Consider the following 144,179-nt stretch of genomic DNA (forward strand, 5'->3'; position numbering starts at 1 on the left):
TAAAAAAATAGAAAACAAATATGTGTACTTAGTTATAGGCTTAATAATGAGTACCTATGCTATAATTCTGAAAATTGGATTGGTTTGGGATTGAAATAGGACCTCTCTATTTGCATTAGAAAACAAATACGTGTAGTTAGTTATAGGCTTAATAATGAGTACCTATGCTATAATTCTGAAAATTGGATTGGTTTGGGATTGAAATTGGACCTCTCTATTGGCATTTTGACCTTGATTATGAGTAAGATTCATGTCTTTATCTTGGTTGAGTCTATATTTAGTTATCATTTTTGCATTTCAAGATTTGTCATGTATTGCATGGATTTGATCTTATTAGCTATGCACTTCGACCATTAGGCTCATCAAGTTTATTGGTGTTTTCTAAAAAAAAAAGGAGATTGACTTTATAGTTGTGTAAAGGGTCAATAGATAATAAATAATCACATAAATGTCCTAGGTTATAATATTGTTTTTTTACTACACAAAGCTGAAATGTTCTTGAGATGCTTCTTGAATGCAAATAATATTTGAATTATATTTATAATGATAAAATGAATGTAGTTAAATTATGAATTAGATTTTTGGATGTAAGATGTATCTCACATTTTAAGAATGATAAAAAATGATAGACTAGGTAATATAATTTGTATACAAAAATAAATATTTACTCGGAGATGATGTAATAAACATAAAGTGCTAAAATTGACAACAATAAAATGACTTTTTACCGTAATCATCTATTCTGTGTTGGTTTACGTGTTGTTTTATATTGTCACATGGTGGCAGCCAAAATCACAAACAAGTTCAGTCAAACTATCCAAACGCCGAAAAGAGTAAAACCTGGGTAAAGTGGAAAACCACAGAGCAATTGCCTAAAATACTTCGCAAAAATCTGGAGAATCCCTCGACATTTAATAATTACAATGTCTCTCCACCACTCTCCTCGGCAGTCTCAACTACTCTCTTCCATCTGCATTTATTCAAATTTACCGTCCCTAAGCTCAGGGAAGAAATCTTGCTCAACATCATACAAGGTATCGAGAGGTCCGAGGTTCGAATCCCTGAGATGTCAATCTACGGCTGTTTCAGGGGACGTTTCCATTCAGGCGGAAAAGGGATTCGTGGACCGGAACGTGGTGCAACGCAGTGTGGTTCGCCTCGGTTTGCCAAGCAAGGGTCGCATGGCCACCGATACACTTGATCTGCTCAAGGTATTTATTCATTTGGGATGTTTTTCTTAGATTACCATTTTATAAGAAGATTTTTCCCTATATGGTGTGGATTTCAATGCTCAATTTATCACTGAAGTATCTTATGTCTTCTTTTTAGCCTGATAAATGGACCTCTGTTTAATGTACACGTGACTTGGCAACGTTTGCAATACCTATGACAGTATTTTTGTCTTCACGATTGTTTTAGTTTGTGTTTTCACTATTGATAACCTCTCTCTATATGCTCTCTGATGTTTGGCATGTCTTCTGAATTTGTTTCACTCATCCACTCTTAAGCTAGGTCTGTAGAGTACTTACAACAATCTCATGACTACTTAGAAGTTATGACATCCTTATGACTGTCCTTTAATTCTTGTCATCCATCATTTGCGTTGACAATGAGCAAACTCTGTTATTTATCCTTGCTCACTGCCATTCCCTTTGGGTAGATTTTTGTCATTCTAGCTCTCCATAAAATTCATGAACCACTCCATTGTCCATTATTGCGTCTAACTATCATTTCTCTTTATGCTTGTCTTCTTCATGGGGGCCTTTAATTTTCATTTCTTCCCCTTTCAACGGTCATATGACTGTATCTTTTCTTTTACTTGTCATTGACTGTCGTATGGTTTTTTAATAAATTCTAACCTTCTAGGACTGCTATTCACCTCTTGCCCACTTACCGTGTTTTCTTGATAACAAACTCCGGGGTGTGTGAGGCTTTGAAAAAACACATCAAAAACTGCAGCAACATACCATAATCCTTGGATATAAATTCTTTGACACCTTTTAAGACCTTATTCAAATTCCAAGCTCTGCAGTAACAAAGGAGCTGCATGATGGTTTGTATGGGTGCTGCTCCTCGTGACCATGCTGATGATATATGTCCAAGGAAAATGAGAAGGATGTTTCACACCTTGTGACAGCTATGGAGATGGTGAGGATCATATCTGCACTTACGTGCAACCTAATGGGTTCGTTTGTGATGATGACAATGATACTGACGATGTGCATGCAAGTGTTCAATAAAAAATGTGACTCCTTGCTTGGTATGCTCCCATATTTGATGCCTATAAGACAATGTTGATCTTCATATAAGTTGTAGACTGCTGTGGTATGTGGTTCTTCATCTCATGACAGCCATTTGGATAGATGTTGCAGTGTGACAAGTGAAGCCTGTAGTAGGAGATATTTCTAGTAAAAAAATACAGGAAGATGAGTTGCAGATATCATAGTTGGTTGTTAATAAGAAAATGAAGAGAACTGAAAAGAAAACGTTTATGAATAAGAGATGGGTAGATTGTGTGGAATCCCAAGATAAAAAGAGAAAGTGTTAGATCTTAAGAATGAAGTATATGAAGAAGAATTGGAAAAGCTGATGCATTCATTGTGCTGCGTGCATGAAGAATGCAATAGCTGAAAATGATTATTGGAGATCATTCGATTTGTGAAGATTTCTATGTGGTTGGATTGGGAGATACTCACCTAGTGCTTAGAGTACAACAATCTCTTGGAGAATTTCCAGAGAACTACTAGTTTATGGAATTGAAATTCAAAAATGAAGGAAAGGAAATAGATCTAAAGGGAATTAGGAATGGAGCACCTTGAGTGATTACTGTTGAAAGGATGGAAAGAGTATTTATAAGAAGACAAGTTGCTCACCCAAAAAGTCAACCATGGGCACAAAGGATGCTTATCATATTGATGTACAAGTTGTGTTGGAAAGGCATAGCAAGGTATTTTAGGACATTCCTCCAAGAGTATCACTTGATTGAGGGTTTCAACACATTATTGAGCTTGAAATGGGTACAAAGCTGGTGATAACCGCTCCCTACCATCACCCTAGGATCCACAAGGAAGAGATAGAGAAGACAGTAAAGGAGTTATTGAATATGGGCCACATCATGTCAAGTTCTAGTTCACTTGCCTCTTTAGTAGTACTAGTGAAGAAAAAAGGACAATACCATGAGGATGTGTGTTGACTACCGTGCATTAAATAAGAAAACAATCAAGAATAGATATCCTATCCCTAGGATTGACAAACTGATAGATGAACTGCATGGAGCTCTATATTTCTCAAAGATTAATTTGCACTTAGGATACCATCAAATCATAATGAGGGATGAAGATATTTGTATGACTACTTTCAGGTGTCATTGTGGAAAAGTCATGCCCTTTGGCTTGACTAATACTCAACAAACTTCCAATCATGTATGAACAAGGTATTTAGCAAGCAACTAAGAAAGTTGGTCCTAGTTTTCTTTGATAATATTTTGATATATACTAAGACTTGAGAGGATCTCTTGAAACATTTGGATGAAGTCTTGACCATTTTGGAGCAACAGTCATTTTTTGCCAAACAATTAAAGTATGAGTTTGGGCTTACGGATATTTTGTGTTTGGGACATTTCATTAGTGAACAAGGAGTCCAAGTGGACCAACAAAAGATCCAAGTCATTCAAGGTCGACCACCCCCAAGAATGTCTCTCAATTAAGAGGATTCTTAGGATTGTGCAGCTGCTATCGAAGGTTTGTAAGAGGATTCTTCAAATTGGTATCACCATTCATTGATTTAACTATGAAGGGAGCATTCAAGTGGATAGATGCATCAAGGCAAACTTTTAATAAAGCGAAAGATGTAATATGATCCTGTCTAGTGCTTATTGTTCCAAAATTTTCACCTTCTTTTGTATTGGAATGTGATGCCTTTAGGGAAAGCATTGGAGCATTTTGATACAACATCCCATTGCCCTTAAAAATGGAAACTTATAGATGCAGAAAAGAAGTTTTGTATTTGTGATAAGAACTAGCAATCATGCATGCCTCAGTGAAGTTTAGACAATATTTGGTTTGTGGTAAGTTTGTCGACAAGATAAATCGCGATAGTCTTAAGTACTTTCTTAATTAGAAAGACTTGAATGACAAGCAACAAAAATGGGTAAGCAAGTTATGGACATATGATTTTGATATTGAATATGTGAAGGGGAATAAGCATAATGTAGTTGCTAATGCAGTATCTTGAATGCCTACTTTATGTCCAATTTCTGATATCTTTGTTGATTGGGCCATGCCATCATATTTAAATATGCCAAGAATGATTATGCTACTACCATATTGGATGGAAGAATACAGGATCACAAGTTCGAAGTGGTGAGTGATCTAATTCTACATAAAGAGAGGATATATTTGGTCCCAAAAACAAAGTTGAAGGAAAATATTTTAAGAGCCATATACGACACTCCATTTGTTGGGCATCTAGGATATATCAAAACATACAAACGGCTTAGAGAGAGAATCTCTTGGAAAGAAATGAAAGGGGATGTGCTCAAGCATATTACGAAATGTTCATCTTATCAAAAGAACAAGTGAACAAGTCTATTTTGCAAGTCTACTTCAGCCCTTACCCATCCTTGAGCAGAAGTGGGAAAGTATATTTATGGGCTTTGTCATTGGGTTACCCAAAGTAAATTATAGTAAAGCCTGCATTTTTTGTTGTAGTTGATTGAATTGCTAAGTGTGCACATATTAATGCCATATCTTTTGATTTCAAGGTGTCCCAAATTACCGATTAATTTTTTCAAGGAGGCATTCAAATCACATGGTTTGCCCAAGAACATCATTAGGGATAGGGACAATAAGTTTTTTAGTCATTTTTGACAAGAATTGTTTCGTTTGGCAAGAACAAAACTCACCCCTAACACAAGTCACCACTCCCAAACAGATGGGCAAATTGAGATTGCCAACAAATGGATCGAGGGGCACCTAAGAAATTTTGTTTTTTAGCTCCCAAATGGATGGGCAAATTGAGATTGTCAACAAATGGATCGAGGGGTACCTAAGAAAGTTTTTTAGTAGCAAACAACTTGGGTCAAGTGGCTACATTTGGGAGAATATTGCTGTAAAATCTCCTATCACATGTCCATGAGTATGTCGCCTTTAATTACGTTGTATGTGTTGGGACTCTTTTTTTTTGTGAAATATACTTGTGTGTTAGCTCATGTTGTGTTTTTACCTATGTTTGGGCTTCATTATGTCAAGAAGGCTGGATATTCATCATAAAATTATGAAAAACCTAAGAATTCTAAGTGTTCTTGGTGTTGGAAGGTTTCCCTTTGTATTCCAAAGCTATGATCAAGTTTTGAAATTCCCTCAAGTTGCTGATGATGATGTTGAAGGATATTAAAGGGGCCTGATATAAATAGGGAAATATTGTCGTAATATTTTCCAAGGTTCAAAGCGCCAAATAAATGAATGCAACAACATGTTTTCTCCCATCGCCTACTTTGTGTATTCACCATCGCCTACTCTTTGTATTCACCATGAGTGCAGGGGTCTTATTTTCAACTACCATTTACCAGAATTAATCTGATGTGTTCACTTTGAGTGGAATTTGAGCAGGATTTTACTGAGATTCTTGAGTTTGATCTGCTATAGAGCTGTGCCTTAAGGTTATGCCCTAGGTGTATTTGGAAACATTTTTGGTTCATTTTTGAAAGGAGGTTGGTTGTTGCTGTTGTGTTCCATATGGCTGTGTGTGCTAGTGCTGTGAAGACTGACCAAAACCACCAGTTCAGTCCGTTGAAGGGAGTAAATGCTTGTAGAATAAAAAGGAGGTTAATATTGTAAGTGGTTTTATATAATGTCTCCATGACAATTTGTATTTCTTCATAGGAAACTCTTTGCTGCAGCTAGGATTTTTTCTCTTTGTCACATTTGTTGGCACAAATGTAATACTAGATTTGACAAATGTAACAGCATTGTAATACATTGCAAACCATCTAATGATTTCTTCCATACTGGAGATGGATTTATACAGTTTTATAATGGATTATTAAGTATGTTTTGTTGTTGAATATCACAATCTCTGGTGTATGTGAATTACACTGCTCATTCTTCCTTGTGGTTTAAGTTTGTTTTCGTTTAATAGATTGACTGAACTGCCCAATAAATACGCACCGGTCTTGGAAGCACTTGACCAATCTCACATTCTTAAAACAAATCAAAAAGTTAATTTGTAGTTTAGGAATGGAAATTAGTTCTGTATATTTGTGGTGAAGTGCTATTAATAGGGAAAAATTTGAAGCAAGCCTCATCAAATCATTCATCTTATGTGAGACATGTTTGCATAATTTTGTCAGCAATCTAGAGTTCTTATGTAGCTAGTTATGCCTGACTTAGTGAGAGAATTCAGGGTCAAGCATGCGATTCGGGTGTGGCTGTTGGTTGTTGATTAGGTTGCCCATTTTGTTTGATTTGAATTCCTGTTAAAGCATACCTCTAGGAACACCCCTCTAAGTCTAAGTTAGGCTTGAAGTGTAGGAGAGATTACCCACTCTTGTCAATCAGTCTTTAACCTTCCACAATTTGTAGATAAACCTTGATTTTTCTTTCATGATGACAACCTTGACCTTGAAAGTTAAATTGTGTTCTAGGATTTTGGAGTTGTGGTTTTGGGACTCAACAATATGGACAATCAAATAAAACAGGGTACCCAAAGCAACATATATGATCAAGTATAGTTAAGAGATATTGAAGTGTCTAGAAACCATCTTCAACATGCTCAGAACCAATAGAAGGTCTACGTAGATCAATGACACATAGAAAGAGTATTTGAAGTTGGAGACATGGTTTATTTGATGGTACAACCCTATAGGCAGTCTCAATTGATGAAGAAATGAGTAGAAAAGTTGAAGCCCAAGTTTTATGGCCCCTATAAGATCATAAGAAAGGTAGGAGAAGTAGCTTATGAGCTAGAGCTACTAGAGACCAGCAGAATCCACAATATTTTCCATGTTCTTTCCTTAAAAAAAGTTTGAACAGCATGTTGGACCTTCCAAAGAATTGCAACCTTTGGATGATGAAGGAAGATTCATATTGATACTAGAAGCTATGTTGGATACTCGGGAAAGAAAGTTGAGAAATGGAACGATAAACAAGTACTTGTTATGATGGAACAACTTGCGAGTAGAAGATGCTGCATGGGAAAGGGCCAACATTATGAAGCATCGAAATTTGAATTGCTTGAGGAAGCAATTTTGGGGAGGGAGGACTTCATGTCCCCTTTTCTTGTAGGATTCAAGGTTGCCCCTTAAGCTTATTTTCTATTTTCTGTGGGCTCGGGGAATAAATGAGGGAAATGACTTATCATATTTAAGTGTGTTATAAGTAACCATTCAAGTGTTTTAAAGTGGATGTCTGATTATGGGACACTTTTGTGTTTTGCAATCAAGCTTTATTTCTTTAAGTGGTGTCGACCAAAGGATGATGAGTGGGGTTCTTTTGGAGGGAAAATGAAAGAGTTTGAAATTCTCTTTTGGAGGGAAGTGAGCATTCAAGTGCCTATTTAAACTAACTCAAATGTCAATGAGGAGAGGCTTGTTTTATCAATTCATTTCATCAAATAGATTGGACATTTAGTTTGTCTATCATCGGAGATTGGAGGATGGAAACCCGTTGGTTTCCATAGCTGGTTAGTGGGTGAAAACCTGTATTCCAACATTGTGCAATTCCTTATAGGGATTGTGTTTGAACTGCAACAGTTTGTTGTGTTGGTGGCTTCTATGACGCTTATTGTTGAGTGATCAAAGGCTCCCTTAATGCCTAGGGTTTGTAATTCCTGAGGTGGTTCCTTTAGCACCATTATTGTAGATTTGCTACATTTTTGAATTATAAAATTTGCTGTTATTGTTCCTGGAAAGATTTGGTAATATTGAGTTGATTGTAAGTTGAAATTGCACTGAATTAACCAGTTATTGTGGATGATCGTATTGACTGTCACATATCTAAGGGTTTTCACTTAATTTCTGCATATTATGTTGAGAATAATATTTGTTGTATTAGATCTGATTTTGTAATAAATTGAGACATTTATGTTGATTGGAATTAATTCAAGTAGAATTCATATCATATTCCTATTGGGGATATCACACACCTGCATTCTCTTTTGAATGCTACTTAAGAATGAAAGACAATGTTTTCACAACCATCACCAAGAAGGAAGAGCTAAGCTTGAAATTGCTTGCATAATGACAAAATTGAGTACTAGAGATTTGAGGCTTTGACAGTCCATAATATTTGAAAGATTTTTGTGGAAAAAAGCTATGTGAAATTTCTTGAATTAAGATTTTAGGCCCCACCGCAAGATATATCATCAGGAAGAAGCATATGTTAGAATTGCGGACCAGAAGTCTTTATATATATAATTTGCCACAAATAGATGATGCCCATTGGGGCCACCAAAGAAGAAAACAAGAAACAAATTGGTGGTTGCAATCATCAAAGATTGACTAATATCAATATGTAACATTGTTGGTATTCATGTAACACATATTTCCAACTATGACCCTTACACTACTAATATCATATGGTAGCCAGCCTTGTAATGCACATCTCTGACTATGACTTTGTGTGTCACTCAGCGGAGTGGTACACCTATGACACTCTTAACCATGCTAGTGCCGGTTAGTTTAATTTTAAATTCATGCATTTTTTATTATGAATTTGGTGTTTCTGTAGTGTATCATTATGCAGGTATCAATATGTAATACCTTGGTGAAGCTTGAGTTGATATTTGCACAATTATCTAATTCCAAGGTGAAGAAGATTGACTGAATATGAACAAACACAATTGTCTCATATGTAGGTGAAGATCGATTCTATTGACACCATTATCTAACTATCTTAATATTAATATGATTGCCATACCTAGATGAGTATGGACTCAATATTAACACAACTATGTAAAACCTAGGTGAAGAATGACTCCAAATGAACATGATTTTTTAGTTTCTAGTTTAAGGTTGATTCATATTAAAATGTAGCTGGTTCTTGTAAATTTTTACTACATAATGATGCAGTACAAAATCATTAAATGCATAAAAAATAAAGAGCAAGTGAGCTCCACAATGAATTGTTTGTAGCACAACACTTGCTGAAGGATTTGCATATGAGGGAGCAAGCCATATGATTGGAATCTTGGTTGGTCCTAGGGAAAAACCAATCTTTAGAAGGACAGATCTATAGATTATGTGATTGAAAATATTATAAGAGTAAACCAATGTACATTTGAGATATGTAACCAGAAGACTAGCAAATATGAATGCTGGTTCTATTCACAAACATGAATGATTAGGGTACACCGTACAATAGATGTTTACAAACAGTGCAGCAAGCAATGAAGATTCTTGTGACCATAAAGAGTTGAACATATCAAATTGGCTTGCCTACAACTATTTAGTTATCCTTCCTCTTTCAATTCAAAGAGATAAATGAATGTTTACTTTGCAATCACAAACAAGACGAGGAATTTGTAATGACTCATCTTGAGCTGCTGAGCTTCCAACTGTTTGTAGTTGAGCATTCTGATGATTGACATTTTGTTTCATTGTAGGAGAAGTCCATGCATATGCTAATATTATGAAGTGCATGTGTGAGGTTATGCAAAGTCATGCATGCTGGTGTCCGATGGAGCAATGGTCTGCAAGGGATCATGTGTGATGGCATTGGATGAACAATGCGCAAAGTCATGTGAGGTGGTGTATGATAACACCATGTGTTGCATGTGAGATGCATGTGCTGTGGAGGAGAGTTTGGAAGTTTATAAGACTATCAAGGTGTGCACAATGTTTGTGGAGGCTTGTGCAGCTATGCTATGATCAACATGGGATTAATTGTGGAGGAAAATCCATGATTAAGTTTGTTGGAGCTGGATCAGTACTGGATTGACCTCTTAGGACATTATGCTTTGTCCGTGTGAGCATCACCTAGATTCAATGAGTGTGAAGGGGATCGTTCAAACTGATGAGATATTGGTTCATGTGTACAATCATTCATAGGTCATAAAGATTCACTTAGTAGGAAGACATGACTGATAACCAAAGAATGTTATTAGATCATGATTTGTTTCCTATGATAGTGCTTTCAATTGAAATAAAACCAAAGCATATTCCAAATATGGGAACAAATGCTTTTCCAAATTACTGATAGGTTAATAGGCTGTAAAAGCCTAGCAGATTGTTGGAATTTCATATCATAAATCCCATTTGAACTCTTCTTGCTAACAAGTGTATATGTTATTGCCTAAATTGTCGATTTGGGTACGGAACCAGAACCCAGTTTGGTGGTACGACAATTTTTTTCCCTTGGGTATGGGTATATATATCCAAAATTATAAATTATAAGAACAATGATACTCATCATTCCATAATTGCCAGTAAACAGTTTATATAAGTACCTCATAATATGATATTTATAATTTGCAAAAATGATGATGCTCAAGTCTCAAAATGGCATTTTACAAATGAAAATTCAAATTGCAATTGATATTTAATATTCATATTCTTCTTCATCAAAAGCATCAAGGTCAACATTTTGTTCAATTTTATTTGAACCACAATCAATTGGATTGCCACTCCCACTAGCTGTGTCAAGTGCAGAAGCTGCCTCATCTATAGAGATCTCGTCAAGCTGTGCAGCTGTAGCATCTAAATCAGCACACTCAGGGGTTAGATCCTAATTCTTTGTCTCACCCTCATTGTATTCAGGTTTCTTATGTGACAAGAGACAAAGGTTGGAGTGTATGTAGACCAAATCCTCTATTTCTTTTGCACCCTAAACGGTTGTTCTTGATTGAGTGGATGGAGTATGTACTCCAATTCTGCTCAGCTGAAGAACTTTCAATCTATTGAGTTTGCATACAACATTTAGTATTTAATGTTACAATTCAAGAATCAAAACTTAAAAGTTAAAACATAAATTATAATTATATGTAATGTCCCCATTTGGGATTGGCCTTAATTTAGTCCTGAGACAACGGTTCTAACTTAAAGTGAGAGTTGTAATATTTTAATAAGCATAATTTTAACTAAACTGGATACATTTCATTATAATAATTAACTTAAAATTCTAAGATTAGTTCAGAGGATGGAACTTATCTTCATAATTTTCTCCGATATGTACCCTTGAGATATATGCCTCAATGGTATACATTGCTGCTGCTCAACTGAGCCTTCAGATTAGAGTCATAATAAAATAGATTCTCAACAACTTATGCTATAGTTCTCCCTTTCAACTCGATCCTCCAATGTTATGAAATGACTATAAGTCTGCCACACAATTCTCTTCACAAGAAGCTCTTTATATCACATTTGAGACTGCTATAGATTTGGTCACAAGTCTGATTTATAGAGATCACAATCTCCTTGCAATCTGCTTATCATATACACTTTTGAAGTAATCTTTTATATAATGAATTATTCCCTTGGTGAATGTATTCCAACTATCTTCTTCTAATACACTTACAACCCGCTCTCCCAAATATATTCTTCTTTTTTTTTATATATATTTTTCCTCATGCATCCAAGCTTGGTATTTCTCCCGCTTTACTTGGGCAGTCAGACTTGGATAAGAAAGATACCTCTTCCCCTTTCCCCATGTCTCTCATTCTTTTTTATATCTTTAATTTCCATAAGAGTCGCCTCACTTCATTTGAGGAGTCATATCTCTTTGTTTATTAATAAACATAATTGTTAACTCAGACACATGTTTATTATCCTTTAATTACTGACTTTTATGTGATTGTTGAACTGTCACTTGGTCATTAATAATATATTCCACAATTATCATATTTATCGTTGTATACTAATGTTCTTTGTCATTAAAGATTGGTGCTTTGATAGGCATCTCTTTTATCGCTGTTCAGACATTTCCTTTTGTAAATCGATCATTTGACATGCTGGTGATATCGTAATTGATATTATTAGTTGATGCCATTATTATTACCGATTGCTATTGCTTGTAGATAGAATAACAGTGATAGTTATTGTCTTTCAATAAGACGATGCTCTTCATATTGCCGTTGGATGATCAGTTGCTGTCAAGCATAATCTTCAATCATAGCTCCCCTTGACTTACTGCTGCTCTTATATATTTCTTTGATATTATTGCTATCGTTAGATATTCCATTTGTGATGGTGGATTACTGGAATGTTCCTACTGATTTATGGATCTTGCTTTCTTTGTCTTCTATTAAAGTCATTTGTTAATGGATCGCTGGGTGCTACTTGCTCTCTTAATCACTTTGGGATATACGTGACTGAATCATTGCTATCGACAATATCATTGTATTCAGTCAAAGTCTTTCCATAACCAATGATTGTTCAACACGAATTTTCTTTGCTGATATTATGGGAATGTAGCGACCGAAGTACCTCAACTATTGTTGCCCAATAAATCTCTATTGTTCTTTAGAAAACTTAATCCGATGATTACTTGATATAAACGTATTTCATATTCATATGAATCAGTCCAATGATACCCATTGGTTCATTGTTTTGGCTTAGTACTCATGGCTAGGACATGGCAGTCCGCCCTTCCTGAAATTGCTTGTCCTCAAGCAATTAAAAATTTTCTCAACTGAGTCATCTCCCAAGAAAAACACAAAGTATACATATGTATATAGACATGAAGCATACATGAAGTATGCACACAATACATGTAAGGTAATGAGGCATGAAGCCTGAATACATTTAGTACACATGAAGCATGAGGCATTAAGAGTGTGTAAGACATGAATGGCATGAAGTAATACACACGAAGTCATTTAAACACATGCAAGGCTTGAAATATACATGGAATTCTCGAAAGATAAACAAGTAATACCTCTAGCAATATTCACAAATACATGTAAGATATGAAGCGTACACATCACATGGAGGTGCAAAGCATGTATATGAAACACACATAGAGTAAACACTCTATGTACAAACCCAATACATCAAGCATACACATGAATACATAAGACATGAGACATACATACGAATACACAAAGTGTAAATCCAAAGCATATAAGGCAAAAGCATCTACATAAAACATGGAGTATACGCATGTATATACACAAGGTGGGAAACATGTGTGTAATATAAGTGAATTCAATTAAGGCATGCAACATACTAGTGGAATACATGTAACGCATGAATTATATAGTGCATAAGCATGAGCCCACTTAAGTTATGAAGCACCTAAAGTATGAAACGTGCACATAAATTCTCTTAAGTCACAAAGCATATATGTGATTGTATGTGGTTATGAGAGAGGCACTTACGCAGAACAAGCATACGCTAGATATGAAGCAATCACATGATACATATTCTTAGGAAATGCACATGGGGTAAGCATTCTGAAAACACATCAGTCCTGAAGTAACTATGCTTAAGATATGAAGCATTTGAAAAAGGCATATAAAATGCACAAGGAATAACACATTGAAAAACATATCAACCATGATGCGAAGCATATTCAGGACATAAACCATACGTTAGGAAGGTGCGTGTGACATAGTCATGCTGAAAATGGGACAAACATGGAGCAATCACATAATTATACATACAATGGAGCAAACATATGGAAGACACAATAATTTTGAGCAATAACTTGTAAAGTTTGATTATTTTTTTTGTTAAATGTATTGTTATGTGAGCTAGTTGTTGATTAGATATATTGATGTATACATCTATTGAATTTGAAAGAGGCAATGAATGTTAAAAATATCATTTTAAAAAAAAATTGATATCTTTTGGCAATTTTTACATAAATTTTTCAAAATATAGGTATACTAGTTATACATACAATGGAGCAAACATATGGAAGACACAGTAAACACATAAGTTACCACAAATTATGAAATGTATATACATTGAAGAGAAACCTACATAAGGCACGTGAATTCACTTAAAGCATGAAGCAATTCACTTAATTACATATCAAACATGTAGCACAAATCCATAAGTATATACACATGTAAACATGAAGTAATACACATAAGGCATGGAGCATAGATGGAGCATTCATGTAAAATACAAAGTAATATACCAATACATTGAGGCATGAAGTATGCACATAAGACATGTAAGGCCTAAAGCGATACACAAATATATGTAGGGTACAAAGCACATATAAAAAGGCACTCTTGGAGTGTACATGCTGAAGACATATCGGTCATGAAGCAACACATAAAGACACAAGGCATACATGCTGAAAAACATATTAGACATGAAGCAATCACATGAATACACATAGTATATATACAAAGAATACATGAAGCATACATTAGAAAGGTGCATGATGAAATTATGCCGAAAACATTACAGCATTAAGCAATCTCATAAGTATTCATACAAGACATACATATATAATGGAGCAATCATGTTGAAGACATATCAGGCATATAGTAAACACATAAATATCTGCAAGCCATGAGACATATGAAACATACACTTGAGAGAAATATACATAATGTTAAAATTATATTAATATCTTCTATAATGGTCATCTTCTATTCTTAGTGGTCATCCTAGTTGTCGACTTATTTAGCTATTTAGCTTTTTAGTCGACTTATTTAGCTTGTTTAGTTAGCTTTTTATTATTAAGCTTTATTTAGCTTTTTAAGTTTTTTAGCTTATTAGTTTTCACTTAAACGATTTGTTCTTAATTTAGAACGTCGTTTTGTAATCTCTATATATACGCTTGTATATCTTTGAATAGATAATCCCATTATTTGAGCAATCAATTTTTCATGGTATCAGAGCATGAAAATTAAAAATTTTCCGAATTTTTTTTAATGGAAAAATTTTGAAAGTTTTTTTTCTTGGGGCAAATTTTTAATTTTTTTTTAAAAGTTTAATTCCTTTGGAAAAAAATTGCAGGTTTCTTGCCAGGACTTCGTGCTAGGGTTTCTAGCTCCATTCATGGTTGATTTCTGCAGATTTTTCGAGGGTTTTTCTGAGGGCACGGCTAAGGTGTTTTTTTGGGCAAATATTTTAGGGCATGTGGGTTTTCTGAACAAAAAAATCGCGATTTTTTTTACTGTGGCGTGGATTATTGTTTCGGTCGCGATTTTCGCGGGCATTTTTGGTGCTGCGTCTCTAGAAATCGCATTATTTTTCCCTCCGCGACGTGATTTTTTCGCGTTTTTCAGACGCAAATTTTTTTTTCGCTTTTTTTCAGTGATTCTTCTACATTGGGCGGTTTTTTTTTCCGGCGAAGGTTTTTTTTGCGATTGCGATTTTTCGTGGGTTGAAAAACCTGCGTTTTTGGTCTGTGGCCGGTTAACTTTCCGTGCGAAGGCCGATGCGAATTTTCCAGCTGTAGTCTGTCTTTTTCTGCGTGGATTTGACGCTCGCCCCTTTGCCAGCAATTTTCCTGAATTCCGTGATTTTTTTGGGTTGCGGCTGTGAGCGAACCTAGGGTTTTGACCCTATTTTTTTTAATAGATGTCTGTTTTTTTTTTATTTTTAAATCAGAGGTATTTTTTTTTTGCCAATCATTATTTTTTCTGATTATTTTTTTAGGAAAATTTCAGTTTTAAACTTGCGGATTTTTTTTTTCAATTTTTGGGTTTCTCCCAAACCTTGAAATTCGTGCATTGGGATTCGTGCTAAGAATTCCACTCCAGGGTTTCAATTTTTTTTGCAGCTGCTTCTATTATGAATTTTTAGTCAGATTCTTTTGTCTCTTGCTTTCACTCAGTTGACCTCATTCAACCTTGATTTCCGTAATGGCATCTTTGACCAACATCATGTTGGAATATAGTCAGAAGTTCAATGGCCGCAATTACAACACTTGGAAATAGCGCATGCTCACCATTTTTGAGTATTGTTGCCTTGAGCAAATTGTTTTGGGCAAGGAATCTCGTCTTAAAACAGCAGGCGATGATCAAGACAAACATGATGTGAAGAATCGAGAGGCTGTCATGCTTATCAAACTCTTAGTCACAGATGATCAACTCCCTCAGGTGCCTTCAGGTAAAACAACTAAAGAGATTTGGGATCTTTTGAAGGATCTTCATGAAACGTCCGATAAGAGCCGAGCTTTCTTTTTGAAGAATATGCTATTTTCTATCATGATGGATGAGAAGTCATCTATCCAGGCACATCTCACGAAGATCAAGGACCATTTGGAAGCTATAGGCCGAGCCATGGTGGAAGAGGATATGGTAGTGATCACGCTGAAAAGACTTCCTAGATCCTACGAGCATTTCATTGATACTCTCAATATCTCATCTGCTAGTGTTATCTGAAGTTTCTTGATCTCTGCAACAAGCTTCTATAGCAGGATCGATGGAAGTAGCAGTTTGGAAGCAACGCTAGTTCGTCCACTGAACAGGCCTTCACAGCTGAAGTTTTGGATAAGAACAAGGGTAAAGGTCAATCCTTCCAGCAGAAGGGGCAAGGTCAATATTCGTAGTCTTTGAAGAAGAAAAGTGTACAATGTAACTACGGTCACCAGTTTGGCCATATGAAGAAAGATTGCAGGAAATTGTTGGCATCCGTGCAATCTAGGCTTGGAGGGTCTCAGGAACAGGAGCAGGCTCATGTTGCAGAGCATTCTGGAGTCAACCTTCTATGCTTTGTGATAAGCAAATTTCTTGTTTGGTTGGTTTTCACATTTGTTTTCCTCAAAAATTGTTTGTAGGGTTTAGAATTTTTTCTTTAAAAATTATTATCTGTCATCTGCAAAGCTTGCATGGGATTTCTAGGTTTTCATGATTTTTTCTCCAAAAATTGTTTGCTGGTTTTTATGATTTTTTCCTCAAAAATCATTTGTAATACGCGAAGTTCGTGTGGGATTTGTGATTCACGAAGTTCTCTGGTTTTGATTGATTTTTCTCCTAAAAAATCGTGCTTTGTTGCAGTCAGTTTTGGGTCGCATTGCTAGGGCAAACATCTGCAACCGTGGTATCTTGCAGTTTGTTTTGGAGTTGTTGGAGCAAACAGTGCTCAATACTCTTCTGCAAAAGGGTTTGCTGATTTTTCCTCAAAATCATGGTTTCAGGCTTCAGTAATTCGCATGTGCCAGATCTCTAATTCGCGTGTGAGGGCTACATTAGCTTGGAAGGCTTTTGGTACTCTTGGTCATTTACATTCTACAGATCCTGGGAGGGTCTCCGTAGTAGCAGAGTGTCCTTTGCATTTGTGATCATAACACCTGCAGTGTCTTCTGTAGGGTATTGAGTACGATGACCATTAGGGAGGGTGTTAAAATAATATTAATATCTTCTATAATGGTCATCTTCTATTCTTAGTGGTCATCTTAGTTGTCGACTTATTTAGCTTGTTTAGTTAGCTTTTTATTATTAAGCTTTATTTAGCTTATTAGTTTTCACTTAAACGACTTGTTCTTAATTTAGAGCGTCGTCTTGTAATCTTTATATATACACTTGTATATCGTTGAATAGATAATCCAATTATTTGAGCAATCAATTTTTCACATAAGACATATGAATACACTTGAGCATAAAGTATTCCCTTAGGGAATGAAAGCACATGAATGCATGAACATAAACAGATAAAAATACAAATATATACATATTGATCTATAGGTATTTATAGTTTGATTAATTGTAAGAGAGTTTGTTGCAAATTATTGATTTGGGAATGGAGTCATAATTGGGTTGCCCAGCCAACCCATGCTAAGCCCTCTGGGTCTTACTAACATGGTGTGGGTCTTATCCTCCTAATCATACTTTGTTGGGAATGGAGTCATGATCGGGTTGCCCAGCCAACCCATGCTAAGCCCTCCGGGTCTTACTAACATGGTGTGGGTCTTATCCTCCTAATCATACTTCATGATCGGGTTGCCCAACCAACCCATGCTAAGTCCTCCGGGTCTTTTTAACATGGTGTGGGTCTTATCCTCGTAATCATACTCTGTTGGGAATGGAGTCATGATCGGGTTGCCCAACCAACCCATGCTAAGCCCTCTGGGTCTTACTAACATGGTGTGGGTCTTATCCTCCTAATCATACCCTGTGCCCTTATCAGTTCATTATAGTTGATCAGATACTAATTGATTAATACCTTATTTATATTGTCATTCACTGATTATCTATTTTTGATGTTCATTATATTATTCAACACCATTGCTTGTTTTACAGATTGTATTAAGAACATACCCCTAGTATTGTCCACTCATGTTGTTTTCCCTTCTTTGATAGGTTTGCATTTACTACATTTCATAGGATGGTAGGAAAGATGCTCTGATACCACTTGTAATGTCCCCATTTGGAATTGGCCTTAATTTAGTCCTGAGACAACAATTCTAACTTAAAGTGAGAGTTGTAATATATTAATAAGCATAATTTTAACTAAACTGGATACATTTCATTATAATAATTAACTTAAAATTCTAAGATTAGCTTAGAGGATGGAACTTATCTTGATAATTTTCTCCGATTTGTACCCTTGAGATATATGCCTCAATGGTATACATTGCTGCTGCTCAACTGAGCCTTAAGATTAGAGTCATAATAAAATAGATTCTCAACAACTTATGCTATAGTTCTCCCTTTCAACTTGATCCTCCAATGTTATGAAATGACTATAAGTCTGCCACACAATTCTCTTCACAAGAAGTTCTTTATATCACCTTTGAGACTGCTATAGATCTGGTCACAAGTCTGATTTATAGAGATCACAATCTCCTTGTAATCTGCTTATCATATACACTTTTAAATCAATCTTTTATATAATGAATTATTCCCTTGGTGAATGTATTCCAACTATCTTCTTCTAATACACTTACAATCCGCTCTCCCAAATATATTCTTTTTTTTTAATATATATTTTTACTCATGCATCCAAGCTTGGTATTTCTCCCGCTCTACTTGGGCACTCAGACTTGGATAAGAAAGACACCTCCTCCCCTTTCCCCATGTCTCTGTGAAATTCCTTACTTAGGACTGACTCGAATGAATGTATTTGCCCTGATTATATACAAATGTAATATTTTAATGTATTGGTTGCACATGTATGTAAAATTCCTTACTGAGGTCTGACTACACAGGAATGTGTTTGCCCAGTTTATATACAAATGTAGCATTTAATGTAACTGGTTGCAGATGTATGTAATTCCAGTTTTTGTAACATTCACTTATAACCTTAAAGTACATATAATGGAGTATTATGTAGTGCACCTGTTAATTTACTGACGCTGACTGGGCCTACCCTCCGTGATTGTTGACCTGAAGATGACTGTGCCTACTTCCGTGACTGCTGGCTATCGAGGAAGCCTCCGAACACCCTCTGTGAATATAATCGTTGATATTTCTTGTGAAAGTAACGACAGATAGAATTTGTAATAATGCTTAAAAGTTCGGCTTCCTGTGCGTATTGACAACTTGTATCATATCTCGTTCCCTTCACGATTTCCGCTATGCTTCTCTTGCGTAACACAGTAACCCACAATTGCACGCAGATTCCAATACATTATTGGTACATGAACACGTCCGGATCACTCCCGATATCGGGTTTCAAAATATGAAGGAGTAAATAGAGTTACGCGCTTCTGCACCAACTACCACTTAGTGATTGATGTTACGCATCCTCGCACAGAAACGTGTTCTCCTCGCGATGTTTTGACGGCTCACCGTTCTAACAATCACTTCCTTCCGCAGGGTTTCTATCTGGGTCGCAATACCTCTTGGTTCCAATAGGCCAGATGCAGGCTGGTGAAAGGAAACATTAGCTCTGTTTGATCTCACGCAGATGATCAAATACTTAATTCCGCAATGTGTTTTATTCCATCCTCCAAACAATATTATATTTTTCCCCCGTCTATTGCAGATGCCCATTTCTTTTATTACCACCGAAGTGGTTATAAATCCCGTAATAGTTACGGCTAGTTATGCTTAAATAGCAAATTAAAAGAATATGCCTTTGTAAATATAATATGTAATTAAAAGAATATGCCTTTGTAAATATTAATCATTTATATAAATGAATAGGAAATTCATATAAAGTAATTAATGTTTTTATATCTTCGTTAATCACGTACAAGGGGACATGACAGTCTCCCCTGCCTCGTGTTGCTTGCCCTCAAGCAACTCCAAAACTGTCTCATTTTCCTAGGTAGCATCGTCCTGAGGCAAATTTTTCCATTTGATGAGATATTCCCTGACAGTTCTGTTTTGCAGTTGCCTGTCTCGTGTTTCCAAAATTACCTCTGGGATCATTTCAAGCTTCCCTTCATCATTCAGAGGGGGTAAATCTTCGGACACTGACACCTGCTGCCCCAGAGCTTTCTTGAGACAAGATACATGAAATACATTGTGTATCTTGCTATCCACTGGTAAATCAAGTTCATAGGCAATTGTACCAACCTTCCGGCCTACCCGATAGGGACCATAAAACCGTGGTTTTAATTTTTCAGACCCACTACGTTTGAGAGAAGATTGCCGATAAGGTTGCAACCTGAGAAATATCAAATCGCCCACTTCGAAATGACGTTCAACTCTTTTTTTATCTGCATAGATTTTCTGTTGATTCTGTGCACATTGCAAATTCTCCTTAAGAGCTGACAAAATATCTTGGCTTTCTTGAAGCCAATCATGAGTTTTAGGTACATTGGTCTGTTCAAAAGCAAGGTCAAGAAAGGAGAGTACATCATAGCCATATAATGCTTTGAAAGGAGACATACCAATTGACATATGAAAAGTAGTATTGTAACAATATTCTCCTAAATATAACCAACGAACCCAAGCCTTCTGATGACCGGTGACATAGTTACAAAGATAACCTTCAATCCATTTGTTCACTATCTCCGTCTGTCCATTGGTTTGCGGATGATAGCTGGTGCTATGATTCAACTCTGTACTTGTTAATCTGAAAAGCTCTCCCCATAATATGCTCAAAAATCTGCTATCTCTATCACTAATTATAGTCTTTGGTAAACCATGTAAATGGAAAACTTTTCTGAAGAATAACTCTGCAATCTGAACTGCTGTAAACTCTGTAGTGATAAAAAAGAAATGCGCAAATTTAGTTAATCTATCAACCACGACAAAAATACAATTCTTACCATGGGATTTCGGTAAACCTGTGATGAAATCCATTGATATACTTTCCCATTTCTGATCTGGTATAGGTAGTGGCTGTAATAAACCTGCCGGATAGGTTTGCTTTGCTTTATTTTGTTGGCAAGTGGTGCATTCCTTGACATAACGTAGTACATCGTTTTTTAATCCTTTCCACGTGAACCTTTCTCTTACTTGACGATATGTTTTGAAGTACCCAGGATGCCTTGCTAGAGGAATATCATGCATAGATTGGAGAACGATCCTGAAGTTAAATAGATCCTATCCTTGTAATAAATAACATCATTAACAATTTTATATTTACCATCCTGAATATTACCATCTAACAAATCACATGCAGAAGAATCCTTTGAATATTCGGTCAGCAATAAAGATTTCCAATCAGCTGTTATGACAGATAACGCGCTGATTTCAGGCCTTCTAGATAACGCATCTGCAACAACATTATTTTTACCCTTTACATATTCAATCTCAAAGTCATAAGCTTGAATCTTACTGATCCATTTCTGTTGCCTGTCATTTAAATCTTTTTGACCCAAGAAATATCTCAGACTATTATGGTCAGTTTTTACCACAAATCTGCTACCAACCAAATACTGTCTAAATTTTGTCAATGCATGCATGATTGCTAACATTTCTTTATCATAGATGGAATATAATTTCTCAAGTTTATTAAGTTTCCTGCTTTCATAAACTATAGGATGTTTGTTTTGCATTAAAACTGCCCCAATTCCATCACCAGAAGCATCACATTCCAACACAAAAGGCTGACTAAAATTTGGAAGAGCAAGTACCGGACAAGAACTCATTACCTCTTTAAGTTTCTCAAATACCTGTTGAGATTCCTCAGTCCATCTGAATGCCCCCTTTTTGGTAAGATCTGTCAAGGGTGCCCCAAGCTGTGAAAAACCTTTGACAAACCTCCTGTAATAACTGCATAAACCAAAGAATCCCCTCAATTCTGTAAGGTTCCGTGGTGGTGGCCACTCCAAAATGGCTCTTATCTTCTCTTGATGAACCTGCACCCCTGTTGCACTGATCATATGCCCTAAATACAAAATTTCAGTCATTCCAAATTCACATTTAGATGCCTTAGCATACAATGATTGTGATTCCATAATACCAAGAATTATGTCAATATGTTTCAAATGCTCTTCCCAAGTTTTGCCATAAATCAATATATCATCAAAGAATACTAGCAAAAATTTCCTTAACTGTTTGTTAAAAATATGATTCATACAGGACTAAAATGTTGCTGGAGCATTTGTTAGACCAAACGGCATAACCAAGAATTCATAATGGCCATAATGACAACGGAAAGCAGTTTTTTGAATATCTTGTTCTCTTAACTTAATCTGATGATACCTTGATGTCAAATCAATTTTAGAAAAATAAATGGCACCATGCAATTCATCTAACAATTCATCAATTCGAGGAATTGGATACCTGTTTTTGATTTTTTTTTGTTAAGAGCTCTGTAATCAATACACATTCGAAGTGTTCGATCCTTCTTTTTGACCAACACTACAGAAGATGCAAAAGGACTAGAACTAGGTCTGATGTGCCCCACATCCAATAATTCCTTAATTGCTTTTTCAATTTCATCCCTGAATGTTTTAGGATGTCTATAAGGAGTAGTAATCACTGGTTTAGCACCTTCTTCTAATTCAATAGTATGTTCGAAACCTCTATCAGGTGGAACTCCTGGAGGAATATCATTAAAAACCGAATGATGTGAATCTAATACTGTTAACAAATCAGCTTGATAGGATTTAGATTTAAAACCTGATACCTTGTTGGAGATTAAACATTGTGTTGACCATGCCACATCTCCATGTCTGAAAATAGCTTCCATTCTTTTCGCACTGACGATCCTGGGCCCACTGTTAGACATACTACGAAGGACTACTTTCTTATCATCAATTTTAAAAGAGAATTCCATTCTTTTAAAGCTCTGTGTATATTCATCTAGTGTTTCCATCCACTGTATGCCCAGAATAACATTAGTGTCAGCCAAATCAATCACATAGAAATCATCAGTAACTGTGTAATTGGCAAGAGTAATATTCAATTTAGGAACTTTATGAGTGCTAGACAAATTTGTTCCACCTGCTACTCTAACATCAAATCCTTCATGTTTTTTAGTTTGCAAACCACGCTTTTCCACAAGTGCTGCATCTATAAAATTATGCGTAGAACCACTATCAAGCATAACAATTACACGTTGACCATTTAAAACTCCCCTACCTTTGAAAATATTATATTGTGGGGTTCCTGTCATGGATGCTATGACTCCTTCTCCTTGTTTGGTACCTGTTTCTGACTCAGTATTCTGATGTGTTCGTTCTATGTTAGGATCAACATTCTCTTCATCTTCACTGTCAGACATAACCTCAATATAATGAATTTTCCCCTTTCCTAAACATCTGTGTCCAGGCTGCCAAGCTTCCCTACAACTGAAACATAGTTTTTTCCTTCTGAGCTCTTCTCTTTCTTCTTTATCTAACCTGTTTTTAAGGGAATTTTCTTTGTTGAAAGGTTGTTTGTCCTTTTCCGGTTTAGGAGGTGGTCCTTTGTTAAAATTTTTTCCTTTTGAAGATGGTTCTAACTTTCTTGCTCTTTTGACAGCTGTTTGTAAAGTAAGGGGGTTTAAAGATTTAACCCACCCTTTGAGGGAATCAGACAACCCATCTATAAATATCACAATCTTATGTCTTTCAGAAATTTCCGTAACTAAGACTGCCAATTTTTCAAATTTAGAGATATAATGTTCAACAGTTTCGGTTTGCTTAAGTTGAGTCAGATCCTTAAGGTGTAATTCAGGGTCTTTAGAATCAAACCTATCAATAAGTTTCTCAGTAAACTTGACATAAGTGCCTATCAAATTATGGCCCAAGGTTATTTGTCCATGATGCCACCATTCATGTGCTATACCGTCAAGGTGTAATGCAATTAGATTAGACAATGGGGCGGAATTAGGTTAGACAATGGAGCGGAATTTCGTTCTTTTGATTTCTCCAACTTCTGTGCACATCATGGCATCAAGCGTCAGCTTACAACAAAATGGTGTTGTTGAGCGAAGAAACCACACAATAATTAAGATGGCTCAGTCTATGTTGGAACATAGAAGTTTTCCTGAGAAATTTTGGGCAGAATTAGTCTACACTATTGTCTATCTTCTGAACCAGTCTCCCACATAGGCTGTTAAGAAGAAGACTCCAGAGAAAGCTTGGTCTGGCAGGAAGCCCAAAATCAATCACCTGAAAGTTTTTGGCTCTATAGCTTATGTTTGGATTCTAGATGCTAAGCGCACAAGTTGGATTCTAAGAGTCAGAAACTCATGTTTTCCGGGTACAGTGTAATCACAAATCCTACCGCCTGATTGATGTAGACACCGATCGTCTCATATTCAATTGGGATGTTGTTTTTGATGAAGAACAAGGACCCTTTCAGCTCTCTTATCCTGTTTTGAGCCCTGAGGATCAGCCTTGAAGGCTATGTGATGTCCGTAAACTGAACCTCATCAAGTATTGTTGATATTGAGGAAGCTCCTTGTATTATCTTTATAAATAATATTAGTATTCAAAGCCCATACAACACCTTAAGAAACAAAGTCATCATAATTTAAGATAGATGAAGGAATTAGATAGGTCAATGTTGATGAATGTTTATGACAACACTCAGCAACCGTGATTAATATGAAGACATAAATTACATATTACAAGCAAGCAACTTTATTTGAAGGAGCGACTAAGAGTCTTTGCAGCAGCGAATTTATAGAGTAGTCAGTAAACCATAAGAACAAGTCAGCAAATATCAAACACATCAAACAGGTCATTGCAATGTAGCCAAACAAGACAAAGAGCAAGAAGCAGCAATTGAACAGCCGTGGTTGTTAAAGGCAGCATTTATAAAAGTCGGCAATGTCCAAATTAAGTGTAAAGACAAATATGAACTATCATTATAATGCAACGACTCAACTTTAGGGTCTTTGAATAATATTTCCATTGATCAATGATTAAAGTCTTTAACAGAATGCAGTTATTAAAGATTATTAAAAGAAAAAAGACTATCACAGTTCATAAACGACAGTAATATTGAAACATTAAAAATAGTGGTTATATTAATAAGGCAGCGATTAGTCAGTGTAAGGAGAACAGCAAAGACAACATGTAATAACCAAGTATCATAGTTACGTGGAAGAGGATAGTCGACATACTTGGCAGTCAAACATATTACTTCTGTATCAAATGTTAGTAAGATAATTTGTAAATAAAGAAGTATACAAAAAGACAGACTAATTAATAAATTAGTCCATGTACCCAAGTGTTAACTACTACCGAAACTAGTCATCAGCGAACAAGGATATCTACTTGTTATGAGAAGATGCGATTGCAACAATAAGAGATATGGTTATGTGGTGACAACGTAAGAGATAACACTCACCCTAGTATATCGAATGGGTGGAGAGTGGGGAATACATCAAGAAGATAATGCATTATATAGAAGATTAATTAAAAGTATTAAGGAAAAGCCACGTTGTCTTTACATTGAAAAGTCACAACCTCTCTATGTAAAGGTTATATGAAGGATATAAAAGGGGGGATTTAAATCATTGTTTGGGGGGAGAAAAGGAAAGCATGAAGTATACAAAGAATTAAACATATAAGTAGATGCTGTATGAAAAGTAATGTTATATCAGATCTACTTATAAAACAAGAAGTTCATACAGATATTAAGGAGGAGGTTAATGTAGAAGATATGTAAATATAAAGAAGATCTTGCAGATATAGAAAGGAAAATTTATATCAGAGAAGATTTTGCAGATATGAAACGTAATTCAGATTTATATCAGAATATATGAAGAGTGTTAAGATTATGAAGGGAAGAGTATATGATACATTGCTATAGAGTAGAAATTGGAGGAAGACAGCGCCACATTTATGATCATGTTTTGGTGAGAAATATTACTATATTTATGATCAGCACAAATCAGAGCAGACTATCAAGGTCTAAATCAAGGTGAATCCCTAATGGGGACATTACAGGCTAAGGATTTGGGTGTTTATCTTCCTTTAGGTCCACCTGATGGGAGGGATTCAACATACTCTGACTCTGAAGTTGTGGAGTCTCCCCGACATGTTGTTGCACCACACGACTTCCCTAAGGTAAATCTTGAGCAGCACCCTGATGACTTTGTTATTGACATTCTTGGTGATGTTGATCCACCTGTTTTAGATGTTGGTACTTCTACTCTTTGGCCTAAGTGGTGGGCCAAGACTATTGGTGATTTTCATGATGATGAGCTCATTGAGGGTAGATCGTCTAGAAACAAGAGCAAACAACAACATACGGTTAATTTTGCTTTCACGGCCAACATTCACAGTGTTTATGAGCCTCAGACATATTTAGAGGCTAAAGGTATACTTCGAGTGGGAACAGGCTATGGAAGCTGAACACCATAGTCTTTTGAAGAACAACACTTGGGTCCTCTCTGATCTTCCACCCCGGGAAGAAGCCCATTGGCTGCAAATGGGTGATTCACACTTTCGTCAATCCATTAATGAGAAAAATGGGAATCTCTTTCAATGATAAGTTTCTTGAAACTCATAGAAATTACTAAATTTAAACCTTCCAACAAAGCCTCCATATGTGCCTATTATTGAAGTACAATTAAAGAAAAAAGAGCCACATTTAACAAACTTACCTAGAGAATTTCATAGCCTCCCAACACTTGCTTGTTCAAAATTTCCCATCCACCTCAGGTGGGAGGACATGTCGGGGTTGCCCCCATGAATTAATCCACCTCTTAATTAATTAGTGCAGGGAATAAGCAAATATAATAACCCTTTGCCTAATTAATCAGCCTATGCCATTACTATGACCCCCAGCCAACCCCACGCATGCTTGCTAGAATATGCAAATAAGCAAATAACTCACCCCTCTGCCATTAATCAGCCTGCTATTTTAAGCTTCTATAATAGCAGCCCTCTGCCTTATTAATCAGCTTGTGCCATTACCATGCCCCCCCACCAAACCCCACACACGCCTAGTAGAATAAGCGAATAAGCTTCTATAATAACCCTCTCCCAGATAACTAGCCCTCTAATTACAAGTACTCCTTTGGAAGCATCTTCTAGACATTACCAATATCTTTCTTTTGATTACTAATTACCTTGTTTATTTGGTTTTTTCATTGATAATTAGATGTGGGGTTCGGTAGGAGCTCACCCTTCAGATTTAAAATCATAGAAATAGATATACAATCATAAGGCTATTACTACTAGCAGGGAATGCCAATAAAGGCAACTACCAAACAAACAAGACCAAAAGAAAGCATGATGTCAACTACAACGAAGCCCACCTTCCATGCTACATGGTGCTTGGAAAACTATAAGCCCTGTCCTCTCTACCAATAGCTTGAACCCTAGGCTCCATAAAGGATTTCTTTACAGCCCACTAGACATCATTGATAGAGAAGTCAGAAGGGTTAAAAGATCGGTGATATCTAGGCAGCCATCTTGAAGGATAACACATAAGTTATCAACCAAAGTTGTTGGTCCAGGTACAAGGACAAGTATGGGTTCAAGGTTTGGGTACATTGATACAATATTTTTTCCCCTAATACAAGTTTGTCTGTGTGTGTATAATTTCATATATATTATAATTAAATTATAAATATAGTGATACTTATTTTCTTTTTGGATCAGTAATAGTGAGTTTATTTTATTAAGAACGGGTTTTTTGTCTGGCCTAAACCAGGTGGGGCTACAAACAAGGAGCCACCTCCCCAAAGACAGACCCATTAATGGGTTTCTATAGTACAACGCTATAAAGGTGTAGCCCCTTTGGAATGAGAGCGTAAAAGCATATTGAAATTCCCTTCATTTTTCAGTTTCTTATCACTCTTTCAAGTAACTGTCATCCAACCTTCCTTCTACTCATGGGCATTTTGAATCTCCACAAGATTTTATTGGGAAGGTTGCATATCTCCCATGTCCCAGTTATCAGATTGTCTTGATTTCTTAGATTTCTTCATCTCCTTGCTGCATTCTACATTGCAATTGTCCTTATTAAAACTCAAAGCCCTCTCCGACACCTTGGGAGTGTGTTGAACTACAACATTACCATCTCCCTTTCCAATTGATGCCTTAGGGCTACTATCTTGGCTTACCTCTTCCTTCTCCACCGAATAGTGCAGGGGAGAAATCTCTTTCCACCAAGTAACCTGTTTGTTTGATTTTTGCTTGTCACAAACAACAGCAAGGTGCCCAATCTGGAAGCACCCTTGACATCGAAAAGGAATGCCTTCATAATCCAAAGATTGCAGGCAACAACCTTTCGTCAATTTCATCAAAACCTCCTTCAGAAGCTCTTGAGTCATATCCAATTCCACCAAAGTACGAGCATATGTAGTATGCATAAAATCTAAAGAACCCTCATCAACAGCTAAAAATCTACCCAAGGCATTACCTATAGCTTTGAAGCACGACTCAAACTAATGTTGCAAAGGGAAATATGGAAGTCTTACCCAAATTGGCATCCTGTCGAAAGATTCGGTGGTGAGGTTGAAAGTCGGGTACCATGGTTTTAGCATAAGCATGTACTTATCTTCCCAACTCCACTGGTATTTGCAGAGGATCTTATTCGTGTCCTGCACATTGTCAAACACTACCACAAAGATCCCCCGTGCACTCGGAAAGATTTGAACATCTCTTATCAGAATGGGGCCCCAAATTTCTTTAATCCATATGTTCAAATCACCGAGGCTCAACCAAAAACCTCTAAACCTCCCTATCAAGCCTCAAGCTGCATAAAGCCTCTCATTTTCAACCACTTCATTGTCTACCTCCTCTCCTAAAACCGCCATTACAGTTCTAGTGCTTTGGCTTGATTTACCCCATTCAGTTCAAACCTTGCCCTACACACCATCCCCACCTGCTCTTTCCTTTGCCTCCATACTCCAATTGCATCCTTCTAGCCCCTGACTCTGCTAGTATTCACCCGACCATTGAGTGGTGTATCCTTGTTGGGACCATTTCCTCTTCAAAACCCACGACCTCCGTCTTTCCACCCGTATTTGTCAGAAAATGATGATTGCCCATATTAGTGTGCTTTGTGGGTAGGCATAGAACGCCCAAAGGGAGGATGCCCATGAAGAGGAGCATTTCCGTCGCTAAAATCGCTTGTAGAAACCCTTGATCCGGAAAGGGGCTGCAATGACATGATTTCCCAATCTTTCTCGATAGTGATACTCATTATTGCTAATAAACAAAATATTTAAATACCTCATAATTTGGAAAAACGAAAATACTCAAAATCATATTTCAGTGATTTGTCAAATGTCAATACACAATGAAAATTACAATCAATATTCAATATCTTCATATTGCACTTTAATTGAGAGCATCAAAGTGAACATTTGGTTATAGTTCTTTGAACTATGATGAGTTACAATGCCAGTTCCACCAACCGTGCCACATGTAGAAGTTGTCTCATCTAAACAGATTTTGGCAAGTTGTGTAACAATAACACCTAAGTCAGCACACTCAAGAGTTAGATCCCAATTCCTCATCACCTCCTCATTGTAATCAAGTTTCTTATGTGACAAGAGATGCAAGTTGAAGTGCACAAAGACCAAATTGTTAACTTCATTTTAACTTGATTGGCTGCACTTAACTGAGGGAACCAAGGGCCTAGATTTGGGGATGACAACTAGTGGGGGTCTGGGAATGGAGACCCTAATAGGATTGAGGGCTAGGGCCATTTCACAATTAAGGCCTTTAAAACCACACAAACCTACATGGCTGGCACATGCCATTCTCACAATTTTATCACTTAAGGGCAAAATTAAAATGCCTTTTTTTTCTTTTCTTTTAGGTGGCCCTTGGTTTTGCTTTGGTTTCTCCATATTCACCTCATGTTGTCCTAGGGTTAGCCGTGGGCACCTTGGGCTAGCCCCAAGCTATCTCGGCCTTAAAGTGTACCAAGGGCGGGGGGAGAGGGGTTGCCGAACATTTCAACATAGTTATTAACATAAAATGCTACATCTTGGCAGTAAATGGAAATATCCTCAAGGTGAGCAGACATAAGAAGCTCAAAAGTGTTTTGAAGGGCTACCAAACACCATCCTCCCTACTACCTTCTTCTCAGTTATAATATTCTCCTCCTCAAAACTTCCTTCTACACACAAAACCTTACAAATTGGCAAGAGAGAATGAAGTATCCAACCATGAACAACTAAGTCAGCAACTTTAGCTTCCTTGTTTGAAGCAAAATCTTTTGCTATAGAAGCACACATACACAGTGCCACCATATTAGTTGTACCATTTGCACCAATAATCTCCTTTTTGAACTCGAGGGAAGTATAATTGTTGATGTTAAAAGTGCATTGAAGTCTTAGATCTGATATGCCACCTTATGGGGAGCATCACGACTAGCCCTTCTGCAATTCGTATTGTCAACAAAATAGTAGCAAGACACCACAACTACAAACACTCTAGAAGAAGTACTGCACACCAAAATTGCAAATCAAAATTGCAGAGAGATAGAAGCACCATTACTAATCAACTTTCACCTCACATGTGAGAACATAATGAAACAACGGGATGTCATTAACTATGCTGAAAATATGGCAAGCACCTATAGGTTAGCTTTGAGAGCTAATATAGCACAAATAACATTATATTCTATTATTATTGGTTGAGCAAAAAATTGGCAAGGGTTTGGGATCACTTTGAACTCACTCAGCCAAAATTAAATGGGAAATGTCCCATTCATTGCATACCTCATCATACTTGGAGGTGAATGGAAATTGATCCACCCCAACATTTGCAAGGTGGTTTGCAATAATATTGTTCTCTGTGTAGCAATGTTTGAAGATAAGAGAAGCAAAACTTCTCTCAGTTAGACTTATTTCCTCTTAAATGCTTTGCAAACACCAATCCATAAAATCCTTACAAGCCCTATTAATTGAGGGACGTATTGGTTAACTCTCTCTATAGTGTCTCACTAGCATTTACCTTGTATTGTCCTCTTTTGTTGAGTAGCCGGAAGTGCCCCTTTTAGCCTATTTAATTTCCATAGGATAATTTCAGGCTTTTTAGGGGAATAATTAATTAATTAAATTTAAATTGTTCTAAGCTTCTCAAGATTATTTATATTTAATTAATTAAAAGCTACTCCTTGCTTATTTTAATAAATTGACTTTAGTTTATTTCAATGGAAAATTTATAAATTGGGTCACTTTATGAGCAGGGATATGAAATAAAAGAAAGAAAATAAAGTAATTTTCTCAAATATGAGATATAAAAGAGTTAGAGAGCCAAAAAACAATTCATTTTTGACTTGTCATTTCTTAGAGAGTTTCTTTGAGAGCTTCTTCTTTTGGTTCAGCAAACTCTTGGACAAAAATCTTTGGGTTCTTGGTTGATTGGATGAAAACCCATTTTAGCCAACCTTGGTGGATTTGTATAGGATTCAGAGGTGCATCTATTGGATTAGATTTCAAAGTTTTAGGTGCAAGAAAGATATATCTTCTTTGCAGGTTGAATTTTGATAGTTTTTCAGAGGTTTGTAGGCAAACAGAAAATTATTGTTTTCTCCAATTTGTCAAGATAGAAAACATTTTTAAATGGATTTTCTGGTATTTAGCGCCATTCACATATATTATTTGGTGATGAGATTGGCTGAGCTACTGTGCTGTGGGTGCTAAGAATTGAAGAATAAATTTTTAATTTATTTTTAATGTGGAGTCAAAGCTCAGCCGTACCTTACCCAAGGCCACAAGGAGGCATACCATGTTCCACATGTTGATGATGCTGCTGTACGTTTTTTATGATGAGGAAAGGAAGGGCAATACATTGTTTTAGACTTTGGAGGCATTGCAAGTGCTATCAAAGCCTACAAAGGCTCCAAAAGGATCAGTATTAGAGACAAAAGGTAGCCACCACATCACTAAGGCTGCCATCCAAGTTCTAAAGGGGTCTAACTTTTCACAGGGACTGTGGTACCATTGTGGGAAGCATTAGGAGTGCATAAAAACTGCTGATAAGAATATTTGGATGCTTTGACAGGTCAGCAAGTAATATTGGTATAATTTCTCATTGTTAATATTGAAGTTTTATTGCTGTAATAAATTTCTGTGTAATACATTTTTGCAACGGCAATACAAATAATTGGAAAGAAATTATCTGTGACCATATTGAGCCACAATATTTTGTATTAATGATGTTGCTAGCAATATGCAAGTGTGGAAAATTAATGCTATGAAACCAATTTATGATTTCTTCTCTAAACAATTAAAAAACCATTCCAGACAAGCCCGATGCAAACTGTTTGACAAAATGCTTATCCATTAAACATTGGGAAAAGCACAAAATGTTGGGATAGAAAATTGGCTCGGCTCATCACATAATTGTGAACAACTAATATGTAGAATGCAAAACAAGGATTCAAACAATGTAATCAAATTCTATTCTACATCTAATTGTACCTGCAATTAAGCAAAGGAATTGAACAAAAGATGAAAGAAAAACAAATGTTCTCTCACCCACAACTTGTGCACACACAAGATGTGTGTGGTTGTGCTTCAATGGATTCGTGCTTTAGAGATGATGCTACGTGGTTGCTCAAATTCATAACATAACTTTGCAATCAAGATGCTTACCGAAATGGCTTCTAAGAGGGTCTATTTGTAGATTGGATAGATGATTGATCAAGAGTTGAGATTGATCCAAGATATCAATGGTTGAGGATGCTTGAGAGGATTAGAGGAAGGAGGAGCCTCTAAGTGGCACCTTGGGATTGGTGCCCTTGAAGAGGGCAAGGATTAGAGTTATTTGGAGGGACAAGACTGTCTTGAAAAGAGATAAAGGTGACTAACAAAAAAGGTACTTTGTGGAAGTCCAAAAAGTCATTTTTTGGAGACATGAAGGGTGAGGATTTTCTTGGAGAAATGAATGTATAGGATTTGATTAGAAGATCTTGTGAAGTGGAAAGTTTGACTGTGGCTTAAGTATGCTTAGGAATTTGCAAGAGGATTAATTAGTTTTAGTCAACTAAAGGCTTGAGAGAGAATTCGGAAGAACTAAATAAGTTGTATTTATTTAACATTGGAGCATAGGGAATAGGGATATAAAAGGTGAATCTGAATTAAATAAATGCTGAATTTATTTAATTAAGGCTGGATTATAGAGGAAAGGGTGATAAATGATAAATTAATTAAATAAATGATTTAACTGTATTTAATTAATGATCAGAGGATGACCATTGAGAACATTAATTAAATAATTGGCTTTATTTAATTAACATTGGAAGGGGATAAAATTGGTTGTGGTTAGGATGTGGACAATTTTATGGGCATTAACGATTGGAGAACTGATTGTTTCTGGGAGTGCCGCCAGCAGCTCCATCATATGTAGCTACAGTTGAGCTATTTGAATAGTAGCTGCTGGTACTAGTTGACTGCAGTGCTTGCCTAGCTGACAGAGAGGGCAATTCCAAAATTGTGACCACTTATACGGGTTTGGTTCCCTTTTAATCTCTAGGTGCAAACATCCCACAAATTTAGCTAATTCAGTTCTTCCAAGAAGATCTACAGCTTTTGCATCGTTTGTTAAGAGCCTAGAAAGAGAGACTATCTTTCACAAAGGCATCCTTATGGTTGCACAATAAAAACCCTTTGCCTACGATACACAGATTGCCATATGAAGCACCATTGAAGTTCAACTTTAGGGCACCTTCCTTAAGAGGAAGCCATTCACTCAAATTTGTATAGCTTCTTATTTGTGATTACCCCTTTAATGGGGGAGGTTAATGTGGTTTGTAAATATGATCAGTTGATTGCATTTTAGATCAAAATGTGAGATAGCTCACTTGAAACGTTGAACAGAAAAATCCAAGATAAATTATTATGAAGGGTAGTTTGATATTTGTTTATGTATTTTGTTAGTATAATTAATTGATTGCAATCTATATAGAGATTCAAACGTGAGAGGTAGCTTACTGGAAATTCAATGTAGGTTATTTAGAAGAATTTTGACAAACCTTTTTTTTTGGTAAAAACCTTCATTCAAAAAATTTATCAGCCATTGAAAACATAGTCCTCTATGTCCACTAAAGACAAATCCACCAAGCAGGAAATATCAGATCTGTTATATACAACCAATTGAATGGAACAATACCGTCAAAAGAAACAAATGCACAGGATAATTCCTATGTTCTTTATAGTGTTATTTTTTTATAACATCTGATCCTATCTTAATGTAAAAATTTGATGACTTCCTATGTGGGGCAGATTATTTGTTCAATTTTTAGGGAAAAGTGACAATGCTAAAAATGTGTGTGAGGAATGTTTATAAGTCTTTCTAAAAGACTCTTGTAATTCAATGGATTGCTTAGAGATATCGAATTTTACGAACTTCACAAACACATCAGATGCGATTTGATGTTGTTGTGTAATGGACATTTACTTTGATAATATTAGTTGTGTAAGGTACATAATTGTTTTATGTATAATGTTGAAGATTAACATGAGAAGTCGGTTTGTCTTGGCAGGATTGTCAACTTGCAGTACGGCAGGTTAATCCTCGACAATATGTAGCAGATATTCCTGGGGTGAGTATTTAGCTTTAAGTTGAGTTCCTCTCTAGGATGTTCTTGACAAGTGCTTTATGTTTATTTTTAGAAAATCTCATCTTTTGAAATACTCACGGGGTAGTTCCCAGTGCACTTGCAAAACTTATTAGAAAGAACTCAGGTAAAGCTCCCTTCCCTTAGCTGAATGACATGGCTTGAAGCTTTAAACATTTGAACCTTATATGAATTAAATATGGTGATATTTTTTTAGAGATCAAGTTAGTGAACTTCATCCATTTCTTATCTTGGGGAATTTATTCCTTTATATGTGCCAGTGGCAATAAGGAGTTGTCTTAGCTGGCATCCTTAAGAAATCGACAAAAAATGGATACAATAACAGAAGGTGCAAACTCCTTTTGCACTAATATAGATATTTTCAGAGTCTTGTCTGAAATGTATTTCATTTACATGTATCAAAATGCTAAAATTCATGGATATGCTCTGTTTGGATTTGCCTATGTGAATAGAGTGCAAAGGATACAAAAACTGTGATTATTCTGTTTGTTTCAATTTTGTGTTTCCAATTTTTTAATTCCACATTGTAACTACTTTACCAAGCCTAGACAATGGGAATTTCATACTTCTACAATTTGATTCTTTCATACTTATATGAACTCATACTTTTATAATCTGATTCTTTTATGCTTATACAATTTGATTTATCCTTCTACTGAGATGTGAGTATTTAATCTTAAACTGCTTTCACTTGGTTTAACGATTTCTCCAAAATATATTAGTTTTTGTGCAATGATCTGTAGTACTTAGTTCAGTCAATGGGATTGAACAGATTTATTTGATTTACCTTAGTGATCTGTATATTCAAGGGTCTCTTGAATTTTTCTATATTCATTTGCGAGTGTTAAGAATTATGTAAACAATGCATTTCCATGAAAAAAATAATGGATATGAAATGATGGTATTTTATATATCATGGTTTCTTTTTCATGTTTCTTAAGATAAACAAACAATTATTTTTGCTTTCACAAAAGCTATGGCACAAGGTTTGAATTTGTGTTTGTGATCCACAAGGATAAAATTCAAAGAAATTGACCGATTGATAAAATTTGGGAAAATATATTAATTAAGTACAAATGTTAGAAATTTACATTTTTACTGTTCTAAATTTTTAAACAAAACAAATACAAAAAATAAAAAAAAGAACTAATGCATTTTAAACAGATTCCTATTTTGATTTATTTTAATTTGAATAAGATATATTGTATTTTTGTAACAGTATTATTTAATGTTTTTTTAATTTAAACAATACTAAATTTTTTTCAAAATAAAAATGGAAAATATGATGTTTGCAAGTGGTAGGGCAGAAAGGTCAGTGCTTGGCGAAGCAGATGGATTGGAGGCAGATGAAAGTGAAAACAACGATGAGCAGGCTGTCAAAGATCCCAGGCGATATAGCTTTAGTCAAAGGTGGCTAGATGTTAGTGTTTGGAAGGGGGGCTTGGTGGTGGGGGAGAAGAAGGTGAGTGTTTTTGTTTGAAAATTGAAAGGAAGGAGCAAAATCTACATGCTGTCCTTAGATGCTGCTTCCCTTGAGAAGGGTTCTCTCAGTTCTTCTGGGCCTCTAGTTAATATCACCTAGCATGCTTCACTATCTTTGTTAGAAGGGATTCTACTAGCCAAAAGATTTCTTGAATGCAAGAATGCTTTCAACCCGTTTTATTGCTACAGTAATTTCTGTATGTCTCAGATTTTAAAAGCTTCCAGTGCACAATCTTTTGTTTTGTTAAAGGTTCTTCATGCTTGGGTAGTGTTGACGTGTTTTTTATGACAGCTTCGAACACAGAATAAAGTTGCCTAATGGTCACTTCACTCTCTTTTGATCAAAGTACGATTGCATGCTAAGATTGCAGAAAGTTCAAACAATCGACTCCAAGGTTCCTTTATGTTACGGACGTGACTCAGTTGGCTGATGTGATTGTTGGTAATCCAAGGGGCCTTACGTTTGCATCGTTCTTTCACTTCTCTGTTGTGGCTGGAACTCCATCATCGGATATGGCGGATCTGCTGCTTCTAACGGACTAAAATGAACTGAAAGTAAAAGGGAAAGGGTTCAAAAGGATCTAAATCTACTCCTAAGAGCAGTGATAACAATGAATAGTACTCTGGTGGACAAATTCCAAATAAACCAAGCTCTGCTTCGCCAAGTTTAACTACAACTCCGCAAGAACCGGTGCAATCTCCTGGGGATGCTAGAGGATTTTCAAATCAAAAAAGTACATTTGAATACCCAAAACGGCGCAATCCAAACGACTATCCACAATTGAACTTAGCACGAATTTAGGGGGCTCAGACTAACTTTACACTGCAACTTACAATCAGCAAGATGCAAAAAGTATGAACCATGGAAATTCATCAGACACCATTACATTCTCCATTGAAATCAAAGCACTATACTACTCTCTAAGTGAGGAAGGTGAAACCATGCAAGTCTTGAAAATATAACTTAAGTGGACACCATCAGAGAACAATGTTTCACTGTTATTATCCCAAAACTTATCGCAACAATTTCATACAAGTCTCCCTCCTTTACAAATGAAGGGGGTCACCCCTTTATATAGGCCTCAAGCCATGATAACATGCAAAACCCTAATTAGGGTTTGCTTTAAAGATTCTCCACTCAAGATGCAACAAGGTGGGAATCTCCAATTAATAACCCATCATGCCCATATACAATTAATTCCATCCCATTACAATTAATTACATTCCAGAAGTGCCCACTATGCAATGAATGTACCCTCATGCAAAAATCGCCCGTGATGCCATAAATGCACCATCATCTTTTGAATGTGACGACTGCATGCAGAAGGAATATGTCATAATGCCATAAATGTGATGGCTGCATGCAGAGAGATGCTTCATTAATTCAACGTCCGTTGACTCGGCTGCCACTTGGCGAGAAAACCTTGGAGAGAAAAAACTTCAGGAGAGAAGAATTTGATCCATGAAGAATTTTTTCTTGAAGTTTCTCGAACTCTCCTTGCTCTAGAGGAGATTTTCAACAATTCTCCACCATCTCCTATTTTTTAGGAATTTCCACAATTTTAGGGTTTTGGTCCAGGAGAGAGAGAATTCTCTCATGTATCCATATCTTCAAAAATTTCTAAATTTGGAGGTCATTTGAGCCCTGAAAATGGATTTTTCAACTTTTTCCCTGGGGGGGAAATTTCTTGTTCAGTTCATCCGTGATTCCTCCCTTGCCTTAGAAATTTTATCTTCAATTCATCCTTCGGTGTGATTTCTTGTTGTGGAGGAATTCTCCTTTGGAAAGGAATTTGTTCCTTACCCTGAGGAAGGAAATTCTTCATGCCTTAGCCAATTTTCATGATTTCCAAGAACTATGTCCTGAAGGAAGAAATTTCAAACACTTAGTCAATATTTTACCTTTCTTGGAATTTTGTCCTTAAGGAAGGAATTTCCGACACTTAGCCTATTATTCACTTTCTTGGAATTTCTTCTTCTTGGGCGCAATTTTGACTTGGTGGAGGATTCAGTGAATTTTGTGAATCCTCCAGGCCTCCTTGGTTTTGGCGCCTATCCTTCATCTTGGGCGGATTTTCACCCCTGTGGAGGATTCATGTAATTTTTTCATTTATCCTTGCCTCCTCCATTCTAGCGCCCAATCACTTCCTGGGGCAGAATTTTCACTATGTGAAGGATTCATGGAATTTTTTTGTGAATCCCCAAGACCCTCATTTTGGCGCCCAAGTCCACAGTTGGGCGGATTTTCACCCTTGTGGAGGATTCATGAAATTTTTTCATTTATCCTGGCCTCCTCCATTCTGGAGCCCAATCACTTCCTGGGGCAGAATTTTCACTATGTGAAGGATTCATGCAATTTTTTCATTTATCCTTGCCTCCTCCGTTCTGGCGCCCAATCACTTCCTGGGGTGGAATTCTTCATGCATGGAGGATTTTGATGCTTCTCACAAGTTCCAGGCTCTTCGTTAGGATATATATATGAAATATAATATGTCTTTTTCCTTTCTTATACTTTAAGTTATATTTCATATATGTTGTCAGGATGTTTGAGAGTGGTTTCAGGTCCATAGGAATCATAATGCAAATTTTGGATTTTGGAAGATCTTTAAAGTTTTCAGACTTAGTCAAATTTCAGGCCATTTTCAGATCAGGATGACATTGGTGGATTGATGTGAATTTCTGGACTTGGATGATTTTGCATGCTTTCCTCTTCTCGAATAGGAGTTCCAAACTTAACCATTTTTTGATCCAACTTGTCTGCCTTCTGACTCTTCCGGATTTAGAAATGGTCTTCAGGAAAGTTCAGTCTTCAGTGTCTTTAGAGATATTTAGCTTTCAGTGTTTTCCTGTGAAGATCCTGCCAAAAATAGATTTTCCCAAATAGTAAGTGTTTTAAAATGTCAAGGTTTGGGCAAAATAGGTCAGAAAAACACTTACTAAAAATAGAAACTTACTAAAAATAGTAAGTTTGATTTTTGGAAAAATTAGACCAATCCGGGACTCAATAAAATCCCTAAAAAATAGGAACTTTATAAAAATAGAAAGTTGCTCAGTTTTGGCTCAAATTTTACTGGGAGGTTCCTTGAAAGGTCCGATTCCAGTTGCATGCTTAGTTTCTTCAAAACCCTAACAGAAACAAAACCCTAACAGAAACCCCTAAAATCTAGGACAAAAGGCAGAAACCCTAAAAAAGACAAAACCAGGCCCTAGACTTCACCAAACTCGCTCAAACGAAAAGAAGACCTAATCAATTTGACCCTTGAACAATCGCAAACTAAAGAGATTGCTGCAAAAAAGACCCCAAAAAACAAAGCCAAAAGACCTTAAGGGCCTAAAAAGTAGGGGGTCCCCGTTTACAATGGGGCGATGTGTGAAAACGTCACAATAGGTAGTTGCCTAGAGCTCTTGGTAGATTAATTGTAGTGGTTGGAGGATGTAAGGATGATAGTGTTGGTAGTTGTTGTCATTGATGTCAACCCTCAATGTTGTGGAGGATATTGGAGATTGTTAGTGCAATTATGGTGTTGTCCATTGGTGTCAACCCTTTGCTTGTGTTGTGTCATTAAGGATATGCTGATGGAAGTATATGTTGCTGATGTATTGTGCTGTCTAATGGAGATTGTTGTAGTTTGTTGTCATTGATGTCTATTGCATATGGTTGGTGATTAAAGATGTTCTTTGTTGTGGATGTCCACCTTTGGTGTTGATGTCTACACTCAGTATGTTGTGTTGATGCTGTTGATGGTGGTTACAGAGATGTTATCTTGATGATATTATATTTAGATGAGGGTTAGAAGCAAAGAAACGGGACTTGGACTCGGCTTGGACTCAGCAAGGCTGACTTGGACGCGGACTCGGAACTTGGAGTCAGACTCGACAAAGTGAAAAACTCAAGAAATTTAGAGATTTTTAAAGATTTAAAACTTGTTTCATGCACTCTTTATTGAATACACCTTAAAGACACACTAACATCATCAAACTCGGCTCATTTGATTACATACACAAGTATACATCAATCACATAAGCATAAACGCAAATTGTAGCTGAAGGAAATAACAAACATAGATATATAAATATTGTCAAATGTATACAATATTACAAAACTCATGGAATAAAAAATCCATGTCATCATATGATCACCATCAAATGTTCCATACAAATATCAAAGGTAAATACAACTACAAGCCTATGGCTCAGAGGAGTCTGCATCCCCCGACCCCGGCCCCCTGCGTCTAAGGTAGGTCCTGGATGATTTGGCAGCCATAGCCTCTCCCCGTGACACCATGCCAACCTCACCAACATCAGGAATATCTGTGTCACTATCTGCCTCTGGCTCTCTTGTCTCTGCTCGTGCTCTTTGCTCCTCCTCTACCATGGCTACAGCCTTAGCCTCTATATCTACGTGGTTGACTCAATCAGTGGACAATAAAGCAAAAAAAAAAAACAACTTAAAAAAACTTTTAAAAATGTGTTTTTTGAATGCCTTTTTTCATGCCTAGCGCCGACCGAGTTTGCACGACGGGACTCGCGAGTTTGGGTGATTTTGGGGCAAACTCGCCGAGTTGGCGAGTTTGCCCCCTAGACTCGGTCGAGTCCGAGTTTGCTGAACTCGTGGGGGGTGACTCGGACTCGGACTTGCCGAGTTTGGGCGATTCTAGGCGATTTCCGTTTCTCTGGTTAGAAGTATTAAGATGATGATTAGAAGCATGATGATGAAGTGATGTGTTGCTGATAGTTTTGTGCTACTCTTGAGTGAGGAAATGGTGCTACAAGGTGTTCTGGTTTCTGTTGTCATTTCATGACACCCTTGGTCCATCAGTGAGAACTGATCAGAGATATGTTCCATGGACCAGCGCTGCCCCAGTTGATCAAGGAGAAAAGCAATGGAATTATGAAGTGTGAAGTGTTGTCTTGTCAGAAGGAAGTTCCTAAGTCTTCAACTTCGGAACCCCTAGGTTCCCAAGTTCCTAAGTCTTCAACTTTGGAACCCCCAAGTTCCCAAGTTCCTTATTCCTCAAACCCGGAACTCCGAAACCCCCAGGTTCCCAAGTTCCTAGTTCTTCTACCCCAGAACTCCGGAACCCCCAGGTTCCCAAGTTCCTTATTCCTCAAACCCCGAACTCCGGAATCCCCAGGTTCCCAAGTTCCTTCCTTTGATAGACTGTGTGTGACCATATAGGAGGAAACTTGAATGGAGTTGAAAGCTAGTAAAAAGGGTGGTGATGATATTTTAGGCTTGTTTGGACAGATAAAGGGAAATAAAGGACATGGGAACCCAATAGCATATGAAGTAGGAGTAGTACCAATTACAATAGCATCACTAGTAGTAGGAAAGGCAAAGGCACCTATAGTAGCAACACCTACTGAACCAGTAACACTATTAGTTTTAGACCCATGATAAGGGGCTTTTCATTTGGATAATGAGAACGAGCATTAGGAAGGGTAAGGATGAGGATTCATTGTCACGACCAAGAAAGGACTTGAGTAAAATCTAGTGCTTCATTTATCACAAGTTTGGTCGTTATGCATCAAAGTGTTTAGATAAGGACAAAGGGATGTGTTGACATGTTTTTTATGACAACGTCGAACACAAAATAAAGTTGCCTAACAGTCACTTCACTCTCTCTTGATCAAAGTGCGATTGTGTGCTAAGATTGCAGGAAGATCAGACTATTGACTCCAAGGTTCCTATATACAACAGACGTGACTCAATTGGCTGATGTGATATACTAGTAATCCAAGGGGCCTTACGTACACTCGAAGAAGATCAGACAATTTTACAACTTTCAAGGAATTTACTTGCGAATGATTTAGCTTTGAATGGCTTGTTTTTAGAATTTTTTGGGTTCAAGATATGCGGAAAGTAAATGGGAAGGGTTTAGAGACGCTATTCTAATCCAATCTAAAGCGAAGAATAAGGAGACAGGGATTGCTCAAGTGAAACCGAACCACACTTTGCTTCGGCACTAGAAGACAACTACACAAAGGCGGTGCAATCTTAAAAGGTTGTGCAGTAATTTTTCACACCACCAATGCACACCATCATAAAACAATATCCACCCGATGATTGAAGTTAGGTTCACACATATAAAAGGCTTAGACTAACCTTGCAAGGTTAGTAACAATCAGCTACTAACCAAAGGTATGAGCAAGGGCTTGCACCATAAACAATCTCATCAAATCTTGTTCATCTAACAACTTGAAAGCAAATCTATTCTAAGTGAAGAGAGTGAGACCATGCAAGTCATAAAATAGAACAAGAATACACCATCAAATTGAACAATATATTAAGTTTGCTACTTCACAACTTATCGCAACAATCTCAGAATCAATCTCTTCTCCCTTTACAAATGAGGGGGTCACCCCTTTATATAGGCTTCAAGCCACGACTACACGGAAAACCCTAATTAGGGTTTTCCTTGAAAGATTCTCCACACATGGTGCAACAAGGTGGGAATCAACAATAAATGTCCATTATGCCCATATAAAATTAATTACAATCCTACCAAAAATTGCATCCATAAAGCATTAATTAACCATTACATTCAAAAAGTGCCCACTGTGCAATGAATGCACCCTCATGCAAAAGATCGCCCATTGTGCAATAAAGATTCCTCCATGCAAAACTGCTCACACTGCCATAAATGCCCATCATCTCCCATGCAACGGCTGCATGCAAAATAATCAGCCATAATGCCTTAAATGTGACGGCTACATGCAAAAAGATGCTTCACTACCTCAACATGCGTTGACTTGGTTACCACTTGGCAAGAAACCCCTGGAGAGAAATTTATAGAGAGATAAAATCTAATCCAGGAAGAATTTTCATGCCTGAAATAGAATTTTTCAAAATTTTCTTGGGGGAATTTTTCTTTTCAACTTATCTTGGACTTCCAATTCGCATGTCATGGAATTTGCTTGTCAAACTTGGGTGTGGAATTCACATGAGGAAGAATTTAACTTGTTTGACCTTTTCCTTGACACCTCCCTTTTGGCGCCCAACTCCTAGATTGGGTGGAATTTTCATGTGATCAAGGAATTTTGCTCAAGGAAGAAAATATCCTCCATACCCCCATTCTAGCGCTCTCCTCTACACTTGGGTGCCAAGACCCCCTTGTGGAAGATTTTTGCAATTCTTGGCTTTTCCTTCTTACCTCCACCCAACACTCATAACTTGGACTTGGGCGTGGAAATCATATAGTGAAGGAATTTTACCCTGCTTGAGCTTTCCATGATGCCTTTGGATTCGACCTTCTTTCCCTGACCTGGGCGTGATCTTGATGTTTTGGTGGGATTTTCAAAGTTTGGCACCCTCCATTTGGTGCCCAAGGACTTGACTGAGCGCTAGAACTCACTTATGGAGGGTTCTTGACAACCTTGGGCGCAAAAACTCACTTATGGAGGATTCTTGACAATCATTGACCTTACCATGACCCCCTCTCTTTGGCACCCTCAACTGCACTTGGGTGCTATCTTGGCAGTGTGAAGGAAAATTGGGGGTGGAGGAAAATTCCTCCACCACCCCTCTTTAGCGCCCATACTCTCTCTTGAGCACCAAAATGGCTATGCCATGGAATTTAGTCATGAAGGAATAATCCTCCATGACAGTCTTTTGGCACCCAACTTCCTTGAATGGAACTTTGATGGGTGAGGAAATTTCGCTTGGTTATTTACCCAAACTTAGCCATTTTTGCTCATTCCCAGATCAGGATGCCATCTTTGGAATTGGAGTAGGGTTTTGCTAGACTTAGAGGATTTTCAAGGCTTTCCACTTTTGGAATGGGAGTCCACACAGCCATTTTCTGATCAGTTAGCCTGCTTTTTCACACTTTCCAGATTTAGAAATGTTTAGGAATGCTCAGTCTTCAGTGCCAGGAGCCTTGTGAAGTACCTGCCAAAAATAGACTTTCCCAAAATAGTAAGTGTTTCAAAATGTTAGGATTAGGGCAAAACAAGATGCATAGACACTTACTAAAAATAGTAAGTTTGATTTTCGACGAAATAAGGACAATACGGGAAGTAGTGAAATCCCTAAAAAATAGGAACTTTCTAAAAATAGAAAGTTGCTCAGAATTCACTCAAATTTCACTAGCGGGTTTCTTAAAGGGTCTTGATTCCAATACAACGTTCAATTTTTCCAAAACCCTAAAGGAAAGGCCTCAAATCCAAGTTTGAAGGATGAAACCCTAAAATGAACAAAACAGACTCCAAACTTAAGCCAAATTTGCTCAAACAAGCTGCAGACTAGATCAAACTGATGCCCAAACACCTGCAAATTGCGGAGACTAACGAAACTACTGCAAAGAGACCCAACAAACAAAAGCCAAAAGATCGAGAGGGCCTAAAAAGTAGGGGGTCCCCATTTGCAATGGGGCGATGTGTGAAAATGTCACAATAGGAAGCAAGATCACTAGGAAGTGGCAGCCTTTGTAGAGATTTATATGGAATGATTTTGTTGCCTATTTTGAAAAGGATTTCTCAATGATATCTTGTCTTTCTACTAGTATGACTCTGAGGAATGCTTGGTATGTGGATTGTGTGGCATTGAGGCATATAATGCCGATTCGACAATTTTTTACCAATTTAAGGGAACATAACTTTGGAGTTCAGGTTGATCTTGATAATGGTGCCAAGTATCTAGTAGTAGGAATTGGTAAAATTTTCTTTCAACTACAATTAGGTAGCTCTATGAAGTTTGATGATGTGTCATTTGTTCCTAGTCTCAAGAAAAAATTCCTATTTGTTTTTGTTATGGAGGATAAGGGCTTTGCAAATAGGATTCAAGTATCAACAAGTTCTTATCAAGCAAAAGGAATCGAGCCTAGTGATAGCATAGGTTATAAGGGTTAGAGAAGATAATCTATGTAGATAGTCTTCAAAGTCTTCACAAATTTCATGCCCAAACCTCCTATTAAACCTGTTACTGAAAAAAATCCTACAAATCTGAATTCAAATAAGCACAGTTGAAACCTTTGTGTGAAGTTTCTTGCAAGTAACCCTTGGGTGATCTTCCACACCTGTGGGCCACTAAATCAAAGAGAAAATCGTTCTCTTCTGATAGCTGGTTCGGAGAAACCCTCCTCTTCACCTCCAAGCTGAAAAGCCAAACTCCGAAATAATGATTTTCAAAAGATAATCCAAATGAAGGCCAAATGTTATTTTATTACTCCTCAAACCCTAACACCCTTTTTTAGGGTTTGCTCATGATTTAATAAACTTAAATAACTTAAATTTACTCTTACCCTAGGATGTCGGACCTCCTCATGGGCCCTTCAAATTACTTTTAAATAAACATTGTAATGTTTATTTTATTTTTTTCCACTTTATTTCTCCATAAAGGTCGTCCACTTCATTGCAATATTTAATGACTTAAATATGCCACTTTATTAATAAAATAATAAAGTTACTTTATGAATTATTTAAAAGTAACTTAAATTATTCTAAAGTCACTTTATAAAGTAACTTTAATATATTAAATTAAAGCATCAAAGTCAACTATAAAATAACTAGTATTTTAATTTTTATTCTGAAACCATCACTTGACCTCTCCAACTAAGAACTGATGCTGCACCTGGTCCTCGGGTGATGTCCAACTATAGCAGACCAACTGCCAGTTTCCTCAAAAATAGGAATTCTTCCTAAAAGATAGGAAATTGTCGCGGACCATCTGAAATAATGCATAACAGGCCATCTTCTAGTCTCCTTAAAAATAGGGATCCTCCTAAAAAATAGGAGACTGTCTCTGAACATCTCAAAAGGCTCATAAAGCCCTCTGCAAGGCTCCATGAACCTTGGATGTGTCTTCCCCAAAAAAATAGGAGACCTCCTAAAAAATAGGAAACTTGCTCTGAGCTCTAGAAATGCCACAAAGGCCCCCTATAAAGGCTAGAAGATCCCGTATGGGTTCCCTGTCCACTATATTAGCCTACGGAAGCCCTTGCTAATAGGCTAACCTCTACGAAAGATACTAACCTAGGAAATGGGGAGATTACAGATTTTGAGTATGATGGAGGTTGTCTTTGAGAGTTTTCAAGATATCTTGACCCTATTGTCAAAAATAATAATGTCAATGAAAGTACAAGCCTCATAGCCATACAAAGCCATAAATGGTGTCATTGCAATAGACTTGTGATTGGTGGTTTTGTAACAATGTGCTCCCAAGTAGAGCCATTTGATGACTAGATATCTAATTCTTTAAGTAGCCTTCCATCCATTTATTGACAACCTCAATTTGCACATTAGTTTGAGGGTGGTAGCTTGTGCTAAGAGTAAGTTCAGTTCCTATCAAATAAAATATTTCCCACCACAACAATCTTAGGAACTGACTATCTTGATCACTCACAATATTTTTAGTCAACTTGTGGAGCCTTAACTTATCTTTGAAAAACAAATTAGCAACTTGATGTACCTTGTAATCTGAAGAAATGAAAAAGAAATGTGTATTCTTTGTGGGTCTGGCCACTGCAACATAAATGCAGTTCTTACCTTGCACCTTAGGGAGTTCAGTGATGAAGTCCATTGAAATACTTTTCCATTTTTGATTTGGAATGGGTAGGGCTTGCAATAAATCAGCTGGAAATGATTTTTCTGTCTTGTTCTTTTGGCAAACTAGACACTCTTTGGTATGCTGAAGGATGTTGTCCATCAATCCTTTTGATTTAAATCTTTCACGAATTAGTCTTAAAATACTTCTGATGACCAGCCAAAGGAGTATTATTAACAGCCCTTAAAATCTTAACTTTCATTTTAGTTATGGGCACTGAAAAGACTCTATGCTTGTGTGGGTTGAGTTTATTACATTACATACCTATCATCCTTCAATTTTCCTTCCAATATGTCAATGACAAAAGTGTTTTTAGAATTTTTGGTCAAAATTTGAACCTTCCGATCTGCTGTAATTTCCATCAAAGAACATAGAGTGGGTTTTCTAGACAATGCATTGACAACTATTTTTTTCTACTTTGCATATTCAATATCAAAATTGTAAGCTTGACATTTACTTACCCATTTTTGCTGTCTTTCATTGAGATCCTTTTGACTTAAAAAGTATTTCAAACTTTTGTGATTAGTCTTTAGTGTTCACCACAAACGGGGTAGTGCCTAATATTTACCAAAGCATGCATGATGGCCAACATTTCGTTGTCATAAACCGAAAACTCTCTTTCAATCCTTTTGATTTTGTGGATTTCAAAAGCAATAGGATGCTTATTTTGCATCAAAACAACTTCAATCCCTTCCATAGAAGCACCACATTCTAATAGAAAACAAAGAGGAAATTATTGAATGGCTAATTGTTAGTTTTAGCAATCAGATTGACACTAAGAAACAGAAAACATGAAATGCACACATAACACAGTGATACCTTGGGAAAACCTCCCTCTTGGAGGTGAAAAACCCAACAAGAAATGTCTCAGATCAGATTGAACAATAACACAGTGGCAGATTACAACTTCACCCGTCTTAAGGCCACATCAACTATAGCAAAACTTATCTGAATCTGGAAGACAGAGTGTATATGCAGGTCACTGTCAATCTGAGACAGAATTTGGCAGCCTTGACATACTTCACAAGCCCTTGAACAAGTTCGGCAGCCCAGGATGGTATTTGCTCAGCCTTAGGTAATATTCACGCAGTTTGGTATGCAAGTTCGCTCAACCTTAAGGATGATTGCCCAACTTGAGAACTCCAATTCGCTGCTTTAGACGGATTTGCCAATGCAGATATAATTTGCTTGATGATGCTGCTATTAATCAGAGATAGTTCGCATATGAGAGGATAGATAATTCGCTTGTGTTGTGTCTTGTGATCCTTGGTTACATTGCATATATATGATACGATGCTCATCATTATCCCTTGGTCGGCCTTGCATATTTTGGCGCCAAGATATAATTTGAATTCACAAGTTACATATGGGTCAGGACCCATCTACAAGATACATATCAATGAGTCTTACAAGTTACGAGTTAAATCAATCGCCCAAATAGGGCCTGCCCCAATTTGAGTTAACATACAAAGTAAGCTGCCAAAATGCTAAGGCCGACAAGCCAATTAGCATTTAGGTGTACTAGGTCGGCCCTAGAAGGGATCCGACCTAGCTACACATCAACACTCCCTCTTGGCTAGGGAGGATTCCTTTTGAACAAGTCACATAGTGACTACCACCATGGCTACTCCCATGGATGCAACACATAAGACGTTCACCGTAGCTACTCCCAGAGGGTGAACAAACACAATATGGAATTTCTTCCATGATACCCACCATACCTACTCGCAGAGGGTGGGCCCACCATGCCTACTCACAGAGGGTGGAAGAGGGCTTTCACCTCAAACTTCTCCCAGAGAAGAGTGCATTACCACCATGCCTACTCGCAGAGGGTGGATCCACCATACCTACTCGCAGAGGGTGGAACGAGGGCTTTCACCTCAAACTTATCCCAGAGAAGAATGCATTAACCAAAAGATGTGGCTTCCTCTGAAGCTGAAAGAAACTGGCTCCCTCTGAGCCTAACAAGCTCCCTTTGACATTTCCTCCTTTTAGAAAAGAAAGTCGTCATTTGACCTTTGCTCCTCCTGAGATGTCCCTATGCCAATTTCTGCAGAAGAAGCAAGAGGAGTAGACCTAAATTTGCAATCTCGAGCAAAATGACCATACATGTCACACTTAAAGCACTGGATGTGAGATATGTCCTTCTTCCTTTTTGATTTAGGGGCAAGATCTGAATCTCTGTCTCTATCCCACTTTCTTCCTTTGCCTTTATCCATATGCGAAGCAAGGACTTGATTTTCTACATCATAATGATCACGCTCAATTCCTCTTGCTATCAACCATGACTCTTCTTGTATGCAATCTGTTCTCAAACGATTGAACTTGGGAAGTTCTGATCTTGCACTAATTCCTTGAATGTAAGACTCCCAAGATGTCGGAAGACCATTGAGAGTAAGCATGGTCAAGTCACTGTCATCAACAACCTTCCCAATGGATGAGAGCTGATCTCTGAAATCAGAAATCCTCATGAAGTATGCTATGACAGATTCACCTTTCATCATCTTGATGTGATGAAGCTGCTGCTTCAAAGCTTGGGCACGGCTGGTGTTGTTGATTTCGTACATCTCTTCCAATGTCTTGAACATTTCGCTGGCAGTCTTCAGCTTGGAGATGATCAGTACAATATGATCCTTCATGGAGTCAACCAGCATTCTCTGAGCTTGAAAATCTTTCTTCCTCCATGAAGTCTATTCCTCTTCTGCCTCAGGTTCAATGGATGATCTCTCCACAAAGTCTGCAAGATCACTTCCATTCAATGCAAGCATGATACGGAATCTCCTTGACGTGAAGTTGGATGCACCATCCAATCTATCTTCAACCCTGAGACTGTTCAACATTTCGAATGAAGTGATAAGAGCAAATAGGAAGAGGAGGAACAACTACAATCAATCTAATTACTCCTAATTCGAACCTAGCTCTGATACCATGTTAGTTTTAGCAATCAGATTGACAGTAAGAAACAGAAAACATGAAATGCACACATAACACAGTGATACCCTGGGAAAACCTCCCTCTTGGAGGTGAAAAACCCAGCAAGAAATGTCTCAGATCAGATTGAACAATAACACAGTGGCAGATCACAACTTCACCCATCTTAGGGCACACATCAACTATAGCAAAACTTATCTGAATCTGGAAGACAGTGTGTATATGCAGGTCACTGTCAAGCTGAGACGTAATTCGGCAGCCTTGACATACTTCACAAGCCCTTGAACAAGTTTGGAAGCCCAAGATGGTATTTGCTCAGCCTTAGGTAATGTTCGCCCAGCTTGGTATGCAAGTTCGCTCAACCTTGAGGATGATCGCCCAGCTTGAGAACTCCAATTTGCTCCCTTAGACGGATTTGCCAATGCAGATATAACTCGCTTGATGATGCTGCTATTAATCAGAGATAGTTCGCATATGATAGGATAGATGTTGTGTCTTGTGATCCTTGGTTACATTGCTTATATATGATATGATGCTCATCATTATCCCTTGGTCGGCCTTGCATATTTTGGCACCAAGATATAATTTGAATTCACAAGTTACATATGGGTCAGGACCCATCTACAAGATACATATCAACGAGTCTTACAAGTTACAAATTAAATCAATCGCCCAAATAGGGCCTGCCCCAATTTGAGTTAACATACAAAGTAAGCTGCCAAAATGCTAAGGCCGACAGGCCAATTAGCATTTAGGTGTACTAGGTCGGTCCTAGAAGGGATCCGACCTAGCTACACATCAACACTAATGCTGGTCAAAAACTCATCACCTCTTTGAGTTTTCAAAAGTTTGTTCCGCTGAATTAGACCATGTCAAAGCCCCATTTTTTATCAAATCAGTCAATGGAAATGCTAACTGAAAAAATCCCTTCACAAATTTTTGGTAGTAGCTGCAAAGATCGAAGAATCTTCTCAATTGAGTTAATGTTTTTGGAGAGGGCCAATCCAAATGGATCAAATCTTATCTTGATCAACTTGCACTTCTCGAGTGCTGATTACATGCCCCAAATAAAAATTTTCAGTCATACCAAACTCACATTTGGATTCTTAGGTGAATAGATATTATTCTTCTAGAATGCCCAAAACGTCGCCCAAATGTCTTAGGTGATCTTCCTAAGTTTTGTTGTAGAATCTATAATGTATATGATTAATGCCTTATTTATAACTAATCGATATTTCCTCCTTTTTCTTTTGATCCCTGCCGTCCCCTAAAAAAGGCCCCCCTTCCTACTGTTCTAGAAACACATTCCCCCACAACCTTCTGTCCCCATCCTAGAAACTTGGTGTAACATATTTTGATACCACTCAGTGAGATTCAAGCATCCAATAATAGAAGATACTAAATAATAGCAACAATATGTAGAAATTACCATTAAATGTGTTTGTGGGCCAAGATATCCCAATGTTCAATATACTAATAGACTTTCTCTTGAGGTATTGTCACACCAAAAAGCATTCCTTATGGACGTAGTGTTACATACCTGGGCGTATAATATGATGATGTAGATTGGTGATGGAGTAGTTGACATGTTACATGCATATTTAAGCTTTAGCTATAATCAGTCATAGCAATGGCTTTTAAAATTACTCAGCCTTTGTTGGAATCATTGGTCTACCACCCATTGTTATCATTAGCAGAAAGTCTATTTATAGGAGGCTTATATCATCATGAGAGGTATCTCTAGTATGAGGAACATTGATTCAGATTGGATCTTGAGTTGGATATATTGTTTGGAATGGCTTCTTCTACAAGGGTTATTGTGTGGTTTGATCTCAATTGTATTTATGTGTGTTTTTGTTATTATTTGACATTGTCTTGTTATTGGATGTTTGAATCTCACCAAAATGTGGGCGGAGGTTTAGGATCTTGTAGAAGCCTCAAACCAGTGAATGGGGAGGACACTTCTTGAAAGGATTACTAGAGAACAAAATTAAAAAAATGATCCACTATTCCTTTTTAAATGATGTTGACTCTTCTTACATAGGCCTTGTTGATGACTTGAAGTTGGAGAAGATATTGAACATCTCTGTCCTTATAGATGGAAGTACAAAATGTGGACCTGAGCCTTGGAATTTTAGAAGAGAGATCTAGTTGATGGCATTAAGGATGAATTTTTTTTTGAAGTGAGCAACCATGAACCCACTGTAGCAAAAATCTTTGTTTGGAATAAATTGGAAGGCCAAAAGATAAATTGGCAAGCCTTGGAATTTTAGGAGAGAGCTCTAGTCAATGGCATGAAGGATGATTTTTTTTTTTAAGTAATCAACCATCAACCCACTGTAGCAAAAATCTCTCTTTGGAATAAATTAGCAAGCCAAAAGATAAAGATTTTTTAAATTAATTGGAGAAATTTAGCAAATTAAAAAATTCAGCAAGATGTAAAAAATAGAGAATTAGCTAATGTTCTTTTGATTTCATTCCAAACAAACGGAAAATCATTGGTTTTCCATCGAGTGTAGCTAATTTTTTTGGCTTTTTAAAAGCAGAGCAGAGCTCTAGGGATGGCAGCCCCTAGCAAGGTGAAGGAGTGATGACCCCTTTATGCCACATGGACCTTCACGGTGCATGCTATTTCACATTATTTTATTGCTTTAAAGTTTAAACCAAGCTCCAAACCCTTCAAAAAATATGGGTGTTGAGCCTATAAAGCAATAATTAGACAATGTATAAATAAAGTTTTGACACTATTTAAAAAAAAGTATTTTACAGGCAAATTGAAAAACCAGATGAAAAATTTGAACTTTATTTGTGATTAAGCCAGCCTTAGGAATCACATCCACAATTGGAGGGAAAAATTGGCAGCCTTGGTTTTCATACCAGTGAGCAAGGAAAAAATTGGTCAGAAAATTAAAAAAATTAAATTATATAAGCATATTTATGATGATTTATCTGTGATTATTTTGTGATTTATTAATGATTTTTTTGCTGCACAAATGTGCCTGTGTTTAAATAAAATTGGTGATCTGAGCTGATGAATGGTCCGATATCTGATTAATTACAATTAATTGCAATATTTTGGCAAATTCTGCTTACCACACACTAAACTATTCAGGGCTCAGCTTTTCGCTAGGCTGGGTAACATTTTTTGTAGACTTTGTCCTCCAATCTGTGAAAGATCCAAGGCACTCTAGTCGATAGAATAAAATATAAGTTAGTTTCTATATAATTTTGTCATCACAAGCAATACTAAGCAATTCCATGAGGATATGCAACAAGTTGAAATTGGGGTTGTGTGTTTGTTGGATAAAATGTGGAAGCTTCAAAAACATGAGAAGAAGACTGTACAGGATAGGAGGATGAACACAATATGTGAGAAGCTGAAGATTGATTTGAAAAAAATATGATATGCAGATGGCTAATGAGACTGGGTTGCTTAACATTCTGGCTGAGCTGAAAATTAGATGAGGATCCAGTAAAGGGTCTTATGTTTAATCCCATTACCATCTCTAGTGTGGAGGTAAGAGATACTATGTTGTACGAAGTCTATGGAGAACTATTAATTTTTGTGTTGACTGTCAGACTCCTTAGATGAAAGTTGTCACCAGCAATAACATATGGACTCTCAATTATCTAGCTAATCATTTGCAATTAAGTATGGGCGTTGGGGAGCATGAGGGGCAGGTTGGCAGTTACATCTTGGTACTTGTGATCTTACAACTTTGTTGCATTTTGAAAGTATGTTTGCTACCAAAGATTACTTTTGCAGTCCTCTAAGTGCTATACACAGATCTTTTTATTCATCACTTTGCAAATATACATGTTCAATAGACAAGCATGAACAGGAAGGTCTCGGTAGTCTTCCTGGTGTAAATTTGTCAGTGGCATAGAAGGAGCATGAGTAAGCAGGTTAGCAGACACATTTGGTCCATTGCTGCAATTGTGCAGACTCTGGTGGTTGACTTTTTAATGCAGGTGATCATAGTGTGATGTATGGATCTGTGTTGCAGGGATCACCTTCTTGGGTCTAAGCAGACTACTGCATTCAGCACCAATCAAGCCTTCTTCAACTCTGCTTTTCAAGTTTTCGTTTTAAATACATGCAGTTTCCTTTTAAGACAGGCGGATGTGACTTGTATAAGTGGGTTTGTAGACATGCTGTCTGTTGATGTGTTTTCTATGCACTATGCAACACAAAATAAAATACTAAGTATTCTATCCTCTCTTGAACAAAGACCTCTCGGATGCTAAACAATGTGATCAAACAAGACGACTCCAAGATTCCGATAGTCAGGTCTGGACGTGTAGATAGCTCAACAATTGTGATGTGATTTGCTGGAATCACAAAGGAGACTTACGTTTTGCACGAAGTTGCTTGAATGCTGCTGAAATGTGGAAATTTACTTAACATGGAAAACAAATAGCTAAAGGAATTAAGGGTTAAGAAAGCTAATCTAATCGTAAGAATACAAGAGACTATGAACGACTTAGTGAAACTCTACTAGACTTTGCTTTGCCATGCAAAGAATAACTCCACAAAGCTAGTGCAATCTTCTAAGGTAACCTTATGATGTTCAGATCACCATCAACAACATAGACACCATCAATGTGACGCATATCAATGAGTGAGTAGCAATCGAAGTTGAGCTTATATAAAGAGTTCAGTTGACCACGAAAAGTATTTAGCAATCAGCAAAATACAAGTAGTATGAACATGCGAATTTCACCATTAATCATCCACAATAACTTCCATCCATCTAATCAACATTAAAACAAATGAGAAGTAGAGACCATGCAAATGTTAAATCAACACATGAAATTCACCATATCTTCAATGAAAATGATATGTTTCTTGCAACAAAGTCTTGGCAACAATCTCCTTTTCTCCTACTGTACTCTAGCTATCTGCTATCTAATGTCTATTGATCAACTATCAACTACTAACTATTCTCTATTACTCCACTATTAACCTTTACATTGAGAGATTTAGGCCTTTTATAATGCTCTCAATACAATTGAATGGCTCAGATTGATGCTCTAATCAATGGACGAGGTTACAAAATGAACACTAATTATTGTTTGTTACAACAAACTCCTTTTCGGCCAATGAGAAAATTACATTTGATTTGACATATGTTCCACATCGAATGCAAACCAATAGAAAATGAGGTTAGGTATCTTGAATTTTGTGCCTCCATAGGGTGAGTCAGGTACATTGCATCTGAACATTTTGACTTGGAATCTTTTGATTGGTGGAACAATGACTAGGCGCCACCTCAGCTTGCTCATCTTGTAGATCATCACGAAGTGTGATTGAGCAATATCTCTTGATACTCAACATTATCCAACTTGCTCAACATTATGTGGAGGTAATGGGACATATTCCCAAATTGTATCATCTCGATGCCTCTCTAGCTTTGACTAACTCTTTTGCAATTATCCTCATTCCTTGATCACATTCACCCTTTCACCTTTACACTTGGAAATTTGCCTCCATGTGATGCATTTCCATCTTCAAGTTAGGGAATTCATCTTGCTCTTTCCTTGATGATGTTTGCATCTGACTTTCTTACTATCGACTTGAACTTTTTCATGTTGTTCATACCTGACCATCCTGCGTACGATGTAGGGAGTATCTCCATTGTTGTACTAGCAATAATTCTTGGATTTCTGGAGGAAATTCAAGATTGTGAAAATTTATTCTGTATGCAATCTTAGTTCTTGATCTCATTTTGCATTGTCGAAACTTGATTGCTTCACTTGTATTGTTCTTGTTGTAGTTGCATTTTCTTCATCCTAAAAAGTTCATGTTGTTGAGCCTTGATGTCAATCTTCCATGTTATTGATGAATCTCCCCTTGACACCTTTGAAGGGCTCTTGATCAAGTTCCTCATTTGATTTACCTCCTTGGATCACATAAACTCTTACTCAAACTGTAAAACCTTTTCTTGGTTGATGAGATGGGCAGGATTTCAAGGGTAAGATGCAACAGCGCTCCCTCAAACTTCATTTGCATTTTCAACATTTGTCAACGGTCTTGGGCGGGATTTCAACATGATGTGGAAACAAAACCCTTACTTGTTAACTTGTAAATTCCTTCTTTTCAAGGCTTTGGGCAGAATGGTCATGAAGGCAAGAAATTTCACTCGTGTTCTTGATGCTGCTCCCGATTTGATCCTTCTTCCACATTGTTGGAGCATCCTTCACGCTGTGATGTCTTAATATCTTCCTGTTGTTATAGAACTCTTTACTTTATTAAGTTCTTCATCTTTCTTTTCATCTCCCTTTGTTGGTGTTGGAAATAAGCCACACCTGGACCGATGATGGACTGGTCCAAGAGGGGCTAGTAGCTCAGTGGTAGAGCACTCCAGCAGCATATGGAAGGTCCTAGGTTCGATTCCTAGCTGGTCCATGTCTCAACATGGTATTAGAGCCAGGTCCAGGCTAGGAGCCCCAAGCACACGAGAGGTGTGGCTTAAGGGGGGTGTTGGTGTTGGAAATAAGCCACACCTGGACCGACGATGGACTGGTCCAAGAGGGGCCAGTAGCTCAGTGGTAGAGCACTCCAGCAGCGTATGGAAGGTCCAAGGTTCAATTCCTAGCTGGTCCATTTCTCAACACCCTTCATACATAACTTCTTGAATGAAGATTTTATACAGCATCTCCAATGACTTGTAAATCTGCTCCACAGCCATCCATATTCTTCCCTTACTGCATTCAATTCTCTTTGCAACCTGATTGCTCATGGTTTCTACTGTGATTTGATTGCTTCTCTTAGGTGGACTGCCCTGTGTACTTCAAATTCTCCATTCAAATCTGCCTTAAAGTCACCCTTCTCCTCTCTTCGTATATTCATTTCCAGACTTTTCTCCTTGTCAGATATTGATATTCAGGTCTCTCACATGCTTATGTATAGATCTTACTTATTTCTTACCCAGGCAGCCTTCTTCATTGCTGTAGCATATGCATTTGCTTCCTTCATGTTGTAGTATTCTTCTTCTTGTGATGTCCTGGATACATATTATCTTGACCTTGATCTTCTTGGTAGTTCTTAAGTTGTGGGACATGTCCCTGATGTGACCCCTAGCTGGCTGATTGCAATCCTTGTGTTGATGCATCTTCATGTTACATAAACCTGAAAAACAAACATATTTTACATCAATCACTATGAAATTTATAAACATCTGACAAATCAAAACCCCTTAAAACTCATTCAATCTGGAAATGGGATTATTCTGAGTCTGATTCTCTCCTATTTATCCTCTGCTTTTGATCATATTTGCCCTGGATTTGCATTAAGTTTGATTTTAAGGAATGTAATCTGGTCTGTACAAGCTCACACAAGGTGTAATCTCAAGTTCGTACACTAGAATGAAGAAATCCGTTTGCAAAGCAAGGCAAAGAATCGCTGATGAAAGGCCTGATCCAAATCTGCTCGTGTTTAATGAGAAATTCGCCTTGTAAATGGATGAAATTCAAAACCTTAGGCCTGTGGATAATGTTATCTCAGGTCTGCATTTTATACTTTATCTCCTCATCTTCTGGTGAAATTCGGTTAAGATTTAGCAGTGTTCCATAGAAACGCGTTGCCCCCCCTCAGGCCCGCGTTTCCAAGACGGGGAGACGGGGACTTGGCATCTCTTTCCGTCCCGCCACCGCCACCAGTGCTCTGCCGGAGACGCGGAAACGTCTCGACATCTCCAAGTCTCCTTGGGAGACGTCTCGGGGTCTCCAAGATTCCTTGGGAGACCAAGCGTCTCCAAGTCTCCTTGGGAGACCCCCAGGCGTCTCCAAGTCTCCTTGGGAGACTCCTAGGCGTCTCTTGAGGGGCGAGGAGTCTTGCAGGAATCTCCCATTCGACGTCTCCAAAACTCCTTGGGAGACTCCTAGGTGTCTCTTGAGGGGCAAGGAGACTTGTAGGAGTCTACCGTTCGAACACATTAGACTCAAAAAGCAATTGAATTTGTTTTATTTTGAGCGATTTGAGCATTTTGTCTTTTGTAATGCTATTGCTATTTGCTACTCATTGTAATGATGTATCATGTAATCATCATTATAGGCTTTGTGATATCAGATATTCATATGATATTTTTGATATAATAGAAAACTCCAATTTGACAATTTCATTTGACAAATTTTATTTAGCAATTAGCATTCAAGAATTCTTTGTATTTAGATTTAATATTTCAAAATTTGCTATTTTGTAATTTTACTAATTTCCTATAGTTCATTTGAAATGTAATTCTTATATTGTTATACATCTTTTCACAACTAGTTTTTCAAGTACTATACGTATATGTATAACTGTATCAGCACCACCACCTCGCCACCCCCCTGCCGCCCCCAAACTTAGGCCCTTTGTCCCCCCGTCCCCAACAGTCGTGGAACACTGGATTTAGAGTGAAATGAAGATTTAATCCATGATATATAGTTTTCCTCAACCTAATATTACATCCCTAAGGAATCAAGCCGACCTAGGGCTTGTTAGTCCCACCTTCCATCCATTTTTTCTTTTATTTTCCATGTAATAGGGCTGACTCAGACCACGTTTCCCCTTTTAGGTGGGTTTTGGAGTGTTAAAGGGACATATTATCAGCACATTTAAAAGGTCCTTATTTGCTTTTGCCCCTATTGTTAATTAAGTCAGCCATGTTTATTATAGGATTCGATTTACTTTTCCATGCCTCCTCCACGCTTCATGCTTTAGGTCTCCCTTTAGGTCAGTCCTTATGAGTCTACATGCTTCACATTGAACTCACACGTTTCACTTTTAGGTCAAGACCTTATGTTATTTAGGTCTCCTCCACAAGCTTCATGCTTAGATCCTCACGTTGCTTGGGTCAAGACCTATCCATTCTCACGTTTCATGATTGATTTGCACTCCATAATTTAGGTCCTCTATATTTGAGCCTACACGTTTAATTTAGACCTATATTTGAAGGCACATGTTTGGTTTAGAGTCTTTAGACCTATCTTTGACGGCACACGTTTCAAATTAGGGCCTTTCTCTTAGTTGCATTTTAGGTTTACACGTTTGACCTTAGGCCTGCCCTATTTGCTTGGGGTGGATTTTCTACCTCTAATTGTACAAAAGGGGGCACATTTTGCATGTTAATTTGCACAAATTACTCATGGGAGGGTGCAAAAATGATGTTGATTTGCATAACTCCTTGGTAGGGCGCATTTTCATGGGTCATTTGCACAAAAGGAGGGTGCAAATTGTATGATCGTATGAAAACTCAAGGGAGGGCGCATCTTTGGTGCTTGATTGAACAAGATTTGTTGCTAGGGCACATTTTACATAGGGTTGTGTAAAAGTTATGGCGCAGATTGCATTGGTGTATGCATTCAGCGCTGAAACCAATACTTGGTTGAAATTTTCTAGCTTTCATTTGCTTCAAGCAAAGCACGTTTCATTTTAGGTCTGTCCCTATCTTGATCAAGATACATGCGCTTAAATTTAGGTCTCCTTTTCACACGTTTCATGGTTTAGGACTTGACCTATTTTCACACGCTTTGATGTTTGATGTCCTCTATGCCACACGTTATAACTTAGGTCTTCATGCTTCATGCCTGATCAAGGTCTGGTTTTACCCAAATTAAGTGGCTCTTAAGCCTGAGTTTTATGTCGAACCCTGATTTTCTGGGTTTAGGTCTTCTAGGACTGAATGCCTGCCTTTGATCTGATTCACATGTTTTTAGGACCTAATTTCTGATTTTGTAGGTCTGAATCATGCTTGTAGGTCCGGTTTTAGGATCCTATATTCCTGATTTAACATGCTTTAGGTCCTTTTAAGGCCTGATCCTCACACTTTGATCCACCCCTTCATCCCTTTACCTGGGTGCATATTGAGCTAGTGCTTGCACAGCATATTCAGAGGTCTGCTCTGCATTATAGAGTGCACTTTACCTATTGTGCAACAATTCTGAGTGGGATTACAGCCTTCTCTTGCAATCAGGAGCGGAAATTAAGATCTGGTCTGCAATTTCTGGGTGTGAATTCTACCTGATTGTGCATTGCTGAATACAAATTTAAAGATCTGTCTTGCACACAGCAAGGTTAGGGTGGGATTTAGACCATGACATACACTCATTTGCACATGAATCCATCCCTTTGGTTCAGTATTTAAACAATTTTCAACCCCAACTTAGCATCTTTTAACTGACTAGAGTAACCTCCTCCCACTGAAAGGCTAAAGACCAAGACAACTAACCCAAATCCCCAAGCCTAAGGCAAAAAAGTGGGGGTCCCCATTTACAATGGGGCGATGTGTGAAAACGTCACAACACTGTCTACCAGTTTTAGATATCGTGTATCTTGCTTTTGAGGGATGTGAGTAATCAGACATTCAAAAGTGAATTAAATAAAAAACTTTGTAATTTCTTCTGCTTTCCTGTGAACCTATCATTATGGCAGCTCTACCTTTGGCGAATTTTCCTGGATTATTTGAATCCTCAGGGGTTAGGTTGTTCATGCATTTTATGCTAGGTAGGAGGTTTGTTTTATTTGTTTGTTTACCATAAAAAAAAGAGATTGATGAAAAAAGATCAAACACTTAAATAAACCATAAATATTAGAAATATCAGGAGCTTTGCTAATTCCCAAAATTTTACGATTCCACTCCCCACCCCTTCAATTTCTTATGATAGCTGAAAAGAGTTCAATGATTTTTTTTGATTTTTTTTAAACTTAAATCAAGCATGAACATCAACAATATCAATATTATCGACTTTTGCCAATTCCTAAATTTTACATATTCCCACTCAATTTCTTATAAATTTTCACAAATTTTGTTTTTTTCAGACCTCCTTAGTTTGTCCAATTACAATTTTGATAACATTGACTCATGTCTACCAAAGTAAACCTTGGGTTTATTTTGTCTCGAAGTATGTTATCTATTATTTGCTTATTATGCATGTAGTCACTGCATATGTATAAGTGTTGTTGAAACAATGCTCATCAATGCTTAGTCTAAACAAATTTGTAGAGCCTTGTGCTTGGACGATGTTCTTTTAGCCACTGTTGTTCTTGATTTATGATTTTTAATTCGATTCTGAGCTGGTTACTCTTAGTGCTTAAGCATAACATTTGGCATGTTAGGAACATACATTCTAAGCATTGCTTGTTAGGTCTGCACTTCCTATTATAATTCATATTCTTAATTCAGAACTGATTGCTGCATTGGACATTGAAATATTTTTTGGTTTGCAAAAAATAAAGACATAAAAACGTCTTGAATATTCCATATGATGGAGTAGTTACTTACTATTTAATATTTATATACTCTAGAGTTAAATATATTCTTCTTGGTATGACTATGTTGTTCAGGAGGTGTTCCAAGATCCTCAACAAAGTCTCCTCAAATGTTATGCAGCATTACTGCAACTAGTAGTTTGACTGTTGATTTATTTTTTTAAATTCAATTCATCAACATTGCGTTTCTTCAAGTGCTTTAACATTATTTTGTAGGTTAGTAGATTTTTTTTTCAAGTGCTTATTGGAACAAAGAATAGTTATCTGATTCCCTCCATAATTTTTTTTGCAGCTTCCAAACTTAGAAGTGTGGTTCCAGCGACCAAAGGACATTGTTCGAAAGCTCCTCTCGGGGGACCTAGACCTTGGTATTGTTGGTTATGATACTGTCTGTGAATTTGGACAGGTATTTAATACTTCCTTAAACCTCTTAAATAAAGTCTGAACATTAATTTAAGCATCTAAAACGAAGTCTTCTAACATTTTCATTACACCTCTAAAATAAAGTCTTAACATTTCCATAAACCCCTAACTGGTGTCATTAATTCTAATGCACAGTACTTTTCCTTTAAGGAGATAGTTCGAATTTCTTTCTCTAATTCATTAGTTGATAAAAACCTTGTTGTGCTTGAACAGATAATTAAAAATGGTGCTATTAGTTCATCTGCCTTATTATCATGGGTTCAGAATTCATGCGATATTTGGCTACAAAAAGGGTCAATTCAAACACTAACGATTACTCATTTATATCATTACATGGTTCTTATCATCTCATGAGTTTAAATTCTTTGCCAAGCCTATCATACTTTGTATGAGACACACAAATTAAATTCTAATTCTCAAGTAGAGGCATCTGAGCATATTTTGCTACTTTGTTCCTTGAATTGAATAGGAGACAACCCTTGCCACACTGTCAAGCAACTGTTTGCTTGTATATTCTTTTTCTGAAAAGACATTAAATATTTGGCTACAAAAAGGGTCAATTCAAACACTAACGATTACTCATTTATATCATTACATGGTTCTTATCATCTCATGAGTTTAAATTCTTTGCCAAGCCTATCATACTTTGTATGAGACACACAAATTAAATTCTAATTCTCAAGTAGAGGCATCTGAGCATATTTTGCTACTTTGTTCCTTGAATTGAATAGGAGACAACCCTTGCCACACTGTCAAGCAACTGTTTGCTTGTATATTCTTTTTTTGAAAAGACATTAAATAAAATCTATTGTATTGTTGATGAAAAACCTTTTTTTATTCTTGTATACTTTGTTTAATTATCAAATCGGATGGAATTTGGTACTTCGGATAATCTTGTGGTTACCTCAAATGCCTTGAGGCAGGGTGTCTGGTTGCATGTTTTTTATTTCTGCAATATTTTGATTGATGAATTTGCCAGCATGTTCCTCCACTGTTAGTTTTGGATTTGTCAATTTTAAATGTTTTAGGTAATTTAGTTGCTTATTTTAATTTGCTGGCAAGCCTTCTATGCTTTCACACTAGTAGTGTTGTTGTCTAAATGTGATCATGGTAAGAGATCTAGCTTCATGAGGTTTCAGAAAGGACACAGTTTTCTGAGGGACTCTAAGTTAATATTGTAAGGCAGGTGCTACAAACCAGACAAGCAAAAATCTCCAAAAAACTCCGATTATACCCGATTTTTTGCGAATCTGTCCTGTAGACAATTTTCCCCCCAAAAAATCCCATTCTTTTTAAAAAATTGTTGACTGCAATTTTAACAATTTTTTTTACATTTAAATTGCATTTGAAACCTTAATCAATCTCTTGCCAACTTGTGAAACCCTCGAAACCTGTGAAATGGCAAAATATTCTATGAATAGCATAGTTGTGTGATATTTTTAGGGCACAACTACAAACAGGAGGTCATTGCGACATGCAGAAGCACAACTAGTTGCAAATTTGTAGGGAGTTAGGAAGTGGTGCATTTGAGTCAAAAGGTGGGCAATTTTTGGTTGCAACACTTGCAAATACATTCTATAACTTCACGCCATGTAAATAGTATTTACACAAAATTCATCCGGTGCATACAAATAGATGAATAAATTGTTAAAATAAAATTTTCAATGTGCACATCATAAGGATCTTTCAATTCAAATTAACAAGATAAAAAATCTTAAATCTATCTTATTTTGCTTGGGTTATTAGAATATTTAATTCTATGTTAGTCACCTATTTTTAGTTCCTTGTTTAATGGTCATTTACTTTTTTTATGTAATTAGCTTTTAAGCTTAATTTAGCTTGTACGCTCTTACTTTAACGATGTTCCTAGATATAGAACATCGTCTTGTAGACTCTATATATACGTGTGTATATCGTTCAATGTAATCATCTGATTAATGAATCATTCATTCAGTTTATTTTTCATGATATTAGAGCATGAGATTTAAAAAATTTTGAAAGATTTTTTTATTAAAATTTTTGGAAAGTTGTTTTTAAAAAAGAGATTTTTTTTAATCTCTTTTCTGGGCAAAGTTTTTTTGATCTGTTTCTGGCTAGGGCACGATCTGGAGTTTTTTTTGCAGGGTATTTGCAAATCGCGGATTTTTCAGGGTTGTCTGTGTATTCCGTGATTTTTGCGGGCATTTTTTTGGCGTTTTTCATGCGACTTATTTTTTGGATTTTAGCACTATTTTTAGCACGATTTTCATGCGCGCCCTTCTGTGGTGACTGCAACTACCCTCGCTTAGGTGTTTTTCGACCTTCTACAGACATTATTTGCGTTCTGGGCGACGACGAATTTTTTTTTTTTAATTTTCTGTGCTTTTCCTTTTCGCGATTTTTGACGCGATTTATTTCACAATTCTCTGCAAAATCTGCCTGCAACCTAGGGTTTTATCAACTTGCTATTTTTTTTTTATGTTTTTTTTCATTAAAAAAAAATCATCTATATTTTTTTCTCTTTTTTTTTTTACAAAAATCAGAGGAGGTATTTTTTTTCTGCCCATAGTAGGGAGCTTGCTAGCCCTTGCCGAATAGTAGGGGGCTAGCCCTCCAATTAATCAGTCAGGGAGGGTGGGAAGCAATAGTTCCGAGACACTATAGTTCCGATAGTTTTTCTTAGGTAAGGCTGCTCAAGCTTCCCCCCTACCATTCTGTAGGCACTCATTCAGGAAAATTTTCAGGTTTTAAGTTTGCAGAAAATTTTAATTTATTGGTTTCTTCCAAACCTCGAAATTTGTGCCTTGGAATTCGTGCTAGAATTCCCCTCCAAGGTTTCAGTTTTTTTTTTCAGCAGCTGCTTCTCTCCTTTTTTTTTTAAATCAGATTCTTCTGTCTCTTGCTTTCACTCAGTTGACCTCAATCAGCCTCAATTTCCGTGATGGCATCACTAACCAACATCATGTTGGAACACAGTCAGAAGTTCAACGGCTGCAACTACAACACCTGGAAACAGCGCATGTTGACCATTTTTGAGTACCGTTGCCTAGATCAGATTGTTTTGGGCAAGGAATCTCGTCCTACAACAACAGGTGATGATCAAGACAAACATGATGTGAAGAATCAAGAGGTTGTCATGCTGATCAAACTCTCAGTCACAGATGATCAACTCCCTCAGGTGCCTTCAGGTAAAATAGCAAAAGAGATCTGGGATCTCTTGAAGGATCTTCATGAAACGTCCGACAAGAGCCGAGCTTTCTTTCTGAAGAATATGTTGTTCTCTATCATGATGGATGAGAAGTCATCTATGTAGGCACATCTTACGAAGATCAAAGACATCCGTGACCAATTGGAAGGTATAGGCCGAACCATGGTGGAAGAGGATATGGTAGTGATCACACTGAAAAGCCTTCCCAGATCCTACGAGCATTTCATTGATACGCTCAATATCTCCTCTACTAGTGTTGATTTGAAGTTTCCTGATCTTTGCAACAAGCTGCTACAGCAGGATTGATGGAAGCAGTAGTTTGGAAGCAGCGCTACTTCGTCCATTGAACAGGCTTTCACAGCCTCAACTTCGCATAAGTACAAGGGTAAAGCTCCGTCCTTCCAGCAGAAAGGACAAGGTCCAGGTCAACCTCAATAGTCTTCCAAGAAGAAGATCTTACAATGTTCCTACTGTCATATATGGCCATTTGGTGAAAGATTGCAGGAAATTGATAGCATCCCAGCAATCCAAATAGGGAGGATTGAAGCAGAAAGACAATTTTGCCACGCATCCCGATCCGAAGGAATCTGCCTTCTATGTGTTCGTGGCCCAAACCTCATCTGATGATGTTCAATCATCAGCCTGGTACATTGACTCTGGAGCCTCTCGGCATTTCACACATCGTCGGGATTGGTTTACAGAGTACATGCCTTTCATTGATTCAGTGATCTTTGGAGGAGGCGAAGAGTATATTGTTGTCGGCAAGGGCAACGTTCAAATTTCATTTGGTGGGAGGGATTCAATATTCCTCAATGTATACTTCGTACCTGGTAAGAAGCTCAATCTACTACCAGTCAGTCAGATTATGCAGCATTCACCACAGTTGGATGTCGTCTTCGCGTTGCACAAGTGCAACATTGTTGACAGGGAGACTCGCACTACAGTTGCAATTGGCATTGAGGATCATGGTCTTTATAGAGTTGTTGATTCTACTGGTTCTCAGGAGCTCGCCATGGTAGCTAGGAGTACTTCCATCAGCACTCTTTGGCATCAGCAACATGGGCATTTGAATGTCCACTATCTCTCTTAGTTGGTTCGAGAGGATCTAGTTGTAGGATTACCTGAGATTCAAACTCAAAACCATGGAGTTTGTGGAGCATGTCAAGCTGGAAAGCAGCATAGGACTCCGTTTTCAGATGGAGATGCTTGGAGAGTATCCAAGGTCTTGCAGGTTGTTCATGCGGATATCTGTGGTCCCATGAACACTCCATCAATCATTGGATGCAGGTATTTTCTATTATTTGTTGATGATTTCAGTAGACACGTGGGTTTATTTTCTTATGCAGAAATCAGAGGTGTTCACCATGTTTCAGAAGTTTAAGGCTTTAGTGGAAAAAGAGTTTGGCTGTCAAATAGTCACTCTTAGGTCCAACAATGGAGGGGAATTTTGTTCTACAGAGTTCACCAACTTCTGTGCATCATATGGCATTAAGCGTCAACTTACCACACCTTACACCCCTCAACAAAACGGTGTTGTTTGTTGATTTTCTTACAATACTAGGATCACTAAAAGATGACCATGCACAGTAATCATAGGGTGTGCTCGATTAACCACGAGCAATGATTCAGATCATGGTTGCCCTCCCAACCATAGACGATATACTGCTATTGTCTCCCCCGAACAGGCAATATGTAATCGATCTCTGCATAATGAGATGTGATCGATCTGCTCCTTTAGATGAATTAAATATCAATCCACAAACTGAAAATGATGATGCCCGAACAACTGATGATAAACACAATATTCGAACTGCGGATGGAGGCAGATTGATTTCACACGAACTGAGAATGTAAGGGTTGGAGATGAAGCCAATTTGCTTGCACAAGATAATGCACGAACTGTAGATGCCAATGCAAGGTATGGAAGACACCATACAAACTGCTGGATCTTGTAACAAGATCATCAATCGGCTAGATCCAAGAATGATTGTATTGATTTGGTCTGTTGTAGATGATGATGCCCAATCTGCTGGAATATATATGTTATTTGATCTTCTTATAGAATCCGAACTGCTGATGGATGAAGATGGTTCAATTTGCTTGTGTCTCAATGATTCAACTCTTTTTGGAGGGAGATACATATCATATATACTCGATAATAAGTCCCTTCAACCAGCATGACTTTCTCCAAGAGTCGGTCCTCACATAAAACATCACGTCTCTTCACACAGATCGATTATGCTCCAATCAACACGTCTTATTGAACATAACTATGAATTTGTTATGTTAACATGTTTTATGATAGAATCGATTCACATCTTAATCGGTTTATTACAAGTACGTTTTAATTATTATTTTATAACAAGTTTGATTCAACATAATGTAAGCAAATTGGTGAAACTAAATTGTATAAGGCCGATTAGGCCAATTAGACAATTTAGTTATCTAAATCGGTTTAGAAGAATCCCGACTAACGCTATTACATCAACACTCCCTCTTAGCTAGGGAGGAATCCTTCTCGACATCTGAGTCACATAGTGACATCCACCATGGCTACACCCATGAGTAGAAATACAAATGAACACAACCATCATGGATGCTTCCATGGAAGGTGAAAGAATAGATATCACCTCACCGTGATATCAATCATCATGGTTGCACCCATGGATGATGTAAGAATAGATATCACCTCACCATGATATCAACCATTATGGCGTATCCATAGATATCACCTCACGTGATATCCACCATTATGGCTTATATATAGATATTTCCTCACGTGATATCCACCATTATGGCTTATATATAGATATCTCCTCACGTAATATCCACTATTATAGCTTATCCATAGATATCACCTCACGTGATATCCACCATTATGGCTTATCTATAGATATTACCTCACGAGATATCAACCATTATTGTGAGATCATCACCTCACAATGATATTCACCATGGCTCATCCAGAGGGTAAACACACAAGTATAAGAAAATCACCACAGACTCTCTCACATGGTGTTGTCATGGCATCACACACATGACATCCACCATGAATCATATCAGAGGTTGGAGATAAGGGCTCACACCTCAAGTCTCTCTCAAAGAGAAATGCATTAACAAGAGTTTACACTTTAAACATCTTTTGAAGAGAAGAATACATTAGTATATATATAAACAAATCAATGAAGCAAAGACTCAATCTCAGCTAGGGCTTCATTCTCCACCATACCAAGCTTACCTCGAAAGTACACAAACTTTATTCTAGAGAGAGGCTTGGTGAGAATGTCTTCCATTTGCTCATCAATACTAACGTATCTCAACTGAATAGCATTCCTTTCCACCATGTCTCTAACATAGTGATACTTGATATCCACATGCTTCGTTCTGTCATGAAACATAGGATTGACAGAAAGCTTTACACAACTTTGATTATGACAATGGATAATTGTAGGCTCCTCGTGCTCCCACACATGCTGCAATATACTCGGCTTCTGTGGAGCTTGGTGCTATTGAAGACTGTTTCTTGCTGCACCAAGAAATTATAGCAGAACCTAAACTGAAACAACAACCGGAGGTGCTCTTCCGATCAGTGACACATCTTGCCCAATCAGAATCAGTATATCCATGCAACTTCAAGTTCATATCATAAGAATATCTCAGGCCATATCCAACTGTACTACGCAAGTATCTCGTAATATGTTTTGCTGCAACTAGATGTATTTGCTTTGGTTCACACATGAACTGGCTAAGTGCACTCACTGCATAGCAAATATCTGGTCTAGTATTGACTAGATACATCAAGGACCCAATCATCTACCTGTATAGTGTAGAATCTACGAGATCCGAATCAGCTGGAGCCTCTCTTAACTTATGCAAGTTGGTCTCCATAGGCGTGGACATGGATTTACAATCCATCATACCAAATCTCTTTAGAATGTCAATGGTGTACTTCCCTTGACTCAAAATGATCCCATCAGATTTCTGCCAAATTTCTAACCCAAGGAAGTAGTGCATAAGGCCAAGATCCTTAATCTCAAATTTAGAGGATAACTCCCTCTGACACGAAATGGTGAGCTTCTCTGCCCTAGAGAGAAATAAGTCATCAACATGAAGGACCAAAATCAATGCCTCACCATCAACAACCTTTATGTATACACCATCATTCTTGGTGAATCCCATGATCACCAAGTATCTATCTGATCACTAGAGAAACCATCTCGACATGGTCCACTCCCGTTAAACAAACCAAGATCCTCGGAAGTCAACTGAAGTAGATCCTCTAGCTGCTCTCTCTGACACAGTAGCACCCTGCTCACATGGTCCCAATTATGGAAGACATATTGCTCCAAGAGACTCCCATGTCTCCGAGCATCTCAACTCATAACATCATCTAGGATTTTCCACACGTGGCTGAATGTGCTGGATTGAAGACCACCTTGGACCTACTGTCACAACTCGGCAAGGAACTAAGTGCACAACTTTTGTAAGTTCTCTCGTGCTTTTAGGAAGATTTGTAGCCATCTTTCTCAAGACTGGCAAGGCGGGCAAGTTTTCAATCTATCATAAGCAGATATCAACGCTTGGGTTGGGCGTCCTGACAAGCTGTATAAGTCTCCCTCTCGAATCATCAATCTCATAAGATCGATCCCTAGACCATACAAGAATATGACCATCCAGAGATTAGAACAAAAACCCTTCGAAGTCCGCTCCCTCTTACTAGGAGAGCCCTCTTGTCTCAAATTTGCTTTGTAATCCTCGATGCTATCATTACCTGCACAAATGCCTCGACAGGATTCCTAATGTATCGTTCTTCTTTTCCTGCAAAACCCATCCCCGAGGGCCAAAGAAAAGAACAAGAGCATAACGAGGCAAATAACTCTTATAGTACATATAGGAATACAAATACGAGGCTGACTACGACAAGCAAATTTCAATAATACTCGAGATAATAACCAAAAAATACTTATCTCAAAACGTTCATCAACATCCTTCTTGATGCAAGCTGCTTCTTTCTTCCTTCTGTGTACTAGTCATCTTCCAAGCTCCATCTGACTTTGGATAAACTTGCAACCCTTGCAAGTAGCATAACAGTAGGCAAGCCTTAACTACTAAGGTCTACAAGTGTCCCCTACAATCACACATGCACTTGCACATACACTTGTAATAATCTGTTGTTAAACATAATTCATAAAAAAAACTGATAGTGATAAACTAGATGTCTTAAATTGTATGTAATCATAGCCAAGGGCTACAGGACTCAACCTTACACATGGTCAGTTCTAGTCTCATGAACAGGAAGACAAACATTAGTCCAATGCATACAATAGTCAACTATCATAAGCAATGCATCACATATTATCAGATAAATGTGGTAGTAGGGAGAAGACTTATCTTATCAGCTTGGTCCTTTCATCCAATGAAGGTCCTAAACTCGTATTTCAGCTGCCATTGACAAATGCAAATCTGCAGTGTTTCCAAGGCTGAAGATAGAAATGTCACTTCTAAGAAGAGAATCATCAAAGTCTAGATGGAAAGAAGTGGCCCCAACTTCCTTCTCGTTATTCTTGGCATCGTCCTTAATTATAACCTGTATCCAAGAATCTCTCTCTACTCAATCTAAAGATGATCTCTATCCTTGACTTATCTTTCCCTTCTTAAGCTCAAGCTCCTTCTTAAGACAGGGGAGAGTGCACTAACTGTGGCAATGGCTCTTCAAGAACCTTGCTCTGATACCATGTTGATTTTCTTACAATACTAGGATCACTAGAAGATGACCATGCATAGTAATCATAAGGTGTGCTCGATTAACCACGGGCAATGATTCAGATCATGGTTGCCCTCCCAACCATAGACGATATACTGCTATCGTCTCCCCCGAACAGGCAATATGTGATTGATCTCTGAAATGGCGGCCCGAGGGAGATTTCTGCCAAAAGGATTGAAGCCATCTTCAAACATGATGAAGTAGTCTGGGCAGCACATTGCTTGATCTCAACAAAACCTGTGAAAGAGCAATCGACTTACTACCAGGATGAGGGACTTCAGTCGGTTCTGGAGGAGCATAGTTTGGTCTTCGCTGATATTCCACCTGGTATACCCCCACACCGAGGGTTTGAGCACACCATCGAGTTGGAGGAAGGAGCAAAACCCGTTATCACCACACCCTATCGCCACCCGAAGAAGTTCAAAGATGAGATAGAGAAAACGATCCAAGAACTCCTCGATAAAGGATGGATCCGGCCCAGTTCTAGCCCCTTTGCGTCCTCGGTGGTATTGGTGAAGAAGGACGGAACTCTCAGAATGTGTGTCGACTATCGTGCACTAAACAAGAAGACTATCAAGAATAGGTACCCCATTCCCAGGATCGATGAGCTACTACACGAACTACATGGCGCAATCTATTTCTCCAAGATTGATCTCTGCTCCGGCTACCATCAAATCCGTATGAGGGAGCAAGATGTGGAAAAGACAGCCTTTCGCTGCCATTACGGACACTATGAGTTCTTGGTCATGCCGTTTGGATTAACCAATGCTCCGACCACTTTTCAATCCTGCATGAACCACATCTTCAACAAGCAACTACATAAGTTCCTATTGGTATTCTTTGATGACATACTCATCTACAACAAGACCTGGGAAGAACACGTGGGGCATTTGGATGAAGTATTGGGGGTTATGGAATCACAATCACTGTACGCCAAAAGGTCCAAATGTGAATTTGGAATGACCGAGGTCCTGTACTTGGGTCACATCATCAGCGCCCAGGGGGAACAAGCTCACCAAGAGAAGATTCAGGCCATTTTGGATTGGCCTCCACCCAAGACTCTCTCGGAGCTGCGTGGATTTTTTGGTTTGTGTAGTTATTATAGAAGGTTTGTAAAAGGATTTTCACAGCTAGGGGCACCACTGACAGATTTGACAAAGAAAGGTTCCTTTTGTTGGAATGTGCAAGCGCAACAGGCCTTCGACAAATTAAAAGAAGTTATGAGTACGTGTCCGGTTCTAGCACTAACAGACTTCACTCGCCCTTTCATCCTGGAGTGCGATGCCTCGAGGGAAGGCATTGGAGCGGTATTGATGCAAGACCGTCACCCTAGTGCGTTCGAGAGTCGAAAGGTCTCGAGAGTTGAGCGGTTGTATTCCATCTACGACAAGGAGATGCTCGCCATCATACACGCACTGACAAAGTTTTGATAGTACCTTGTCGGGGCAAAGTTTGTTGTGCAGACAGACCACAACAGCTTGCGATACTTCTTGGAGCAAAGGGATCTGAATGAACGACAACAAAAATGGGTGAGCAAAGTGCAGGCGTTTGATTTCGACATTGAATATGTGAAGGGGAAGAATAACGTGGTCACTGATGCCTTGTCAAGAAGGCCTGCCATATGTTCTTTATCTCAGATTTCGGCGGAATACCTGTTGGTTGAATACTCCAAGAACACTTTTGCCTGCGAACTGATGGATGGTCAAGTGCAGGATGACCGATACAAGGTGGTTGACGACATCATTTATAACAAGGACATAATTTATCTGGTACCCGAATCCAAGATGAAGGAAAAGATTCTGAAGGAATTGCACGATTCTCCCTTGGTTGGACACCCGGGATACTTGAAAACTTATAGACAGATCCGTGAAAGGTTTTCCTGGAAGGGGCTTAAGAACGACATCCTGCAGTATGTGCGGGAATGCTCCACTTGTCAGCAGAACAAATCTGAGCATAACCTACCAGCCGGATTGTTGCAACCTATGCCAATTCCCGACCAGAAATGGGATAGCATCTCAATGGATTTCATTACTGGACTCCCCAAAGTGCAAGGAACGGATTGCATTTTTGTCATAGTTGACCGATTGACTAAATATGCACATTTGTTTGCCATCCCCACAGGATAGCAAGCAGTTCAAGTAGCCGAGTTGTTCTTCTGTGAGGTGTTCCACCTACATGGTTTACCGCGAAACATAGTCAGTGACAGGGATAGCCGTTTTCTGAGTACCTTCTGGATGGAGTTATTTCGGTTGGCAGGAACCGAGTTGTCGCCCAGCACGAGCTACCATCCACAGACAGATGGACAGACTGAGATTGTGAATAAATGGCTAGAGGGTTATCTCAGGAACCACGTCTCAGCTCAACAGAAGGCTTGGGTTCGCTGGTTACATTTGGGTAAACACTGTTACAACACCACTTATCACATGTCGATAGGCATGCCACCTTTCAAAGCACTGTACGGTTATGAACCTTCTTCATTTGTTGACCTAGCATTGGGAGACAGTCGTGCACCGATGGCCAAAGATTGGCTTCAGGAGAGTTTAGACATCCTGACATCTCTCAAAGACAACTTGCAGAGGGCTCAGAACCAACAAAAGATGTATGTTGATCGACATTGGATTGAGCGGAATTTTGAGGTTGGTGATCTGGTTTACCTCCAACTTTAACTGCACAGACAATCCTCCTTGAAGACAAGTGGTAAGGAGAAGCTGAACCCGCGTTTCTATGGACCCTATAGGGTGGTTCGGAGAGTGGGTGAAGTGGCCTATGAGTTGGAGCTTCCTGAGGGGAGTCGGATTCACAATGTTTTCCACGTGTCATGTCTGAAGAAGGTCGTCGGGCAGCGCGTCACAGTGTCCAAGGATCTGCCACCCATCGACGAAGAAGGGAAACTAATTCTAGAGCCAGCGGAGATCATCAATGTTAGAGAAAAGAGGTTGAGAACGCACAGTCAAGGAGTCCTTGTATGCTGGAAGAATCTACCCATCGAGGATGCCACCTGGGAAGGCGAGCAAATTCTGGGGCATCCAAGTCTGCAATTGCTTGAGGGCAAGCAATTTTCGGCCCGGGAGGACTATGATGTCCCCAATATAATTAAATAATAAATCTAATTACTTTATTGTAAGGCCCCAAATTTAATAAACAAATCTTTCGGGCCCTTTTATTTAATTAGTTTAGGCAAGTTTTGGTTGGTCGCGTTGGCCCGTTTGTAACCCTTCGGGAAGTTTCCCGGAGCCCATATATATGGCCGTGTTAGTCATTGTTGTAGGTATGTGAATTTTGATATTTTGTTCTCTCCTGTGCGAATTCTTGTTGGAGTTCTGGTATCCGCCATTTCGGAGGTGAAAGACCCTCCCTATTTGGTATTTGCAGTTTCGGTGAGATTCACCCCTCACCCTATTCTGTTTATTTGTACTCATTCCGGATCTGGCAAATCTTGAATCTCATCATTGTTTATCACTCCAGTTGCATATCTGTTAATTTGATACATGCACAAGGAATTCCTAATATTCAAAATTTATTGCTTACGGAAGATCAACCCTTCACCGCACATTCACTGGAGCACACCGTACGGTTATACTACCGTACACCTCACACCTCCACCGTACATCTCACCAACCCCACCGTACGCCATACCTCCACCGTACACCCCACCGTACGCCTTCCCTCCCACCGCACGCCATTCCTCCATCGTACGTCATTCCTCCCGTACGCCCTCACCTTCACCGTACGGTTACACTCGCACACTCTCCATATTGTCGTACATTGGCAGGGGAACATTACAACTTTGGAGGGTGGTACACAAGGCTATAGCTAGCTCATCGATACAAGGATAAGAAGTCAATTGGTGCTAACAACGAGAAGAAATATTTGTTGAGGGCCACCAAAACACAAATAAAGGTACGTAATCGAGTTTTATGGTTGATATGATTTTTGACTTAGAATATTTTGGAAGTTGAATATGTATTATGAATGTTACAAACGACAATATGATTCATGTATGTTATGACATAAAATGGAGATGACACCAAAAGAAGTGTAGTCAATAGGCCAGAAAAGGGACAACAAAAAATAATGAAGACTTTAAGGGGAAAAAGAAAAAATATGATATTCAAAAATTAAATTGCACAAGTGAAAATTATAAAGGGGCTAATTATAAAGTATGGCAAGTCGTATGGCTAAGAAAGTTATTTATTCAGCCGACCAAATGGCTAAGAAAGTTATCTATTCAGTCCACCATATGGCTAAGAAAGTTATTTATTCAGCCCACCATATGGCCAAGCCATTTCATTATTCTCCGCATCGTGTGACGCTTTCTATTCTTCCACATTGGAGGACAAACCATTGTGCATATCATATGGACAACTTCTCCTTCTATCATATGGCGAACCACTTATGTAGTACGACAACACAATGATTGGCATTCTCTTTGCATCTTATGATACCCTCAGCATTCAAGACAACTCTCATGCATTGTATCGTGGATAAAAGCAATAATTGTTCACATTGTACGACCTTGTATTTGTAAGTGCATTGTACGACTGACAAATTTGGCTCCTCACAGTGTACAATGATCTCTTTGCATTGTTCAATGGAGAAAATTCTACATTGCATGGCATCCTATTAAGGTTGTACACCCTAAGCATTCTTCCATTTGGCACATCGTATGATAGGTGGTGAAGACAGGGAAGGTTCGCATTGTATGGCCTAGGCATAAGCTTCTTCATTGCATACGACATCATCCCTTCAATGTACAACTTGTCCTTGTTCACATTGCACAATTGGCAAAGATCCTTGGTTGTACAGTACAATGATTAAAGACACAACTCTTTCATAGCATACAACCAAAGTTTCATTTTATTGTATAACCTAGTTACATCATTAGGCTTGGTTGCATCGTCAGACAACTTTATTCCCCCAAAATATGACGGCTTGCATGGTGGCTCCAAATGGCTTGGCATCCTTGTGCGAAGGCAATAAATTTTTGGGTGAAAACAATAAATTGTACTTCCATCCAATTGGCCAAATAGTTATTGTAACTATTTTTTGAATTGCTATAGGCAAGTTAAATACTCTATCCATGAAATGCAGTGACCACATTCAAAAACAACAACAAAGGAAGAAGAGTAATGGATAGTTACAAGCCTAGGATTTGATCAAGGAATAATGGATAAGGGAAGGAGGAAGAAAATACAATCAACCTCATAGCCAGTGAGTGCCACACATGGTGGCTCAACACTTTAGTTGGTCACTCATTAAAGATCGCTGTACTTCAGGCTAAGGTAGATAAGGTTGCCTAGGTTCCATTTTTTAACTATCAAGATTTCGAACCTTATTCAAAACTCATGATTGCTAACTATAATCCTTGAGGAAATAAATTAGTAATAGAATATAGGGGTTGTTCTATTACCATTTTTTTAAGCCAACAAACTTTCATAGAGTTTTTGGTATTCCATGTTCAGGAGCTGTTGTCTCTTAACCTGCTGGAAAACTAATGTCCTAATAGGAGGAAGCCTCCTTTTGAAGGATATTCAAAACTAATTTAATCTAGCAGGGGAAAGATGCTATTTGGAATGCAGGAAATCAAGGATTGTGCAAGCACATGTTGGCAAATGCAGAATGGAAACACCTCATGGATTTCATTAAGTAAAGGTTGACGAGTGCTAGCCATGCATCAAATATTGCAATCTGGATCGTGGACTACATGATTGGTCTTAGTTTGGGAAAAAATTATATTTGGGCAAGGATTTTGTTAGAACACATGGAAGAATTTCTAACTTCAAAATATAAAGCCTACTATATGACACATCTTATTATTGCGTTATTCCTTGATGCCATGTTAGCCCAAGTTCCTACAAATAAATTGGGCAAGTTTAAAACCAACTTTTGATTATGACTTATCCTAGCCTACGGTGTTCAGGTGGATGTATTAGACATTCAGGCTTAGTTAGGACAACGGCCAAGATTGCATGGAAGAAACAAAAGCTTAGGGAGGCATCAAGTGGAGAGGACAATAATGAGGATGATTATGAGTCTCTTGAATTGTCATCATTGACTGTAATGTCCCCACTTTGAAACAGGATATAATAATATATAATAATAATAATAATAAAACTGATCAAAAATAATAATAAGAATAAAATAAAATACAAAAGAATAAAAATAACATTTAAAGTAAAATGTAACTAAGTTAATGAATGGTCAAAAGGCATAAAATGAAAAGTTGTGACTCCCTCAACATGAGATATAAGAGGGAGAAGAGAACCTCATTTGAGAGGGGAGAGGGAGGAGAAAAGAAAGAAGGGAGCATGTGAATCAAGGAAGAGTCAATGGAAGAAGGAAGGAATGGGAAGTAAATAAGAAAGTGATTCTTCCAAAGGAGGGCAGGAATTATGAAAGGTTGTGACTCTTTCAAAAGGTGGTGATTGCAAAAGTTTGTGACCCTTTCGAAGGGCTGTGATTGTGAAAGGTTATGACCCTTTGAAGGGTGGTAATTGCGAAAGGTTGTCTCTTTCGAAGGGTGGTGATTGTGAAAGGTTATGACTATTACGAAGGGTGGTGATTGTAAAAGGTTGTGATCTTTTTGAAGGGCAGGCATGTTGAAGGAGTGTGACTTCGTCCTCACAATTGAAGATATAAAGGGAAGGTGGTCTCATTTGAGGAGGGGAGGAAGAGAAAACAATTGGGAAAAGATATATTATTTTATAAGGTAGCAATGAAGGGTGGTGACCTAACTCTAATGAAGGGTGGTGACCCAAGTCTTATGAAAGGTGGTGACCCTTTTACCAATGAAGTATAAAAGAGATCATTTCAATTATTCAATGATCACTTATCAATCATCATTCCAATCATTCAAATCAAGCAACAATCATCATTCACCATTATATCAAACCAGCATTCATTACATTATCACTCAACAATACCTCAAATCATACAATCAAAGGAATTCATTCAATCATTCAACCATCGGAGGATAGACTGGATAACTACAGCAATGTTGACACCTAGTTGTGTGATTATATATTCTGTTTGGTGGTATGATCTACATACATGGTAATAATGTTTATATCTGCATTCTCCAGATTAATATATTGCTGCTTACAAGTTTTCAATATAGCATAATGTCACTATATATCTACTTCTGCATATTTATGATAAGTTATATGCTGCTGTTAATATTGTTTATACATGTTCTGAACATATTTCTGCATAATTATGACAAGTTATATGCTGCTGATAATATTGTTTATACATTTAGATCTGATTATGGGTATTCTGTAGTTAATTGAGACTTGTGTATATCTACTTATAATTTGAATGCTTCTCAGCCATGATGGAAGGTGGGGAGGTTATCAATAGGGGGAACGGTGTTGGGGTCACCCCTAAGCACGCCACCTTATATGTATGGCAGGGTTCACATGATGCCAAAGGGGGGTTAAGGTGCTCTGCCTTTGGGCTTAGGAGGGTTAGACTTAGGGCACCCTATTGGGGTAAATCCTTATCCTCTCTACCATGGTGATGGATGGAATCATATGAGAGGGAGAAGGTGGCTTGATTGAGGGGGAACGGTTGTAAAGACGCTATCAAGTTACCCATCCATGGCTTGATTGAAGGGGAACGATTGTAAAGACACCCTATCAAGTTACCTATCTGTGGCTTGATTGAGGGGGAACGGTTGTAAAGACACCCTATCAAGTTACCCATCCTAGCTGCTATGATTGGGGTTCATTAGTTAGTTAAGTAACCTTGTAATCAATTAGTAAGTGATGATATATATCTCTACATATACAGTTGTTTGTAATTATAAATTGCTGTGTTTCATCATAACCAGTCATTCCTTACTTTATGTATCATCATAGTTAGTTTGTAATTATTAATCACTAATATAATATAATTTGTAGGTTATTTTCTAACTTGTTTTCAGGTTTTCCCTCCTATTTAGATAAAGGCTCTAACCCTCCCTTATTGGTTGAGAATTGTAATCTAGGGCAAACTAGGGCACTTTACAAAAGGGGACATTACATTGATGTCAACCACCACACCTAGGGATACTCCTTTAGCCAACTTTATGCCTATAGCAATCGAAGCTCATTACCCAGTTGTACAAGATGTGCCTACTATGGAGATCATTCCCATTTATAGTGACATTCTGTCTGCATCACTTCCAACTAATGTGCCAATTGAAGCCTCTAAGCAAATAGATTGTTGGTTGAAGTTACTAGGGCCTCCCATTGACATACAAGACTATTCTCCACTTAGCCCTCCTTGGGATGTAGAGCAGCCTGTAATGATTGAGTCCATTGGTAATAGTATCCAGCCCATGTGGGCAACTACGCCTACCATTGAGCTGATGTAGGAGGGTGATCCTCCGTCAAACAATAGCCACCTTCAGCAACTCAAGAACCTTCCATCGATGTTCGTGCTAACTTGCCTATTCTAGAGGAGGTTTGTTGGAGGGGATTATCATTCAAATATCTAAACCAAACCAGGAGGGTTTGTTGGGCACCATTTAGTGGTATGTCCATGATTCAGAACCACTAACTGTTGTTATACAAGAAGTAGCTGATATATCCAGACGGTTAGATCCTACTCATTCCCTTTTGGTACTTCAAGAGGTTCAACACATTTTGAAATTCATGTAGGAAGGCTGTGAGGAGAAGTTCAATAGAACATTCATGTCCAAAGGATGGCCAGTGACTCAGAGTCCTCAAATGAAGGCAGCATGGCAACTTGCTAGACCTATCTTTGGGGGGGGGAGGGGATGGCAAGGTGCCTATAATCCTGTTTGGTACGTGTTGACATGTATTTTGTACACAATCATACACAGAATAAAATACCAATAGGCATCTTATCCTCTCTTGAGAAAATAGTCTCTAACTGCTGAAGATTCGCATAAAGGATCAGTTAGGAAGACTCCAAGGTTCTGTTAGTAGGGTCTCTACGTGTGGACAAGCTTCCAGCGGTATGATGTGATTTGCTGTTTCCTTCAAGGGGTCTTACGCATTCCGAAAGTTCAAGATTTGCTAAACTAAGGAAACTTTCAAAAATAACAAAAGAGTAGGGTTTGAAAGAGGTCTAATCTAATCTAACCCTAAGAATGACTTCGTGTAGACAAGACTTGGCAAGATTCAACCAACTTCAATTTTGCCATAAGATAACAACTCAATTGAAATTGATGCAATCTTCTAAGGTAACAAAATGATATTCAATGCATCAAAGATCAAAGACACTACCACGAAGGTACATATCCAAGATACAATAATGATTGAAGGTTAAGGGACTCAAAGTATTCTCCAGTCGACCACGCAAGGCGTTCCTACAATCAGCAAGAAGCTAGTGGTTTGGATTACGAATCCTACCAAAGATCAAGTCTCACACAATGTCCTTCAAACTAACACACTACCTTGATTGAGCATGATTCAAGTAGATTAAACAACCATGAAGATAACCAAGAAAGTTGCAACAAAACACCATAACTTCAATATTTTATTGATTTCCAAGTCATCATGTACAACAATTGCTTGAATTCCTCTCTTCAAAACTCAATCTTGCTACAAAATAAAATTGCTTCTAACTTCTAATCTCTTAGCTATCTCTCTTCTCTATTACATCAACTATTGACTATTACCAAATGAAATGAAAAATGGGGGTATAAATAGCATCCCCAGTTACAATGAAAGGTCCAGATCGAAAGTAGATCAACGGTCAAGATCATGACACCTAAACCCTAATTAGGGTTTGTTACAAATGGCCTCCTTTTTACTGAACAATATTAAATACATAGCCAAATATTAAATTTGGCACAAAAACCTAGGAGACATAAACCAATGACAAATAAGATGCCATGTCATCTATAACAACCTTTCATCTAGAACCTTATTCCCTTTCCAATGTTCTTTTTTGGCATATGCAATGAATCTTGTCACGATTCCTTCGATTTCTGCAATTGGAATCTCGGGAAGATTCTTCATACTCTCTTCCAAGTGGATGACCTGATCGAATGCATCTAGAAGAGCTGCGTCCCAAGTAGATTCAAGTTCCTTTGTTCTTTCAATCAGGAGCATGGTGGCAAACATTTGATCATATTGCTCATCTGTAACATTTGCGTCCTTGCAAAAGATGACCTTGATTCTATCCTCTAACTCCTGCATATCCACATCTGTCTCGACCTCGATCCTTCTGCCAAGAATGGTACGAAGTACCTCAAATACTCTGTCCTGGATCGGATTGATCACCTCCTCAACTTGGCCACATCTAACACTGATGTCCTCGAAGAAAACACTCTTCATATGGAGCAAGGTTGACCACTGAAACAAACTGTGAGATTCTCCATCCAAGATCTTCTCTTGCGCTAAAACTTTCCTTGATGTGTGTCTAATTACCTTCAAGACAGGAATGATGACATCTTTGGTATGGGCAAATGCAGCTACTGTTATCATCAAATTGTGGATTATCTCAAGAACTTGGATAGCTTGATGAATAATCTTCATCATCCTTGTTACAAATTCTATGGCCACTGTATGAGATCTATCCATCCAATTACTTGTACGTTGGACCATGTTCCTGAATCTTTCTGCCTCACTGATTGATTGAAGTGGAAGTGCTTGCACTGGTGATCTAGCTGGATCCTGACGTCCCAAAGGTTCATTGATGTGACTGAAATAAGTCCTCCATGCACCGACCTCTCTCTCAAGCTTTTTGTTCTTCTCCATTTCTTCTCTAAGCTTGTCTTTCAATGCCTCAAATGAATCGGTGGCATCATCTAAAGTCTGCTCTGCTGTAGATGGTCCTAGCTCAAATGTCTGTATATCATATTCCTCTGCTAGGATCTCACCTTCATATTTGTCTACTGCCGGTGTAGCTATCTGCAATTTCCTGGATCCAGTCTCATCTCGAATCATCTTGGACATCTTGGTAGCCTTTCTCTTCTCTGTCACTTCCTGGGAATGTCCAACAAGGCTCTCTAAATCAATTGCACTGTCCTCGTCCTCTACTACGATCACCTTGGTTAATCTTTCCTTCAACCAATCTGGGATAATCGATCTTGTCTCTTGAACTTGAATCTCTTTGTGCACTATTTCTTCTTGTCTGGGAGGAGATGATATTTCATTGTCTTCTTTATCTTCATCTAACTCATAGTCTTGGAGAGATCCATCTGGTGACCCTTGTTGTGCTTGTCCTTCCTCCTGCCTATCGTTCTGTACCATCGACTCCATGGATTCTTCCACTTGAATTGTTCTCTTCTCAGGTCTAGAAGAAGTACCGGATGATCGATCTCTGTTAGCCTCTTGTTTCTTCTTGGAAGATTCTCTCTTTCCAGGTCTCTCTTTCCTCTTCGAACCTCTTGGATGGAGATTGCCCTCACTGGCACATCGAAGGTTTCCTTCACCTGAATTTCTAGGATTAGGATTGCCTTCACTCACACTAGCTCCACCTTCGGCTGGTTTCTCTTCCAAAGTGAAAGTCATAGCTATGCCTTGTTCTCTCAACTTCTGATGTTGTATGTCAACCCATCTGCGAGTACAAGACAAGACTGGTGCCATCAAAGTAGCTAAATCCACGACCTCGGGCTCATTCCAATCTAACCTTATTGTTTTGCTTTCTCGATCATAGGAAGACTGGATATGTCTGCCACTGTCCTGAGCTTGGTCGGCCACTCTGTAAATCCTGCATTTCCTGATGAAATCCAAAGGCAATCTAGAATGCATTTTCCATCTAAGAGATTCATCATAAAATCTTCTATTTGGTACTCATGCCTAAACCTTCTGCCGACTGTCTCCTCTAAATGTCCATGTGGATCAAAGCTTTCTCTCAAAGCAAAAGATGGAAAAGAATACAAGGCTAACTCCTTCTCTGCGTCATCCATGGCTAAAGCATTAGGACATACCTCAACTGAATTACCCAAAATGATAGGTACTGGAACTCCATTCTGATGTCTGTGTCTGAATGCCTTCACATATGCTGCCAACTGTCTTGTTACTTCAAGTAACACAATTCTGTCTGTCGGATATCTCGGCAACATGTATGGAGGTAAAGGACATCCATGCACTCTAATATAAGTGAACTTGGGAAACTGAATGAACCAAGCACCGTACCTCTTTATGAATTCCTGGGCATCCTGAGATAACCTGTTGTGAATTCCACCTTGCAACATCCTTGTGATGTTCATCGTGAAAGTATCATTAACCAACTTATAGTTGCTCCCTGGCGGATGATGCAAGTAGGCATAGGAATCACAAGCTCTGACCTCGCTGGGTCCTCTTCCAATCACTCCTCTGTGAGGTAGTCCTGCGTACTCAACACTCCTAATCAAGGCATAAATGACATATGAACTCATGTGGAAGGACTTAGTAGCCTTGAGTCTCCTCAACTGTACGTCCAAGCAATGGCTAATCATCCTAGCCCAATGTATCGTACCTTTTCCCTGAACGATCACCTGGATGAAGTAAAACATCCACTTCTCAAAATAGAAAGCATGAGGGGCTCCTGTAACTCGGTTGAGCATGGTAATCAAATCTCTGTACTCCTCTTGGAAATCAATCCTGTGCGGTGTGTTCGGGACCTTGCTCAGACGGGGACGGCTCTTAAGTAGCCAGTTCTTATTGATAATGCTTAGACAAGCATCTGGATCATCTTCGTACATTGATCTGGCTCCTTCTATGCTCTTGTATATCATGTCCCTGTGCTCTGGAAGATGGAAAGCTTCACTTATAGCTTCCTTTGAAAGGTACGCCAAAGTGTTTCCCTCTTTGGACACGATCGTTCTGGACTGTGGATCATAATGACGAGCACACTCGATCATCAACTCATGGCACTGAATAGCTGGAGGAAAGCCGGCCGCCTTAATGATACCACTCTCGATTATTCTCTGGGCGACAGGTGATGGCTTGCCAATGTAAGGGACCTCTCGAAACTTCTTCGTGCTAAAGTTGCCTAAATTTGTATCTCCAATGTTGCTCCACTTCGACACGATCTTGGTCTCCACTTCTTCGGTCTTTTGATCTTCTTTCATGAGAGCTGAACGACTGGTGGATGCTCCCGCCTTCGGGGTTGCCATACCTACACAACATTTCATAATGAGAAGCTAGATTTTGCAATAAATAACATAGATTAGAGAATAAATTTTAGGAAACTTCATGATAAGTCTTTGAGTTATCATTTCCTAAAATAAAACGATTGAGCTAGGAATTCAAAATTCAAAAATTCAAAATTCAAAATTTAAAATATGACGATCAACAAATAAAACAATAAAACCAAATCGCCATACCTCAAATCGAGAGCTAACTCTAGAATGCAAAATAAAAAGGATTCGCCTAGGCAAAATTGACGTGTAAATAGTCTTCAACGCAATCTCTCCTTTAAAATATCAATTTCACCACCTTTTGATATGTCCTCGATGTGATCTTCAAAGCAACGTTCCTCTTATCAAGTTCGCCACCCTTCAAGTTTCTGACGTGATCTCCAATGGATTTGACAAGTTCGCACAAATGGAAACCTCAAGTTCGCACCACCTTGCTTGGAATGAAATTCGCTCCACCTTGGATAATAGTTCGCACTTCTTCCTTTGATCGCATATGAGATGAAAATGAAAATGTGAAAATAATGATTTTCACCTCTCCCTTTATAGCGCTCACCTCTTACCACCATATAGGCCGACTTTGGTGAAATAAAGCAATTTTTAAACGATTTTTAAATAAATAACAAGGCCGACCTCTAAAATACCAAGCGCTCCTTTTGATTTTTTATTATTTTAATAATTAATTATTAAATGCCTTCATTATTATTTAATAAATTTCGATTTTTTAAAGGCAAAATAATTAATAAATGTTATGCGCAACATTTAAATGCTAATTTATTGAATTTCAAAAATTATCGATTTAGCATTTAAAATAAATTTAAAAAACATTTGTTTGAGCGCCAAATTTGAAAATGAAATATACATACCTCATCGCCCTGGTCCCTGACTGAGGGACAGGAGCGATCCATCAATTTGGTCTTGATCTTTGTATTTTTGACGTCCAAAGTCTTCATCTCCACGTTCAAATCGACATTTTCGCTGGGTCCTTCGAGTTTGATTGACTTGTTTGTGTGAAGGAATGTCTTTAAATGTGATATCACCCTGGTCCCTTGGAGAGGGACAGGAGCGATCTAAGTGTTTTCTCCATTCCAAGCTCATCTTAACGTTCACTTCCTTTGTATCGCCCTCCAAGCGATGTTTTAAACCTTGTGCAATTTTGCTTTAACGTGATCTTTAAAGGATAACATGTGTCTTGGCAAATATCGCCCTAGTCCCTTGGAGAGGGACAGGAGCGATCCTCATAATTTCTCCTTGACCTGGCATCTTTAATCTCTAATCTTCATTGTAGGGCGAATAATAACATTGTTTGTTCATTCCATGCTTGTTCCACTTGATTTTTACAAGGCATTTAGACTTTAGAAAGATTATCGCCCTTGTCCCTTGGAGAGGGACAGGAGCGATCTGGAAGCTCTAGCCAAAATGTGTGATCTTTCAATCTTGATTCTTCGTTCATTGCCTCTTGAAGGACGTCCTTGATCTCACGTGCACTTGCCTTGACATGCATTTAAAGGATCATGAGTGTTTTAATGAAATCGCCTTGGTCCTTGTCCAAAGGACAGGAGCGATATGAGTTCCTTGCACAAATTGGTAACACTTTGACGTTCAAAACTCTTGCATATCATCTTCAAAAGACACCTTATACCTTGTGTGATCCCGAAAAACCCTGACCTGGCATGAACTTGAAGGAAAATGAAGAATCCCAAGCAAATCGCCCTGGTCCCTTGGAGAGGGACAGGAGCGATCTAAGTGTTTTCTCCATTCCAAGCTCATCTTAACGTTCACTTCCTTTGTATCGCCCTCCAAGCGATGTTTTAAACCTTGTGCAATTTTGCTTTAACGTGATCTTTAAAGGATAACATGTGTCTTGGCAAATATCGCCCTAGTCCCTTGGAGAGGGACAGGAGCGATCCTCATAATTTCTCCTTGACCTGGCATCTTTAATCTCTAATCTTCATTGTAGGGCGAATAATAACATTGTTTGTTCATTCCATGCTTGTTCCACTTGATTTTTACAAGGCATTTAGACTTTAGAAAGATTATCGCCCTTGTCCCTTGGAGAGGGACAGGAGCGATCTGGAAGCTCTAGCCAAAATGTGTGATCTTTCAATCTTGATTCTTCGTTCATTGCCTCTTGAAGGACGTCCTTGATCTCACGTGCACTTGCCTTGACATGCATTTAAAGGATCATGAGTGTTTTAATGAAATCGCCTTGGTCCTTGTCCAAAGGACAGGAGCGATATGAGTTCCTTGCACAAATTGGTAACACTTTGACGTTCAAAACTCTTGCATATCATCTTCAAAAGACACCTTATACCTTGTGTGATCCCGAAAAACCCTGACCTGGCATGAACTTGAAGGAAAATGAAGAATCCCAAGCAAATCGCCCTGGTCCCTTGGAGAGGGACAGGAGCGATATAGCTTCTGTGTTCAATTTGAGGATCTTTTAACGTTTGAAGTCCTTGTATATCACCTTCTAATCATGCCTTGGACCTCATACGACCTTGCAAAACCTTGACCTTACGTGATTTTTGAGGGATTTGGCCAATATAATAAACATCGCTCTGGTCCCTTCCTGAGGGACAGGAGCGAACTTCAAGTCTTGATGTAATTCGTTCAATGTTGACGACCCTTGATGCTTTGTGCTTGATGGAGATGTCTTAAAATGTCCTCACCACCTTGTTCTTCGCCTTGGAGTGTCCTGAACTTGGAGGAACGGTAATATAACCATTATATCGCCCTGGTCCCTTGGAGAGGGACAGGAGCGATCTTGCTCTTGTAGGCTCCACATCACATTGCTAACCTCTAAAATTATCTTCAACGGATTCGTAACATTCCATTCCATTCATCCATGACTTGGGTTTGATTGTAACTTAGCAAGAAATTTGTCTTAGACAAAAATCGCTCTGGTCCCTTGGAGAGGGACAGGAGCGAACTTAGGCATTTAGGTCTTTTGTTGACATTTGGTAATCTTCAATTTATCTTCAATGAGTTCATTTCACCCTGTTTCTTGCCTTCAAACTTATAACTTGCTTGATTTTCGTCCAGAACATGCCCTATGAAGAATATCGCTCTGGTCCCTGGGAGAGGGACGGGAGCTACAATGTACTTCGCCCTGGTCCCTTCCTGAGGGACAGGAGCGATTTTGGCATTCTGGACCACTCTCCTTCATGTCGGCACTTCAAGTTATATTCATTTGATAAAACATATCTCCTTGGACCTCTTCAAATCGTCAAATCATTAAAATCTTACAAGGACAAAGCAATATTTGATTTGTAGCTCCGGTCCTTCACTGAGGGACAGGAGCGATTTTGACTCCTGGAGGCACTTCCGTGTTCGTAAAATTCTTCAATTTATATTCAACGGAAAGATCACGCCCTTCCTCATCACTTGCAATTCGAAATTCACTTTGACTCTGCAGGGACAGTAAGATATTTGAAAACGAGCTCCGGTCCTTCACTGAGGGACAGGAGCGATTTTGCTCCTACAGGCCAAAATATCATGATTTTACAAGTTTAATCAATTCCCGAGGCAAAAAAAAATCATTCCCAACGCCTGGGATCAAAAATCAAAAAAGTCAAAATTTGGTCAAAATTAGTCAATTGGACAAAAATTCACATTTCACCTTCAACACTTAGACAAATTTAAGCTCTGCACTCAAAATTCCAATTGAAAATAGACCACTTTGGCGAAATCATTGCATTCAAAATTTGCATTCTTACAAAAGAAGCTCAAAAGCTCTCAAAATTGACTGGATTCTGGCCTAAAAAGACGGCAATTAAAACCCTAAGGCTTGACCCTAAATCCAGACAATTGACTGACTAACAAAACCCTAAAAGCGAAGCGAAAAGCGAGCGAAAAACGAGCAAAAAGAGGGGGTCCCCATTTGCAATGGGGCGATGTGTGAAATGGTCACAACATCTGGCGACACCACTGAGAAATGTTGAAAAACATTTGGGAATCAATCTTTCTAGAAGAAAACTCAGAAAATCTCCCTCAACAAAACCAGGAGTTAAGAAACACTTACAAGAAGAGATCATCATATTGAGACAAAGTATCAAGTCCGCAGTTACCCATGTGTGTGCAAATGCGTTAATTCCCCTCAACAAGACAATCATGATCTTCAGGTTCCCCTGTGATAAGCTACGTAGTTCGTCTCGACTCCAAAAGCATCCTGGATAGAGCCTCGCTGCCAGTCAGACGTCCATAGTCCCGACGAGGTTATCGCCGCAAGCTCACGAATATTGCTCCATTGCCAGCCAGGCGTCTATAGCCCCGATGGAGTTATTCGTAAATTCCCTTTAGCCAATTTGATATTTCTTTTAGCTCATCTTTTTCCTTTTGATTTTCTTTTTTCTTTTTCTTTTCATCTTTTCTTTTGATACTGCTTTTCAGTTCCATCAATTCTTTTGGCTTGTGAGTAGTGAAACTCACTAGGGTTTGAGGATTGCGGTGGCGCTGAAGTTAGACTTTAGATTTTTCACTGATCACAGCTTCGCCTGGAAACCATAATGACTCGGAGATTATAAGTGTGTGAAAATATAATAACTAGAGGACAAAAATACGTGAGTTCAATAAGCTAATCTACTTCAATGCAAATACGTCCTGACTCAAGACTTTATTAAAAGAAACTCCCTTTGTGTTTCCAAAAGACCTCATGATTTTCCAGATGCAACCAACAACCTAGTGGGAAGTTAGAGCGTTACATAACAAAATCACCCAATGTCAAATGGATACCCCTCAAAACAAAACAACTAACCTAAAACAAAACACCTAAACTAAGAACGAAAACAAAAGGCAAACCAAAGCGAAACAAAAAACAAACAAACGGAAAACAACGAAAACAAACTAAACTAGCTATGTACAAGGGAAGGCCTTGGGCATTTCAGGACTGGAAATAATGTTTGAGATACCTCCCATTGACAGGCAACGGGATGTCTTCTCCAGTTAAAGTCTGCAACCTAAATGCGTTTTCTCCCAATATCTCTGAAATTTGATAAGGGCCTTTCCAAAGCTTATCAAACTTATCATGTTCTCCTCTTTTTTCATGTGCTTTGTCCCAATACAGGACGAGATCTGAGATTCGGAATGCCTTAACTCTTGCTTGTCGATCAAACCATCTCTTCACCACTCCTTGGTGTTTCGCAAAGTTTTCTAACGCTTGATCTCTCTTTTCTTCCAGGTTCATTAACTGCGTTAGTCGGGCTTGTACTGCATCAATGTCTTCCATGTACTCCTGAATGAATCTTAAAGTCGGGATCCTGAGTTGCATGGGGAAGACTGGGTCTTGGCCATAAACTAGAAAATAAGGCGAAATGCCTAATGCGTTCTTTGTTCTGATTCTGTCCGCCCATAAGGCGAATCTTAACTGGGTGTGCCATTCTCTCGGACTTCTCTCTAGCAATTTCTTAATAACGCTGAGCAAATTTTTGTTGGTGGATTCTGCTAACCCATTACCCTGAGGATAATAATTTGATGAGAACTTGAGGGTTATTCCATATTCAAAAGCCCAATTTGAGAATCTCAATGATGTGAATGCCGATCCATTGTCGCAAACCAACGCATAGGGACATCCAAACCTTGTGATTATATTTTCCTCCAGAAATTTGATTACAACTTCAGTAGTGCAGACTTTAAGTGCTTGTGCTTCTGACCATCTGGTACAATAATCTGTAGCTGTAATGATGTACTTGTGTTGTGCTGAGGATGCGGGGTTGATGACACCAATAAAATCCATTCCCCATTTGGCAAATGGTCTAGCTTCAATCACTGGATTCAGTGGCATGGCAGGATTCCTTTCTCTAAATGCTGCGACTTGGCATGTGTGGCAAGTCTTGATATGATTAAATGTATCTTTGAAAAGCGTAGGCCAGTAATATCCTGCTCTCAGGATCTGATGAGCTGTAGCAAGGTTGGCTCCATGTCCGGTTCCGAACTTGGAATGAAAATGTTCGATTATCTGTTTTGCTTCATCTTTACCAACACACCTCAAATATACTCCTTCATGATTTCTGCGATATAAGACAGATCCTTGAAGCATGTAGTGCTGACACTTCATTCTTAATGCTCTCTTCTGTGTGGGTGTCATGCGAGCAGGACATCTGTGATTAAGTAAGTATGTCACAATATCTTTGTACCATTCATCATGTGTGATGTCTTCTAATTCATAAATTTGCTGGACTAATCCTGGTCCATCAACTGCCAATGTCTGCGCCAAAGCTTGTCCTCGAACAAGTTTCATGGGCTGTATTTCAATATCAAATTCTTGGATAATGGCGACCCACTTTCCTCTTCTCTCTCCTAATTCATTTTGCATGAGAAGAGTCTTGACTGCTGCATCAGGCACAATTGCATAAATCTTGGCTCTCAGGAGGTAATGTCTGAATTTCTTTACTGCCTTTACTAATGCGTATGCTTGTTTTTCAATGTTAGGATATCTGAGTTCTGCATCTTTCAGCGGGGTACTCATGAATGCAATTGGATTCTCATCCTTCTCTTCACTTCTCTGGGTCAGAATAGCGGCACAAGTGTAGTCAGAAGCGAAGGAATATAAATAGAAGGGCTTGAGATAATCAGGACTGATTAATACTGGTGCTTCTGAGATGGCGGTCTTTATTTCTTCAAACGCCCTTTTGGCTTGTGGAGTCCATTCAATTTTGGCATCCTTCTTCAGCATCTCATTCAAAGGTCTGACAATTTCTGCAAATCCGGTGATGAACTTTCGGACAAAGTTGATCTTGCCAAAAAATGACTTGAGTTCCTTCTTGCTAGCCGGCAAATTGATAGTGGATATGGCCTTCACTCTTTCAGGATCAATGGATATTCCCTTTTCTGAAATGACATGTCCTAAAAGCTTTCCTTCTGTGACTCCAAATATGCATTTCTTTGGATTGAGGGAGACACCATATCTTCTGCACCTTTGGAAGACTCTTCTTAAGTCGTCCACATGATCTTCTCTTTGCCTAGAGAAAACTGTGATGTCATCCATATATATAATAATGCATTTACCAATTAAATCTCTGAAAGCGATATCCATAGCTCTCTAGAATGTGGCCCCGGCATTTATAAGTCCAAAAGGCATCCTCTTGTAAGCAAACGTTCCCCACTTGGTGGTGAAAGCAGTCTTTAGTCGATCTTTAGGTTTGACTAGAACTTGGTTGTATCCTGAATATCCATCTAGAAAGGACATGATCTGCGATCCATTGACAATTTGCAACACTTCATCTAATGATGGTAGCGGATAATTATCTTTCTCTGACGCTCTGTTGAGATTTCTGAAATCAACACACAATCTGATTTCTCCACTTTTCTTTCTAACAGGTACCAGGTTGGCGACCCACGTCGAATGTCTTACTGGGAAGATGATCTTGGCTGTGAGTAACTTCTTCACTTCTTGGTATATCAGTGGTTCCAATAGAGGATTAACTGGTCTTTGTCTTTGCCTGAATGGCTTGCTTCCTGGCTTCAACGGGATTGTGTGAGTGATAATTGCAGTATCGTAGGTCTTAAGATCTTCATAACTCCATGCGATGACATCTGGGAAGTCCCTCATATTTTTCAGGATTCCATCTCTTTCAGTCGCTGTGCAGGACTTACCAATGAATACGTTCTTGGTTTGTATCTCATCACCTAGATTGATCGTGTCGCACATGTTTCCTTCCGAACTGTGGTTCTTCTTTTCTTTTAACTTGTCAGGATCAAAAATCCTTTCTAATTCAACCATTCCTTTTGGAATAGTGTTTGTCTTTAAATTCAGGACACCTTCAGCATCGAATTCGGCTTCACCCACTTCATCTTCATCTATGATCTGTGTTAAGAAGACGTCAGTGTTGGTTAGGAAGTCCAAAATATGCTTGTCATCTTCGAAAACTTGAAAATTGGTAATGTTGTCTGGGACTGAAGGGACTGATACTAACTCGACTGTGAACTTCTTCAATCCTTCCATTGCTAATGGTATCAATGAACTAGCGGCCTGTGCAAGGGAATTAGCCACTTGATTCTGGTGTCTATATATAGAATTGATATTGAAAGCTTCAAAACTCTCAATGAGATCCCAGACTCGATTTCTGTACTTGGTCAATCTTTTATCGTGGCAAACATACTGCTTCCTGATTTGCCTTACGGCAATTTCTGAGTCTCCATATACTTGCAGTACTTTCGCCCCCTTTTGGATGGCTAATAATAATCCATGAATCAAAGATTCATATTCAGCTACGTTGTTGGTACAAGGGAACTGCAGTCTGTGAGCGGCAAGATAAGTTTCTCCTGTTGGACTAATTAATTCGTAACCAGCTCCAGATCCTTGTTTAGATTTAGATCCGTCGAACCTTAATGTCCATATTTGATCTTCTGGATTTTCCGTTTCTGGACTTTCTTGACTTTCAGATGATGTATCGGATAAAACTTTATCTTCCATAGAACTCTCGGTCTCTGTAGAGTTTTCATTCTCTGAATCTTGAATTTCTTCCAGGATTAGTGTATGCGGGGCTCTTTTGTATACTTGCTCCAATGCGGTCTGGCATAAAGCACAAGATAATTCTGAGTGGACGGCATTGTGAATTCTACACCAATTTGGAAGAAGCAAATCTCGGACGGACTTCAAATTGCCAAGTTGTACACTTTGTTGGATGTTTCTATGTACGAATCTCCTGAAATTTTCAAACATCCCTTCATCTTCTTGATCGGAACCTTGATCGCTTTCAATAACTATCTCTGTCGATTCTATCACTTCTTGTTGACTATCTTCATCTTGTATGTTTTGTATCATCAAGACTTCCTCCACTTTGGGCTTGTACGTCCCCAAGTCGGATTCCAAAAATAGGACTTCGTTGTCTTCCCCATATTCAGTTATCATCAATCTCAACCTTGGAGTGCTATCAATTTTGATCTGGTTCGGGACTCCTCTCCATGGTAGCCACATGTGTGCGAAATCAGTTGACACATACCCATTCAATTTTCGCGACCAATCTCGACTTAGGAGCATTCCGTATGAATCTGGAATATCCACCACTGAAATATCTATGAAGTTCTGGACTCTTGGATCTGCGGCCAATTGCATATGTATGTTGTTCAACTCGCCCATGACTGGAACTTCTGTCTTGTCAAGCTGAGTGACTTTTCTCTTGGTAGGAGCGGGAGTTATACCTAGTCTTTGACAAACAGCCAGGGGCATCACGTTGCTTGAAGCTCCGGAATCATAAAGGCAATTGTGCAGTAATTTTCCAAAGATTCTAACTGATAACAGGAACGGGGCCGGTTCGTCCTTTCCTTGAGAAGGGCCTGAGGTCTCCTCTTTTGGTTCCTGATGTTTGACTTCATTAATCTTTGAATGATCGTCCTTTGCTGGGTTCTCCTCTTTTGGGTGATTAGCTTTGTTTGTAGATTTTCCTTTCTTGACTACATCTTTCTTGATTGCGACTTCCTTTTCTGGAAGAGTCTGATTAGTAGCGAGGCCTTCCTTGATGGTAGGCTGAGTTTTCTTAGTCTCGCCTCTTTTAAGTAATACTTTTCCTTCCAACATATCTTCCTTTTTAGCTGGGAAGGTTATGGTCTGGACCATGCATTCATTCTGTTCGGACTGCCCTTGGTCAGCGGCTTCCTCTTGGGTCACGTTGATAGTGGCTTGAACATTTGACCTAGCTGTACTAGACTCACTTAGGCTATTGATCACTGCATCTTTGATTTCTGAAACTTTGAGCAACTCATAGAGTGGTAGACTCACTTTAACCTTTTTAAGTTCATCCAACACCAACGCGGCCAATCTTTTCATTTCATTACCCGCGGGAGGTGCAATATTTCTTTGTCTGTATTCTTGTGTGTTCTGCGGGTACTCCGGATTATTGCTGGCTTGGGGATCCGGCGGAGTAGAGAAATTGTTTGGAGGGATGGACGTAGTTAGAGGTTCTTGATTCCTTTGATTTCTATGATAAACTCTTTGATTCACACCTCCTGATGATTGATGAAATACCTCCTTTATTCCTTCTACCAGGACACTGTCGTTCAATGGTGGAAAATAATACTCTGAATCCTCTACAGGTCCATTTGCAGATGCTGGCGGAAACTGGGATCCTGGTGGTACCATTGGTCCATTAGCTGACTCTGGTGGAAATCTTCCATTTTGTACTTGACTAATTTCTTCTTGTGAATACTTGCAGGTTTCCACAATCATGGCTTGACCATATTGCGTGGTTGGAACAATTTTGTATCCTGTCGTGGGAGGATTTTCAGGTGGATTAGTGGTGCGCATCTCTTGTTGGAAAATGTCAGCCGCGATCTTGAACTCAGGACACTGTAACTCGGAATGTTGGTTCGTATTGTGGAGTCTGCACCAACTGGACAAGGCTGCTTCGGCTAAAAACACTTTGCTTGTAGAAGGATTTTCTTGATTCTGCGAATTTGGAGGATTATCTAGAGGCGTCACCACATTTCCATTGTTGGGAGCCGTATTCCAAGGTCTCCTCTGGAAGCCTTGGTTGTTATTTCCTTGATAGTTGTTTCTAAAGCCTTGATTATTATTTCCTTGGAAATTTTGATTGTGATTGATCCTTTGCATGCTTTGGAGTTGATTATTCTGATTTCTCAGGTGGGTCACCTCAGTTGATAGCCTCTTGACTTGCTCAATCAACTCTTTCATTTCGTCTTTCTCTTCTTGTGTCCTTGACGAACTTGTGGCATTTTGCAGGTACACAAGTTGTGCGGGTGGAGCTTGAGAAATTGGAGCTCCTGGGTGAAGGACCAACTGATTTGTAGGCTGTACGCTTGGATACGTTGCTTGCGGAATTGGATTCATGACTGGAGTTTGGTTGGCCAAGGCCGTACCAACTGCCTGCATCTGGTTCGGTGCCGCGACAGGTCCCATGTGAAGAAGTGGCCCAGTGATATTCTGTCCCATGTGTTTACTTACTTCAATAGCTTTTGCATAGGCCGCATTTAGATCATTCGGAGTCGGGTGCGTCCTTACGAACATAGCTGTGAGATGATCTAAGGCTCCATAGTAAATTTCTCTTGGATCTGCAATAAGATAAGGAGGACGTAGCATTGTGTATGCGCGGTGAAATCTGTTGTTGAAGGAAGTAATGGGTTCATGTTCTCTCCTTCGGACTTCTACAAATTGTCTATATAACTCAGCTGGTGTAGTTGGGATACCAAATTTAGCAATGAATGCATCTTTCATCGCATCCCAAGTCCTGATGGACCCTGTAGGCAAATGAATGAACCAAAAGTATGCCTCTTCTCCCAATGAGTAGGGAAAAAGCCTACATGCCACATCTCCATATTCAATTTGTCTGTTGCGAAGAAGGTCCTCGAACATCTTGATATGATCTTCTGCTGTGCGATGGAAATCACTGACATTGAACTTGGAACAAAAGTGCTCTGGATTCTTCGGCATATCATGATAAATTGCAAATTCCAACGGTGATGGATTGTTGACTAGCCAAGTCGCACCATTAAGTATATGAGGAGGAGGAGGTGGAGGTGGAGCACGTTGAGCCATCGTACTTTTTGAAGCTGAACTTGATGAACTAGCTTGGCCTTTTGTTTGAGAAATTGCCTGGATACTGGATTGGATCGCCGCTTGTACTTGTTCTTGAAGAATTTGTGATGACTCAGGAGATCCTTCCAATCTTAATTCAAACTCTTTGGGAGTGTCTTCTCTTTTAACTCGCTTTGCCTTTGAAGTAAACTGAAGTTCACTTAGATTCTTGACGCCTGGTGTGGACCTCAACAATCTTTGATGTTTCTCGGGCGAGAATGAACCAATGTGATCCAGCGTGAAATCTTGCGAGGATTATTGCGGGTTCCTTTGATTGCGAAGTTCTCTAGCTATGACCCTTCGATGTTCTTCGGCTCTATCTTCCTCTTGTTCCAAGATGATTCTGACTCTGTTGTACTCAACTTGACTTCTCCTTGCGTTCCACGCTACTTGATTCAATCCTGAAATGATATCTTCTTGAGTGTTACCTATCTGCAAATTTGGTTGTATCACTTGATTCAATCCTTCATGTGGCAACACCATCGTACTTCATGATCACTTTTGCAATGTATTTCCCTTCAAAATCTTCGGACTTTCGGACTTTCGGAAACTAGGCCCTCCTTCTAGCGCCAATTCTGTTGACGTGTATTTTGTACACAATCATACACAGAATAAAATACCAATAGGCATCTTATCCTCTCTTGAGAAAATAGTCTCTAACTGCTGAAGATTTGCATAAAGGATCAGTTAGGAAGACTCCAAGGTTCTGTTAGTAGGGTCTCTACGTGTGGACAAGCTTCCAGCGGTATGATGTGATTTGCTGTTTCCTTCAAGGGGTCTTACGCATTCTGAAAGTTCAAGATTTGCTAAACTAAGGAAACTTTCAAAAATAACAAAAGAGTAGGGTTTGAAAGAGGTCTAATCTAATCTAACCCTAAGAATGACTTCGTGTAGACAAGACTTGGCAAGATTCAACCAACTTCATTTTGTTACCTTAGAAGATCGCATCAATTTCAATTGAGTTTTTATCTTATGGCAAAATTGAAGTTGGTTGAATCTTGCCAAGTCTTGTCTACACGAAGTCATTCTTAGGGTTAGATTACATTAGACCTCTTTCAAACCCTACTCTTTTGTTATTTTTGAAAGTTTCCTTAGTTTAGCAAATCTTGAACTTTCGGAATGCGTAAGACCCCTTGAAGGAAACAGCAAATCACATCATACTGCTGGAAGCTTGTCCACACGTAGAGACCCTACTAACAGAACCTTGGAGTCTTCCTAACTGATCCTTTATGCGAATCTTCAGCAGTTAGAGACTATTTTCTCAAGAGAGGATAAGATGCCTATTGGTATTTTATTCTGTGTATGATTGTGTACAAAATACACGTCAACAGTACGGAGAGCACATTTCAAGAGGTATTCTATCAGCTGTTTCAAATACCTAGACTACTATGGAGTGTATGGATAAATCCATACAGATGTCACAAAAGTTGTGAGCTAAAGCCAATGAGTTCAATCAAGTATTTCAAGATCAATTGGCGCAACAATTACATCTCACCAAGACTGATCAGGCTAAAGTGGCAATCAAGGACAAAGAATTGGCCGAAAAAGATCGCCAGTTAGAAAATAAAGTTGTGGAGATCAAGAAAACTAAGTGTGAATTGGTTGAAGCTGTACAAATGGTGAAAGCTGCTCAGGAATGAGAGCTCCTAGTTGCTCATCATTCAAACTTCATCCAGATGAGGCATATAGCTTGCAATAAAACATCTCTTTGACATCCAATCCTTCATCCTCTATTTATCTACCTCCAAGGTTGTCCTCTCACCCAATTCCTTATTAAATATTTAGTTATTTTTCTTTTGCCTTCTGATTTTGTTTGCTAGTCATTTGGACAACTTTCATTTTGGGTAGTTTGATGTAATCAATAAATAATAATATTAGTTTTGTTGTTAGTCAGCAAAGTTAGTTCTCTATTGTAAAGTAGTTGATATTTGCCAACGGTTGGTAGTCCTCAACAACCATTGACCACCTCATACATATTTCTATTTTAAACATGATCTACTATTTGCCATGTTGGTGTCCTCTTGTTCTTTACTATAAGCTATTATTTTTCCTTTGGAAACCCTTTTTTTAATTGGCCTAGGACAAACTTTTCTTCCTTGACAAGGGATGGTGCACAAGTGAGCTTTTATTCGAAAATACGAGCTTGTACTCTTTCCCACATTGGCTACAACGCCAAAGCAAACCCCCACCACCAAGAATTTGTTGAATCATTGTTGTATGTCGCCAAAGAGGCAACATTGCATAGAATTTAAAAGAACTACTTTCATTTTGAACAATCGAATTAGAACTTCTAGTCATTTTGTATGAAGTTAAAATGAAAAACATTACAAATTAACAATACTACAATTGAAAAAGAAACGGGCATTATAACCCCTTATTATCTAAGTTACGGATTCGACCCCCAAAAAAAATCTTGGGTACGGGTACGGGTACATCCGTACATACATATATATATATATATATATTTTAATTTTATATATATATGTATACATATATTATATATATGTTCAAACATCAAAATTATATATATGTTTTGATGCATTTCATGCATCATAAGGGGCAAAATTAGGGTTTAGATGTTAAAAAAATATTAAAAGTGTTTTTTATTGTTTTTTGTGTTTTTATGACCCGTGGGCTCTGTTTTTGGGAACCCACGGGCCTTGGTTCTCTTGGGTCCATCCGGGTCCTGCCCAGGTGGTTGGGTTCTCTGTGGGTCCTTCGTGGCAGGACCCACAGAGAACCCAGCCACCTAGGCAAGACCCGAGAGGAACCTAGGGAGAACCCGGGGAGAGCCAGGACTGGGCAAGAACCAGGACCCAGACCCAACCCATTTTGCCAAGAACCGGTATCTTAGCTTATTATGCATAAAAAGTTCAAAAAATTTATTCAAAATTTGAAAAAATAAAAGATTTACTTATCTTTGATAGCTAAATCTTTCTTGTGCAGCGATACCTAACCTTTTGGTGTAGGTCTTACTTCCGTTGAGCCCTCACCTACAAAAAATAATGAAGCAACCTTAAAAACCCAACAATGACAGCTTGGAGGGAAAACTGCACTTCTTGGTGTTTTGTGCTTGTCAAATGAGTTGCAAACGCCAAATACCCTCACTTTAGGAGGAATGAATTGGGGAGAGTGCAAAGATTAAAAAAATGTTTTTTTTGTTGTTGCAAAAACTCACTTTTTGGCATCCCCAAAAATTCATACACCTCAAGTATGCCCTGGTAGTACCTTGGGTGTACCTAGAGGCATACCAAGACCGTATCCGAACCCATATCATACCAATATGCATACCTAGACCAAAAGATAGGTTCCCAATAACATAGCTTTAGGACATTAGCATCCCTGCTCTAGTGTCCCTAGCCAATGTGAACGCCCATTTTCTTTCAAACCCTAATCTTTGCCTTACTACATTAGCAATGGCCCATTTGTCCAAATTAGCCTACTTAAGAAACCTTCCCTCATTTGGAAACTCTCTTACACACTCTTTATGCATTCCTCTAGCTTACACGTGTTAGCAACAACCAAGAAGGAAAACTGAGAGGGGGGGGTGAACCAATTTTCACCGGATTAGACAAATTAAGCACAATCTCAAATCCAAATAACTGCAGCAAGAATAAAGATAAACATAATAGCACAAACACACATAACACCAAGATTTTGACGTGGAAAACCTGGTTAAGGGAAAAACCACGGTGTGGGAACCTACACACAATAAGATGATACTCTACAGTTGTTCATGTAAATATTACAATGGGGAATGCACATGCATTCAGGCACACTGCCTAGAGCTCATTGCTCAAAATAAGATGACGCAGAAGGCTCCAACCCTGAGGGAAGGCTCACTACCTTACAATAAGATTCGGAGTACAATCCAGATTACATGAACTGCAAATATAGCATCTGCTAATGCTTGATGACAGTTCCGGTTAAGCACATTTGTCTGCCCTGCAACAATCTTTGCTCAATACACCACACCGAAGTATAAATTTGCTTAAGCATACATACACTTCTCACTGATAGTGCAAACACAACATCGACACCTAAATTACATGACTATACCACCTATTTATACAATTCATCAACCTTGACTACAAGGTCGATCAAACCCTCAAACCTCAATTACAAATTTACATCACACGATACATATATGAACCACCGGACCAATACAATGATATACATGACATAGCATGGACCTAAATCAAATCTCCAAACACGCATCACCACCGGAAATCTCTCCAAGATCAACCACAACACGCTGCACCACCAAGAATACTGCATAACACAAAGAATATCACCGGATTAGCAAAATCACCAAGAACTTGCACAAAGATCAATGCAGACCACCAAAACAAATAGGACACGATCAGGAAACACCAACAAGCATGTTAGAACCATCTGCAATAGCTGCACCAACACCACTTATTCAAATCTTCATCGATCAACACACTAACTCACAGGAACACTCAACAGCAGCAATTCGGACTAGAAAGATAACTTGCGAAGCACCAAATCACGAACCATCTGAACTGAAGATACACGTGAACATCCAAATCATTTTCCCAAATCCGCAGCCAAAGATATAATCATACCGAATCAAACACCAAACTCTGCCAACCACTGCACAGAAAAACTGAACTATAAACCGGATCAAATAATATGATCAAGCAATCTTCTGGATCACCAAAACCAATAAGGAATGAAGTATTCCAGAATCCAAAACAGATAAATCATCCATATCAACTCAATGCAATCACCAGAACACCAAACAGCTCTCAAAGCACAGGAATATGTTGACATCAATGACAACAACATATCCTAGCAGCAACAATATCCAACAACACGCTCTCCCTCTCCCGTATGAAGTTTTACAGTTACCCACTAGCCAATTTGTAGATATTTTGTTGATGATTCAAAGCTAAAACTCTACTGCAAATCTTTTAGCATATCCTTGGGCATCCTTCATCACCCATTCCTCTCCATAGACAAGCACTACACACTTTCCTAATTTAAGAACATTCTAGGGCACTCCTCATTACATCTACCCACTAGCACTCTAGGAATCATACACACCTGAAACTAAGCAATCTACTTAGGCTGAAATATGCTGAATGAGGTAGACTACAAACCCTAACAACTATTTTTCCTTCCCCCGCAGACTTTTATAGGTTGTTTCTTACTCCTACCAGCACATCCTTCAGTTCTGCAAGCACCATAGAGTACTATTTTTGGTGAGCAACTTCAGAAAGTTTGGGAGCTTCACAGTCAAAGGACACTACCATCTGAGGAGGGTCACTAGTGCATGCCCTAGTCACAAGCATGCTTGGCAGGAGGTTTATGTCTGATAGAGTTTCTAGAACTTCTGCAGACCTCCAGAACATCTCCCAGATGCTCCTTCAGTATCTTCTAGCCTTCTGCCACTACTGGATCAGCTCCAAACTTTGAAACAGACGTGCTTTTCTATTCCTAATCCCTTTCCGTTGCAGTTTTTTGTTCAATCTCAATTCCTGTGCTTTGTTTTGCTTAGCATAAATGTGAATTCATTTACTTTACTGTTATTTGAAAAGAAATCAGATTATAAGTAGCATATCACATTTCATAGATAAAATAAATTGTTCTATAGACTGGAGGGTGGTTTATTTTTATCTATGCTCAAATCTTAATTTTCTTCATTCTAAATTTGAATTGCTGATTCATGCTTACCGGACAAAGGATTTAACACTTTGTTGGTTCAACAGTGTTGTTTGAAGTTGGGTAGTGTTGATTGCTGCTGCTGGGCAAAATCTGCAATTTCAATGAAGCATGTAGATAGCGCCATTTCATTTTGTTTGCTGTTGACTATCTAAAATGTGAATAATCAGTTAGCAAACAGGGTAGAGTTGTGTAGGGTTAGGTAATAGGTGGGGGCTATGTCCCAGTTTTATTTTAATTTTATTCATTTCGCCAAGGTGGATGTCTATCAGAATTAAGAGTCATCATTGGAGGATAACTCTCGTACTGGAGATGCATCTCTCCTTTTGGTGATTTGTCTTCAAGGCCTTTGGTGGTTATATTTTATGAAAGTATGAATTAGAAATACACACTTCTAATTGACTTATGCTGTATATACTGATTCCCGAGAATATGGGTAGAAAGATTTACTATAAGTTTTAGAATGCTCAAACCTGCAATTGGTTTCCACAGATTTGCTATTAATTTTCTAACTGACAGTATCATTGTTGATATCTGAACTTATTAAAATCCAATGATGGATAATATCATAATAGTCAAGAGATGGATTGACTTATCTTTTATTGAAATTCTAGGTATTTGTCAATTCAGTGCATGGACTATTATCAAACATCTCTAACCACAAATGGCATATTTAATATTTTCCTTCTTGTATTCTAATTTTTGTTTAGTGGAAATAGATTTGCATCTTGCACTTCAGCTGCACCGAATGCAAGTAGACTTGAATTAATATGTAAAACAAATAACTCGGAAATGTTGACTCTATGTTGTTTCCCATCAAGACTCTAGTATTGTTTATATTTTCTTGTGCTATCATGGCCAATGAGAGTTTGATTCCGAAACAAAGTGTTTATCAAGCCCCACAATGCTTATAGGCTTTGGCCAAAATGCACATTTTGAAGAAGTGGCTGATTGGCAATATTTGAACTATAAGGACAAAAAGAGTATCTTGTTACTTAATATCCCATTGATTTAAGAAATTAAATTAAAGGTCCCAACTTGAACATTTGGTGTACTTGTTATGCTCTATACAGAGGTGCAAGACTCGCCAATAAAACAAGTCTGCATAGAAAGGAGTGACTCGAATGTGTAGTGACTGCTTGCATAAACATGAATATGTCAACTTTTAGGATGTAAATCAGTCTTGGAGATAGTCAATGCCATATAAGGTTCATGTCATTGATCTCAGATAATAGAAACTTGTAAATGCTCTCTTGCTGTGACAGAATAATTGCATCTACTAGATACTTCGATGCATCTACCATTTAATTAACATTTACTTTAGTGTAAGGTTCATGTAAATCAAAAGTGAGTTACATAAGTTAAATTTGCCTTGTAATGTATATTGAATCTTGATGAACCACAGCTTACGTGGAATGCTGTAGTAAAGATTATGTGGCCCTTGGATTGCTTTTCTTCATGTATGTATGTTGGAAACATCAGAAGCGAGTTTTTGGCAATGATCATCATCTTTTTTGTAGCCTTAGATCAAACAAGATGGCCCAAATGAAGAGTTCTTCAAGCATCCAGCCTACACTGAGCACATTTTACATAAGCATCCTATTTCAAAGCAGTAATTTCTGGATTAAATTTTTTGGGACTTACATGGCTTAGTGGTATTTGATTGCCTTATGACTGGTCCTTGGTAGAAGTTTGACAGTTACATCAGTTGTCTTATGTTTTTTGCATTTAGAGCTACGACCTTTTGTTATGAAACCTGATTGAGCTTGTGTAGATAATTAAGTGCAGAAGATCAAAATTTTAACTTGATTAAATTGACATCTTGCTTCAGAATTGGCTTCATCCATTAGATCCCATTTTAGAACCAAGTTTAACATCTTTCAACAAATATTGAGCAGAATGAGAATTGGACATCTAAATCCGTAGGGCTACATGTATCTACTGACATATAAATATGTAAAAGACTATGTTCATAGATAAATGCCTCATTTCTTTTCAAACTCTTTATATAATTTAAAAAATGTGGAAGTATTCAATCAATGCAAAACTTATTAAACCTCTAATTCTTTATGAGGAATGATAGCTATTCTTTGTGAACAGGGTGACGAAGACTTGATCCTTGTGCATGATGCTCTCAACTATGGGGAGTGTCACTTGTCCATCGCAGTAAGTCGCATTCCAAGTGCTGCTTCTTCTTTTGCCATTATTTATATTTAATATTTCTCATGTCATTGTAGCATAATTTAGTCATATGGTATTTGGTCACTTGTTGCAGATTCCAAAGTATGGAATTTTTGAGAACATCTCATCTATGGATGAACTAGGAGCCATGCCTCAGTGGACTGCTGATAGGCCTTTACGCATTGCAACAGGATTCACTTATGTATGCTATTTCACAGTTGAAATATTTGTTCATGAAGTTCTGTACTTGCATTCCTAGTCTATCTTAAGTATTCCAATATAGTGTCTTTTCTTATTTTTTCTAAGCATTACTAGAACAATATTAATTCCTGAGTGCCTGGAATAGTATGGAAAAGGGTTAAGAGGTTTCATTTCTTTGCAGCTAGGTCCAAAATTTGCAAAGGAGAAGGGTTTAAAGTATGTCAAATTCTCCACAGCTGATGGAGCACTGGAAGCTGCTCCTGCGGTAATAAATCTTGTTTTTTCAACTTCAGTGGTGTTATGATTGTTTTAATTAGTGAATATTTTAATTGCTTATGTTTCTTCTCTTACACAACTAGACAATAATTTATTTTTAGTTATTTATTTCCAATGATGGAGATGTTAGAAGAATGAATGCACAGATATTTAAAGAACTGTGTGGCACATACACCAAGCTTGTACTTATTATTATACGGGGAAGTTACATTGGTGGTTGTAACTGACATGAAAATGCGCTCAAGATTTCCACTACAAGGTGAAATCCCACCCATGGAAAATTCCTTGACAACATTCAAAAGATATGGAAGATTCACCAAGTGTTAGGGCAAAAGATTGTTTCAAATCATGAAGATCGCTTATGTGCAAATTTCTATTTTTAGTACAGCTGCATTGGGCTGTTGACAAATCCAGCAATGGCTATTTTCAGGCGAAGGATATGAGCCTATATTAGGGATATTATATTTAATTAGCTGTTTTAGAATTAGTTTGCCTTTAAGTAGTTTTCTTTCCATTTTTTTTGCAGATAAGGGATGGGATTGATATAAAGCAGTACTTTTGAGATTTATTATTATTATTTTTGAATCCCAAAAAACACTTTATTTAAACCTATAAATAATTGCTTTGAGCACATAAATTCTCAATGATGGTTGAAGTTGGACTTATGCTACAAAAACTGATGTTTAGTACAAGAGATTGTATATTTAGCCGATAGGCTATATATTGTGAGGTTTTAGTTGAAACTTGTCTCATGCCGGGAACCATTTTTAAGTCGCTGTTAAACTGGGGTTGTTTACTGGTTTTCTATTGCCTGCCAAATTTTCCAGGCACAAGAAATTGTGTCAAATCAAATCAAATCAGGTTCATTTAATTTGAGATCAAATCGGATTTCAATTATTCAGAGTAGCCGGAAACTATTTTGCCCCACCCTGGGCACGCTTATCCTCGTATCCAATACAGCCCGGATACATGTCGAATACTGTACCCCCACGTGTGCCCAAAAAACCTTGATTTCCAACCATGATAGATACTATGTGATTTGATTTTTAAAAAATTTGACGTAAATCTTCCTAAATTTAATTTTAAAAAACTTCATTCATGCATTTTTAAACAAAACCTACACCAAATGAGATAGACAAATGAAATGTTTTTCTATTTCAGTGACCCATTTTTGGGGTTATCTTCCAATGCAACTCTACTATTTTTGCATATTGTAAAATGTTAAATCAACTTATAATTATTTATGTAGCAATTATGTGTCTATATTGCTTTTGAAGTAATGAAAATTTCCTCAAATAACTTAGAAAATTGTTTTAAATATATGTGTATATGTTTTTTATGAATGACGTATTTAGTTGTATCCATATTTAGGGTCTTAAAAAATGGTCGTATCTGTATCCGTATCCATGCAACTTTGCAATTAATTTGAGATCAAATCGAATTTTAAATCAAATCTGTAAATTCTATCCGATCAGATCAAGAAAGGGTAGCCGAATAAAGAGAATTGTAGGAGTGTTTATTAAAGAGCATTGGAGACGCTGAGTAATCTCTGCAAGTTAGTCAAGACGCGGGTTGAGCACAACATTAAGACAGGGCATCGATATCTGAACGACAGGCAAACTTTCAAAGGCTTTCCTATGGTGGGTTATAATCACCTTTTGCAGAGTTCTTCGGGTTGCCAGACCGATGCCCGCAATAAGGAGAACGATCTATGCCCATGGAAGGCAAAGGAATTAAAAAGCAATGATACTATTTGCATTTGGGACATAGAACTGAAGGGCAACTTCTATCATCATACTTCCATTGCAATCCCTCTGTTGAGAAGCCATTAGAGACTTGAAGCAGCTTCGCAACATGGATCCAAGTGCATTGTGCACCTTTAGTTCGTATGTGGGAGTGGGATTTCGATATTTTAAGAAGTCCACTGATTATTTGTCCCATAAGGAAGACAACGTGAATTTGTGTACTTCCGTTATCAAGAGTCGTGAAGGCCATGGTGGAATGGGCATGTAATTGATGTGATTGAACATACACTTTTGCACAAGTATGGAGGAGTGTCGCACTAGGGGAAGAATCGGGTCTATACTTTCGATGGAGCAGCCAAACGAACAGTGAATCTGGGCAAGTTTTTGGAGGTAAAGAAATAGTTGGGCATATACAAGGTGGAAGGAGGCGTGGAGCGAGTCCTCACATCATTAATTTTATCAATCCCTACTTCAAATGCATTGTGCAGGGCCGTCATATCCTTATTCTCTTAAGCAGTCCTCCCTCTCCTCTCAGGAGAATTGACAAACTCATATATATTTCGCTCAATGTGCCTATCTAGCAAAACTTTTGCAATCAATGTTTCCACCCCTGTCATATCATTGTTGTCTTCCACGGTCATAAAATCATTGAAAACTTTGTTTAGTGCGAATCGTGTTAGTGAAGCTGCGTGCCAACAGGCATGCTTGGAGGATTGTTTTTGCACAGTAGTTATCCATGCCAATATGAACGGATTAGGGTATTGTTGGAAGAAGTCATTGCCTCTAAGAGATGGCGGTGCAAGTTGCACCATAACAACTTTTGTCAAAGTATCCAAAACTACCACTTGCGCTTAGTGGTATAACTTCTTTTGAATCTAATAATAATGTAATAATCCCTCAAACAGTTTGCTGATTGTTCCAATAATGATGTAAGAAAAATAATTGCAGTTTGTGTTAATCTAGACAAATGAGACCCTTTTCCATTTTATGTCACAATCATGGAGTTGTCAAGATGTGCATGCTTGTTTCAATTTCAGAGAACAATGTGCATTGTAATAGAACCAAATTGTCTCTTTTAGTATTTCATTCCCATACAATCTATATGCAGAGCACATATATAATCTAGATAGAATGAAACATCGAAAGTTGAAGATGACACTGGCTATGTGGACACGTGTTGGAATTGGTGTTTTTGTTCCAATATATGCAGTCAATTTCCAACAGAAGAAGGCTCGATCTTGCCCTTCAAAAATTTCATCAGTTCTCGTTCCAATGGTAGCATTAGTATTGTAGACGATACCCAAATGAATTTTCATAGAAACCCACAACAAAGGAGAGAGAAGAGCAAGTAGTGGTCTTTATGCCAAAACCATGGATGTTTTGGGTATTTAGCTGGTTAGAAGGCTATATAAAGCCAAATTCTACAACAATTTGATTTGATGTGTGGGACCATTCATGGTGCCTACATGAAATTTGTATATAAATAGAAAAAATTATAGGGATGGAGTTTCCTTTAGCTGGGTCATCATAGGTAAGTCCATTCACTATCATGTCTTATGTCACACATAAATTAACAATGCATATCTCTAATCGATTGTCACATTACAATTAAGAATGACTCATTTGAATAAATCACAATGGCATATGACAATGATTAATAATATGGAATTGGAACATGAAAAAATGTAATAGCATATTTGAACGATGAGGGGAAAAGTACAATCACATTACAAGGGTCCTAGATTTATGATCAAATATGTTTTTCAAGGGACACTACATGATCTTAAGTTTCTTAAGTTTCTTTTTATTTGTTTACAAGTTAATGAAACTAGGAATCAAATAATTTGAATCATGGTTTCTATAATTGAGAATAAAGGACCAAATAATTGTAGGAAACTCTAGAAGTTAATCCAACACTAACTCTCATTCAAACCATTCACCTCCTATAGGGTGTAGTGGGAGGCGTAAAAAAATTTGTCATGTAGAACAAATAATAAATTGAGATTGGTATCACACATACAATTGAACTTGTAAAAAAGACACATGTTTATATATAAAAGACATACAAAGAATGAAAACGTAGCAACCTTAAAGCAAAGTTCAAGAAATAGGACATATGGAAGATACAATCTTTGAGGGATAGCACATACATATCTTAATAATATCACTTCTACTTGATGAATTAAAGAAATGGTCTAAATAAAAATTACACTAACTTTGAGATTTTCACCAAGAAAGCACAAAAAAAAAAAAACAATTACCCTCATAATTTTAATGTGAAAATCAAAAAATACATCCATTAAAAAGAGCATTATAAATTAGTTATTTTAATGGTTCAAATTTTGTGTCATTATTGAATATTATTAATATTAATAAACTAAGATATCTTTAAATTTCATTATTTCTTATAAGATCATAAAAAATATTTTAAATTATCACATTCATGAAGTTTTTGAATGAATAATAGCAACTAAAGTTATTGGCAAATAGTTTATACTTTATACACATTTATAGTCTTATTGCTCAAGCATTGTATAGAATAACTCCTAAAAACTATAAATGTGTAGTTCTTAGTTGGCATGCCTTCAAAATATTTTTGGACTGTGTCATGCCCATATTTCCATATGGACATAACACTCAAACCACCAAATTATAACCATTACTTAGTCCAACACGAACAAAACCCTAATACTAACATTAAAACTTGGTCCATTAATCTTTATAACCATTACTTAGGTATTGCCCTATTTAAAGATTTTTACTATCGTTTAATTTAATACAAACTTAACACTCATAAAAAAAACACAAAATGATTACTCATGTTTGAGTAAAGTTATATGGGTGATATGATTGGTTGCAGTGTACACAACAAAGGTACCACACAATGCCAATATTGCCAAACTACTAAAAAACAACATTTGATAAAAAATCACTCCATTGCTCCCTATGTTGGTATAAAAAATACCAATTCCAATTTAAATGCAAATTACTAATTCTAACACCAACATATTTTTTAAACAAATAAACCATAACAAAGGAAATAAAAGCATTCTTGTCAAAAAGTGTTCTTAAATCTCAAGAATTAATTGTCTAATGCAGTGTCCCCCTATGGGCCAATGTAGAACTCATCCACTTGCGAGTTCATAGATAAAAGTGAAGTAAGACAAATCTATAGGTTGCTATAAATAGAATATTTTTACTTAGCAACTTAAGTATGTTTACATCTTGTCATCTAGCTGGTGTCAACTGATTTTGAAGTGTAAATTTCATTAAATTTTGAAATTAATTTATTTGCATGCTCTTCATTGTAGTGTTAAAATAATTGTAGTTCTTGGTAAATTTGTTGATATTTTACTTTTTTGGTATCTCGACTTTGATACTTTGTTGATACTTTACTAAGTTGATTGAAAGCTATCACAACTCTACAAAATAATGACCTCCATGAGGGTTTATCAGTCGTGTTATTAGTTTTCAATTTATATTGGTAGTACAAGTATAAAATTTAATTTCAAATTAAATGCTAATGTTTTAAGGAATTAATATGTCAACATTGAAAATTCTCTTATGAGAGTCAATTTATTGTTAATGGGGTGTCATAGAAAGGGATAGTTGGACACATGTCTTGTGCTAAAGTGCTTGAAATTTTGGGAAATATCAAAATGATGCTATGTTGACTCATGTTAATCATACAAAGCACTATTGAGCTTGGAAATACCTATTTTAAAGCATGGCATACAAGAAAGGATTGACTAAGGACCAAGCACAATGGATTTCACTATTGACCAAACCTTGACAACTTCTTTGCCTATGTTTGAATCTACCTCCATGACTTCTTTTTAACCCAACTAAAAACAACCATAGATAAAAACACAGAACTAGTGCTTTCATTTAATATATAAAAACAACATTGTTTTAGAATCAAATAAAAAAATTAATGGTATCGATGATCACTACTCATGTCTCTAATAGTGCAATCATTCTCAAAAATTGCATCCTTAATAGTCACTTAGGGACAAGAGCTTTACCAATAGTTGAGAGTCAAGTTGGAGATGTATTCTTCTCTCTTTCCCCAAGAAGACTAGTTCGTCTGACACATTTGGCTATGATAACATATTTTATTGCTATTTAGTGAATGCGTCAATTGGACGTGGTTGTACTTCTATTTTTCAATTTCTTTCTTTTGTCAAGACAAACAATTTCGCTTCCTATGTGCTCTTGATAATTGTTATCTTTGAGTCATATACTTAAGTCCCATAGACCAATATTGAATTGCAAACATCAATATCATTTGAAAATTCAATTTTTTAAATTTAGTTTTTATATCGTTACATTGCCTCTTGCTTATGGCACTTTTGATGTTTTTATATAGAGTATTTATTCTCATTGTCTTGTGTCCATCCAAGTTGAAGTTTAGAAAAGTGTGTTTCTTATGTGAATCCTCTATAAGCCAAGCTGGTCTACTTCCCTTAACTCAAAAATTGTCGACCTTTTTTAACTTTGCAAGACAAAGCCTTTACTAGTTAAAATTAAAAACTTATTTTAAGCCTTGTCATTGCTTTGATTGAGTAGTTGATATTTGAACAAAAATCTCCTCATTTCAATGACAAATAATTGTTAAGGTTCCTGACAAAAAAATTATAAAACAAGACTTGGAGAATTGTGAAACAATGATAGCAATATTTGACAAAAAATTTGATAGTAGAATCGATTTTATTGCAAAATTATATAGACACTAAATAATATACCTCCTTGACATGTTAATTTGCATATACTTATCTATCGGTGTAACCCTTGGACTCCCTTTTGGTGCAAGTGCTAGTTATAGTTTCTTAAAGAAATTGAAGGAAGATTGCATTTTCTCAATCTTTGTATCTGCAAGATCTTTCTTTCTAAATTGTAGCTTTGAATGTCATTTAGTTGTCTATTTCAAGAAATCGTGTGATTTTCAAATCATTTAATTATTTCCTATTGATGTAGATGTACTAGTTCTTGTTTTAGCCAATTTGTAAGCATTTGTTTGTTTTCCCTTAAAATCTTTTTTTGAAATGAAATACTAGTCTCTATTTTAGTCAATAATATGTTGTGTCTATATGTTTATGTTTGTGTAATTTTATTTCCTTTATATCTGAAAATCTCATCGCGAGGCTTGACTGTTAACTGTCCAGCACATGCATCAAGGGCAAAAACATATTTATTCAGTAATTTACATTTATGCAAAAACCCCTCACTGAGATCTTGTAGCGTGCATGCTTGTAAGTTCTATCTACAGTATTAGTTTAGGGTTAGTTTTAGTTTTAGTTTTAGTTAGGTCAAGGAGCTTTCTCCTTCAATTTGAAGAACAATAATACCATATGTTCGACTTTGTGTTTTCTCACAAGAGACAAATTTAAATACTAACATTGTGCAGCAACTGAGGTGATGAGCAGCAACTTAAGTCCTCTTTTGCATAGCTCAGAAGGTTGTGCAGCAATATTAAACTAGGAACTCTGAAAGTGAATAGCACACAAAATTTCCAATATATTTTTCTTGAGATGTTTATGGAATTTGGAAACCAAGCCAGAGAGAGCAACAGTCTGGAAGAATAACAGTTTGGATATAATGCTTGTGAACAGCCTCCTGGCTTGAGAAGAGCCATATGACATTAATTAAGACATATTTACCTGCTGTGAAACTTGACAGAGTAATCAGTTTGACACTGGTGCACATAAATTGTCTGCTACCTAGCTGGTAAATAAACCCAAGTAGTATAAACAGGCTACACAGATGTTATTGAGACTTGGACACAGACAAAGCAGATCTTTTTTCTTTTCCTTAGAAGTGTGTAAAGTGTAAATATAGAAGTGCTTACCAAAATGGAAAATCTGAGTCTTAAAAGTCCGGTGGTTCTTGGTTTAATATAGAACGGAATAATAGAGTAGATACATAACAATGACAAGAAAAATTTCGCCTCAAGCCTTTCAATAGTTTGAATAGTGCATTTGAATGACATTGAAGCAAGATAGAGGAAAGTGTGGTTTTGATATCCACTTGCCCTTTTTTCTGTCCATTCCAACATTCCTGGAAAGTTCATAAATTCTTGGAGAATGCCAACTTTATCAGAAAAGAATTCTGATAATGATAATGAGCTCAAAAAATAAAGATGAATCCAATGGTACTTTCTAGATGCAATTTCATCATTTTGGGAGCTCTCCACACTTCTTGGAGAAGTTTGTTATTTTTGGAAATAACCAATTTTCATAAAGTTCGACATCTTGAAAGTTCAAGAATGCTTTAGCGTGGTCAGAGTTTATATTTGGTCCATTTTAATATTTTCCATAATTTTGTATGGAGGATGTGGGGAAAATATTTAAATAGTTAAATGATAAGTTGTTGAAAAAGTAAAAATTAAAAAACAACTTATACTTAATTATTTAAAAGGAGTCTAAAGTCACTTTTTGGAGGGAAAGTAAGAGGACAAATGATAATATTTTATTATTCCAAAAAGTGCTTGTAAAGTGGGGTTTTTGAGGGGAGAAAACTCATTTTGCACGATTTATCAAACCCTTGATTATTTGGGAGATTGAACTAGATCCAATATTTAGCCAATGTACAAAAACCCTTTTGGCCATCAATTTTGTGAACAAAAACCCATCGAGTTGATCAAGTGGATTCTTATGGAGTTCATTGTTGTGCTGAATGTTTGTGCCATTTGATTCTGCTGTGTTTGGTTAAAATATTTATGGAAATTTTGAGCTAGATTGTCAAACCTTTACAAGTTCAAAAAGTTTGCAGATGATAAATTGTATTGGTCATTTTATATTAAATGCCTACACTCCTATTCTGGCCGCTACTTGAATAAGGACGTCATAATGAAGAAATATTGCATTGAATATTATTTGTGAGAAGTTTGGAGTATATTTCTGCCAGCCGCAGCTTCTATAGAGCGGCATTGGAACTTATAGAATGGTTGGAAGATATTTAAGGGGAAGTGGAGTAAAAAAAATAAAGGAGTCACCTAGGTTGAGGGGTATTTTCAAGGTCCTTACTCCAGCTGTAGCCCTTGCTGCTAGCTTTAAGGAGTCTTGACATGCCAAAGATGGATTTAGAAGGGGAGAAGTGCATAAGGAGAAGGGTGTTGCCTCCCATTTGAGTTTTCAGCACCTACAGTACTGGTAGCTCAGCTATGGGTAATCTTTGGTGCTTGATATGTGGGTTGCTACTATTTTGGAAAGGTTTTAAATTGTTGAGATTGTTGCAACACGGGTTTCGAAGGACAAAACTGCATTCTTCATAGTGTTGTTCAGATTTCCATAATAATAACTGAATACTTCTGCGGTTCCAGAATTCATGGTGGGGTTACACTCAGAACATCATTTGCAGACTTAGCTTCACATTGAGGTCAGAAAGTAAGTTTTCAGAATTACATGTATTTCTGATTTTATATTTAGTAATATCAATATTTATTGTAAATTTATCAGCTGGTCTCTTGAAGTTGCCAACTATTTGACAAAATATCCCAACGAAGTTCAATGCATGACAAGTTGTTTGTGAAATTGCCCATAATAATTATTTAATATTTATAGTGCATATATTCTTGATCTTTAATTCGGAAATATTGAATACTACAATGTTCCATCAACTGTTTGTTGGAATGTCTATGTGCTTGAGTTGAAGAATCTAGAAGTTTGTTATAAAAAATTTGGGTAGTGACGATACATTAGGCAAGAGCTGAGCCAAAAATCAGACTAGAAACATGGGTAGTGACAATACATTAGGCAAGTTGAGCAAAAAATCAGACCAGAAACATGAGAAACAAAGGTGCGGCATAATAGAATGGAATAAAGGATTTGTATTATTTCAACTGGAATGCTTTTCAGGATGGATAATTTGTCAGACAAAAGCAATAAGAATTTTAAAACAGCATTATGGTTATCATATATACTTGACAACTATTACATTATTTATGACAATCTTAGTGATGGATTCTGCTAATTACCACTGAATAGATACTTTGTACCTCACTAGGGATACATTCAACAATATTTTCACTAGGCACAGTAACATTATCCATACATATATTGGGCACGTGAGATTAAGTTGGAGGATCATATAAATACGTCCTAGAAATGGGTACTCTATAATTCAAGGAAGGTGTCTGGTCAAAGAGATGAGTAACAAACACCTTTAAAGGCAGATAATGTGCATGCAGACAAACAAATAAAACAGCTGGATCATCACCACTCAATATTTGTCCAAGCAACAGACTTGTTTGATTGATGACGTTGAAAACTAATATGCTTGCAGAGGTGTAAGATTTTTTGTGACCTAAGCTCATAGATGTTAAATATTTTCAAGTGGATAGTCTTTCACAGTTCAATTCTCAGGAGTACAATATACAGCCTATGTATGATGGCATGGTGTCTAGTGGCAATTTGATGGTCACTGATTATTGTTAATCTAATTTATTATAGAGTGTAACCACTAGGAATTTTGACTTCCTTGGCTATTGGCGTCTATGGACGTCAATCTTTCTAAGAACTTATGAGGGAAATGAGAGATGTTGCATTCTTGAGGCATGGGACATTATGGGGCTTGGCCATACATTTTCATCCAATGTTGCATGTACATTTATAAAAAAAATTACAGATTCTTCCCAGCAATTTTCTTTGCTCCTCCAAAAGTACCATTTCTGGTCTTTGACTTGGGAAATTATACTAGAGAAGGTTAATTACCAAGTTGATTACATCAGTAGTCTCTCTTCCTCTGCAGGAATGTTTCCCATCTGATATTGTGGCCCTTGCAATGGATATACAGACATAAGCCAAAACTCTAAGAATATTGTTTCAAAACATGGTTACCTTCATGTTCTATGAAAAACATTTTTGTGGGAGTACAAAGATTTGAACTGGGAACAACGATTGGTAGTGGATGGTGGGCACCATTTTAAAATTTTAACAGACACAAATGGAGATGCTTAAAATGGGAAGGTTGCACAATGGCACTAAGCTTGCAGGAGATGATTATTAATTTGTATAGATCAGTCAAGTATTTTGGAGAAAATTGAAGCTGAACAATCAAAAGCCTTGTTTGTGGCTCAAAAATGTGATGAAGCTTTCTAGAAATAAGGTGCACTGTTGAAAAGTGGGCGCTTATTTTAGAGAGCAGCAGAGGACCCTGACCTTGGATATTTTTTATGTATAATAGTTGATCTTTACTGAACCCATTTCACACTTCTTGTTACCAAAGGAAAGTCTTTGGCATTATATTTTTAAGCTTGTGCTTGATGCCAAGGGAGAAGTTGTGTAAACTTATACTCTAGTTGTTTTTAATATCCATAGGTTTCTTTGTGAACCATACTGGCTGACTGCGTTGTTTGGTAGGTATCTGTCTCAGTATTAAAACAGAATTAGTTATGTTTAATAGTTATTAAACTCTGGCATGTGCTCAGGCTGTAGACATGTGGTCTGACATCACTAAAGCTTGAAAGGTCTCACTAGGGTTTTTGTTTCTTGAAATTCATTAACCATTAGAAGTAATTCCAGGGCAATGTCTTGATCTCTTTCTGAATGTTTAGTCACCTAACTTCTATTTCTAATTCTTGTTTGCATCTTGGGGCCTGCATTCTGGATATCTAAACTCTTGTCTAGATCTTATTATGAAATGCTTGCTCGTGTTCTATAATATTTCCTTTTCCATACGGTTGAAATTCTCTTTACATGGTTCCTACTGTTCGGGGAGGACCTTCAGATCCCATTGAATGAATTTTTTTAAGCAGATAGTTTCTCTCTACTTATTCATCATTTAAGATTCAATCCCAAATATCCTCTTCTACGATGCTATACACTTTTGATTTATGCCTTTTTTTATGCTTGACTTATTTCTGCTTTGACTCTTCCTTCTTTTGTCATTCATTTCATCGTATATGTGCAATCCAAGTTTCACGATCCCAACCTTTAATGATTAGACTGCTAATTATCAAATCATTAAACTGGTTTTTCAATCCAGGTAGGTGCAAGCCCATTATGAATGTACATTTAGGATTTTTTTCATTTAAATAGGCACTATTGCTTTACCAATTCTTTTGTTTTTCATTAATAATGTGAAATGTTCCTTTCACATTTATAGAAATTCGGACTTTCTATTTTTTTGGTCACATGGATACTTCATTGTTTTCAAGCATAATTGGCTGACATATTTACATAAGATCTGCAGTCCTTTGGTCAATTGTTGATGTGGTTGTATCCTTCCTACCTGTCTCTAATTGCATCTGGGATTCTGGTTATGTTTGCCAGAGAAAACTAAAATCAACAGGGAATACATATCAACTATTTTTGCTTGAGTGATTGTAAATTTTTTTGGTATTTAAGGCATTACTAGCATGTTCACCCACCAAAGAAGATCCTTTCAGAATATTTCCTCTCTTCATTGATTGCATTCAATTATCTGCTTTTTCAGATGGGTATTGCAGATGCAATTTTGGACCTTGTGAGCAGTGGAACGACTTTGCGTGAGAACAATTTGAAGGAAATAAAGGGTGGAATTGTTGTAGAAAGTCAGGTGTGCCTATTTATTTTTCTCCATGATGTGGATCAGATAGCTATACTATTCATTGTTGAACTCAAATTATTGCCAATAAAGTTACAAAGAATAACTTGATATGAAGCTTCATATTTTATGAAGATTTGTACCAATTTGTGCTTTTGAAAATGACTCTGATTTAGCAATTGGTTTGCATTCATTTTTTGTTTAAAACTTAAAAGATATACTTGCATTCTAACTAGGATAACGCTGCAGGCTGTATTTGTTGCAAGTAAGAAAGCCTTACTTCAGGGCAAAGATGTGCTAGAGACTACGCATGAAATGCTGGAAAGGTTGGAAGCACATTTGAGAGCAGACAGTCAATTTACGGTAATGACACTGTTGTACCCAAATTTATCCCTCATTGATTTTGAATGTCACAATGAAAACGGAAAGCCTATCAGCATTAGTGAAATTTACGATGGAAATACCAATGGATACAGTCTTTGAGTATCCTGCGAACATCTCTTACTAGAGACTGGAGTCATAATATCAGTGTTTTGTTGAAGGTTTAATTAAGCATGATATTGTCAAAGGATTTAAGAGAAATGATACAATATTTTGTCAAAATGCTCTAAAGAATTGAGATAAGGCTTTGGCTAATTTCAGTTGTAATCATTGTATATTAGGTCGTTGCGAACATGCGAGGGAAGTCTGCAGAAGAAGTGGCAGAACGTATACTCAGGAAAACTGATTTTCCTGGTTTACAGGTGAAATCTTTAGTTTGTACAGATGATTGCACTGTTGAATTTCAATGAATCCTTTGATTAATTTATAGCCTGTTTGAAGTAAATTAAATTTAATGGATATATGCTGATTCAGGGACCAACTATAAGTCCTGTCTTCTGCAAGAGAGATGGAAAAGTTCAGCCTGATTATTATGCGATAGTTATATGTGTACCCAAAAAACGACTTTATGAATGTGTTTGCCAGCTGAGAGAGGTAAGATCTTATTTACTTTTTTTATTTATTGCATATTTGAGAGGAAAAAGTTTTTACAAATTGCATTTTGGATTCTCTTCTTTGCACGTGCTTTTTCCCTGTGAAAGTAATAGATTATTGTGTTTAGCTAATCAGTGCATTGTGATCATTTTCTTACAGATAGGAGGAAGTGGGGTACTTGTTTCTCCGTTAACATACATCTTTGATGAAGAACCACCGAGATGGCGTAAGCTACTGAATCAATTAAACATTTAACTTTTGTCATGCATCCGCTGGTTTTCTTCAGCACCAGTTTAATAGTGGGATATGAAGGAAAATACTCAGTCTTTGCCATTTGCTTTGCGATTTTGAATTTTCTCCTGTTGTATAGATTTTGACAATGTAAGCTACCTGAGACAAAAAAGCTCAACAATCTATAAATGTACCGTTCTATACTGGGCTCATTATTTTGAGAGGTCCAAGTTCCAGTGTCTCCTCGTTGATGGTAGAAATTAGAGCTAATGAACTGAAGTTCTCCTCTGCAGAACTCTGTACTCGTCATTAATTAGCTTTATGCAGACAGAGTGCTTTTTGTGTTGTTCCTAATATGAGTCTAGCGTGCTTCCTCTTAATCAATCAAGATTTTCAGGAATATTTTGCCCAGTCTGCCAACAGTGGCAGAATTTAGAAGCTTCATTCTGTCCTCATCATATTCGGTTCCAATCAGTACCTATTTCTTGTTTCTATCATGATTAATGACTTATTGTATCATTAAAATATGCAACAAAAGGAAATTTGGTACATTTGATGATTAGACTCCTGAAAAATGTAACATATTAGATTTTAAAGATTTATCGGTTGAGGGATTCAATAGATTATTAAATTGTAACCTTGTGTTATTTTGACATGTGTTTCGTTTCAAAAGCCCTTTGTTTTAGATGAATTTTTGAGATTGTCTGCAAATCATAAAAATAAAATGCTTCTAATGACATTGGCAAACTAAATAGTCACAATGTAAACATTTGCAGAAGTTGTAACGATAAATGTGTTTAGATGAGCTTTCAACTTGTTTTTTTTTTTTGTATATGTAATATTTCATATGGTAGGAAATTCTTGATGAGCTATTCTCTCCGGCGTGTTTCTCTATTTACTCTTCTGGCTATTATAGTTCACCCAAATAAAAGCACATTTAAAGGAAAACCATTCTCGGGATGTTTCTTTTGGGCATTCTATACCAATAAAATTATATTATGTCACTAAGTTAATAAGCTAACAAAGCTTTTGGTATATATAATTTTTCAAGCATGATTGCTATTTCTTAATCCTTTATTCCTTTTGAAATTCACCTCATGACTTCCATGACCTTTATTTTTTGTTTTGAATCGGATTCATATGATTGGTTGATCCAGTTAAGTGCCAGTTAACCATGAATTGTGTGCAATCTTTTCTATTTGAATGGTGTGAGCTTTGGTTTGAATGGTAATTAAGTTCCACTCAACTGTGTTAGCTCTAATCTAGGTACCCAAAAGGAAGGCCTAGTTAGGAGTTTTCTTTTGATTCATATGTATTAACATATTGCTATGCAAAGAGGATCCAGATTCCGATTAGTTCAAGCTGACAACTCCAATTTACTATTAGTGATGTTACGAAACAGATTTAAAATTAAATACTTTGGCCAGGAATCTAGTATTGCTGCATAAATAACCTTGCAAATAAACTACATACTATAAAACTAGCAAGATTCACGTGATATTAAAGGAGCCAAGAATCTCTGATTGTTCCTTCATTTGCAGGTTAGATTGACCATCTCTTCTACCTATGAATGAGACTGTTAATTAAGATGTTAAACGTGATTTCTGCATTCTTGAAACTCATGACATTTTGCACTGCTTGAAGCCATTACCTGTAAAGGTCTACATGGATTTGGCATAATAAATCTTTTCATTGTTTTCAATCTCCTTGCAATGGCAAGAAAGCTTATCAACTTTGGTAAATGAGTTTCATCACAATCTTGGCCCCACTACTAAACAGTTGAGAAAAAGGTTGTTATCCAAGACATCTATTGCTGGGTAGGAAGCATGAGACGAAAACAATTTCTGTGACCAAAGATGACATTTGCATGTGTCAACCCACCTATCTCTATGGAAACTATCTCAATCACGCCTACAAATAGAACACACATTTCATTTTGAAGTCATAAATCTCCTACTCATGGTCTTAATTAATAGCTCCCCAATCTGTTATTCTGGTTTTCTAAAACAAATAGACAAATAACTGTCTTCAAGGTGACAACATATCGATCTCTGATGTCACCATTAGCCAGAATAAGCATCAGGTGTGGAAATGATATATAATACGATTTGTTGTTATGACATCAGATTTGTTATAATATGGGAGAAGTGACTATTCATGACAAGGTTGGCACTGAAAAAGAGCAATTCAGACACTTAATGGTTAGGTAGATACTATTGCGCTTGGTGATTATTATTTGAAATCATGTGTACCAGATGGTAGTATGTTGTTATTTACTTTGTACTCTCTTAGAAGTCGTGCAATTAATTCTAGCATTCCAGTTTTTAAGCTTTCATAGATCCTTTCTAGGCGTTTCGATGTTAAAGTAAAAGTTAGAATATGATGGCCAATTAGGTTTCAGATAGGCATTAATAAAGCCATTTTGACTCTTGGTTACTTTACGTTTTATTTCGCTAGTTTGTTTCTTGGTCTATCCCACACCCATAAAGTAAGATTGACTCGCTAGTTTGTAGTTGTATGTGAGAAGGCTTTCGTTTCTTTTTTTTCCGTGCAATATGGAGAACTATCTCTAGCTATGTTGGTTTACTTCATGTGCTCGATTTTTGTGATTTAGTATTATGAAAGCGTGAAGACCTAAGGATTGTTGTCGATAGAGATCGATTGCTAGCATAGCACATCAAATTACCAAAAGAGTTTTGGATCAATCTGTGCTAGGGATCAACTTGATCTTGGATCAATTGCTAAATCCAACTAAGGAAAGATTTGGGTGTAAGTGTATGGATCAGTCGCATGTGGGATACTTAGGACTATACAATGTAATCTATATGAATGTATTATGTTGGAAATTAAGCCTGTATGACTTGTTTGGACCATCAATAAGTGAAAATTATTTACTGGCTTGCAATACGGATGAAATGTTAGTTTGAAGCTATTCCTACTTTTATTGTTGACCAAATTTGATCTAGAAGATTCAACTTGTTTTGGTGGTTTTTATTAGATCCAAGGCAAAGTTATCAAAATCTCTATGTTTTGGTGTTTTTTTTTTTTGACAAATCTATCTAAAATTAACACATTTTTAGTGATTTTTAGTGATACATAGCTGTTACGGGTGTTTAGAGCTAGTATATAAGTGCTCTTACTTTGGGATTGCAAATTGAGATAGGAAAGAACAATTATTCTTCAACAATTTTACTTTGTTTCAATTTTATTTTCTTTATTTATTTTGCATTTTTCACTTATATGAATGGTCTCTTTACCCAACATCATGCTATAAGGCAACCACCAATTATTTGATAAGAACTACAGTACATGAATCAATGCATGTTGACCATTTCCAAATATAGGAGCTTGATTGATATTGTCATAAGATACTAGTCTAATGATTGCAAGTAGAGACTAGAATAAGTATGATAAATGAAATAAAGAAGCATTAATGTTGATTAAGTTGTCTATGATAGATGAAATGATTCCAAAAGTCCAAACAAGGAAGACCAAAACAAAAAATTGGAAGCATCTACAAGAGCATTTACTCAAAATTAAAGACATTAGAGAACAAATATTACAAACTAGTCAGGAAAGGGAAGGGGACATTGATGGTAATCACATTAAAAATATTACCATGCTTATGAAAATGAATGTGTAGATTTCCTTTGAAGGGAGCACAATATTTTTTCTCAATATGTATTATGTGCTTGGAATGTAGCTTAATTTACTTTCCATTAATCATGTTATGAGGTACTGCCCCCATCTAAATGTAATTTTTGGCAAATGCAAATGTTAAATAGTGCCCCCATCTAAATGTAATTTTTGGCAAATGCAAATGTTAAATAGTTGACAAGAGGACTACTAAACTTAGTGTGGAAGATTATGGACTTTTTAGAATGGTTGATATTGAACATGTTAGGGAGCATTCATTAGCCAAAAAGGGTCTAGTTGTTACATTACCATTTTTTTAGGTTTGATAATGGTAGATAATTGTGTTCAAATGAATTCAACAATTTATATGCTAAACATGATGCAAAAAGACAACTTGTTACAATACATTTTACATCAAAATGGAGTGGTTGAGAGGTGGAACCGCATTATCACATAGATGGCCCAGTGTATGATGGAATACACAAGTGTTCTCAAAAGGTTTTGGTTTGAGAGAGTGTTTACAATAGTATATCTATTGAATAAATATCCAAAGAAGGTAATAAAACAAAAGACCCCATAGGAAGCATTGTTTGGGAGAAAGCCCAAACTTAGTCATCTTAAAGTATATGGTTCCATTGCCTCTGTTAGGATTGTAGAAGAGAAAAGAACCAAATTATATCTAAAGAGTCAAAAATTGATGATCATAGGGTACAATGATAGTCATAAAATTTACTTGTTGGTTGATATTGGCACCAATCGGTTAAGCTTTAGTAGAGATGTAGTTGATGAAGAAGCTAGGTCTTGCCAAATTTCTCTAATGATCAAACTTATCGAAGAACAACACATTGTGACTAAGGATTTAGTTGTCAATCTTAAGGAAACTTTACTTGAAAAGGAAAAGGATTCCAAGCATGAATCTCCCAAGAAAGTAATATCTCTAGATTGATGCAGACAGCTTGAATCAACATTCGAATGGCATAGGTACATGTAGCCCAGGTTATGGTGGCAACACTAATTTGGATGAGGAAGATTCCAAGAAGAGGTCAAAGTGGTGGCACAACACCATTGAAGATGTTAAAGTGATTGAATTGATGATGGGATGGTTATCAATAGGCAAGAGCAAGAAGAACATGGTCAACTTTGATGGGCATCGTTTAGGGAGTTTATGAGCCATAGGTGTTTAAGGGAGTAAAACGGAAAACTAAATGGGAGAAGGTTGTGGCAACCTAACATAAGATTGTAATTGAAAACCAAATTGGGATCTCATAGATTCAAATTGAGTAGTCACATGGACTAGTAAGATGTGGCATGGAGTAGCTCTTTCCTAACTTGAAGTGGAAGATTGAGTAGTGAAAGAAGTGTGTGTGAGTTAGTTTGGCTTAGAAAGATTATTTTAGACATGAAGAGAGATCAAATAGAACCAATACCTTTGTTATATGACAATCAAGGGATGCTCAAACCAACCATGAATCTAATCTTCAATCAGTGTTGATGAGGGTTAGAAGGGTCTTTGTTTTAGTAGTTTCTTTTTCCTTTTTACTCTCCATACCTTGCCTTTCTATCACCATTTCGGCTAGGAACTTTAGACATTTGATAAAATACGAGCAAAAATTGAAATTGTTAAGAATATCGAAATTAATAAAGTTTTTAACCATTTTTTGGTCCAAAAACAGGAAATGACCAAGAAACCATTGGAGCAGTTGTGCAAGTGGATGGTGAAGGGGTAAAGACAATAAAAGTTGTTTTTGCTTTTTCTTTTAAAAAGACATCTGTTAGTAGCCATCGATCATTGTTATTTTTATCAAATTATATGTGGTATTCGGTCAGTGGCCATTTTTGTTTCTATTAGATTATATGGGGTTTGTTGGCCATTGGCCGTAACAAACCAAAAATAGACTTTTATATTATTCAAGTATAAAAATGTATCTCGAAGACTGATATAAGCTTTTTGATATATGAAAACATATTATTGTTTAAATTTTGCATATTCTTCTTAGTGCTTATGTATCATGGGTGATTAAAGTTGGGTTAAGTTTAGCAATTATGTTGCCTAGTGACCAAGGAGGCAGGGCCCCCTGCTCGCGTTATCAGGTGAACTGTACTTTGATATATATGTGGTGAGTTTGTGTGACGTTGTTTGTATATTGGTTTTGTGTATTCATGAGATTAAATACAGTTTTCTCTATGGTACGATTCATATATATTCAATATTAGTTCATTCATATTATACTATTGACTGTTTGCTTATCTTGTACTTTGTATGTTTCAGAGATTAAACACGGTTTACTTCACGATGTGGTACATTCTCATTTAAGTATTCATTTTTTATTCTAGATCGCAGTAGACAAAACTTATTTAATTCATTCTAAGCTTTAGTATTCTCTTATTCCAGTTTGCAGTAAACAAAATTTGTTTAGCTTGTGTTCAAATAATCAAATATTTCTTAGTATAGTTCCTATCACAGAATGTACAAGAAGTCTGTGTAGATAGAAATCTGTAGTAACCCACCATAATTAACTCAACAAAATTGAGTATTCTTTTTTTTTGTGTGTTTAATTTAATCATTATGTTTTATTCAATTGCATACTCTGGGCATCCATCCATTTGGATTAGGCATTCATCCATCCAGGATGAGCAACTAACGATATGGGTTAGGCATTTGTCCATATGGGACATAAGATTTCATCTATCCAATACGGGATAGGCATCTACCCATACAGGGTAGGCATCTATCCAATCGGGATAGGAGGTGCTCTGGCCAGAGACTTAGACTCATCGGGACCATTCGGGTCCTGAGCCACTCACTAAGTACTACACTCTTCTAACAGAAGTGCACCGAGGTCGTCGTCCTTAGGAGTAATTAAATAACATAATACAAGCTTGAATTCCGCCTCGGAATTTTGGCTTAAAGCCTCGAGAAGTCAAGCGAATCCATACGGGATTCCTTCCGAGTATGCATTGAATTACTTTTCCCAATTTAATTATCTTTATATTTCAAAATAGGATTCTTACTCAATCCTTCCTTTACCAAGCCTAGACCCCACCCACGAATGCCTAAGTACAAGGGACAACTCCGTCCCAAGACTGCCTACATACCCACTTCGGCATGGGATCAAGGCGTAAAGTATGTAGTTCTATTTTCTACTCTATGGTTTGATGTAAGCTGATTTGTGGGTACGCAACCCTTTCTAGGGTCAATGTCCCAGACAGTTTCTCTGCGGTTGCTACCCACGATGGTAGCACTTAAACAAAGGCTCAAGATGGCCTATTGTTTGTGGCCTAACAACTACATCCTAACACCTATCATGAGCGTCACCCTTGGCCAAATTGTCAATCACCAATATCTCTTCAAGATAAAGAAACAATTTCATAAAAGCGTTTTACTTAACCAACCCTAAAGGGGGTTTACTATGGTTTCTCTCAACAGATGAAAAATCATTTAAAAATTATCTTATTAGATTATCGATCGAAGAGGGATTACCCGCCCCTTGGATTTTAACTTCCAAGTGTCCCTTATTACTCCCCGACGATTTATAGGGACGATGCCACAGACGTCCTTGATCTAGCTTTATTAGGCATTAAGTGCAGTAGTTCAACACGACGGCATTACCCGTAAGCGTGACCCAGAGGCACCGTATATACCGAACGCTACTAGGTTTTGGTTTCCATCTTCCTTTATTTAGTTTTCTAACTAAGAGCTATGAAAGCATCATGCTTGAAATAATCACGAAATGAATGTATATAATTAGACCTTTTGAAGTTAATTATTTGAATAACTATTTGATGGCAACCAAGTACCGTTTGATAAAAAGAAATACCATTCTTCTACAACTCAACTAATTAATATATAATGGTATGATAAAGACAATTATGAACTCATTTATTAAAACATGTAACTTGTTTGAAGAAATTGGAAAGGTAACTTGCTCATCAATGAATGCAATTTAACATGTTAGTAATGTGCATGATGTAAAAATAGTGACATTTACATACGAGATTAAGTAATGTTTACTTTGATCGTGAGAATATTTAAAATATAGAGTTACTAATTCCACATGAGTGATTAGCTTATACTTTTTGGAAATTTTGGATCGAATTGTAATAATAAGACTTATTTGTTTTTAAGTGAGTCAAAATCACTGATCAAATAATCCAATAAATCCCTTAGGGGATTGAGACAATAATTTTTTATTTCAATCTTTTGCTAATTTATTAACTTTAAAATTTAACTAAACAATTATAGAAATTAACTTAAAATTTAATTTAAAAAATGATTATATAAAAAAAATTAACTTAAAAATGATTATATAAAAAAAATTAACTTAAATTTTAATTAAAACAATTATCAAAAATCCTGTCGCAAATTCAAAGTGTAATAATAAAAAAAATGCATTGTTTGTTAATAGTAAATAGGGGGTGGGGACCACAGGTCCCATCACCCCCCGCGGTCCTGCATGTGCAGGCCCGCATGGGTTGAGGGGACTCCACGGGCCCCTCCCACTCCCCTACGGTCACTGTCGTGACCGCAGGGCAGTGGAGGGTACGCAGGACCGCAAGGGGTGATGGGACCCGTGGGGCCCCCCACTCCCCTGCGGTCACTGCCTAACCGCAGGGCAGTGGAGGGTACCACTGTCCCTCCCCGACGGTTACAATAACCGCCCCCATACGCCATGCGGAACTTATTATTTATTTTTTTGACCACCATTTATTTTCCGACATTAATATGTATTTCTCTTTTTTTTTTTAATTCAAAATGATTGTGTGTGTGTGTGTGTGTGTGTGTGTGTGTGTGTGTGTGTGTGTGTGTGTGTGTGTGTGTGTGTGTGTGTGTGTGTGTGTGTGTGTGTGTGTGTGTGTGTGTGTGTGTGTGTGTGTGTGTGTGTGTGTGTGTGTTTATATAATTTATTTAATGATATATATATATATATATAACAAAGGAGTATTGACTTATGAAAATAAAAACATGAATAAGATAGATAAACAAATAACTGTTTTAGATTGGTTTTCAGTAAACAAAAGGCTAATGTTTTCCAGAGAGAGAGAGAGTGGGTTTATTCCAGCATTCACAGGAGGATTTTATTCAACTGATATTCACAGAGAGGTCTTTGACCAACTCACAGGGAGATTCAAAATAATCACAGAGATTTAAAATAACTACAAAGATTTAAAATAATCCCAGAGATTTAAAATAACTACAGAGATTCAAAATAATCCCAGAGATTTAAAATAACTACAGAGATTTAAGAAAAATAAATAATAATTAAGAAAAATTTATATTTTCCATGTGTGTGTGTGTGTGTTTTATTATTTTATCCTTTTATAATATTCATTCAATCATTTAAATAGCTTATCCAAAAAATATAATAGAGTTTGTATTTTAAATCCAAAAGTGATAAAGGAGGGTTGTGACAAAATCATTGTTGTATTAGTTGCATTGTTTCATACCCACTTAGCTTACTTCATCCCTTTGGCAGATAGCCCCAATACCTTTCACAAAGTCTACGAGAGTCTCAGATTGACACATTTAGGTATGAACTAGAGAACCAATTCAAACTTCTCAAGGGCCAATCCAAGCCAAAACACAAGTGATTTTTGCCAAATTTTAATCCATGGTTTTACTCGATTATTTTGGTGCCATTGTTGGGGAAAGGTATTAAAGGCGTGAAATCATAGTAAGTTAAGACCATTGCGCCAAGGCAAAAGTTTGTGTAATTGTCGACCTTGCCTAGGTGATTAACTTTGGTTTGCATTGTTATAAATCATATAGGTGCATGAAGTGAAATAGGGATAGTAAAGGTAGATTCATAAAGAAAGATACAACAAGTAGTTCTCAACAAGAAAAATCAAAATCGGGAAAGAAGCCATTGATCGAACAAGTAGCAGTTGAGCTTGATTTAGAAAAGTGTGTTATAGAACCATCTATCATTTCTCCACCTAGCGTATCACAAACAATTCCTAAATTTCCTCAAGAGCCACTAATTATTCCAGAATTTGCTAAGCAATTTGTCGATTCTTTTGAACTACGTAGTGGGAAGCCTGTTGAAAAGCCATTCACAATTGTTTACACTCCTTGGGCATTTGAAGACAATATAGGTGACAACAACAACAACAATAGGGGGATACTTGCACATAATAATCATGTAACTTTTGAGTTCCCTATTGTTGACCCTACCGAAGATGCTCCTATGAAAAATATCCCCCACTCTGCTCTGCCAGTCTTTAGGGGGCTAACTATGGAAGATCCTCATATGTTTTTATTTGAATTTGAAGTTTGTGTAACAGCTGTGATTATCAAAATGATGCACACAAACTCAAATTGTTTCTGGCTACCTTAAGGATGCAACACTCAGGGGGTTTATGAGTCTTGGATCACAGTTAGTCCACACATGGGACAACATGAAGGAAAATTTTCTTGTGAAGTATCAGAAGTATTGCAAGACTAAAGAGATACGACATGAGATCTTTCGTATAATGATGCAACGTGAGGAGGAAACAATGGAAGATTATTTAGAGCGATTCTTGTTCAGTCTTCAACGAGCCCAACAAAATGGTTTGACTAATGATACCATTAAAATGTTGTTTCGTAGCAGAATTTGGGATGGTTGCATGCAAATATTGAATCTTATGGGTGGGGGTGATATTTCTAAAGCATGTTTTGAAGATATTTGTGAAGCATGCAGGAATTATTCACGATCTGCTCGGACAATGCGAGGATATACAGGAAAAATTAACTTGGCAGGAGGAGATACATTAGGTATCACTAAAAGAGAACTTGGTACGTTACTTGAAGACTTGAAAATTTGATTTAATAAGTCATATGGGTACACAAATAGATACACTTTATACTCAAAAGAAACAGGAAGCTGTTGAAAAAGCCTTAGCAAGCTTATGTCCAACTTGCAAGAAGAAGCATGGTAATGAAGAGTGCCTCTATAACCAAACCAAAATCTCATCCCTGAAGGACGCTAGTAGGCATTCCATCCTAAGGCCCCTTCTCGTAGATATGGCAGAAGTTGAATATAGTGAAGAACCTATTTACTTTATGGCACCTAGACGTCCTTGGCCACCTAGACCCATGCAACCTGGAATGTCTAATAACTATTCTCCAGTTGAGCCAAGTCAACCTACCTCCTTTTCAAATCAATCTGGATGGTATGATGGTTGGCAACAACCTATGCCTTATTATCAACCATGCCCTAATCAACATGTACCATAGCCATGGCAACAATCTTGATGGTCACAACCACAATACCCACAGTACCCACAACAATTTCCACCTTATCCTCCACCTCCATCGAAAAATTAGTTGCCCCAACCAACACAGCCACCAAAAGCAACTCCAATGCCTACACAACCTACACCAAATTCAAATAGCAAAGCAGCACAATCGGTATACAATAATGAAGTTGCAAGGTATCCAACCTATCCAGTTAATACATTGGAAGTTGAGGGTGTACAACTGAGGTCCGGAAAGAATTTGAAGGGGCCAACCATTACAAAAGTTGAGGACTCCCTAGAGGATAATATTGAAGAACCACTAAGGCCTCGATTCCCTAATAGATTCAGCAAACAACCACCAAAGCTCATAGTTCCTTCAACTGCTTTTCATTTTATGAATGAATTGCGAAATGTAAATATTAAAATTCCTCTTTTGCAGGAAATTCAAGATGTTCCAATGTATAACAAAGCAGTAAAATAATTATGTGTACGAAAGCAAAAGAAGCAAGATCCTAAAACAATCCAAGTCATTGGATGACTTGTTGATTTAATGTTGGGAAAGATCTCTATTCCTAAGTATGCGGATCCTGGGAGTCCAATGATCAAGGTAAGAATAGGTAATATTCTTGTTCCAAATACTCTTGTGGATTTAGGGGCAACCATAAATGTTATGACCAATGAAACCAAGGAAAAATTAACTCTGCAAGGTTGAAGACCAACACCAACAATTCTGTAAATGGCAAATTATTTTTTGGTAAAAATCGAAGGTATGATAGAAGATATTATTATTTATGTTGATTCTTGGGAATATCCTACTGATTTTATGATTTTAAGCCCAAACTTAAGCTGCGGGGATACCCCTTAATTTTGGGAAGACCTTGGTTGACAACAGCTAATGCTTTTATTAATTGCAGGTCTAGCAACATGGTGATCTCTAATGGGGAAAAAACAAAGCAGTTAACATTGTATCCGCCAACTCAACCTTTGTTGGAGATCAAAGTTCCCCTTTGGGTTGATAGTAATCTGGAAGATTCATTGCTAATCCTAACCATTGATCAAAGTTGGGATGTGGCAAGGCCTTCCGAGGAAAATTTTCTAAATAACCACTATTCACTTGGTAGTGTTTTCGAAAATTTGGTTTCTTGTTGAGACACTAATTGTCCATTTGGGAACTTCCCTTCTACAAATGATTGATGTTCTCTTCAACATTTTATTACATTGCATCAATTGTTGCCTCACAATTCTCTGTATAGCCAGTTTTTAATTTTTGAAAGTTCAAGTCCTTCACTTGCCACTGCGCTCAGATGTTTGTTGTAAGTTCACCCATGCAATCCCAAGCTATGGAAATATTACCCAGAAAGACTCTTAATATAAATCCCAATTTGAGTCCTTCTCAAATAGATGGTCTAATTGCTATGTTGTGCATCAATAAAGAAGCCTTTGCATGGGAGTACCAAGATATGTGAGGAATCCATCGAGCTACATGCACACATCATATTTATATAGAGGAAGGAAATAGACCCGTGAGGCAACCCCAAAAAAGATTGAACCTTATCCTAAGAGAGATTGTTAAAGAGGAGCTTCAAAAGCTACTTAATGTAGGATTTATCTACCCCATCTGTGATAGTCAATGGGTGTCACCTCTTGTGGTAGTTCCCAAAAAAAATAGAAAGTGGAGAATTTGTGTTGATTATAGGACCCTTAACAAGGCCATGAAAAAAGACCATTTTCCCTTACCATTCATTAATCAGATCCTAGATACTCTTGCAAGGAAAAAGTTATTTTCCTTCCTTGATGGATTTAGTGGTTACTATCAAATCCGCGTAGCTCCTGAAGACCAAGATAAAACCACCTTTACCTACCCTTCGGGTACATTTGCTTATAATGTTTTGTCTTTTGGCTTGTGTAATGCCCCTGCTACTTTTCAAAGAGCGGTCTTAAGCATTTTTGCTGATTTAATTCATGATTGCGTAGAAGTATATATGGATTATTTTACTGTCTATAGGAACACTTATGAGGAATCCAAAGCAAATCTTGAAAAGGTATGACTGAAGGTATTGTTTTGGGCCATTATATTTCTTCCGAAGGCATTAAATTTGATCCTAAAAAGGTTCAGATAATACAAGATTTACCTATACCCACTTGTCTTAAGGATGTTTGTATCTTTCTAGGACATGCTGGATATTACAGAAGATTTATTCAGAACTTTAGTAAAATTGCTTCACCACTTTTTGCCTTGCTAGGTAAGGATGTTACTTTCTCATGGAATGATGAATGTCAGCGCGCATATGAGAAAATTAAAGGAAAGTTAATCTCCACTCTTGTGTTACGAGGACCAAATTGGGAATTTTTCACATTCATATTGATGTCTCGAATAACTCAATGGGTGTTGTCCTTGGACAAAAGGAAGATTCAATCTTTTATTCCATTTATTATATCAACAAAAAATTTACAGGTGCTGAGGTAAATTACACTGTTACTGAAAAAGAATTTTTGGTTGTGGTATATGTAGTAAATAAATTTCACCATTATATTACTGGTTATAAGGTTTTCATTCATATTGATCACTCTGTAATTAGATTTTTAATGAATAAATCAGTCATTATTGGAAGAGTGATTAGATGGTTATTGTTATTACAAGAATTTGACATAACTATACTTGATAAGCCTGGTCGAGAAAATGTGGTTTGCAGATTTCTTGTCAAGGTTACAACACTAGGATGAACTCACTAGTACATTCGGAGCTGATTTCCGACGGCCATTTGTCGGATTTGCGACGAATTTTCGTCGGAGTGCCGACAAAATCAAACATCGAAAACTCGGCGTTGGATTGGTCGACGATGCCATACTCGTCAGAAATACGACAATCTAATGGACTCTGTTGACGTTGTATCTCTGCTGATTACATCGTTGGTCAAAAGCTTGGTAGTCGTCATAATTCCGACGATGATAATTTTTATCAAAAAATAATTATTATTATCGATGTCGGCATTTCCTTCCTACTATGCCCGGGCGAGGTGGTCAATAGAAGGAATAAAAGCAGTGCAAGTCCCTGAGATCTAACGGCCTGCGTTATTTCATGGGGTGAAGATGATTGCGAGTTACCTATCTCGAAATGGCGAAAAGGAAAGTGGGTCCACGCGGTAGTAAAGCTAAAGTTAAAGACCAATCATTTCTCTTTTGATCGGACGGATCGCGTGGTTTCGTGGGATGAAGATGATCAAGTTTTACCCTCTGCAAAATAGCGAAAAGTGGCGGGTCCCAGAAGCAGGTAAGTTTTCCAAAGAGTAAAGAGTGGTTGGTTCAGAGAATGATCAACAGCCCGCGTTGATTCGCGGCCAAAAGGTGCTCGATATTTAGCCTTCGCGAAGTAGTGAAATGACATGGCAGACCAGTTAGCGGTCCAGGTGGTTTAGGTGGCAAATTAGAAAGTCACACGTGGCCTGGAGGTTAAGTAAATCAAAGAATAAACTTGGCGACCAGGTGGTGGGCCCAACAAACAGATTGAATCATACCGCCAATGAAGAGGTGACCTGTCAAGCACAGGTGGCAGTTTAGAATTGGATCCCATGGAAGTTTTTCGGCAAGTAAGAAGTTGCCACGTCAGTTTCTTAGGAGATCGAATGCCAGGGTGGATAGCGCTGAATTAGAGGGCCCACATCTACCGGATTAAAGTTGTTAAAGAGCGGGTATCTCGAGGAGGATCCAACAATGGCCGTTATTTCGTGGGATGAAGATGATTGCGAGTTACCTATTGTGAAATGGCGAAAAGGAAAGTGGGTCCACACGGTAGTAAAGCTAAAGTTAAAGACCGATCATTTCTCTTTTGATCGGACGGATCGCGTGGTTTCATGGGATGAAGATGATCGAGTTTCACCCTCCACGAAATAGCGAAAAGTGGCGGGTCCCAGAAGCAGGCAGGTTTTCCAAAGAGTAAAGAGTGGTTGGTTCAGAGAATGATCAATGGCCCGCGTTGATTCGCGGCCAAAAGGTGCTCGAGATTCAGCCTTCGCGAAGTAGCAAAATGACATGGGCAGTCCAGTTAGCGATCCAGGTGGTTTAGGTGGCAAATCAGAAAGTCACACGTGGCCTCGAGGTTAAGTAAATCAAAGAATAAACTTGGCGACCGGGTGGTGGGCCCAACAGACAGATTGAATCATACCGCCAACGAAGAGGTGACCTGTCTGGCACAGGTGGCAGTTTAGAAGTGGATCCCACGAAAGTTTTTCGGCAAGTAAGAAGTTGCCACGTCGGTTTCTTAGGAGATCGAATGCCAGGGTGGATAGCGCTGAATTAGAGGGCCCACATCTACCAGATTAAAGTTGTTAAAGAGCGGGTATCTCGAGGAGGATCCAACGGTGGGCGCTATTTCGCAGCCCGACGGAGCAGGACAGTTACCGTTCGTGAAATAGTGAAGACTGTTAGCCTTAACCGCTTGGTGTGCGGTTAGTGAGGTAAACTGTCAAGTCAGGACATGATAAAGACCGATCAAGTTCTATCTGATCAGACGGCTAGTGCGGTTTCGCTGGGTTAAAGTGCACGATGGTTATCGTTCGCGAAATAGCGAAAGGAATTTTAGCTCGTTGCCAGATGAGGAAAAGTCAAAAGGTAAAAGCAGTGCAAGTTCTATATGACCGGACGGTTGGAGTCACTTCGCTAGATGAACATGCAAGGGTTTTATGCTCTGTGAAATAGCGAAATAGCGAAAAGAAAAAATACTCAGGATAGTTTTGACCCGTTGGAGCCAAATTTTTGAATTCTTTCATGAATTCAATTCTCAAGGGACGGCCGAAGCATGTGGTGTTAATGTCTCAGTTAAGAAGCCCAATTGTCATATATACTCTCGCATCAATTGAATGAAGGTATCATTTCAAAGAAGTTGTTGCAGAGAAAGTTGGTGCAGAGCAGAATTCTTCAAGCCGAAATCAGGTTTTCTTGTTCTTTGCTTACCCATTTCTTGAAAATTGTTGAATTATGGTTTTGTTCTGTTAAAGAACCGCTTTGATTGATAATTGGCATAGTTGCATACTTTCAAAATGGCACCCAAACGGGAATTGACAGGAAAGGTGAACTATCAAGACAAAAACATTTGTGATGACTTTCTAGAGCAGTTAACCATGTCAACTAATGTCGGGGCTAGGGCCAAAGAGTTAGTACCAAAAAACCCTTGTTTGAAAATTGAGGATGGCCTGTATGACAAAGGAAATTGGTTAAGGGACCCCTAAATAGGGATATCAGGTCTAAGTCTTTTTAAAGTTGGTTTTGGTCAAAGACATGCCCCCGCCCCTTTGAATAGCATCTGGGAACTGGATGTGGGGAAGCTTGTGGTCCCTAGTGTGTTCATGGATGTAGATTTGTTGACCCTGATCGCACAGAATTATGACCCTGCTGCCAGATGTATCAGAAATATAAAGGGATCAGCCCTAGTTGAAATCAAAGATGATGAGTTTAGAAATGTTTTCAAGATTAGTGAAGCTTCAAATTATCTTGAGTCTATTGATTTTGAAGCATTAGCTCAAGTCTACAATGCACAAAGAGATCATCTTAGGAGTGGCCCATTGAGAGAATTCTTTGTTAAAATGGAGGGTTAACAGTTGTAGGCCCTAGTACAATGGAACCATTTTCCCTGAATTTGTTTACTTTAAGAGCTAAGGGTATGTATTGGACACTGTGTCAGATCTTTGGAGAAGATGCTGAGAAACATATGCCAACCCATTGTATGCTGATGATTGCCCAAATTCCAAACCCTTCCCTGGCAATAACATTTGGTTTTGCCCCATACCTCACTGATGCTATTCATGCAGGGCTTGTAGGGATTAAAAATGGTAAGGTGGATAGGCCATTTGGATGGTACTCCCTGTTAATGCACATGTTTTTGTTCAAAGGTGTTGCTTATTTTGCAAAAGATATGGATTTGGTCAAGGTTAAAGATAAAGAATAAGTTATTGGAACAAAATGTGCTCACTCTTCCTCCTATAAGGCAAATAGATCCTGCAAAGATTAATTCACCCTATTTTGATAACAAATCTTTTTGTCAATTTCATCGTCAACCTGGGCATGATATTGAAAAATGTTTTGCTTTAAAGGGTAAAATTCAAGATTTGATTGATAATAATACTATCTCTGTTTCTGGTGTGAATGATAAAGGCAACACATCTGTGGCTCCTCCTAACCAAAATCTTAAGATTTTTACTGATCCATTACCTTCTCATACCTGTAATGTGATTGATACTAATGATTCCTCTGTCTCACCTGATGATCTTGTGTCTATGACTCCGAATGTGATTAACTTTGTAGAGCAGCAGAAAATCCCTAAAGAACCTTCCATCACATTTGATTCCAATGAAACTATCAGGGCACCTGATGGTCCTTTATATATAGTTGCAAAAGTCAAGAATACACCTTGCCGTGGAGTGCTTATTGATCCTTCTTGTATGGTTAATATCATTACTGAAGAATTTCTTTTTACTTTGCAATTGAATCAAGTGATCTATGACGAAACAAATGTGGTTGTGAAACTATTTGATGCATTTTCTTCTCCTGCAATTGGTTCTATTACATTACCTATTGAGATCCATAACAAATACCTTGATGTGGACTTTGCTATTATTCCATCATCCGAACAATTTCGTGTGAAGCTAGGCTATCCTTGGCTATCTTCCATGAAAGCTATTGCTTCTCCTATTCACAAGTGTTTGAAATTTCCCCATAATGGTGAAATTGTTACTATCAATCATAGCCTCTTTAAACCAGCTGAAAGAACTTCTAGCGTTCCTATTGATTATTTTTGGCCTAAACAATTTCAATCTCTTCCACCGCAAAGTGATCATCTTTTCAAATCTTATCAAAAGTGGAAAAAAGATATGATCCTATCTCTAAGTGAACCTAGAACACCCAAACTTGATATTCCTATCATTCTTGAGAAGGAAGTTCTTCCTTTGAAAGATAAAACTAATGTCTTTCCTCAAGAAGATTCCCAACCCATCCCTATGAATGTGACTACGTCTATGACTAATAAATTTTCTAAAGGTAGACCTATACCTCCTCGTCATGATGGACTTGGTCTCCTTCCTAAACCAAATATTCCTCCTTTATATGGAGCAGTTCCTCCTCCTTCCTCTTATAGAGAGAAGAGACCTTCCTCTTCTCCTATTGTTCAACCTAAGAGACCACAACCTAAACACCCAAGTGATAAGGATGAGAACATTCCTCCTCCTCACTCTTCTCAACTTCCTACTAAGACTAGACGAAATCGTTCTACACGTGAATGCCAACGAAAGCGTCGTCTTAGAGCTCAGGCAACTGCTTCTCAAACTTTGCAATCCCCAAAAACACCTTCAGCTAGTATTATTCCATTTTCTCCTCAGCCGAAAATTGAGCCAAAATCTCCTAAACATAAGATGCATGATGGTCTTGATCTTGTGCGAGTTAAAGATCCTATTTTTATAAATCTTGATGATGATATAGATGAAAATGTTATTCATGATGAAAATGTTACTCCTCTTTCTTCTGATAGTGAATATGAATATGTTGATGTTGATAACCATTTATCTAACGCATTTTCTAAAGCACTTATCCTAGCTCCTAGACAAGAACAACATGGCTTGGAACATGAACATAGCCCTTGTTTGGATCTTGTGATAGCTCCATCTGCTGTGTTGGATGTTCCTCCTCTAGCGTGTTTCCTGCCTTCCCGAAATATTGATCAGCAAGATCGGGGGGTGGATGACGTGCTAGACTAGTAACATTAGCATAGCAGACTCTCTCCTCCTCTCTTGATATCTTTTGTTACTTCTTCTATGTGTTATTCTCATTCTTCTATTTGTTGTCCTTAATGTTGTCTACTTGAGGATGATGCAAAGCATTGAGATCTCTTTTGGTCTCTCTCATGTTGACTCAAAAGACACATGTGTTCCCTTCTTCTAGGTGACCTTCCTTGATTGGGGAATGAAGAACAATTATGCATACATACATATGATATACATGAATTATCATATAGCATATTGACCCTGAGGAAAGCGAAGTCACCTCGTGCTTTGTGTTTTGTGTCTATTATCCTTGGGCTTATCTCACACTTGGGGGCTAAATCCTTGTGATAATGTGCTCCTTTCCCTTCTCATTTCCTATATGTATCACTACCTTAAAGCAATCACCCCCGATGAGGCGTGTGTGATTGCTTTAACGTAGGGGGGCATACACCCCGTTCATATCTCTTCAAGATACTTGAAAATCTCTTGGCAAACTTAGCATTGCCTTGAAAAATTTTGGTATTTTTCTTGCATGACTCATAGTGAGGGAACCTTACTACTGACAGTCATGGTTCTCCCTCGTGATCTTCCCTTTTACTTTGTCAATCAAAGTCGTAAGATCCTTAGTCCACTGGGGGCTTGGTGTATCTTGCCTCCTTGACGTGGTGAAAGTCTTTCAATGTTGTTTCCTTGTACTTTACCGGAAGTATGGGCGTACGCTTATACTCCCGCTAAAGTGGGGGCTAAATGTAGCGCCCTAAAATTGCGACACTTGCAATTTCGCCCTCATTTGGGTCTTCATGATGGCGGCGCAACGTTGAACCTGAATGGAGACCCCGAAACCTGCTTGCGACATCAAAAACTGCATATTTTTGCACCTTGGCCTGATCCTTCCTTGCACCCTGCTGTCCCGGGAGGTGGGACCATGGCGCCCAGCGCCCTGGTCCCTGGCCCTATTTTGGGTCCGGTCTCTTGTTGGGCATCGGGTCTTTAAGTTTGCAATTCGGAAAACAATACTTCTAGGTCGGCCTAAGGTCAGAAAATTCAATCTCTCAACCCTAATTGACAAGTATATAAACTACTTTTCCTCTCCTAGAAAGGGAGGAAGGAAATAAGCAAGAGCAAGGCGCGAAAGCGACATTCGAACATTCAAACATTCAAGCATTCAAGCATTCCTTCAAGCAATTGAGTATTCTAAGTCTCCATTCAAGGCTAGGTGTTGCATTCAAGACAAGGATTCAACCATTGAAGAGGAGATCACTTACAACATACAAAATACAACATTCATTACACCTTCGCATGTAAGAATACAAACATTCTTACAACAAGGTATCAGTACTTGTTTACATTACAAACATTTACATTTACAGCATTCTCATTTCTTGGTTAATTCCAAAACTGGGGTTTGACCTAAAGGCAAACCCCTAATCCCTAACCCCCCAATCATCCTCTCTTTTCTGTGTGTAGGTTGCAGGTACGCGGCTGTAATTGAAGATCTAGAATCCTTGTGCAGAGACGAACAGATCCCCCTTCGTTTCGCGGATTTTTCGGAGGACCGTGTGCACTCCGGGCACCATCGTCCCGTCAACTTTCGCTCAAATTTGCAGAACAGCATCGTCTCGACATTTTACTGCTAATTTCAGGTCCGTAGATTCATCCTGTGTCCCTATCTCCGTTTACAAGTGAATCTTTCTTACTTTACATGCATTCCTAGTTCACTCCTTCTATCTACATTCTTTACAAAAGAGGGTATCCTTGATGTCTTAACCCTTGAAACTCATTTAGAATCCAGTCTTGCATTGTGTGAGATTGGATCTTGTGGATTTCAACCCCTCTTTTGAATGTAAAGTCTCTCCTAAGTGAAAATCGTCAACCCTAGTGACCCTCCTTTCTCTCTCCTTGGAGTGGAGTGGGGGGAACAACTAGGGTTCGATTTTTCCACTTTACACATACAAAAAAGGACTTGATTTTATTCATCAATTTGATTCTAGCTCTGACCCTCTTTCTAGTTTTACCTCTTTTGAAGAGAAGGTTAAATTCTTAATTCTTTATTTTGAAGACCTAATGCAAACCCTGAAAGAAAAAAGGGAGGCTATAATGCAAAATGATCCTGATAGGGCTAAATTGGTCTTAGCTAAGCCTGGCTTTGCTAAGGCTATCCCACCTGGTAATTATATGATGCATAAAAAATCTAAATATACTGTGATGATGCCAGTGACAAGTGAAACTTCCAATTCAAGAGGAAAAAGGGCCATTGAAGATGTCATTGATATTCGAGATTCCCCTAAAAGGCAAAGAGTAGGGAAGGAAGTTGAAACTGATGAGCCTCAATACTCTCCATCTCAATCCCCTATTCACATAGGAGATGAGCAAGCAATGGCCGAACAATTGCTATAGTTAGGGAGTCTCAGTGAAATTGCATACACCTATGATGAGACCCAAGAGGGAATGTCGGAAGAGCCACCTAGTGCTGAAATCAATATAACTAATGGTGAGCTAAAGGGAAAGGAATTAGACCTCACTGTCAAACAAGCTAGTGAAGAGTTTCTAGTTGACAACAATTTTGTCACAACAGGGGCTTTCATGCAATTTGTATGGAAACAAAACATTGAACAATTCAAGGCTAGATGTGAAAAGAGAATGAGTGAGCAGCCTCACAAAGATACAAATTCAGTGGAAGAAGAGGTTAAACAAGAAATGATGGTTGAATTCAAAGCTATCACTCTTGAAGCTGGAAGAGAGATGGTGTCAAAGGCTAGTGTTCTAATCCTCCCTGAATGGGATATAGCAGATGCATTGGTTCTTGAAGCAGTTAGAAAAGAAACCAAGCCAATGGAGGGAGTGACATTTAGAAAAGATAATGCTTCTCTGGTCATGTGGTCCCTCAAGAGGGATGAAAGTAGAAGAAGGAAAGATACCTTGGGATCTAATCTTCTAGGAGGTATGATAGTAAAAAGTGTCCACGATACAGGGGTGGTAGAAGCTGCTAGTACAGTCTTAGAAACTGCAAAGTTTAATGTGGCAGTAGCAGAGAAAGAAGCAAAGGAAAAAGCTGATCTCCTAGTCAAGTTGGAGACAATTTTAAAGGCTTATAATGAAGCCAAAAAGGAGGTAGCCAACTACTATTATTGCTAGACTTTGGAGTCAGTTGGTAGGACAACACCAAGGAGGTGATTCCTCTACCCTGGTGATCTCTTCTTCTCCAGCAAGACCTCCACCTACCAGTCCTATTATAGAATTCCCCCCTTCTCCTATGCCTTTTGGTTTTCAACTAGCTGAGACTTTTCAACATGAGTTGGAAAAAATGAAACAGGCTCAAGCCTTGTTTGCAAGTAAGTATGAAGAGAACGTAAAGGCCACCATTTTGAGTTTTGCTGATACAGTAGAGGCCCCCACTATGCACACTAATATGAAAAGAATTTTAGACACTCTGTGTGAGTTAAATGAGGACAAGGCTATTTTAGAGCCTATTTTGAATAAGTGGATGCCAAGAGAAGTGGATTTAGAACTTATGTGTGCATCCTATGATGAAGTGAGATCTGATGTTACTATCAAATCCACATGTGAGTTGGCAAAAGGTTTGACCAAGTTAGCAGAAGGAAGAGCCAATGTAGAGAGGAAAGCTAACTTGTACAGGAAAGAATATACTGAGCATAATTTTGAATTATTTCGTGGGGGTTTTGTCAGCCAAAATCAGTTGAAGGACAAACAGGTATGGCTTGATGAGATGGGAGCTAATTTGTCTTTCAGGGTAAATGAAATTGTTAACAAAGATGACACTTCTATGTTTGTTAAAACAATTGAGGAGATAGAAAAGATAAAATCACATTACGGTTTTTTGGAATCAGAGGTGAGGAAAATAAGAAACTCTTGGAAAAGGTTACTTAAGTTAGAGAAAAATATTGTTGGCTACTCATGGCCTACTGATGATGTGTTCCAAGAGTGGACCAAAAGGTATGCGGTGCAAGAGGAAGATGCTCCAGAACAGTTGGAAGATGCTCCGGGACAGTTAGAAGGTGTTGTAGAAGAGTTACCAACCGAAAACGTCGTTGAGACAGAAAAAGACTTGTAACTACTTCTTGAAAGAAGCTATGGTTGTAACTAATTTTCCTTAGGGATGTGTGAAGCTTGCATGCATCCATAATGTTATAAATGGATACCAGGACAAAGGAAAAATGATCACAAGAATTTGTAAAGAAACTCTGCAGAAATTTATCTGCGTTTTTTCTAGTGTTTCACAGAAAACTATCTAAGTTTTGTAAGATTTTCCAAATTGAATATAAATATACAGACCATTAACTTTGAGCCTTAAATTGAATATAAATATACAGACCATTTACACAATAAGTCCTAAAGAAATATAAAGACTTTGTAGCCCAAATAGCGAAGAAAAGCACTGGTCATCTATAGAATACAATTCATCAGTTCACATTTCATTTTAAAGCAATAGGAGTAGCTGAGTAGGAAATATAGAGTAGACTATAAATAGTGTATATACATAAATTTCAAGCACAAAAATCAAATAATTTCTACAACAACAATCTTGAACTCATATGCTATATCTCCATCCTGGCAATTTATGCCATTCTGAGATGCATTAGGTTAGTCTCAGTCACTAGAACACAATTTGCAACATGCATTAGGAGTTGTCCTCCTTACAAATAGTGCAGCATTAAAAAGGTATTATCAAAGCTACAACCACAATTCAAAGAGGAAGATTACAAAGATAGGACAAAGCTAGGTACAGTCATAAGTCAAGGCAAATTCATAGTTGAAACTCAGTCCAAAATAGTGAAGAAGTGCAACAAATGACATGAGAAGTCTAAAGAAGTATTATAGCAATCATGAGTCAAGGATTAACGAAGAGATTTTTTGCATCCATGATACAATCCTTAAAAGCATCCATGATACAATCTCAAACACACTTTTTACCGTTCTCTTAGTGATTGTGCTCAATTGTGTATGTCTTGCTTATGTATGAAAATGGCATTTTGCAACTTTCCACCGACCATGTATTTGAGATGTCTTTGATTTAGATATGGCAAGAGCTTAGTCGTAGAGTGAGACTAGGGAGTTGGACCATCTCAACCATGGTGCGCCTACATATGTATATAGTTTTGTGTATTCATTAAAGATTTTCATTTAATTTTAATCAACAAAAGAGCAATATTCATGACTTACAAGTAATAAAAAAACTTACAAGGATGAGGCATATTCATTACTTACAAGTAATAAAAAAAACTTACAAGGATGAGGCATATTCATAACTTTTGCAGTCCTACCTTGGATATCAACACTAGAAGCAACTCATATTGTTCGCGTACAGACAAGACAATATGGGAGTTCATTATACCCAGCAACTTGTGGTGTTGTTGTTCGTGTTGGCTCCACTTGCACCCTGCAATTAAGATTGAATATACATTATTCAATAAGATTAACTATGCAACATAATGAATATTGAAAAGTGTGTTACCTTGTTGAGCTTCGCTTGGTTTCGAGAATAGTTTAATATTCTCTACTTAACAGGGCCAACCATGTGAAGGTGGAAGCTCATTTGGCCCCTCCCCCCCCCCCCCCCCTTAACATCACTCTAAATTCCCCGTTAACATCTTATAACATTCATTCATTAATTCTTTCTACCATTAATAAAATATAGCATTCATTCATTAATATCACATAACATTCATTAACACATAACATTGATTAACATTAATTAACACACAACATTCATCAATATTAATTAACACATATCATCCATAACCATTAATTAGGACATAATTACATTCACTAACACATAAAAATCAGTCATTATCAAATTAGTTAGATTACAATCATTTCTTTCTTTGTTTTTTCTTTGAAGCTATGAAAAGACTAAGTGGAACATCGGTTTCTTCATCATTTCCCCCCTCTGCAGATGTTCCGCCAACTGCTCGTGATCTCAATGTATACCTAGTCCTATACTGAGGACGAGGACACTGAAGCGAAGGGGGGTCCTCTGCAATAACAAAGAAATGGGTTAAATTCAAAAAAAAAAATATTATTGTTACAAGTATTTCATTAATTTAGAGAACATAATTATTGTGCTCTTTACCTGATGGGGCCACATCATTTTGTGTAGCCTCAACCTCAACATGTTGAACACCCTCTAGATCATCTGGAGTTGAAATACTTAAGGTTACATTAATGTTGAACACCAATTGCAATTATATTTGTTTAAAACAATAACAGTGGTCCTCTTTACTTGAGTGGGGAACATCACGTTTTTGAGGTTGTGTACCCAGATCATGCTCCACTTGCTCACCACCGACTACATGCTCTAAAATATTAACAAAAAAGGTTACATTAATTACTACTCTAATTACAAATTAAGATATATATACTTGTATTAATAGCTAAATAAATAAATTTGAATAGCAAATGAATACCTCCACTACTGGGATGCACATCCGGACCTTCATGTGTAGGTGGTGTTTCACAATTAGCAGGTTGCATTCCAATGACATGCACATTGTTATCATTGATTGCTTATTTAAAACAAATATAGTCACTTTATGTTGGAACTCAACATCAATTAGATTATTGGTAAATTATTCAATTTGAAACAACTTCCATTTACCATATTTACCTGTGTGACGGATGCACTCGAATGTTGTGTATGCCCACTCAATTCTCGTAGCCGATCAGCCACAGCTGAATAGCCTTGTTGGTAGGCACTTCTCTTGTCATCTTCTGTGGGCGCTCTATTGAATTTAGAGCCCTGCATTTTTGCTTGGTATCGTGAATTTTGCTTGCATTGTTTGATAAAAAAAAACGTTTGCAATTTATTAATATTTTGATGCAATATTTTGTTTACATGAGATACTTACAATTCATGCAGCAAGTTTCATGTAACCACCAGAGCCAAGTTTGTGTTGCTCGTGCTTTACTTGCCTTGCCTTGGTTGCCTTTGACTTGTCACTCAGTCTATAAAAAGTTTGAAATATGTTAGATTATATAAATATAAAGAGTAATTAATTAGTACATAATTACATTCTTAATAGTATCCTATACCTTCTTCTGGCGTCTAGTGGTGTATTTCCTTTTTTCCTTTCAATTCTCTCCTTGGCATCCAAAATCAGGTCCTTCCACTCCCTCTCTGGAATCATGGGGGGATGCTCATACTTTAGGTTCCTCTCCAAATGGGTCTTGTATTAGTCCCTCACATACTTTAGATATGTGCCAGCTTTTTCAAGGAGCTTGGTTTTGTCAAAGGTGTCATTTCCAAACCACTCAACCATTTGGTTTGTCAATTCATCTTTTAACCTTTTTTCTTGGTCATTCCACCTTTTAAAGCAAAAACAAACCTGTTAGATTCAGAAATGAACTGAATCTACATTTATTACACTTTAAGAAATGGATCAAAGGAAAACTATTCTAGCAATGATATGAAATCAAAAGTGGATAAGGGTTAGTTCACATATGATGTACCACCTTTTACGTATGGTGGGCCCAAATATCTGCAATGCAATGTCACTAAGATGTTTATAGAAAATATCATTGCCTGCAAAAAATTCATGGGATCATTAGTCCAAAACGAGTGATCATAAAGTAAATTACAATTAGAGTATATATAATAATAATTTTAAAGTACCTAGAACCTTTTGTATCTTTAAGGGAAGCATTTCTTCGTCGCTCACCACCAATGTGGCTTGCAACGTTCCCGTACTAGCAATACGAGAAGATCCAGGAAATGATGGTATGTTATCAGTAGTAGTCACCTCTGGCACATCCTCATGTGCATCTCCTCCTGCAAAAAATGAATCCACTATGAAATGGCATTAGAATTCAAGGAAGAACGCTTGAAGGGAAATAAACACATGACAGAAGATAGAGCAAAAGAGGGATCTACCAACAATGGGCAGGCCAATATGACGTGCACTAGAGGATGTCTGCATGCTACGTGTTGCCAACATTGCAGTCGGCAATACAGGTGAGGGTGACCTCTGATGAGGCGGTGGCGGAATTTGCACAATAACATTGACAACACCTAAAGAATAATACATTGAATATATCAAACATTAAATATATGAAAAGTGCAAGAATTGTAAACAAGGATGAACCTTTATTTTGAAAATTGACAGTATCAAGTATGATGTGTTTTGCATACTCAGAGTGATAAGCCAAGCAAGTGATAATACAAGAAAATCGTCATCACCTGAAGATCCTACAACACCCTGATCGTGGGAACGACTTTCATGAGGGCGGATAAATTGTTGTAAAAATAATAAGTACATATTTTAGTTAATGACATAAAAGAGAATAAAATATAAACCATTATTGAACTTTTGTTATAATTAAAGCTTTCATTACTACTTACTTGCAAATTTTCTGTTGTCTTAAACAATAATTCCACCTTCTATCGTATCTCATCAGTGGTAGGATGCACGGCTGCCAAAGCAACAATCTCTTTTCTAATTTTTATAAGAGGCATTTTAAAGAATTTCACAAGGTCTTTGGGATCTTCAGGGTCATCATTGCTTAACCCTAATGATTCCACATCCATAGAAAGGTGCTTAGGTACTGCAACTCCCTTTCCCTTTCCCCGAACATTCATTTGTGTCAAGAATATCATTAACAATTACAAAATTAGTATAATCACTAAAAAAAAGAACATAATAATGTAACAGTTTGCTTCTATCTAATTTGTACAATTACAATGAGGTTTACCTGCTCGGTAGAAGTGTCGCAAGCTACATCTCCGTCTACGATATGTGATGGATCCATGTCGGTCTATGATAAAAAAAAAAAAGTATAAAAAACGTTAGCGAAATTACATAGTACACAACATGAACAACAT

General features: G+C 37.6%; 1 protein-coding gene across 1 annotated transcript; it reads left to right on the forward strand.

Annotated features, from left to right (window-relative positions):
• Positions 1–775: 775 nt before the first annotated feature.
• On the forward strand, positions 776–117,396 carry LOC131052830 (ATP phosphoribosyltransferase 2, chloroplastic). The gene is made up of 11 exons (XM_057987454.2): positions 776–1,211; positions 34,636–34,695; positions 61,231–61,344; positions 102,709–102,774; positions 102,884–102,991; positions 103,172–103,255; positions 115,446–115,547; positions 115,785–115,898; positions 116,198–116,278; positions 116,391–116,510; positions 116,670–117,396. Exons 1-11 carry the CDS (start codon positions 924–926, stop codon positions 116,763–116,765), a joined length of 1,233 nt encoding a protein of 410 aa, XP_057843437.1. The 5' UTR covers positions 776–923; the 3' UTR covers positions 116,766–117,396.
• The last annotated feature ends 26,783 nt before the right edge of the window (positions 117,397–144,179 follow it).

This window comes from Cryptomeria japonica, chromosome 6 (genome assembly GCF_030272615.1).
Source record: "Cryptomeria japonica chromosome 6, Sugi_1.0, whole genome shotgun sequence".
NCBI classification, from domain to species: domain Eukaryota; kingdom Viridiplantae; phylum Streptophyta; class Pinopsida; order Cupressales; family Cupressaceae; genus Cryptomeria; species Cryptomeria japonica.

What these genes read in the sequence shown, in the direction of transcription:
- LOC131052830 (XM_057987454.2), top strand. Translation starts at nt 924, where the DNA reads ATGTCTCTCCACCACTCTCCTCGGCAGTCTCAACTACTCTCTTCCATC. An exon ending in ATACACTTGATCTGCTCAAG is followed by an intron (nt 1,212 to 34,635) that starts GTATTTATTCAT and finishes TTGTCTTGGCAG; the next exon opens with GATTGTCAACTTGCAGTACG. An exon ending in CTGATTTTCCTGGTTTACAG is followed by an intron (nt 116,279 to 116,390) that starts GTGAAATCTTTA and finishes ATGCTGATTCAG; the next exon opens with GGACCAACTATAAGTCCTGT.